Source organism: Symphalangus syndactylus, chromosome 4 (genome assembly GCF_028878055.3).
Source record: "Symphalangus syndactylus isolate Jambi chromosome 4, NHGRI_mSymSyn1-v2.1_pri, whole genome shotgun sequence".
Taxonomy (NCBI): domain Eukaryota; kingdom Metazoa; phylum Chordata; class Mammalia; order Primates; family Hylobatidae; genus Symphalangus; species Symphalangus syndactylus.
In genome coordinates this window covers 136396089-136540267 of record NC_072426.2, presented here as the reverse complement: position 1 = coordinate 136540267, position 144179 = coordinate 136396089, and the positions used below count along the sequence as shown (strand labels likewise).

The following is a 144179-nucleotide window of genomic DNA, read 5'->3' as shown; positions in this document are numbered from 1 at the left end:
CGTGAATATTGTTATGTGTGAATCTGATCCTGTCATTATGATGTTAGTTGGTTATTTTGCTCGTTAGTTGCTATAGTTTCTTCCTAGCCTCGATGGTCTTTGCAATTTAGCATGTTTTTGCAGGGGCTGGTACCGGTTGTTCCTTTCCATGTTTAGTGCTTCCTTCAGGAGCTCTTGTAGGGCAGGCCTGGTGGTGACAAAATCACTCAGCGTTTGCTTGTCTGTAAAGTATTTTATTTCTCCTTCACTTATGAAGCTTAGTTTGGCGGGATAGGAAATTCTGGGTTGAAAATTCTTTTCTTTAAGAATGTTGAATATCGGCCCCCACTCTCTTCTGGCTTGTAGAGTTTCTGCTGAGAGATCAGCTGTTAGTCTGATGGGCTTCCCTTTGTGGGTAACCCGACCTTTCTCTCTGGCTGCCCTTAACATTTTTTCCTTCATTTCAACTTTGGTGAATCTGACAATTATGTGTCTTGGAGTTGCCCTTCTCGAGGAGTATCTTTGTGGCGTTCTCTGTATTTCCTGAATCTGAATGCTGGCCTGCCTTGCTAGATTGGGGAAGTTCTCCTGGATAATATCTTGCAGAGTGTTTTCCAACTTGGTTCCATTCTCCCCATCATTTTCAGGTACACCAATCAGACGTAGGTTTGGTCTTTTCACATAGTCCCAAATTTCTTGGAGGCTTTGTTCATTTCTTTTTATTCTTTTTTCTCTAAACTTCCCTTCTCTCTTCATTTCATTCATTTCATCTTCTATCAGCGATACCCTTTCTTCCAGTTGATCGCATCTGCTACTGAGGCTTCTGCATTCTTCGCGTAGTTCTCGAAACTTGGCTTTCAGCTCCATCATCTCCTTTAAGCCCTTCTCTCCATTGGTTATTCTAGTTATCCATTCTTCTAATTTTTTTTCAAAGTTTTTAACTTCTTTGCTATTGTTTTGAATTTCCTCTCGTAGCTCAGAGTAGTTTGATCGTCTGAAGCCTTCTTCTCTCAACTCATCAAAGTCATCCTCCATCCAGCTTTGTTCCGTTGCTGGTGAGGAACTGCGTTCCTTTGGAGGAGGAGAGGTGCTCTGTTTTTTAGAGTTTCCAGTTTTTTTGGTCTGTCTTTTCCTCATCTTTGTGGTTTTGTCTACTTTTTGTCTTCGATGATGGTGATGTACAGATGGGTTTTTGGTGTGGATGTCCTTTCTGTTTGTTAATTTTCCTTCTACCAGACAAGACCCTCAGCTGCAGGTCTGTTGGAGTTTACTAGATGTCCACTCCAGACCCTGTTTGGCTGGGTGTCAGCACCGGTGGCTGCAGAACAGCGGATTTTCGTGAGACCACAAATTCAGCTGTCTGATAGTTCCTCTGAAAGTTTTGTCTCAGAGGAGTACCCGGTTGAATGAGGTGTCAGTCTGTCCCTACTGGGGGGGTGCCTCCCAGTTAGGCTGCTCAGGGGTGAGGGACCCACTTTAGGAGGCAGTCTGTCCGTTCTCAGATCTCCAGCTGCGTGCTGGGAGAACCACTACTCTCTTCAAAGCTGTCAGTCAGACAGGGACATTTAAGGCTGTGGAGGTTCTGGCTGAGTTTTTGGTTGTCTGTGCCCTGCCCCCAGAGGTGGAGCCTACAGAGGCAGGCAGGCCTTCTTGAGCTGTGGTGAGCTCCACCCAGTTCGAGCTTCCTGGCTGCTTTGTTTACCTAAGCAAGCCTGGGCAATGGCGGGCGCCCCTCCCCCAGCCTCGTTGCCGCCTTGCAGCTTGATCTCAGACCGCTGTGCTAGCAATCAGCAAGACTCTGTGGGCATAGGGCCCTCCGAGCCAGGTGCGGGGCACAATCTCCTAGTGAGCCGTTTTCCAGGCCCGTTGGAAAAGCGCAGTATTAGGACGGGACTGACCCGATATTCCAGGTGCCGTCTGTTTCCCCTTTCTTTGACTAGGAAAGGGAACTCCCTGACCCCTTGCACTTCCCGAGTGAGGCAATGCCTCGCCCTGCTTCGGCTCGCGCACAGTGCGCTTCACCGACTGTCCTGAACCCACTGTTAGGCACTCCCTAGTGAGATGAAACCGGTACCTCAAGCAGAAATGCAGAAATCACCCGTCTTCTGTGTCGCTGGGGCTGGGAGCTGGAGACCGGAGCTGTTCCTATTTGGCCATCTTGGCTCCACCCCTATTGAAGCTATTTTAATAGCAGTGGTGGAGAACTTGCTACAGAAAGTTCTGGCCTTTCCCTTCATCTGACTTCATACAGACTGGGTAATACTCCTCTAACTAACAGGAAGCTCAGAGAATAATGTCTGCTGCTAAACTGCACTTGTTGCATTATTTTAAGTAAGGATTAGAAAATTATTAAGGTACAGAGCTTTGAATAATGGCTAAACAATATTTAATAATAATTGTTAAGGTTCTGAAACATACAACCTAACCATATCATCTTGAACTATCCTTATTTCAAATCCATTGAGCCTCTTTCCATTTCTCTGTCTCTCATTGTGTCACTTTTAATATGACAGCCTTGTATAAGATGAACATAAATTCTATAGATCTTGAGTTAGAGGCTCATAACCATGTTTAGCCATTTACTAATTGTATGCCTTTGGAAACTTAACCTTGCTGAACCTGAATTTTCTTAAATATAAAATGTGATGATGATATCTACCTTGTAGATTTGCTATGAATATGTGTATTCATTAAAATTTCTTTCCATCTGGGTGCGGTGGGTCATGCCTGTAATCTCAGCACTTTGGGAGGTCAAGATGGGTGAATCGTTTGAGCCCAGGAGTTCAAGACCAGCCTAGGTGACATGGTGAAATCCCGTCTCTACAAGAAATACAAAAAAACTCATTGAGCGTGGTAGTGCACACCTGTAGTTCCAGCTACTCAAGAGCTGAGGTGGGAGGATTGCTTGGACCTGGGAGGTGGAGGCTGCAGTGAATCCAGCTCATGCCACTGCACTCCAGCCTGGGCAACAGAGCAATACTGCATCAAAAACAAAAAACAAAACAAAACAAAAATCAGGGAAAATGAGTTCTTCCATTGCAACTAACAGAATACCTAATTAAAAGAGGCTAAAGCAGGCCGGGTGTGGTGGCTCACGCCCGTAATCCCAGCAGTTTTGGAAGGCCAAGGCGGGGGGATCACCTGAGGTCAGAAGATTGAGACTAGCCTGGCCAATAGGGTGAAACCCCACCTCTACTAAAAATACAAAAGTTAGCTGGGCATGGTGGCGGGCACCTGTAATCCCAGCTACTTGAGAGGCTGAGGCAGGAGAATTGCTTGAACCCAGGAGGCGGAAGTTGCAGTGAGTGAAGGTCACACCACTGCACTACAGCCTGGGTGACAGAGCAAGACTCTGTCTCAAAAAAAAAAAAAAAGGCTAAAGCAGTGAATATGTGTGTGTATATATATATATATATATGCGTATATATGTGTATGTGTATATATATGTGTATATATATGTGTATATATATATATATATAGGCAAGAAATCAAGGGTTGGATAACTATAAGTTTGGTTAATTTAGTGGCTACAGAGTATCATGAGGAAGTGAGGCTTTTTCATAGTTCTTTTCAGATTGTTTCATCCTTAGACTTGAACAGTCATGCAAGATGGCTGCCAAAATGCTAGGTTCAATCTTCCACATCATTGCTGCCAAGCAGGAAGGCTGGTTTTATCTCAGATATCTCTGTATGTCTTGGCTTTCCAGCCAATATTGGGGCATATGCCCATGCCCTAACTGTCAGGGTATCTGCAAATGTTAGTATCTGGCAATTTTTGTCTCTATCCTAGGGGATGAGCCATGAGAGCAGGGAACATACAGGTTGGTCTAAGTCGGAAACCAATCAACACTGCCACCATGGGCAGTGATACATAGTGGGAGCTTAATCAATTTTATTTTCCCGATTTCCTCATATGGCTGTTTTTTTCTCTCTCTCAATCAGTTTTTTTGCTTCTATTTTTCTAATTCTCTTCATGTTTTTTCTTCATGCCCCTTGTCTTCATTGTTATTCCTATTCAGTTTTCTACTCATAATACAAAAATAAAACATGTTATCATGTTTTGTGGGTTTTGTTCTTTACATAAAAGAAAAACAGATCAACTGAATGTTTTCTTTTTCTCTATAGGAAAAAGATAACAAAATATGTTTTATTCAGTAACATTGATTTTTTTCTTATATCTTTCACATTCCTGTGTCTTGGTATAAGCATAAATATAGTGAATACCAGAAGAAAAACAGAAGAACAAAGGCAGTGATGGGAAGGTGCACTTGTATTTAAAATGACAGGTCCTAAGAATAAGAATAAATGGACTGCAATCCCAGATAGTGCATTCACTAACTTTAATGTTTTAGGCAAGCTCTGTAAACTTTCTCTCCCTCTGTTTACTCATCTATAAAATAGGAATAATAAAACTATCTGCCTCATGGACTTTGTGATAATTAAAGGAGAAAATGCATGTAATGCTCTTAATAAAACCCCATATTAAAACTTATTTGTCTCAACACTCCCAGGCAATAAACTATAGGAAAAAATGAAGCATTTGAGTTCAAAGTTGGGCTCTTCAATCTAGCCTCAGGTCTTTTATGCCAAAGTAGCTTTTAAATGATTAGAAGCATGCTTTCTAATGCCTACCTTTCATGGAATAACTTATCCTTCATTCTTATTCCTTATTCTTGCCTGTCCACCCACGCCCAACTGAATGCTCTTTTAAATTTTATGAGAAAGAATCCCAAATCTATAGGTCTAACTTGCAACTCTTTTATGAAATCTATATTTACATTTCGAATCTCCTACTAGATGTCTCTATTGAAACATACCATCAGCACCTTAAAACATCCCTGATTCACTGCATGGATTTAAGCATGTTAAATAAGTTATTCTGGGCTTCTCTGTTTCTTGTGTTAAAAAAAAACAACAGGGTTGGGGAATTAGGGGCTGTGGGCTAAGGAAGTAATTTCTAAGACTTTGTACTAACAGTTTATGATTCCATGTCTAAAACTAAAATTATCATTCTCTCTCTCCAAACTGCTTCTATTTCTGTCATTTCTATCTCAGATTTATAACATTAGAGCTATGAAAACAGATTCAAGAATCACACATAATTTTGTCACTGTCATGTTCAAAGCACTTCAGTTGTTTCTCATTACCTGAAGAAAATAATTCTTCCTTAGTCTGGCATCACTTGCCTTTTCAGGCTACTCCCCATCATTCCCTTTAACTGCACATCACACTCTATCAGTTTGTCAGTGTAGGGGAGAACAGTTTTCTATTTCCTCTGCCCATCTTGAATTCATTGGCTGGGGAGGTTGTAAATGAGATTGACAAAAGACAGATCACAAACAGATGTTTATGAACGTGTGCACAGTGCATACACAGGAAAGCGCTTAGTGATGAGTAACTCAAAAGGGCGGTTAGAATTTGGGGCCTATATACCTAATTTAGCACAATAGAGTGGGGAGAAGGGCACTTACAGAAAAGCAAATGACTTTTTGGAAAGGTCAGTGGGCTCTTAGAGAATAAATGGGAGATATGACAATGTGACAATGTCTATGAGATATGACATTGTGACAAGAGTCTATTTGGTTGTGGTGCCAATTTCTCAACATTTTGTCTCTGAGAAGAGATTAGAGTTGCTCCCAGGGAGGGTATTTATGATAATTGAGTTCTTCTGACTTCTTTTGAGAGCCTCTGCTTTTAGGCAGATAAGGGACTTTAGGAATTCAAATGCCTTCAGCTCCAAATAATGCTTATGTCAAAGTGGCATATTTTGAAGTGGCATATCCTGATCCCTTTCATCAGTTTTGGCTTCCGTGAACATTATTTTATTATGCCTCAAATTTACTTCCTCCAATACAAGTGTGGGAAGTCCTATGTTACTCCAATATCTGTCTCAATTGCCCTCTCCAGTGCCAATCACAGACACTTACTCCTGTTTCCTCATGGAGCCTTCTTTAAAGCTCCTTGGCACATAACATCCGATTAATATTAGAACCACTCACTTGTTTTACTCCCCCATTAGTTTGTAAACTCCTTTAGGCAGCAGTCATGTTTTGTTCATATAACCTGGAATTCACACTAGTTCAAAACATTTTATGATATCTCATATAGTAAAAACATAAATGTGTGTGGAATAGAATCATCTTTACAATGCTTCAGATGTCCAAATTTGCATGCAGTTTTGATCATACATTTAATTCAATGGGGTCAGTGAGATGTTTTAAAATCTTAAACAGTTTAGCCATTTCCTGGTGTTTTCACTTTGAAGATTTTATTATTATGCATATATTTTTGTTCAATTAAAATGTAGTCACTCTTGAAATGTGTAACACAGGAAGACAATACGGTTTATTCTCATTTAGTAGATATTTGTAGTACATTTTGAGCTCTTTGAATTAAAATCTATAGAAATGTTAAGTATTATTATGTCATATCATTAGCATTTTGGCTGGAAACCTCTCCCTCTAGGCACATATGGGATTTTTATTTTTATGCATAAATTTGCATAGCTGTTTCACTATCTTTCACACACGAAAGTCTTTAGACATTAACTTGACAAATATCACAATCAAGTCATCAGTTTCAGTCTGGTTCAGTGGGTTTGAAACTTCTTAATGGAGATATTTTTGTATCTATTCAGGCTTCGGTAGTATCTCTCTCTCTCTCTCTCTCTCTCTCTCCCCTACAAAGAGGCACTTAATTAGCAGTGGCTGTACATTGACTTAATGAACACATTCATTTTCAAGAATAATTTAAATAATTTTACTTTGTATTTTCAAATAACTCTATGGCAGCATAAATATTCAGACTGCCAAGTTTCATATAACTATGGCAGCATAAAATATTCAGAAACAAGTTTCTTCAGAATGTAATCACCAATTTTACACAAGAGATATTTTGCACAGACATGTGAGTGATTGGGCTGTGGAATTTCATAGCTTATTTATTTTCTTTAATTTTTATATAACTTAATGTTCTGGCATCATCAGCCTACACGTGAAATATCGTGACACCTACATTAACACTCTATCTGTAAACCCTCCTCTGCTTGACTGCAACGTTCCCTATCCTTATCTCCACTCAAATATGTATGAGTCCTGCTTGCTGTCCTTCCCACAACTCACTGGGCTGGGCTCCCATGCCTCAGGAACAGACAGGTCCACAGACAAATGGAGCTCTGTTCCTGCTGCCCAATAAAGTTGTCACTAGTGACAAAATTATTTGAGCCTTGGAATTGTTGAGCTGGGGCTCTCTCATCATACTTGCCAAGTGAGAGAAATGTTATCCTCTGTCTTACACTCAATTAGTTGGGTCCCACAGACTCAATTAATTGGGTCTGACACTTTGCTTCAGTGTCAGAGTTTCAGAGTCAAGGGAAACATCTCTTTCAATCCCCACACAGTCCTCTTCTGCACAGAGCACTGAGATGCCATTAGAACTGGTAACTGCCACCAAGCTGTGCTCCAAGCTATCATTTTACTTCAACTCTAGAGCCTCATTTAAAGTTGAGATGATTGTGCTAGATGCAATCCCCTCTCACAGAAATTCAATATCAGAAACCCCATCATCTCCCATGTGTATGACTACTGCTAGGGCCTTTATCAAACTTGTCTTTATCTGAATGCCAGTTATGGGCAAAGTTCAAGTCAAGACCCATCAGTGTGCTATATTCAGGAAACCCATCTCACCTGCAGAGACACACATAGACTCAAAATAAAGGGATGGCCATCAGAGAAATGCAAATTAAAACCACAATGAGATACCATCTCACACCAGTTAGAATGGCGATCATTAAAAAGTCAGGAAACAACAGGTGCTGGAGAGGATGTGGAGAAATAGGAACACTTTTACACTGTTGGTGGGACTGTAAACTAGTTCAACCATTGTGGAAGTCAGTGTGGCCATTCCTCAGGGATCTAGAACCAGAAATACCATTTGACCCAGCCATCCCATTACTGGGTATATAACCAAAGGACTATAAATCATGCTGCTATAAAGACACATGCACACGTATGTTCGTTGCGGCACTATTCACAATAGCAAAGACTTGGAACCAACCCAAATGTCCAACAACGATAGACTGGATTAAGAAAATGTGGCACATATACACCATGGAATACTATGCAGCCATAAAAAATGATGAGTTCATATCCTTTGTAGGGACATGGATGAAACTGGAAAACATCATTCTCAGTAAACTATCACAAGGACAAAAAACCAAACACCACATGTTCTCACTCATAGGTGGGAATTGAACAATAAGAACTCATGGACACAGGAAGGGGAACATCACACTCCGGGGACTGTTGTGGGGTGGGGGGAGGGGGGAGGGACATCATTAGGAGATATACCTAATGCTAAATGATGAGTTAATGGGTGCAGCAAACCAACACGGCACATGGATACATATGTAACAAACCTGCACATTGTGCACATGTACCCTAAAACCTAAAGTATAATAATAAAAAAAAAGAAAGAAATGAATCTTTTCATTATCATCTCTAATAAGTTCAAGAAGGGAATTGTTGGTAAGAAATCTATTTTTCTATAAGAAGAGTCATAAAATAGAGGGAAGAGGCACTCCATCACAGTTTCAATCAGAATGCGCAACAGCAAAAGGGGTAAAAAGTAGGAAAAGTAATAGAAAAGAGTGAAGTGAAAGATGTTTGCTTATCTCTGGGAGAAAAGATAAGTGAAACAGGTTATTTGGGGAAGAATATGTCAAATCGGTTATCATTGGATGTAGGAAACTTAAGTCAGTGGATTTAAGGAGATTTAAGGAGAGACCAGGATCAAATGGTAAGAAAGTCCAAGCTTATAGTGGACTTTGCCTCTTTTTTTTTCTTGCCTATCCTCTGAATTGCCAACCAAACTCTTTAGCTTGATAATGTGAACAAATTCACATCAAAGTTATTTATAAAGACTGCCCAAGCTGCTGCTGAATATGGTATCTCTTTTTTTGTTTTAGAAGAATCTTATTTTAAATCATCTTTAATAATAGTCACTACATCTATAGAGTGATTTTTTTTTTACATTTAACACATGATATCTAACTTAGAAAATACGAGACTTGGAAAACAATATAAACCAACTATACCCAACAGATGTGCATACACTACTGCACACAACAGGATAATGCGTTTTTATGAAGGGCTATAGGTTATACTCCATGAAATAATCTATGTTAGGACAGAAAAAAAGGTTAAATACATTTAAAAGGATCAAAATCAGAGAAAGTATGTTCTATAAACATAATAAAATGCAACTAAAAATCAGAAACCAGGAGCAGTGGCTCCCACCTGTAATCCCAATGTATTGGGAGGCTGAGGCAGGAGGACCACATGATGACAGGAGTTCAAGACCAGCCTGGGAAACATAGCAATAATTTGTGTCTACAAACAAAAAAAATGTTTTTTAATTAGCTGGGCATGGTGGTGTGCACTTGTAGTCCCAGCTATTCAGGAGGCTGAAGTGAAGGATCTCTTGAACCCAGGAGTTTAAGGTTGCAGTGAGTCAGGATCACACCACTGCACTCTATCCTGAATGACAGAGCAAGACTGTATCTCAAACAAACAAAGTCAGTAACAGAGGAAATTTTCAAAATTCATAAATATGTAAAATTAAACAATAGTCTTAAGTAATCAATATGCAAAAAAAAAGAACTCACATAAGAAGCTTCTAACACTCTAAAATAAATGTAAACAACACACAACATTTGTGGGACACAGCTAAAACAGTGCTTAGAAATAAATGTATAGCTGTAAGTGGCTCTGTTAAAAAAAAAAAGACAAAAAAAATTTTCAATCAATAACTTAACTTTGTACTTTAAATAACAAAAGAAAGGAGAGAAATATAAGCCAAAAGAAAGCCCGGAGAAAATAATAAAGTTTCAAGGTAAAGAAAATAAAATCGAGACAAGAAAAACAATACAGAAAACTAACAGAACTAAAATTTGGTTCCTTGAAAAGATCAACAAATTTGACAAACCTCTTGCTAGACTGCCAAAAAAAGCTCTCAAATTGCTAAAATTAGGAATAAAAGGCAAAACATCACTACCAACCTTATAGAAATAAAAAGTAGAATAGTATGAACAATAGTATGAGAAAAATTAGATATCTTAAGTGAAATGAACTTCCTAAGAAGACAAAAACTAACACAGCTAATTCGAAAAGAAATGTAAATCTTAATAGCCTCATAGGAAGAAATTGAATTAATAATAGAAAATTTTCCACAAAGAAAGGCCCGGGACTAGATGACTTCACAAGTGAATTCTACAAAACATTGAAAGAATTAACAACAATCCACAATTCTTCAATATCAATCAATCAATCAATCAATCAGTCACTTTATATCTCAATTCATCGATCACTTCAAATCTTATAAACGTAGTGTTTAACATTTGATAAGATCCAGCAACACCCACTCCTAGATATATGCCAAGGGAATGGAAACACATGCCTGTTCAAAAACCTAATTAATGTTATGGAATGTGAATGACATTTTAATAAAGCTATTATTTGAAAAATAATTAAACTGTAGAATATAGGATAGATCTAAAGAGAAAAGGAAACTTTTATATCTATGCAAAAAATGGGTTTTTTGCTGAAAACTGTATGCTTTTTCACTTTTAAACTGCCATATGTTTATCCATTGCAGATTATTTCAATCATGTTTGCCCATGTAATTATGCCAAAGTGATTTCAAAATAAATAAATATATTCATTCTCTTAATTTGGTTGTATCAAAATCAGTTATGCCTGTCAAAATTGTCAAACCATGATGAAATACATGTGCAAACAGACCGAAAAACATTAACAAAGAGTGCAACAAGTTTCTATTAATTATTGGAACCACTATTTTGCTAAACTTAGATGTATAGTAACCAAATTACATAACTTCTTACATAAAGTAAGGGTACTGTAACTGTAAATTTCAAAGTAAAAGCATTTGCTTTCTCTAGTCAAAGTAAAAAATAACAGCAGAAGCAGCAGCAAAAAACAATAGAAATTGTTTTGCCTCCATTTCCCATTGGATTACTTTCTTCCTTTGAAAATAATTTACCAAAATCTCTTTTTTAAATGTCAAAAAATGAGTTCCTAGATGTTTCTATACTTGAAAAAAATAGTCATGGACAGTTTGTTTCAAACATCATAAAACTCTGCTAGGCTATAATGATCCATTTATTTTTTCAGCCACCTGGGAACTGTGGGTGGTGTGGGTTTTCCAACTATCTCTTGATTATGTCCTTGGAAAGGAGTAGTAGGTGCCATGCCAATGTTCTTTTGGTATTCTCTTAATGCCAAATAGATCATGTTTTGAATCCTTGTTAGTCTTATCCCTTAATACTAAATGAATTCAGTCCATAGTCATTAAATAATACTGTGACATCTAATGGTAGAGTTACTGCAGTGTTCACACAACGGTGGCCAGGATACTAAAAATGTGATGGCAGCAAGCTCTATTTTTCCTTGTTTCTCTTCTGAATTGCACAGATATCTATGTAATGAAACCACAAGCAGCAACGTGATTATAGTCAGCCCTCTTCTGGGGTTCCATTAAAATGTCCCAACATGAATCAGATTGATTATATACTTCAATACCAATGTATTTCAGCTGCAAAATTATACAGACTGAAATGTAAGACTTAAAATAAAGTCTCAGGTTAAGCACAGTGGCTCACACCTGTAATCCCAACACTTTGGGAGGCCAAGGCAAGAGGATCACTTGAACACAGGAGCTTGAGACCACCCAGGGCAACAAAGTGAGACCCCATCTCTACAAAAAAAAAATTTTTTTTAATTAAGCAGGTGTGGTGGTGCGCACTGGTAGCCCCAGGTGCTCTGGAGCTGAGGCAGGAGGATTGTTTGAGCCCAGAAGCTTGAGCTATGCTTGTGTTGCATTCCAGCCTGGGTGACAGAGCGAGACACTATCTCAAAAATAAAATGAAACATAGTCTCATTTATTTATTATTTAAACCTGCCTGGTTAATCACAAGTCTACATACCCTCCATTGACTAATTAATTTCTTCATTTTCTTTTTAACATGTTTTAATTGACATTGTAATTGTGCGTATTTATGGGGTACCATGTGATATTTTGACATGTGTATATGTTAGATCATGATCAAATGAGGAGAGTTAGCTAATCCATCAGCTCATGCCCTCATCATTTCTTTTTTTTTTTTTTTTTTTTTTTGAGACGGAGTCTCGCTCTGTCGCCCAGGCTGGAGTGCAGTGGCGCAATCTCGGCTCACTGCAAGCTCCGCCTCCTAGGTTCACGCCATTCTGCCTCAGCCTCTCGGAGTAGCTGGGACTACAGGCGCCCGCCACCACGCCAGGCTAATTTTTTGTATTTTTTAGTAGAGACGGGGTTTCACCGTGGTCTCGATCTCCTGACCTCGTGATCCGCCCGCCTCGGCCTCCCAAAGTGCTGGGATTACAAGCGTGAGCCACCGCGCCCGGCCGCCCTCATCGTTTCTTATGGTGAGAACATTCAAAAGCCTCTTTCTGGCTATTTTGCAATGTATAATACTTTACTGGTATCCATAGGCACCCTACTGGGCAATCGAACACCAGAACTTATTTCTCCTATCTGACTGTAACTTCATACTCATTGACTCCCTCCCCATCTTCCCTTCCCGTCTCCTCAGTTTGTGGTAACCACCCTATACTGATTGATCAGCTACTTTTTAAATGTCATAGATTCACCAAAAGGCCTTTGGGTTATGAGCTTAACCTTAAAAAGCCAAATAAAATAAAAAGCCAAATAAAAAGCCAACCCATCAAAATTTTAAAATACTTATTTGATATCTTTTAATTTTTATTTACACAATCCTAAAATAAGGTTGAGCAATTATATTGAAATATATGCATAATTTAATTCTAATAATAAATCAGATCAATAAAAGAAATAGAAAATACATTTTGTCTTTTGTCATATTATAGATGTGTTAAAAATTCAAATATAAATTTATTTTCAATGTTTGTAGTAGATACACTGATTCATTCAGTCACTCACTAATTAAATTCAATGATTATTTGTCAAGTACCCATTATGTCGGATACTGTCAGGAATCACTTTGAACATCAACTGTATGATCCATTTAATAATATTAACAATAATTAACATTCGAGTGCTTTTATGTGGCAAGCAGTGTCTGGAGCTATTACCATTTTACAGATAATAAAACTGAAACACAGAGTGGTTAAGTCACTTGCCAAAGGCCAAAAGGCTAGGAATGAAAGTTGGATTCTAATAGAGGCAACCTGACTCTGAAGCCATCATGTTTCATCACCACTAGGCTCTTCTGCCCTTAAACTATACCCACTGCATGCTACATTTCTCTCTCTCTCTCTCTGTCTCTTCAGTTTTAGCAATATGCAGTACTTTGGCTATACGATTTTCTTTCATTTCTTCATTGTTCTAGAGTTTTCTATTTTTCCTCTCAACCCTTGATTGTTGGTTGAAATATCCCTATTTTTAGGTCATGTTGATATCAGGCACATCACAGAACCCTGATCTAGACAGTGCCTTTATCATCTGATCCTGTTTCTTAGTTTTTCATGAGGATCTTTGAGGTCCCAAAATGGTAAGAAGCTTATTCAATTTGCAGATTTGTCAAATTCAATGATTTGACCAGTTTAAGCAACCAGCTAAAGATACTCATCTTATTATTTGTTCACTCTGACAGTTTGTAGCCTTGGTTTATAGAGTAATTTGTATGTCAGACAGGAGTTGTTTCAGTGAGTATTCTTTAGGGATGTCTCTAGAAAACCACTTAATTCCCCAGGGGTTGGAATTATATTAATTCCCTAATTACATTAGTCATACATTTCAAATTAAGTTATGCTTTTTTTCTAGAACAAAAAGCAAGAGCTACTATAATCTCCAAGGCATATATGCTTCAATAACAAAAAAAAATTTTCAAGGACTTGATGGCAATTCAATTATATCAAAAAGTAGTCAATGTTTTGTATCATGAAACTTGTGCCTTTTTTAATCAATGAAAGCAAAGCTGTAAAAGGTTTTTTGGACTTTTTGTTTCCACTTTAAAAAGTACACAATAACTATTAAATTAAGAACCACAATAATTATGAAAAAATTGGTATTTAATACTGCAATAAATTTATAAATAGTAATTGTCTGTTCTCTTCCTTGGTTTTATTCACTCCTCTTTCTGTTGGAAATGGAAATTGATATGTTTTTTTAAAATACAATACTCTTTAACCTACTCTGAGAGTATGAGATCAACACTATTAATGTCATGGATCTTTATGGCAGGAGATAAATAATCTGCATATGTTATCTTAACCCCACAATAACCTGATGGCACAGGCAGAACCCAGGATTCAAGGACTGTCAATGACCTATATAAGATCAGTGACATGGTATTGCTGTTTGCTCACCAGATCTCAACTTGAATTGTATTTCCCAGAATTCCCATGTGTTGTGGAAGGGACCCAGGGGGAGATAACTGAATCATGGGGGCCAGTCTTTCCCATGCTATTCTCATGATAGTGAATAAGTCTCATGAGATCCGATGGGTTTATCAGGGGTTTCCACTTTTGCTTCTTCCTCATTTTCTCTTGCTGCCACCACGTAAGAAGTGCCTTTTGCCTCCCACCATGATTCTGAGGCCTCCCTAGCCATGTGGAACTGTAAGTCCAATTAAACCTCTTTTCCTTCAGGTATGTCTTTATCAGCAGCATGAAAACAGACTAATACAGTAAATTGGTACCAGGAGTGGGGTGTTGCTGAAAATATACCTGAAAATGTGGAAGCAACTTTGGAACTGGGTAACAGGCAGAGACTGGAACAGTTTGAAGGACTCACAAGAATACAGGAAAATGTGAGAAAGTTTGGAACTTCCTAGAGACTTGTTGAACAGCTTTACCCAAAATGCTGATACTGATATGGACAATAAAATCCAGGCTGAGGTGGTCTCAGATGGAGATGAGGAACTTGCTGGGAACTGGAGCAAATGTGACTCTTGTTATGTTTTAGCAAAGACACTTGTGGCATTTTGCCCCTGCCCTAGAGATCTGTGGAAATTTGAACTTGAGAGAGATGATTTAGGGTATCTGGCAGAAGCAATTTCTAAGCAGCAAAGCATTCAAGAGGTGACTTGGGTACTGTCAAAGGCATTCAGTTTTAAAAAGGAAACAGTATAAAAGTTCAGAAAATCTGGTGCCTGACTAGGTGATAGAAAAGAAAAACCAGTTTTCTGTGGAGAAATTCAAGCTGGCTGCAGAAATTTGCATAAGTAGCAAGGAGTCTAATGTTAATTCCCAAGACCATGGGGAAATATTTCCAGGCCATGTCAGAGACCTTCGTGGCAGCCTCTCCCATCACAGGCTTGGAGGCCCAGGAGGAAACAGTGGCTTCGTTGGCCAGGCCCAGGGTCCCTGTGGTTTGTACAGCCTAGGGACTTGGCACTGTGTCCCAACCACTCCAGCTGTGGCTGAAAGGGGCCAACACAGGGCTCAGGCTGTGGCTTCAGATGGTGGAAGCCCCGAGCCTTGGCAGCTTCCATGTGGTGTTGAACCTTCAGGCGCACAGAAGTCAAGAACTGAGGTTTGGGAACCTCTGTCTAGATTGCAGAAGATGTATGGAAACACCTAAATGCCCAGGCAAAAGTTTGCTGCAGGGGTGGGGTGCTCATGGAGAACCTCTGCTAGGGTAGTACAGAAGGAAAATGTGGAGTCAGAGCCTCCACGCAGAGTCCTCAGGAGCTGACTAGTAGAGCTGTGAGAAGCGGACCACCATCCTCCAGACGCCAGAATGGTAGATCTGCTGACAGGTTAAACCATGCACCTAGAAAAGCTGCAGACACTCAACGACAGCCTGTGAAAGCAGCTGGGAGGGAGGCTGTACCCTGCAAAGCCACAGACGCAGAGCTGCCCAAAACCATGGGAACCCACCTCTCGCATCTGCATGACCTGGATGTGAGGCCTGGAGTCAAAGGAGATCATTGTGGAGCTTTAAAGTTTGACTGCCCCACTGGATTTCAGACTTGCATGGGCCCTGTAATCTCTTCGTTTTGGCCAATTTCTCCCATTTGCAATGGCTGTATTTACCAAATACCCAAAACCTGTACCCTCATTGTATCTAGGAAGTAACTAGCTTGCTTTTGATTTTTGCATAGGCAGAAGGGACTTGCCTTGCCTCACATGAAACTTTGGACTGTGAACTTTTCAGTTAATGCTGCAATGAGTTAAAGTTTTGGGGGACTATTGGAAAGGCATGGTTGGTTTTAAAATGTGAGGACACGAGATTTGGAGAGGCCAGGGGTGGAATGATATGGTCTGGCTGTGTCCCTACCAAATCTCAAATTGAATTGTATTTCCCAGAATTTCCACATGTTGTGGGAGGGACCCAGGGGGAGGTAATTGAATCATGTGGACCAGTCTTTCCTGTGCTATTCTCATGATAGTGAATAAGTCTCATGAGATCTGATGGGTTTATCAGGGTTTCCACTTTTGCTTCTTCCTCGTTTTCTCTTGCTGCCTCCATTTAAGAAACGCCTTTCGCCTCCTGCCATGATTTTGAGGCCTCCTCAGCCATGTGGAACTGTAAGTCCAATTAAACCTCTCTTTTTCTCAGTTTCAGGTATGTCTTTATCAGCAGCGTGAAAATGGACTAATACAGTCAGTCTGCTAGGAAGTTGCGAGCCCAGATAAGAACACGCTTTTCCAGAGTCTTAAAGTAGTATACCTTCTAACACATTTTTTTGTCTTTGAGCTTGTGAAGAAAGAGAGAAGTCATAACATAATCTCTATACCTTCCTTCCTGTCATTGCAGTGGTTCTAAACTTGAGTATATAAGAATTACCGAAATGCAGATTTGGGGGTTCTGTTTCAAAATGTCAGGATTGAGGCTAAGAACTCTGCATTTTAATAGTCATATCTGTTGATTCAGTTGCCAGTTCAAAGCCAAAAATTAAAAATACTTCTGTGTGCTAATTCTTAGTTTTTTATTTAATGTAGGCAAATTACAGGAGTATTAGATGAGGAATATGATGGCCAAACTGTGAAGTCTTTAGTAAATTCAAGGGCAACTTTAGAACTAGAGTGAGAGGAGTAATTTAACTTCCAAGACTACATTTTGGATATAAGTGGCTCCCTACAAACTGTGTTTTCTTTTCTTACTACAACTATAGTTTTTTTTCTTTTTTAATATTCCAAACTAGGCTAGAAATTTGAAAGCAGTTTTCTTCATAACATTTTCCATCCCTACTCAAACCCCAACATTTGGAAGAAATGTCTGTTTCATGTTATTTTTGACACTTTTCATTTTTGTCCCTGATGGAAATTGGCAGTGAAAACACATGGAAATTTTCAAAATCCAGTAATCAAATTTAACTACTGTCTTAGAAAGAGGCTAGCAATTTTCAGAATTCTTCCTAAGCCATTGATTTTATTTATTAACATTTATTTCAAATTCTCCTCTATCGAAAGATTTATTTCTAGCCGTAATTAATAATATAGAAATGTTTCCTAGTTCATTTCTAAAAAGTGGTCATCTTTGAAATTTAGCTCTCAAAATTATATCCTACTGTGGTCACATCCAGAAGCAGATTTGGAGTTTTATTAAGTGTGGTAATTACTTCTTTGTAAATATGGTACTCTTTAGTTAAATTATAAAACTTGAACTTGAGAATATGGTTTTAAACTATAATTTTTGTATACATGGAATATATCTTTGTTACTGACCTGTCACTTTATTGAAATCTGCTATAATTAATTGACTTACTCAGAAATGAGTAAGCTTTTAACACTTACAGACAATAAGCTCAAGGTGAATGTATGTGTCTGATTCATCTGTGATCTCACCAGCACATTATATCTATATAGATTGTCAACAAATACTTATGTAATTCATTTCTTTTATAAGAGTTTTAGAGACATATAGACCAGAAATCAGATTCTGAATCTTCCACATATTTATTTTTTCTATTTAGGCAAATAGATTTTCTTCATCTGTAAAAAGGGAATAAAAAAAGTACTAAATGAAAAACAGTACTAAAATAAAAAAAAGAAACTCTCACGGTTAGTTTGAAAATTGAATGAGATAATGTATATAAAGCTCTGAACATGGGGCTGAAATTATGCTAAGTACTCATTTGAAGTTAGTTATTAATAAATGAAGGAAAGATTATGAAATATTTTTGATGGTCACATGTACATTGTAACAGCAAGCTACTGGAAACAAATCTGCATCTAAAGAAGATTGGTTGAAAAAACTATGCCATATGTATATGAAGAAATTTTAAAGCACAATAAAAGAAGATAAAAAGTGTTTTATGTACTGATGTGGAATTTACTACAAGAAATGCTGTTATGTAAAAAGTAAAACCAAAACCCTAAAACAAAATATAGTACAGAATATATATATATATACACAAGTATATATACATATTTATACAAGTATACACACACACACACACACACACACATACATGTTGGGAGATCACACAGATGAATCAGGCACTCTCATCTTAAGGGGCTTGTCTGTAAGTGTTAAAAATGGCCTGATCATTTCTGAGTAAAAGTATAAATACACACACACATATCTATATACACGCATACACATATGTATATACACATACATATCTATAAATATAATTTGTACATATTTACTTGCATATGCATAAGATATTTCTGTAAAGATAGACAAGAAAATGAAACTCTATTGCTTGCAGGGAAGAGAATTGAGGTCTAAGACACAGAAGTAATATTCTAATTCTTATAGCTATATTTTTCTTGTATTCACCTTTATAGCATTTGAATTTTGAAAAATATATATTATTGACTCAAAACATAAGTAAATATAATTAAATATTTTTGAAATAACAAACAAGAGAGAGATTTAAACTAAGACCATAACAAGAAAATAATGAGGAAAGAAAATAACTTTCATCTGAGGAATGTGAGCCTTTTCAAATTATTAGGCCCAGAGACTCATTAAAATGAGACAGTTATCACACCATACTCCCCACTTTGAGCTATGCATTCGCCGTCCAAAGGGCTTGCTATTGCTACAAGTACCTATAAAGTAACCTAATAATGCCACACTGGGATACTATAACCCACACCCTGCAAGTTAACAATCGATAGCCGATCACTAATCAATGTTATTTCTATAAACCAATGAGAATTTTTGACAAAGAATTTTGTATCAGCCCACTACTCATCCCCTCCTTTTATTTGCTTGTAAAAATCTACTTGTAACTGCTACTAACCAGAGTGTATATTAAGGGCAACTTAAATCTATGCTTCCAGGTTGTGATCCTCAGCCTTAGCCCAAATAAACGCTACACTATTAATTTTGCCTCAGCTTCTTCCTTTTAGGTAAACAATAACAATTACTTAGAAAAAATATTTGTCATTCATGCAAAGAAAGACTTATAGATTGTAAAATGGTCTCACAGGAAAATAAAAACTTTTAACATGTTTACATGGAAAGTATAATAAATACAAGCATTTCTTCCTTTATTTTCTCCTTGTTCTACAGTAGGAACAGTCTTCATATTTTAATGTAATAAACATCTTTGGGAATGGTCATATACTTCATTATTACTATAAAATTCTTAAATAGTTTATTGTTATATTTAAATGACATTAACATTTTACTAGTGAAAGTTGACACACTGTCTACGCATAAGAATTTTTTCTTAAACATCTCCATTCTTTCTGTACCATATAACTAAGAATGACATGATTTTAAGGTATTTATGACTAGTAAATAAATTATTATGGAGCCCAGTGTCAGAGTTCATTCAGAAATCACCACTTTATGTTTTCTTTCTTATGTACTGTGCACCTACAAGTGATTGTTTAAAGATAATTTCAGGACTATATTACTGAATAATTTTTAAAGTATAAGTCAGCTTTTGTTTTTATTTTAGTATAAGGTGGAGCCACATAGCATGAATGGCTAGCTTAAGGAATCATGAGTGTATACTTGAGGCTTGTTAGAGAATTGAGAATAAAATTTCTCTATATAGCCTAGATTTTTAAAATTCTAATAAGAAAATGTTCCATTTTTCTTACAGCCAACGTTAGTCTTAAAATGGAGTCCTTATAAGTTAGGACTGAGAAGTGGTGTCACTTATCAAAAATGAATGGAGAAAACAGGCTTAATATAATCAATAAAATGTTCTTTAGTTATGAGTTTCCTTGTGAAAGAGGAAACTTTTTCATACACATCAAAGACTTTGCACTAATCTATTAAAAATTGAGTATACTAAATTAATCATTATATGTAGGAAACACTTTACTTGTACCTGAAGCAGTTTAATCAATTTAGTGTTGATTTAACTCTAAAAGCATGATGGAGTAACAACTGGGTATCTACCCAGAGGAAAAGAAGTCATTATATGAAAAAGATACTTGCACACACATGGTTATAGCAGCACAATTCGCAATTGAAAAAATATGGAACCAGCCCAAGTGCCCATTCAATCAAGAAGTAGATAAAAAAAATTACCATGGAATACTACTCAGCCATAAAAAGGAACGAAATAATGGCATTTGCAGCAACCTGGATAGAATTGGAGATTATTATTCTAAGTGAAGTAACTCAGGAAGGGAAAACCACACATCGTATGTTCTCACTCATAAGTGGGAGCTAAGCTATGAGGACGCAAAAGCATAAGAATGATACAAGGGACTTTGGGGACTTTGTAGGGGGAGGCATGGGGGAGAGGGGTAGACAAAAGACTACAGATCAGGTGCAGTGTATACTGCTTGGGTGACAGGTGCACCAAATCTCATAAATCACCACTAAAGAATGTACTTATGTAACCAAACACCACCTGTTCCCCAAAAACCTATGGAAAAAAATAAAAATAAGAGATTGGAGGAAACATTAAAAACAATAATAAAAGTATTACAGGGTAGAGAAAGATTTCTTAGGCAAGATACAGTATACCCCAAAGGGCAAATATTTTTACATTTGACTGTATCAAATTAACAACTTTCTATATTAAAAAGTGCGCTAAAATCAAAAATTAAAATATAAAAGCATGTTAATTCACATGAAGCCCTCAGAACCATGCCTGACAAATAATAAAGACTCGACATCTATTGATATTATTAGATGTATTTTTGGCAATGGAATCAGAAATATAAACTCATATGAGAGCAAAACTATCTTTTTTCAACAATATTTTATTGAACTATACATGCAGGTAAATACCCAGATCCTAAGTGAAGAGCTTAATGAATTTCCACAAAGTGAGCACACCTGCCTAGATCAACAAATAAAGCACTGTCAGATTTTAGAAGCCTCTTTATGGCCTTACCCAATTTTTACTCTCTTCCTACTTGCCAGAGGTAGTCACTACTTTAACATCTAACAATATAGCTCAATTTTGCCTAGATTCAACCTCCATACAAATGAAATCATACAGTATGTATTATTCTGTGTAGAAATTTACCACAAACTTAGCAGCTTTTTTACTTTACATTTTCCATGGGTCAGAAGTCCTGTGTGGCATGACTGGATTCCCTGCCCAGGGTCTCAAAAGACTGAAATCTGTCTAGAATCATAGGTTCTGATAATGACCTCCATCAAGATTAAAGAACTTCTCCATAGAGCTTTGCCAGAAATAAGGGTATTCATTTTAGGTCAAATTTATCATAAGGTAGAGGAGTATTTTTTTAGAACAGTATTAGAATAACCTTTTTATAGACCATAAAATATATATACATATAAATTATATATATAATTTATATGTATATGTATTTTATATGTATATTATACATAATTTGTATGTATACTACATACATTAATTATATGTATATATTTATGATTATATAGAGTGTGTGTGTGTGTATATATATATATATATATATATATATATATATATATATATAGTTGGAGGAAAAAACTTCTGAAAGACTTTGAAATTGACAAAAAATATTTCTCCCTAGCATAGCTTTTCAGGTTTTCTCATCCTTTCATTGTGTTTTCAATATTTTACAACTCCATACATGTGGGTAACTAATAACAATGCAAAGATTCTTTCCCATAGAAACATAAATTAACTGTGATAGGTAAAATGGAATTGATTATAGCTTGAGAATAGACCCATTGTTCCTCTATTTGTAAATTTGAGCATTTCTTCTTTGCCCATATATGTTTTAAACTGGTTGTAGCATCTTACTAATTTAATCATCAGTTAATGGGTTAAAATATTTGACATGTGTTACATTTGTATGAGTCATAATTTTATCTTTTAAAAAAATCTATTTTTTTCTTCTTTCTTTCTCTCTGTCTCCTTCCTTCCTTCCTCCCTCCTCTTTCTTCTCTTTCTTTCTTTCTTTCTTTCTTTCTTTCTTTCTCTTTCTTTCTTTCCTTGTTTCTCTCAGAATCTCTGTCACTCAGGTGAGAGTGCAGTGACACAATCTCAGCTCACTGCAACCTCTGCCTCCCAGGTTCCAGTGATTCTCCTGCCTCAGCCTCCCAAGTAGCTGGGTCTACAGGTGTGCGCCACCATGCCAGGCTAATTGTATTTTTAGTAGAGATGGAGTTTCGCCATGTTGGCCAGGCTAGTCTCGAATTCCTGACCTTAGGTGATCTGCCTGCCTTGACCTCAGAAACTTCTGGGATTAAAGTTGTGAGCCACAGTGCCTGGCCTAAAAATCTGTTCTTTCATGTAATTTGTAATACCTTGATCATTGTGTATCATATACACGCTTATTTTATAGCAACTGGAACAAACTTACTACTAAAATGAATTCAAAGATTTATGGGCATTCCAATTTTAGTTAAAGATACAGTTTTAGTCATTTCTATGAGTCCTTGCTCAGGAATGGAATTAATCTTTATGGTAATACTCTGATAGACATCAGAGTCTCTTTTATAAGACCCATCCACACATAATGTGGCAAAAAAAAGCATTTAATTATATCACTTGATTCCCTAACTCTTTTTAGTAGTTTCCCACTACTTTTTTTATAAAACCCCAGGTTTTAGCCCCATTTTTCCTCTTCTGAAAGTTTACCACACTTCAGAAATGGTGCTCTTTTTTCAGTCTCACAAACACAACATGTATATTCCTGAACTCAGATCTTTTCAGGTGTTATTGGTTCCACCTGGAAGGCCTTTCTTTACTACCTAAAACTCTCCATTTTGGCTGCGCTTGGTGGCTCACACCTAGCACTTTGGGAGGATGAGGCAGGTGGATCATTTGAACTCAGGAGTTCAAGACCAGCCTGGGCATCATGGCAAAACCCTGTCTCTACAAAATGCAAAAAATTAGCCAGGTGTGGTTAAACTGTAAATTTAAAGACAGAGGTTAAAGCTGCTTTTTACCAGCCCTGAGGTGATATTTTTCATGCTGAATTGCAAATTCAAAGGAGCAGCTTCAATTCTGCCGGGGCTTCTTGCCAGTGGCATTTCCCCGTAGTTCCAGATAGTCTGGAGGCTGAGGCAGGAGGATCACCTGAAACTGAGAGGTTGAGGCTGCAGTGAGCTGTGATCACAGCACTGCATTCCAGCCTGGGCAACAGAGTGATACTCTGGCTCAAAAATAAATAAATAAATAAATAAATAAATAAATAAATAAATAAATAAATAAATAATAAAACTCTTCTTTTTATTCCTTACTATCTCCCTTACTTTTTTTTTTTTAAACTAAACTTCATTTCTCTTCCTTTCCCTTCCCTTTCTTTCCTTTCCATCCTCTCTATCTTCTCCTTTATTCAATCTTACTCAACCTTCAGGTTTCAACTCAAGTTTCTCCCCCTCAGGCAAATTTTCTTAATCTCATCCCCAGGATCAATCAGATCCCTTTGCAAACTCTGTTTCAGCTTCTCTTGCTTCTTAGCATTTAGTTCAGTGTATTAGTCTCTTCTCACACTGCTATAAAGAACTACCTGAGACTGGGTAATTTACAAAGAAAAGAGGTTTAATTGGCTCACAGTTCCACCAGCTATACAGGAAGCATGGCTGGGGAGGCCTCAGAAAACTTACAGTCATGGTGGAAGGTGAAGGGGAAGCTGGCACATCTTACATGACTGGACCAAGAGAAAGACAGAGAGTGAAGGCAGAAGTGCTACACTTTCAAACAACCAGATCTCATAAGAACTCACTATTATGAGAACAACAAGGGGGAAATCCAACCTCATGATCCAATCACCTCCCATGAGGCCACTCCTCCAACACTGGGAATTATAATTCAACATGAGATTTGGGTGGGGACACAGGGACAAACCATATTATTCAGTTTGTAATTAGGCATTCAATTTTTTGCTAATTTAGTTGATTTTTTTGGTAAGGTCCAAGACTTTTTACTCACTTGTGTATCTGCAACTTCTAGTTTAAAAAAAGCCTGAAGGTTGGGTGCCGTGGCTCACACCTGTAATCCCAGCACTTTGGAAGGCCGAGGCGGATAGATCGCCTGAGGGCAGGAAATCGAGACTATCCTGACCAACACAGTAAAACCCCATCTCTAATAAAAATACAAAAAATTAGCCGGGTGTGGTGGCGGGCGTCTGTAGTCCCAGCTGCTCAGGAGGCTGAGGCAGGAGAATGGCATGAACCCAGGAGGCAGAGCTTGCAGTGAGCTGAGATCGCGCCACTGCACTCCAGTCTGGGCGACAGAGCGAGACTCTGTCTCAAAAAAAAAAAAAAAAGAAGTCTGACATGTGATATGTGCTCAATAAATACTCAACTACATTGGCATCATACGACTTTTCTTTGCTATGAGGTCAAACATGAAATTACCACTATTCAGCCATTTTTAAATCATAATAATGACAATTTATAAAGTTTGAAGCAAATAAGATCTTTCTAGACATAGTTCTCTGAGATAGTTTCCAAATGAATCTAAGAAGCTATTTCTCCATGTGAGTTGATGACAAGAAAACCACACTCTGACAAAATATTTTTAAAAAAGAAAGAATTTGACCAAGGGGCAGAAGGCAGAAGGAGAGACCAAGGTACATTTTCAGACAGAAGTGAAAGTTTATTCAAAAGTTCTAGAGCAGAAATGAAAGGAAATAAAGCACAATTGGAACGGGGCCAAGCAGAGGATTGGAGAGGTTCCAGTGTGTGGTTTCACCTTTGACTTGAGGTTTTATATGTTGGCATGCTTCTAGGGGGTTACATCTCCTCTGTCTTGATTCTTCCCTTGGGGTTTACTGTCTGCATACGCTGTGGCCTGCCAACACTTAAGAGGGGCCACATTGACAGTATGTTTACTGAAGTTGTACACATACTCACTTCCAGTGTCTTTCCCTTACCAGTTGAGTGTTCCCAGAAGAAGGTTATATAACAGTTAAACTGCACCATTTTGCCTCTTAGTGTGCATGCTTAAGCCCACTCGCTCAACTTCTCAGATCTTATTGGGAAACTGCTGATCACCAGTTTTGGGTGTTTTCTATCTATTGGGAGACTGCGTTTCCCTGGCGCTGGCTGTGACCAATTATTATTTTAGAGAGAGTTTAACAATTGCCTAAGCATTACCTGATGGTCACCTGACATTCCTAGTGGATGTGGGGGAGCCCTCTTCCTGCCCTGCTCATGTCTGACTACTTAGTTACTGTGCAATGCCATGCTAGAGTCAGGTCATAAAGTAAGCCACAATATACTGAGTCAAAAAGACTTGTTTAGCAAAAATGTTATGGCTTGTAGGCATGACCTTCCCGGGACCCCTTAGGAAAGAATTTGAGCAAGAAAAATGGTGCATTCTCAGAGTATTATGCCTCACTGATTAAGAATGACCTGGAACCTGGGTTTAAATTTGGTCCCTGTGTGTCCACATGTGGTATAATCTAGAAAAAAAAAGTTTTAAAATATCTGTGTATCTTCTCTTTATAATTTATTAAATGGGAACAATATAAGGGTAGTTACAAGGATTAAATAGATTAATACATTTAAAGTAGTAAATACATTTAAACTGTGCTTAGCTCAGAGTAATGTTAGCTATTAATATTATTTTCAAGGTACTTTAGTGGTCTGATTTAATAAGAAATTTACAATATTAAAAAAAGAAGGAAACTCCTGTTTTCTAAAAGATAGTAAATATTAATTATCCTTAAGATTGGCATTGACAGCCTTAAGTGACTAGTCAATGCAAATCTTTTCTTTCGGAGGAAACAAATTTGACAATATTGCAACACACATTCATAACTGGTTATATCAGTAGCAGCCCTATTTCACATGATAGGAGGAAAAGGAAAATAAACTAACTTTCTGTTGTAATTTATATATTATGGCTGATAAACCTGTGAGCAAATATGAACCTGCAAGAGCCAATCCTTCGAGAAGGATTTCAAGTGGCTAACTAGATCTAAATTTAAAATAGAAGCTGGGCTCGGTGGTGGCTCATGACTGTAATCCTAGAGGTTTTAGAAGTTGAGGCAGGAGGATTGCTTGAGGCCAACAGTTTGAGACCAGCATGGGCAGAATAACAAGGATCTGTCTCTACAAAAAATGTAAAATTAGCTGGGGTTGGTGGAGTGTGCCTTTATTCCTGGCTACTCCAGAGGCTGAGGTGGGAGGATACCTTGAGCTCCAGTGTCTAAGGCTGCAGTGACCTACATTCTTACCATTGCACTGCAGCCTGGATGACAGAACAAGACCTTGCCTCAAAAAATAAATAAAATAAAATAGTAAAATAGAGCCAAGTGGTCATTTTCTTACTAGGGCTCACACAGTCTGCATTCCCCCAAAACCCACACCTCTGTTTAACTTTGGGACTTTCAGAGCTCACAGGAACCAACCAATCAGAGCTCATCTGCTCTGGCCAATCAGGGGTCAGTAATATCAATGAGTCAATGCTTAGTTCTTAGCTATAACAACCAATCAGGGATCAACTGTGTTGAGTAATCAGAACTCAACTGTGTCAATCAATTAGAAATAGGACCTTTGAATGTTTCATTTTTCAATCTGATTGGGAAGCTGGGTGGGAACTTTCTCTATAAAAGCCAAAACTTCCTTTTGTTCTCTGGATTTCACTATTCTTTATTTTTATTTTTTTTATTTTTATATTTCAATAGGTTTTGGGGGAACAGGTGGTGTTTGGTTGCATAAATTATTTAGTGGTGATTTCCGACATTTTGGTGCACCCATCACCCAAGTAGTGTACACTGTATCCAATGTTAGTCTTTTATCCCTCACCCTGCCCACAATTCCCTCTGAGTCCTCAAAGTCCATTGTATCATTCTTATTCCTTTGAGTCCTCAAAGCTTAGTTCCCACTTATAAGTGAGCACATACGATGTTTGGTTTTCCATTCCTGAGTTAGTTCACTAAGAATAATGGTCTCCAACTCTATCCAGTTGCTGTGAATGCCATTACTTCATTTTTTTATGAATGCATAGTATTCCATGATATGTATATCACATTTTCTTTATCCACTCATTGATTGATGGGCATTGGGCTGATTCCATATTTTTGCAATTGCTAATTGTGCTGCTATAAACATGTACCTGTTAGTGTCTTTTTCATAAAATTAGTTATTTTCCTCTGGATAGATACCCAGCAGTGAGTTTGCTGGATCAAATGGTAAACCTACTTTTAGTTCTGTAAGGAATCTCCACGCTGCTTTCCATAGTGGTTGTACTAGTTTACATTTCCACCAACAGTGTAAAAGTGTTCCCTTTTCACCACCTCCACCACAATATCTATTTTTTTTTAATTTTTAAATTATGGCCATTCCTGCAGGAGTAAAGTGGTATCAAAATGTTGTTTTGATTTGCATTTCCCTGATCATTAATGATGTTGAGCATTTTTTCATATATTTGTTGGTCATTTGTATATTTTCTTTTGAGAATTGTCTATTCATTTCCTTAGCCCACTTTTTGATAGGACTGTTTGTTTTTTACTTACTGATTTGTTTGAGTTCATTGTAGATTGTGGATATTAGTCCTTTGTCGGACGCATAGTTGGCAAAGATTTTCTCCCACTCTGTGGGTCATCTGTTTATTCTGCTATTTTTTTCTTTTGCTATGCAGAAACTTTTTAGTTTAATTAAGTTCCATCTATTTATCTTTGTTTTTGTTACATTTGCTTTTGGGTTCTTAGTCCATCTTTGCCTAAGCCAATGTCTAGAAAGGTTTTTCTAATGTTATCTTCTAGAATTTTTATGGATTCAGATGTTAGATTTAAGTCTAATCTGTCTTCAGTTGATTTTCGTATAAGGTTAGAGATGAGGATCCAGTTTCATTCTTCTACATGTGGCTTGCCAATTATCCTAGTACCATTTGTTGAACAGGGCATCCTTTCCCCACTTTCTGTTTTTGTTTCTTTTGTTGAAGATCAGTTGACTGTAAGTATTTAGGTTTATTTCTGGGTTCTCTATTCTGTTCCATTGATCTATGTGTCTGTTTTTATGCCAGTACCATGCTGTTTTGAGCATACAAGGTGACCATAGCCTGGTAGTATAATTTGAAGTTGAGTAATGTGATGCCTCCATATTTGCTCTTTTTGTTTAGTCTTGCTTTGGCTATGTGGGCTCTTTTTTGGTTTCATATGAATTTTAGGGTTTTGTTTTCTAGTTCTGTGAAGAATGATGGAGGCAATTTGTTGGGAATTGCATTGAATTTGTAGATTGCTTTTGGCAGTATGGTCATTTTCATAATATCGATTCTACCCATCCATGAGCATGGGATGTATTTCCATTTGTTTGTGTCATCTATGATTTCTTTCAGCAGTGTTTTGTAGTTTTCCTTTTAGAGGTCTTTCATCTCTTTGTTTATGTATATTCCTATGTATTTCATTTATTTATTTTTTGCAGTTATTGTAAAAGAGATTGAGTTCTTGATTTAATTCTCAGCTTGGTCGTTATTGGTGTATAGCAATGCTACTGATTTGTGTACTTTGTATCTTGAAACTTTACTGAATTCACCTGTCAGTTCTGGGAGCTTTTTGGATGAGTAGTTAGGGTTTTCTAGGTATACGATCACATCATTGGCAAACAGAGACAGTTCGACTTCCTCTTTACTAATTTGGATGCCCTGTATTTTCTCTTGTCTGATTGCTCTGGCTTGGACTTCAAGGGACTGCACTATTCTTTTTCATTGATGGCTCCATCTTCTTGGCTTGTAAGCTGTTCACTGGAATAATGTCTCTTTTCTTCAAACTCCATTTCAGAGAATTTTGTCCACAAACCATAGACACAAGATAACTTCCTGCAGCTTTTTTATCTGGAATCTGAATGGTCTTGGATTGGGTTTGGTTCTTTATGGTTTTTTTTTTTTTTTGTAGTTGTTGTTTTTTGTTTGTTTGTTTTGAGACGGAGTCTTGCTCTGTCTCCCAGGCTGGAGTGCAGTGGCATGATCTAGGCTCACTGCAACCTCTGCCTCCTGGGTTCAATTGATTCTCCTGCCTCAGCCTCTCTAGTAGCTGGGATTACAGGTGTGCACCACTATACCAGGCTAATTTTTGTATTTTTAGTAGAGACTGGGGTCTCACCATGCTGGCCAGGCTGGTCTTGAACTCCTGACCTCATGATTCACCCACCTCGGCCTCCCAAAGTGTTGGGATTAGAGGCGTGAGTCACTGCACCCAGCCCTTTATGATATCTTCAAGAAACATTTGAATGGTGGAGTCATGAGGAACCTAAGAACAAGCTTCATAAACTAACAGTTTCCTTATTCTCCAGTCACTAATAATTCTAGTTGTGCCAGAAAAATAAAATATCTATAGTCAAATAACTTTAAAAAGTATTATATACTCTTTTATCAATTCACACTAAGCATTTGTATATTAAAGGCTCTAAGAAGTTCTCCAGCAAATAAACATATTTTACTTTATTTAAGTCAATGACTTCCAAATTTATTCTACTATAATAATTTTTTTTGAAACATTGTTTGAGAAACCAGTGTTCCATTAAACATTTGGGAAATTCTGGTTTAGCCTTTCAAATAATCCCAAATTATTATTCCAATTTGAAAGAAAAATTCACATTATAGTCAAATAAGTGTATTTTATGAAAATAATCATAAAGCTATAATATATTTTTTGCAAGCTACACATGTTACCAAAACAGCTTGGGTTTGGTCTATGTCCTGCTGCTCACAGCACAGAAAGCCAGTCACTGACATGAGGCATATTGCTGTAGAAGAAGGCTATAGTAGGATGCTGCAGCTGAGAAGATGGCAGATAAGTTTCAAATCCATCTCCTTGACCTACCAGAATTAGGAGTTTATAGCAGAAAGGTAACTACATTCAGGAAAATGAGAATCAGGGAGGAGTAAGAAAGAGGAGTTGGTCAACAGGAAGCAAGATGCAATCATGATGGGTGAGGGGTCTGACGTCTCATTGTCCAGTTTGTGGTGATCTAGTAAGTTTCAATTCCTTGATATTATCTGAGAGACCTGATGGTTGGTTTCATGAGAAGGTAACTCAGATAAGACAAATGAAATTTCTCAAGTTTCAAGCCTGGAAAAGTCAATTTCTATGTTTATTCAACAGAAACTATAAATGTCAGTTTTATGGAAACATTGGGTCGGTTTCACCCAGACACACAAATATACCCCTTTAAATTCAAGTTTATGATAAATACTTTCAAAGTAAAGTTCCAAACTTCAGATTCAAAAAGTAATTGCCACAATTACATATAATTTTATTTACAGTCAATATTATGGGCTAGAGAATGGCATTTAAGGCAGAAAACCAACTTTGAACTAGCGAAAATAGTATATTCCAAAGCAGGCATATATAATTAAAGAAAAATATATTCAGTATATTTTTAAAAAGCAATGTAGATGAGAAAATTTTTCTTACATGATTTTTAGTTATGGTTCTGAATGATGATGCAACCTGGGACTCACTGTTACTCATTTTCATAGTTTGAAAGTTTTCTCTAAAAATAAAATTGCAAAGATTATGCATATTTCACAGTTGGCTATGTTGTCATGGCTTACTCTATAATCATAACACAAATTTATTAAGAATTGTTCATACCTATATGCCTTTCTCTCTGTAAACTTTTATACTGAAATGTAATAAAAAGCTTTTAATACTTTGATAGTGATTGAGGCTGGACAAAATTAGTAATTTTTAAAGTGAGAAAATGAGGAGGTCTTTTAAAAAAATATTTACCAGCCTTGAAACAGCATTTGTCTTACTGAATGCAAGCACCATGAGCTCTCAGGTGTCATGCATTATGTTTGAAATGTTTGCTAATGACATGTGGCAAAGACCACTAAGTGTCTGCTACATATTCTTGCTCAAGACATTAACTGCTCACTAAATATTCTTCGTCTCCATCTATCATGAGATGTTGCTAGTAAGTAGCTGCCCACTCGGAGATTTCATTTCTTAACCTCTGTTTCATCTGGGTGAGATCATATAATTAGTTCTGACCAATGGAATGTGCAATACGGTGGTATGTGTCACTTCCAGGTCAAGAGTCTTTCTTTCTCTGGCACCCCATGTAACCTCATAGGGCATTTTTTTTTTACTTGTAAGCTGTGTATATTTATTTAGGACATAGATATCCATGTTGCTTTCTAATGTTTGCTCTCTATAATTATTTGTTGGACCATTATATGTGTCAAAGATAATTTTCCAGAAAAAGGTAAAATTATGACTCTCATACAGATATAAAGTTGAACTCTTGGTAAATAATTTATTATATTTATTCAATGGGGGAACTGTGCAGTCAATGGGGAACTGTGCAGATGTTATAATCAATTCAAATAAAGCGTCCAAAAAGCACAATGTATATGAAGTAAAAGGAAATTGAAAATGACAGCAAAAATGCTTTCTGTGGGAGAGGAGGGAGGCTGTAAAAGTCAATTAAATGTCTAGGACAGATTTTGCACATGTTTATCAGTTACTGTAACTTAAGAATTATAAAATAACTGAAAAACAATGAAAGGCTAGAATCAGATAAATTGGAAGGATTTTTCATATGTAGGCAGTATACAGTTTTCCACAAATTGTTTCCTATATGTGGAAAGAGATGAATCAGAAGCCAGCCTGCTGTTTAATGCTCTTATCTAAGCCAAGTAAGAAAAACTTACATGACTATATTGAAAAGAAATTTACTTTAACTTGCCTTTTTAAAAAGTATTTTGTTTTATTAGATGTAGTAATAAAGTAGCAAATATATTACATTATGCACTTTTAAATATGCTTATAGTCATATTTCTATATCATTTATTTTTCTATTTTATCTTCTGTGTTTTACTTTATATATTTTCTTAAATCTGAGAACAAGTTGATAGGATTATGTAGACTACCAAAGGGGTTCATGGGAACAGTTAAGAACCTCTGCTCTAGGGGAAAATAATTGGAAAGGCGTGTTAGCAATTTTAGTTGATTATTAATTGTGGTGTTTAGCAGCGTAGTAAAAGAAAGAAATATGCTTAGATGAAAATTGACCATTTTGCAAGCAAAACTAAATGTGAGCAGGAGAAAGTTACGACCTTTCTGGATTGGGGAAACAAACAAACAAAAAACCGATACTGCTGCAGACTCCAAACAGTCTTATGATTGATAAATCTTGAGCAATGGAAGTTCATTAATGATATGGATTTGCTATTGAATCATATTTTTTCAGATTGCCTCAAAGTAGTCACTATCAAGTTAAAAGAGAGAAGCAATGGGCAGGAAAAGATTTTTAAAAGCTGACCTGAGAACTACTGTCTTAAAAAGAAATTTGGATGGGGTTATAGTACATGGAAACGGAAACAAGTAGATGAGAAGCCTACAAAGTTTTGAGAAATTATATTGCTAAGGAAACTAGCAGCCTATCGTTGAGCCTTCAAACAGTCACTGTGCTCTCAAACTTACACAAACAGGAAAAAAGACTGTGAAAGTACACCCCAAGTAGGGGCACATATTCTAAAATTCACTTCAGATGTGGTCATCGATATAATGGACAAGACAGAACATCCCAGAAGATAATTCTGATCCATGGAGACAGTGGCCAAATAGAACAATGAACAAATGAGTTCTTCCTAGAAGGTAGAATCAGAGACTAATTAAGAAACTCTCCCCTTACCTGATTAAACAATCTCACAGTGCCTACCCTTGAAGTTTTCATCATTACTGTGGACCAGTGACTGCCATATGTCCCTTGCTTTTCTTTTTAGAATGTGAGCTTTTATTGTACTTCTTTGTCCCTGTTCTACCCCTGTGTGTTGGATGTTGGCGGTGGAGGGTGGAGTAGACACACAACTTTTCTTTTAGTTCATATATTTTCAGAGCACAGGGAGCCATATTCACTGCTGCTAGAGTGAATCATTCATCACCTAGAGATCCTGACTCTTCACTGTATGCAGCAGCTGTATGACACTTATGGTTGTGTCACTCAAAAAGCAGAAGATTGAATTTTGTGTAGAACAAGAAAGAGTTTGGATGCCTACTGGGTGGCAAGAAAGGCAGTGTGACAGAGATGGCTAGGTGTCCATCAGAGATTCATATTCCCGTTAGTAGAGTACAGCTACTGCTGGTGAGCATTTTTCAGCCAGAGACAATATTTCCCAGCTCATACTGCATCCCTATGGGGCCATATGACTATTTCTCACCAAAGGAAAAATGGAGAACATGTTGTGTATCATTCCAGGCAGAGGAGACAGAGATATGCACATGCTTTATGCACCTTGATTGTCCATCAACTGAATGCAGAATATCCTCAGGCCCTAGATAGGGGAGAAAACATAAGAAAGATGTGTGGGACATACCTCACCACCATGAAGGAGGACACATTTGGAACCCTCCCCCCACAAAAATAAGTCATTGTTTCTGTAAATGAGAAAAGAACTTTTATTATCATATTAAGCCACGGAAATTTGAAAGGTTCATTTGTTAAAGCAGCTAATGTCACGCCAAATAATACATTGCACAAGAGGAGATTCCAGCCAGGCAGTTAGATATGAGCCTAGAGTTCAGAGGACAGGTCGAGTGGAGAGATCTAAATGATGAAGTTAAAATATAAAATGTTTTTAAAGGCATGCAACTAGACTTTCCTGAAAAAGAATGGGTATTTAGAGATGAGAACTGCAATAAAAATTTAGCTTTGAGAATCCAGTATTAGAGGTTAAAGAAGTTGAAATCTCAAGGATCTTGAGACCGCCTGTGAAATAAAAAACAGAAAGAAATTAGAAAGACAGTTGTGTCCTAGAAACAGAGAATAAATTATTTCAAGAAGCAGAGAGTGCTCAGTGATATCCAATATTGCTGAGAGCCCATTCAAGATGGGACTAATGAATAGCCCATTGAATTTAATAACTGAAAACTGCTGGAGACCTTGACAAAACAACGTCAGTAAATTTGATGGGAACAGAAGCCCAATTTGAGTAGGGTCAGTAACAAATGGGAAGGGAAGAAATGAAAAAGATCAAGCAAAAGGGAGCAGACAAACAGGATGGAAGGCAAAGAAGGATGTGGAAAGTGTGGCAGAGATGGCTAGTTGAAAAGAAAAGATAACATTGAGGTAGCATACATGTGCTGAAGAGAATAAGAAGGATCCAGTAGACAGGAAGAAGTTGCTTCAGGAGAAGGAGGGAAAGGAAGACGAGACACGATCCAGAGTATTATGAAGGGTTACCCTATTTCAGGGAACAGAAACACTTATTTCTTTGGAGGCAGGAAGAAAGACACATACCCTGTGAATATGGATGGATGGGGCAGGGTTGATTTATTTTTTCTAGTTTTAAGTATTCTTATGATAAAAACTGAAGAGAGATTATCACTAAAGGAAGTGAAGAAAGGATTATGAGAAGTTTGAAGAGAGAAGTTATGAAATAGTCATCTCACAAAGTGAAAGCAGCACTTCTAACCAAACATGAAAGGATTTCTGGGCACGTTTGAATACTAATTTGAAGGCTTTAGTCATAGTTTTTGTAACATATTAAATCATTCACTCACAAAATATGAGAGTATATATATTTTTCTTCTGTAATTGTGTGATGCAAATGTAGTGAAGATAGCTGGGTTCTACAAAGAATGGATTTTTTTTCTAGTGTATATATAAAAGAGAGAAAGCAAAATATTTAAAAGTGATATGATGGCCGTTGGCCATGAGTAAAGAGGAAACTGAAGAAAGGAAGGAGCAGTAATATTGAAAGGTAGATTGGCTGAGATCAAATAATTGAGGCAGATTGAGTTAAATACAGTGATTGAACTGATGGAAGCTACTAGAACTAAGTTAATAGGTCAGAGTGTAAGATGCTTGAAACAGAAATTTCTGTGATGGTGCAGGTACTGGTAATTATAGGGTGTAGGATTGAGTGGAACCCTAAAAATGGCTGGCAAGATCAGGGAGAAAATTGCAGATAATGAAATCAAAGAAGCAAAAGGCCAATACATTTACACTGTAAATGATCTCTGTGAAAGACAAGGATTTCAAGTCTTCTGTTTAGCTTAAAAGAGAATGACCCAGAAAATAGTTTATGACAGAAATGAAGAAATTTGGTGGATGGTATACTAAAACAGACATGTTTCCAAGAAGCTATGGTTTTTGAAGAAGGAAGGTAGCAGTAAGAAGAAAGTTCACACACCCCTCTATCCTAATCTTAAGGGACATGCACAAAATGCTTTGTATTTTCAGTACTGTTCCTTATAAATTTGGGGTTCAAAACTAAACAGGGTGGGATAAAATATGAATATTGACCAAATAATTCTCCTCTGAAAATTCCTTGTGTTGTATCCTGTGGCCCTTCCTGACAGTTAGCAGAGCACATCTTACCTCAAAAACTTCTTGCTATCGTAGAAACAGAAAACAGGAATTCTTTAGCATTACAGTATATTGGTATAACTTAAGTATGTAAATTATCTTGAAAGAAAAAACTTCTTTGATCTGAAAAAACTGAGCATCTCAGACCACCACCACCAAGAAGACTGGAAACTGGTATTATAATGTGAGGGTTTAATTTCTGCCTTAGACTTGGTAAAGATTTTCTTAAGCAGAGACTTTTATCTCTGGCAATAAAGAGTTTAAATGTTCAGAGAAACCTTTTCAGTATAGCACATATAAACTGCTGGATATATTTTTGAAACATTCTTTTTAGAAAAAAAAGAAAAATTCTCATAGAATAAAAACAGTAACAAAGCAAAAATTCATAGAGCACATGAGAGTTAAAGCTGCCAATTGCCTTGGGTATATCTTGCCAATTCCTTCCCTCTCTCTCCTTCCTCCCTCTCTTCTGCCTCCCTTTCTTCTCCCTCCCTCTCTCCTCCCTCCCTCCTTTCCTTCCTTCCTTCCTTCCTCCCTTCCTTCCTCCCTTTCCTTCCTTCCTTCTTTTCCTTCCTTCCTTCCTTTCCTTCCTTCCTTCCTTTCTCCCATGTATTTCTTCTGAAACTTCTGATTTTTGCAGATTGGATTTCTCATTTTTTCCCCTAAGGCTGTCTGTTTCTTTTGTAACTTATCTTCCACCTAGGTGGTTAATTTGTGTTCTGTCTTTGCTGCTTGTGACTCCACAGCATCAATGATGCTTTGCTATTCTGGGTTAACCAAACCCTATTAAAATTCCCATTGAATTTGTTTTGTTCCTTCGCAATTTTTAAAATACAGTTCCATTTCCAGTACTGTAATAAATCCCTTTTTGCAGTTATTCTTTAAAATTTTTTTGAAGTGCCTACTTTTGAACTCCTTTTATCTGAAGATATTAGGTAATGATGAAATGTTCACCACTGGTAATAGCTGCTCCAAAATTCTGCCACTTTAGTCTATACTTTTGTTTTGCTGCATATATTCAGTGGACTGGAGGCTTTTGTTTTATTCATGCTCTTTTGGATGTGTATCTCACTGTATTCATCTTTAATTCAGAAGTTTCTTCTATGCATAGGTTTTATATTTGTATGTTTAGGAAGCAGAAACCATTATGCCTTATTATTTATGTGAGTATATTCTTGAAAATACCTTCATCTTATTATCTATGATATATTTCATTATCAAAAAATAAAGTGATTAAAAGCAATATGCTTAGATTTATATTCTGAATTCCTAGTCTTCTAATACCTATTATATTAATCAATTTCAAAATAGTTAAATTTCAGACTATAATTGCAAACATCCTAAAGCCCAAGAGCAGATTTCTACATTTGATGGAACCTAGCTAAAATTGCCTACTGAAATAGACGTTTCCTGCATCTTAAATGCAATAAGAACTATCTATTGTTGGGAGAGGAGGGAAAAAGTCAACTATCTTATATAAACTTTTTTCAAGTTATAAAATATATGATAGACTATTGCAAGCTGAGTTTATAAAGAAAGGATCCAGCTGCTTTTCAGATTTCATTTAAAGATTAATTAAGATCAAAATAAGAAGGTACAGGAGCCCAAGGATGACATTTTTGTGGCATGAGCTGAAAGCACAGAAGAGAATTATCATTGATTTCAAAGCATTTTCTAGTTACACACTGAGATCAATTAGACTAAATATTTATTCCTTAACCTCCTACCTCCCTGCCCCTTGATGTTAGCCTTCTCCAGGTGACTGATTTGGGTCCTTGGAATGTGGGTAAAAGTGACCGTGAATATGTTTTATTCCGGATCTTAAGATCTTAAAAATCATTGTCTATTTCCACTTATTCCTCTGAAGTTTTGGATCTCTTCCAAAGTAGCCACTACTCCTAGTTTCTAAGTTCCAGAATGAACATTCATGGAGTGGAGCCACCTCAGAAGTAGAGCCATAGAAGCTGACCTACATGGTCTTAATGTGAGAATAAATACTTATATTTAATATGGTGATTGTAAGGTTGTCTCATGTGCAGCCAAAACTGCGTAATACCAATACCTGGTGACTGTAGGAACTAATGAGAATGCTCAGTGTTCAATCCTCACACCCATGATCCTTGAACACTTCTTCAGCTATAACTTCCCCTCCAATACTAGGATTAAATAGACACTAACTTATTCTTAAGATTTATTTTTCTCCTTAACTGCTGCCCCCCTTTGGTTCTCCAATTCTGGTTTCCTTAGACCCTTAACTGTTCACTTTACATGCTGCCTCCTTCAAGCTATGTTTTACATTTGCTAAAGTTATATATTTCTGAGAATATGTGTATTTTAGTGAAGGTATCCTGCTAAGATAACTTAAATCATGTATATTTAGAGCAACTGACTGACCTAAATGAGAGAAAAAGGAATTCAGAATAAACAAAATGAATACTTAACAAATAGCAAAATGATAGGTTTAAATCCAAACATATCAGTTATTAAATAAACATGAACCAACTTCTCAACAACAAAGCCAACTGTATACTGCTGATAAGAGATTCATATAAAATATAATACTCAAAATGTAAGGAAAAAAGGATCGAAAAGATATACCATGTAAACATTACCCAAAAGAAAGTTTGTGTAACTATATTAAAATCAATCAGACTAGTAGGGACTAGGCACTGTGACTCAGACTTGTAATCCCAGCACTTTGAGAGGCTGAGGCAGGAGGATCATTTGAGGCAAGGACTTCAAGACCAGCCTGGGCAACATAGTGAGATCCTTTCTCCACAACACTAAAAAATTAGCTGCACGTGGTGGTGCACACCTGTAGTTCCAGCTACTCAGGAGGCTGAGGTGGAAGGATCCCTTGAGCTCTGGAGATGGAGGCTGCAGTGAGCTGTTATTACGTCACTGCACTCCAACCTGGTTGACAGAGCAAGACTCCATCTCCAAACAAAACAAACAAAAAATAGAACTAGTAGACTTTTAGGTAAAAACCCACAAAACAATAGTTCAAATAAAAATACATATGTGTGTGTATATATATATATAGAGAGAGAGAGAGAGAAAGATATGTAAATATATCATCTCTCTATAATACATAAATATGTATGTATCATATATAAATGTATACATGTGTATATATATCTTTATGTATGCATATTATGGGTATTATATATGGATATTATGTATTATATAGGTATCTATCTATACATATATACACATATGTGTACTTATATAGATATATACCTATATATACACATATATAGATATCTATCCATACACATATATGCATATATACACATATATATGTAGAGAGATATGTATTTATATATCTATGTGTATTATATATAATACATATATATGTATTATATATAAATCACACATATTTATCAATAACTTTTATAAATCTAGAATAATTAATATAATATGGTGTTGGTATAACAGTATACATATGGAAATGGAACTGAATAACAACTACAAAATGAGATCCACACAAATATGAATACCTCACTTATTATTTGAGTGGTACTCTTGAGGAGGAGAATCAAATAGTAGGGATTTTGACCAATTATAGAAAAGAAATCAGGCTGGGCGTGGTGGCGCATGCCTGTAATCCCAGCACTTTGGGAGGCCAAGGTGGGTGGATCACAAGGTCAGGAGTTTGAAACCAGTCTGGCCAACATAGTGAAACCCCGTCTCTACTAAAAAATACAAAAAATTAGCCGGGTGTGGTGGTGTGCACCTGTAATCCCAGCTACTCAGGAGGCTGAGGCAGGAGAATCACATGAACCTGGGGGGTAGAGGTTGCAATAAGCTGAGATTGTACCATTGCACTCCATCCCAGGTGACAGTGTGAGACTGTCTCAAAAAAAAAAAAAGAAATGTAACTATATGATAACTTATTAATTTTCTAATAACAATGTGTATAAATAATTTATTTTTAAAAATGCAGTTTGAAATCTTAATATATGATTTCTAAACCTAATTAAAAAAATAAATATTTGTCTAAATAAAACCTTAACTAAAACTATTTTTTCCATAAAATCCTAAACTTCCCTGGCAGCAGCCAAGAGAAGTTCAGCTGGGTTTCAAGAAAGTGATGGTTGGATATGCAGGCCAGTAGTCTATCCAGTATTAGAGGTCTAGTAGCAAGATGAAGGTCATAAGGCTGAGGTTCTGGGATAATTCATAGGATTCAGGTTGGGCCAACATATACAGTAGTACAGTTCGTAAACAATACCAATGGGTCCAACAAAAGGAGTCAATATAGGCTAAATTCCAATCCTGTGAGTCTTAACCCCTAGCTGTTTCTTCCTAGAGGGGATATATATTTTTTATAATCCACAAAAAGTATTCTATATAGTAGTGATCACTGTGCAATCAGGACAATTAGCAATAATGAGACCCGGCTTCAATCTTGATAAATATATGGGTAGAGCTTTGAGCTAGATTATAGGACGAAGGCAACAGCCAGATTACTAAATTTAGGGCATAAAGCCAGGAAGAGAGAAGCAGAAAGATTGACCTGATTTTTGAGTCCTTTGGGATCTCAGATCTTCCTTCTTAATTACTTTTGACTATAGACAGATCCACTTCCAAGTCCTGAGGCAAGGGAAAGACTGTAGGCAGGAGTCAAATGGCTCCAAAACAAGTGTTAAAAGAATGGAGGCAGTAGGTGGTTAGGGAAGTTATATTAATGTTCTAACTTTTATCCATTCCAAAATTCTAGATTAATGGACAGCAAAACATTTTGTTATTTGTCTGTTAAAACAGCCAATAACTGATTTTCCTAAATCTGATGTTGCCTACATCAAATCTATCTTCCAAAACAGCGCCATATTGGATCTGCCTAAGCTCCTCTTACTTACTAAAAACCCCTTGCTGCCTTCCCCATTGTATGCAGAATAAATCTTAAGGTGGCTTACAAATAATTTTATGACACAATAAATTCCTATTTCTTAAACTTTATTTTGTTCATCTCTCCACATTTCAATTTATACTCTGTTACCCCAAACCAATTATTTCCAGAATTTTCTAAGCAATTGTATCTTCCTGGCTTGCCAACTTGTTGCCCACTTCTTCAGGTAGCATCAGCATCAGCAAATCTTAACTGATGTCCCTTCCCTTTGTGCTCTCATACCACTGATCCACATCTTCCTCATTGTTTTCATATTTACTTAGTCATCCAAAAAGTATTTCTATAATATCCACTATGTCATGGTCACTCTGTGGAAACTTGGAGATGACAGAGAAAGACAGAATAGACAAAGCCCTTATCCTAGGGCTCCTCTTAGTCCAGTGGGGAAAGCTGACAATGAAATTAGAATCATGTGTGATGATTGCTGCACTTGCACAGGTATTGCTGCTATTTGCTTTTTGGTTTTTCTCCCACTAAACCCTGAATTCTGACTGTATTTTATTGACTGCTGTGTCTCTAATACCTAGCATACTGTAAGTACACACGTTGTAATAAAAAATGCTTGTTGAATTACTTTCTTCTTCAATCACATCTAAATTTAACTGCTCTGCCTCCATTAAACTGCTTCTATTTTCCCTATGAAGTCCTTTATTTCTGGTTGGGCCAGTCTTCTCTCTGCCTGCTTAGTCACCTTCTGTTCATGTTGTTTCCTGCTCACAACTCTCCAAAGGCTTTCAGTTGCTTAGAATAAAATATAAATTGCTTAAATTGGCTATAAAAGCTCTTCATTTTCTCCATCCTGATGATCTTACAACCTCATTTCCTTCCACTGTCCTCTGTTGTTTTAATCACAGTTGCCTTATCAATTCTTCAAACAGGCCAAGCACATTCCCATTTCAGGGTCTTTGTGTTCTACTCCTCTTTCTGGAATGTTCTCCCTACATCTTTGGATCTCTGCCTCCCTTCAGACTTCTTTTCAAATGTCGCATCATTCGGAGAGAGACCTTCCCTGACTACCCTATCTAAAGTAGTTATCTGTCTCAACCTTTCTCTATCCCCTTATTCCTATTTTCTTCTTACCAGTTATCTCTACCTGGTATTCTTTTTTTTTTTTTAATTATACTTTAAGTTTTAGGATACATGTGCACAACGTGCAGGTTTGTTACATATGTATACATGTGCCATGTTGGTGTGCTGCACCCATTAACTCTTCATTTAACATTAGGTATATCTCCTAATGCTATCCCTCCCCCCTCCCCCAACCCCACAACAGGCCCTGGTGTGTGATGTTCCCCTTCCTGTGTCCATGTGTTCTCATTGTTCAATTCCCACCTATGAGTGAGAACATGTATTGTTTGGTTTTTTTGTCCTTGTGATAGTTTGCTGAGAATGATGAATATCTGCCATACTGCAGGCATTATTCTAGGTGATGGGGATACAGGAGTGAACAAAACAGACAAAATTATTCTTCTTGGAGCTTACATTTTAGAGGAAGGAAGCCAGCATTAATTCTTTTTTAAAATAGGTATTATATGAAATGGTTGTAAGTGCTATGTAAAAAAACAAAAAAGTGTACCAAAAGTGTATAGAGCATGCTAGAATCAGAGGGAGAAATTTAAAATGAGGAGGTTACAGAAGGTGTTCTGAGTATCAGTATGACATTTAGAAAGCAAGGTTGAACAGAACCCCTACCCCAGTCCTCGAGTCTCAGGGGTCCTCATATTTTGGACCTCCTTTCTCCAAATATTCTAAATGCTACTTTAGTGTTTGAGACTGCCTAAGGCCAGGTATGCCATAAGGCAATTGGAGTCCTGGTTCAATTTCTCCTCTTTGTGGCATTCTCTGACCTTCATCCTTATGCTTGGAGTTGACTGGATGCCCTGAAGAACTCTGGGACTCATCCCTTTGGGGTCATACTGGGGTCCTTTGGCCAGACCCCAGATCCCCAGAAAGATGGCATCACTTCTGCTAGCCATCACATTATTTCTTTCTTGGGATTTTGAGAGATTGAACCACCAGAATAGTACTGACTGCTGACTTGATGTAACTCTAGTACAGGTCAGACACAGGACTAAGAATCTTCATGTGCAATGATTGGACAATAAACAAAATATTTTGCAAATACATCTCTTTTCTTCACATTGGCCCATGACTTTTACAATATTAAATATATATTTTTTATCAGATAGTTTATATAGACAAGGGCCTCACAGTAAATATTCGCCTAGGGCCCCACATATTCTACTGGTAGCCCCGCAAGTTATCTATAACTGTATAACAAATGACCCCAACATAGTAGTATAAAACAACCATTTGTTATCTCAAGGATCTCTCAGTCAAAAATTTAGACAGGACAGCTTGTCTCTGTTCCACAATGTCTGAGGCTTCAGCTGGAAGACTTGACGGCTGATCTACCAGCATCTGAAGGCTTGCTCACACAGATATCTGGCAGTTAATGATGAAACACTTACAAACAGCACGGCCGTTCCTCACAGCTTGGGCTTCCTCACAAAATGGTAGCTGGGTTCTGTGGACTTGAGTTCCCAGAGAGAGAAAAATCCAAGCAGAAGCACTTTGTGGTGTAATCTCAAAAACCATGCAGTGCTGTGCTGCTTTCTATGTGTTCAGGTAGTTACAAAGGTATACATAGTTTCAAGGGTTGGGAAATAGGTTCTACCTCTTCACCTGGAAGTAGCCAGGCTCTGGAAGAGCATGTGGGACTGGAAATATTATTGTGCCATTTTGGAAAATAGATAATCTGTCATAGAAAGTCTCACTGAAGACAAAGAATTGTGAGGTCAGATTTGAAAGGGGACAGATTGTGTAAAGTCTTATAGGCCTATGTAAGTACTCTGCCTTTATATTGAGTGAGATGGAAAATAGGCAGAGCATTTTGAACAGAGAAATAACATATTCTGACTTAAGTTTTAAAGGAATATTTTTTCTGTCTTCTATTCAAGAATAAGCTCTAGGAGGCCCAGGCAAAAGCATCCTCTAATTGTGGAGTGATAACGACAATCCTGCCAGAGACAGCATGAGAAATAGTGAGATTCTGGATATATTTTGAAGGTAGAGAAATAGAATTTGCTGATGAATTGGCTGCAAGATGTGAGGGAATGAAAATGACATGAGAGATTCCAAGGCTTTGGGCCAACGAAATTGCAGAGTCTGGTTGTCATTTATGAAGAGAGAAAGATGGCAAGAGGACACATTTTGAAGGAGAAATTAAGAGTCTGCTTTCTGGATATGCTAAGTTTGAGATGCCTATTAGACATCTGACGTCTAATAGAGTTCATGGAGGAGATTCAAAGTTTGAGAAATCAATCTGAGTGGTAAGTACACACAGATGATATTTAAATGTGAGCCTGGATTAGATTGCCAAAAGAGTGAATATAGATAGACGGGTAAAATAACTGAGCCCTGGGCTGCAGTACTCAAAAGTCAGAGTTCTATGAGATTAGAAAGAGTCATCCAGACAGAAAAATTGGTCATTATGTTAGAAGGTGAACAATGTGAGTCTGGCCTCATAGAAAGCAGGGAGGAAAGTGGGAGGGGGTGGTGAACCCTGTCAAATGCTACTTTACATAGGCTAATTACTTGATTTTTACTAGAATAAAAGCTCTTTGAAGGCAAAGAGTTGGTCTCACCACCATATTCCTAGTTTTTAGAATCTTCCTGGCACCCAATAGATACTCAAAAAGTATTCGTTGAATAAATAAAAACCTAAATGGCATTCCTTCGTATTGAATGTTCTTCCCTTTTCCACTAATTATGAAAATTTTATCTATCCGTCCAGGCTCAGCTGAAGTGCCACGTTCAGCTTAATTTAAATTTAAGTCAATTTAATGTTCACTTCTATCTTTTTTGAATTGTGACATGACTTATTATGGCTATTATGTGCTCCAACTCTGTACTACACATTGTTATCTTCTATTATGTAGAATCATGGCCTGTTTTTGCTGACAGATTGATTGGTTTTGTTTGTTGTTTATTTGTTTTAGTAATCCAAATGATGGTTTCAGATACATATATAGATTTTTAAACTTCAGGATATTGATTTCAGGAGAGATGAAATTTACCTAGAAAATATTGAGCAGATCAATGATATTTTAGAGAACAAAGTTGGGGGGCTCATTATATTTTCACTGTTAGACTAGAAAAAGATAAAGTGGAATAAAATGGAAATCTGGAGTGAATAACTGTTTCCTATTAATGATTTTACTTCTTTTCATGTACTAACTTTCAGTTTATCACATATTCTAAGTTTTTATGAAAAGTATTTTAACTTTTGGAATTTCATAAGCTCTAACACTCTCCAACTACTGCTAAGAGAAGTGACAAACATAAAATAATTCTGAACAAGAAATTGAATTTTATTTTAAGCAATTTCTTATAATTTGTACCAAAGGGAAATCTAAATGCATTGGAGCAACTTTTATCAAATAACTACTCTTTTGAGTATGTGTCTTTGCTTGAGAAAAAACTTGTCTGAATTATATTTTACTTTCTGGTTTCCCTCTTCTCTCTTCTTATTTTTCTTTTCTCCTTTTTTTGTCTAGTATATAATCTAAGCTATCAACCAGGTAAAAGCATCTTCTGGTTCTAGAAATAATTTATGCAATGCACAAATTTGTGATTGCTGGAGCTAAACAAATAATGGAAAAAAGAATGATCTGCTGATTACATAAATACATGATAGTATATGGATACAGAGGTGGATCCTATTTGTGACTCGGAATATGTTAATGATACAATAATACAAAGGAAATAAACTCACAACTCTCTTTTTAAATGTACTCCCAAGCCAAGGTACAACAAAGACACTGTTAAATTAGCTATTATTATTCTTTTGTAAGTATTATGATCTGACAGTATATGATCTCAGGGAACTAAATGTACCCTCAAATGCCATATCTCTTTCCAAAAATTTATTTGAGTATATATTGTTCTAGCAAATTGTCATGCAATTAGTTACTGAAAGAGTTATTGAGGTGGAAGAGGGGTAAGAGTAGTCATATTCATCTTTTTGAATTATCAGTCCCTTTTTCTACTGGGTATATGAATAACTACACATTGTCCCAGGGCATATTTTTTAACTTCCCTTATTTTATTTGTAACTTGCCACACTTCCCTCTTATCTCTATTTTGACCTTCACTCCTCTTCTCCTTAACTGTAGCTGGAGCAAGTAGTTTAGAATATGGTGAGAACTGACAAGAGCAAGAATCTGTGAAAAAAGCTAGCAATATCACCAAGTCACTGAGAATTTTTAAATAATGTGTTTGTTTTCTTACTTTAATATATATTATCCAATATAAAAGTTGTTTAGAGTGAAACTAATTAGTTTCCTAATCTTAAAATCTAAATACAAGTTTACATGCAAAAACACCATGCCATTTTTTTGACCAGTGTGGTTGCTGGGTATCAGGTTTTGAATAGGGTAGCCTGGTATTTGAACTTTTCCTATGAAGGACCCTTGGCAAGAAGTTTTGCTGTTTCCAAGTCATGTTGGTGTGAGAGACTCTGAGAGACTCTGCTCAGAGTGGGATCCCCTGTGCTTTAAATCAAACCTTTCTTGGTACACTGTGGAGCTATTCCCTCTGAAGGCCCTGTCACTTCCCCATTCCAACTACCCATAAACACATATGACTTTTTTACCCTCTAGTCTTAAAGAAAGCTTTTCCAGCTCCAGCATCTTCCTCTTTCTGGCTACTAGAAGCAGTTTAGGTCTTGGAGTGGGAGTAGGAGAAATAACTGTGATTCTGCTTTAGAGAGTTAATGTTCTGACTGCACTTTAAACGGAAGACGCTTGTCAGTTTATGATATCACTTGCATGCACCCAGCAGTGCGATTTCACGTACAATATAGATTTTTATTTGGGTTTCTGTATTATGTCTTTTCAAAATGTGGTCAGCAAATTTTAATCAAGCATGTCTGGTATTTTTCTTAGAGTCACACAAGTCAATTGTCAAAATTTAAAAATGCATATAAAATATTGGCATTTACTCTTTTTGTTGAATTTGTGCACGGAAAATTTTTGCTGTTTCTCATATAAGTTTCCATTGGTGGAAGCAGGTATTTCTCATTTCAATGAAATTGACCAGATCAAGTTTAAAATCTGTTACTGTAGTTTTTATGTTTAAATTGGCAAAATTTCTTAATATTTTGTTTATACGAATCTAACATAATTACCCTTGGGTAATATGTGGGAGCTATTAGCATTTTAAACATATTCCAAGTATCATTTTGTAAAGGTAATAGATTTTCTCAGGAAAAATATCTATTAATACAATTTCAAGCAATATTTATATTTTGTGCATTCAAAAAGAAAAGCATATGTTTTTGAAGGTAGAATAATTTTATAAATGTAATTATATTTTGTAATTATATTTTAATGTAATTATATTAGACAAAGTCTGTGAAATATCCGAAAGTCTATCAGGTAACGTTTTAAATATCCATAAGAGTTTAGAGGTCCTGAAAAATATGGACAAGATTCTTTAGCATGAAAAAGGAAAACTTTACATATTTTAAAAGTTAAAGACATACAAATTTCTCTGAAGTATCTGCTGTAGAGTTACAGACTTTTGTGAGTGAAAAGAAAATTAGGTAAGGTGAGCTGTGAGATCAATCCCTACGCAAATTTTGTAGTCAGTGATCTAGCGACCAAAAATGAAGGCTCAGATGACAATAGAACCAACATTTCTCAACGTTTGCAGATCAGGATATTCCGACCTACTCAAATCTGCAATTGTAAGTCACCTCAGTTCCCTGGTAACACTATTTAAAATTGTGTTGGGCCCCTTTCCAAGTTTTTTTTTTTTCTCCATAGCATGAATTACTTTTTAGCATACTATAAATTGTAATTATTTGTCCTATTTATTATTTGTCCTCTTCCTCAAAAAGTTAAGCTTCATGACAGCAAGCTTTTTTTCCTACTTTGTTCACTGTGTTTCACACACAGTGCCTAGAACAATGCCTGGCACATGATAGGTATTCAGGAAATATATGTTGAATGAATGAATATGTGAGTGAATGAGTGAATCGGGATAGTTTTATTTTTAGGTATGCATCTTTTAACCACAAGAATATAATAAATTAAGAATTTAAAGGTTTATGATTTAATTAATATTCTAAGCAGAATATTAGTATATTTTTGTGTTTAGAAGAAAAGTACATATTAAAATCTTAAATATTAGTCACTTAACAAGAATTTGGTTAATTAGAATGAAAGTCTTGTTTCATTCTAATTAACCAAATTCATTCATATACTTAATTTAATATGTGAAGTTGGATAATTAATTTAGACTTGTGATTTTTAAGCAGAAATATTACTGTTTTCATAGCATTAGGACATCTGAGAGAAGTTTAGGTTTAGCATGTTTAGTAATTTAATTTATTACATTTATAAGAGGTTTTTTTTTTGTTTTTGTTTGTTTGTTTGTTTTTGAGACAGAATCTTGTTCTGTTACCCAGGCTGGAGTGCAGTGGTGGGATCATAGCTCACTATAGCCTCGAACTCCTGAGCTCAAGCCATCCTCCTGCCTCAGCCTCCTGAGTACCTGGGACTACAGGCACATGACACAATGACCAGCTAATTTTTAAAAATTTTTTCATAGAGATGGCGGTCTTACTTTGTTAGCCAGGCTGGTCTCAAACTCCTGGGCTCAAGCAATCCTCCAGCCTTGGCCTCCCAAAGTGCTAGGAATATAGGTGTGAGCTACTGTGCCTGGTCTTAGGTTTATAAGAGTTACTTTAGTAATCAGGAAGGATCTATTTGAAGATAATTGAAGTACTCAAGAAGGAAATCAAGTACATTAGACTTATAAATGCAACTTGAAATGGTGATGGTGTTTAACTGTTTGAACAGTTCCAAATATTATCCAAAGGTCTCTTAAAAGTGGTTAAAGCTTACGAATCTTAGAAGTAACTAATCAGATTATGATATTAACTTAAATACTTAAGAAAATATCCGGGTTTTAAAATTGTAAATTTAATAGATTGGACATACACAAGAAAACTTCTAAAGTTTCTTTTCTGCACATAAGACTTCCTGAGAGGACACTGAAAGATCCCATGTGATGTCATATATTGTGCTTTTAGAGATGTTGTTTAAGAAAACTACACTTTCTTTTTTTTTTTTTTACATTAAATGTTCTATGTTCAAGGAAATATCTAATTGAGGGATTTCTTTTTGGGGGATAGAACCACCATTTGTTGTACTAAAAAGAGGACTATTTATAATATTTTCTATATATTTAATCTAATTGCTATTGAATACAATAAAACAAGAAAAACTGCTTTAAGATAAATACCGCTAAGTTTAAATAAAAAGAAACAATCAGCTACTCTAAGTATCGTGTATTAAATAATCAAAGATACACATTCTTCTTTAATCGTCCATTATTATTTTCATCACTATAAAGAAAGCTTTAAAGAGTAGGTAGAATGTAATAAATAAATTGGTAGAGAATTGATACCATGTTGGTTAATGAATAACTTTATTAAATTGAAGAAGGATCAAGTTGGAAGTCATTAAGTGCTTTCCAAATTTCTATTTTTCCCAGTTTAGTCAGGTTCATTAGCGTATCTTTGGATTTTCCGTATATGTATTGTAGAGGAAGATGACATCAGCAGTATCATATTCTAGCGAATAGAGTCCTATTAAAATAATATAATTTATTAATTATGAGAATATAAATATATTTAAGCTGCATAAACCTTTGGAAGTTATTTTAAGCCCTAAAGGCAAATAACGGCCTCAACCACAGGCAATCCAGTTCTTTTTTTTTTTTTTTTTTTTGAGGAGTCTTGCTCTTTCACCCAGGTTGCAGTGCAGTGGCACAATCTCGGCTCATTGCAGGCTCCGCCCCCCGGGGTTGACGCCATTCTCCTGCCTCAGCCTCCCGCGTAGCTGGGACTACAGGCGCCTGCCACCTCGCCTGGCTAATTTTTTGTATTTTTAGTAGAGACGGGGTTTCACCATGTTAGCCAGGATGGTCTCGATCTCCTGACCTCATGATCCGCCCACCTCGGCCTCCCAAAGTGCTGGGATTACAGGCGTGAGCCACCGCACCTGGCCCCAGTTCTTTTTTTAACTGAGTGATGGTATTACTCACATTTTTGATACTATTCTTTTAAATATTTTTCTCCAATTGAAATTTTCCAGAATTTCAGAGGTTATTTCTTCGCCTACTGGATGTTGATAAGAACACAGATGGAATATTATGCTCAGTTTGAGGTTTCATATTTTCAAAAGAACATTGAAAATATGGAAAATGCCTTTTGTTTTTATTCATTCATTCACTCATGCATACATCAAATACTTACTGAGCATTTGTGTGGTCCAGGGAACATAAAGGCACTGGTTAAGGTGGGGAGGCATCTTTTCTAGGAGCTTAGAATTTATTTAAAGTAACTTTGAAAAGCTTGCTCATTTTCTTTTAAGATGTCTCTAAAATATGTAAAATTATGGTTATTGCCTAAGTTTCTGTAATCATGAAATTGAACAAACCAGGGTCTTAAAGAGAAAACTATTACCTATGAGCTTGCTTAACCACAGAATATCCAAATAGCTATAGTTAATTTCACAGGCTCCTTTGCAGTTGTTATATGCCATAAAATTTTGCTGCCTTATCCAGAACTAGTGTTTCCAAGGACAATTGCAAAAAGAAACTTTGTATATATGATATCAGCTAGGGATTTCTGGGGAAAATTTTTTAAATACAGTATAAAAACTAGCTGATTTAGAGCCCTCGTATTTTGCCAAAACCAAAGCATGTTATCCCATTTCTCTGCCAGACCTTACTGATACTTCAATTGCTATGGGACTGAAATTTTAGATCACTAAGATACAGAGACTAAACAAATATTTTTACTCTCTATGGTCCTATTAAAAAAAAGTATTCTCAGTAATTCTAATTCTAACTTAAGACTAAAAGTTATAGACAGAAATAAAGTAAAATAAAGCCCTAGGAAAGCTGCCAAATGGTAGATTTGCAAGACCAAGTTCCCAGAGAGAACGGAAGTTCATAGAGGTGAACCCAGGATATGCCAATTCCAAAGTAACTTCTGAGGCTGGAAAGCTAAATAGAGACGTGAGAGAAGTTCAGGTAATAAAAAAATTGGATTTTAGGGACTACAAGGAGGAAGTGAGCCTATTAACACTGCAAGTTTTATGCTAAGACCCTAAAGGGACCCACCCTAGGAATCAAGGGTGAAACAGAAGTAAATCTCAAATTAGAATCATCTCAATTGCTGATTAGAATGAGATGATCTGAGGTGTCTAGCACTTTAGGAAAAGAAGTAATAATACAATTTATCTGTGGGAAAATAGCATCATCTAGAGATTCAAGTCATCTATAATTTTCCACATATAATTTCTGACATTAAAAGAAAAATGACTAGGCATCATAGAAAACAATATGTGACCAAACACTGAGAGAATAATAATCAAAAGATTCAGATTATGTAATTATTGGACATGAGTTCTGAAATAACCATGCTTAATATGGTCAAGGAATTAAAAGACAGTGTAGCGGCCGGGCGCGGTGGCTCACGCCTGTAATCCCAGCACTTTGGGAGGCTGAGGCGGGCGGATCACGAGGTCAGGAGATTGAGACTGTCCTAGCTAACACAGTGAAACCCCATCTCTACTAAAAAAAAAATACAAAAAATTAGCCGGGCGAGGTGGCGGGAGCCTGTAGTCCCAGCTACTCAGGAGGCTGAGGCAGGAGAATGGCGTGAACCCTGGGGGGTGGAGCCTGCAGTGAGCCAAGATCACGCCACTGCACTCCAGCCTGGGCAACAGCGAGACTCTGTCTCAAAAAAGAAAAATAAAATAAAATAAAAAATAAATAAAAGACAGTGTAGCTATTTTGGCAGAGAACAGTAAACTGAAAGCAAGAGTCAAATGAAAATTTTGCACTGAAAAATACAACAACCAAGATAAGGAACTAAATGGGTGGGTTTAACAACAGGTAAAGTCCAGCTGAAAAGAAAAGGAATGAAATTAGAATATAGGCCAGAAAGAAAATGTCCAGACTGAAGTATGAAAGACAAAAGAAAAATAGAAATCACACAAAAGAGCACAGGAAATATACGTGCATAGTAAAATGATCTATTACATGTGAAATTAAAGCCCTAGAAATAGAAGAGGGAGGCTGTGGGATATAAGCAGAATTTAAAGTAATAATTCCTGAGATTTTTTAAAACTGATTTCATGATGAAGAGTTGAGAAAGATTCCCTTGTGACTCTATCAGGGAAAAGGGTAGAGTAACAATTGTGGAAAAAATGCCCAGAGCCCCCTACATAACAAAGATGTACTCTCCAGGTGAAAAAACTTTAGCAGAGCCTTACATTAAAGAGGGAAATGACATTTCACTCTAGTCCCTTCTAGACTTTTGTCTCACGTGAAGAAGAAAAAAATCTAAGAAACACTTGGGAAAATAACAGGCCAAAAACAAATGTCAACTAAAAGACTGAAATTTATTCATAAAATTATAGAATGATTCCCTTCTGCCACACCTACTACCTACTTATACTGCTCCCCTATAGGAACAGTGAGTTACTGCTGAAAGAGTTGTGAGATGCAAACTCATCCTAGGAAGTAGTAATACAGGAGATAGAAAAAAGTCATTTAGGTAGATCACTAGGGTGAAGAGAGTCCCAGGTGGAAACTTTCCTTCTAACAAAAAAGCAGCTCAGAAATTGCTCCCTTTGTAACCACATGCAGTTCAAAGAAATTATTTCTCTTCTAACAGAGAGCAGCCTGGAAGATCAGGCTGTAAAACACAGATAAGCAATTCAGGCACAGAGCCAGGAGTTTCCTGGGTAATCACCAAGCTTCACATACATATGATGGACCCCAGTAAAAACAGTGGGCCTTAATAAGCACATTCTTTTCCCTTTCTTTAGTCAAACTAAGATAGGAAAGCTTGAAGCATGCAAGGGATAGATACCTGCAGCTGTAAGAAGGTGTCTGGGAACAGGCACAGAAACTCTCCCTCCCCTTTTTAGCACATGCAGATAAGCAGCACAGAGGAGTATAAACTAAGAGTCTGCCTCCAAGGTCAAAGAATGGAGTGGGGGCTGATAGAGATTCTGCTCTACGCAGATAGCACACCTGGTCCTAACCAGTTCTTTGGGCCCTACAGAGATAAGACACCCCCTCCTCACTAGCCCATTTATAAAATCCTTGACATTTTTACTACAATTTGGAAACTTATTCGGGACCCATCTCTGTGACAGAGAGATGTTCTTTCCTTTTGCCTATTAAACTCCTGCTCTAATCTCACTCTGTGTGTTCATCCACATCCTTGATTTCCTTGGCTATGAGACCAAGAACTTCGGTATTTACCCCAGACAACAAGGCTGTTTTATACTTGGGGTCTCATCCAGGATTTGAAGGTAAATTCATCAGAAGGGTGAGTATAGGAGCAGACTCTATACTTTCACTTCCAAGGCTTCTTGTCCTCATTTTTTATTCTCTCAAAGAACTATCAAAAACCAAGGCATCTGACAGCTGATTAAGGAGCCACCAGGAGAAGCTGCCGGTCTTGAAGACTCAGAGGAGAGGCTTGCTGGGGAGGACTCAGTCAATCCTCCAGTGTCCTCAGCATGCTGGGAATGTTGGCTCTGTTCTAAACTAGTTTCTTTTCACAGAGAACCTTGCTGTCGCATGGGGCTGGAAAAGGTCCTGGAGCAACTGAGTATTTCTGGCCAGGGCTACACCCTGGCGTTATCCAAAAGCTTCTGGACTGACCCCAGCCTCCAACTGCCCAACTGGGTGTTGGCCACAGCATCTACAAGCTTTCCTATTGCAAATCTTACTTTCCTCTTTTCCTTTCCGCATTCACAATGTCTCCCATTCCCTCTCTGTATGTGCTGCTACAGGAGTTTTTACAGCCCTGGAAAATAATTCAATTCACCAGGCTTAGCAACCACCTTAGAAACCAGGAATGCAGATCAAGGGATTGCTGTTTTTGTTACTTCCTACAGACAGGGGGATTTTCCAGTTCTTCTCCCTTTTGCATCCCTCTGCTAGAGACCAAACTTTATTCCCCCTCTGCGAGCAGGAGAACTCTGCTTTCAGCAGTGAGCAGAAAAATGTCCTCCAAAACCAAATTTTAGTCTCAATACTCTCTCCATTAGCAGGAGGGTCACCATTTGACCCTTATGTTCTCTTGAGACACCTATTCTGCCTACAACTAGAAAGTCATTTAAACAGAAAGTGGATTCTATGTCTGGAAGTTAACCGAAACTACCATTTAAGAATGAATTCTCTAGTCTGGGCCATAATAGCAGAATATAGAACTCAGTCCAGTACACTCTCTCTATTAAGAGGCATTGCTGAAATGCAACTGTTGCATAGTCTCTCCTGAGACCTATCCATCAAGGAGTCACACAGGTCACAGAAGTTTAGGAAGTCAAAAGGGAATCACAAGCAGATAACTAAGACTGTGTGGGTAAATTGTGACTAAATCCCATCACTTAGTTCATCTGTTTCCATGGCTTGGGGAGTCACACCCACAACCATGGGTAACACTTTTAACACAGTGCCAGGACCCTAGGGAACCAAGGAGGGAAAACAGTTGTGGGGGACGCTCCCACTATCTTCCTCTCCAATCTGGGTCATACTGAAAGAAGAGGGAGACTGAGGAATGCCTCTTCTCTTGTCTCTTTTTCTAGATTAGTAACAGACCAATTTCAGCTTTCACCCTTCTGGAGTGCACTCTGAAATACTCGAACTCCTTTGACCCCAGGAACTTGAAAAGTGAGTCATTTTATTTGGCACAAAAGCATAGCATTTTTACTAAACCTTTGCAAGCATTCTAAGATCAACCCAGCTTTTTTAATAGTCATATCAGGCAAGACTATTGAGAATAATTCCCCAGAATTAGAAAAGCAACTTCTGGGGAACCATCAGAGAATTCTCCTTATTTGAGGTCATCTCAAGTTCCCTTCTCATTACGGGACCTTAGGCAAGTAAAGGAAGACTTAGGCTGATTTTCTGTTGACCCTGATAGATACATAGAAGCTTTCCAAAATTTAACTCGGGTGTTCCACTTCACATGAACAGATGTTATGCTGCTTCTAAGCCAAACCCTAACTTCAGCCGAAAAACAGGCAGCTCTGCAGGCAGCAGAGAATTTCAGAGATGAGCAACATATCTCCTATAATACACCAAAAAGGAAAAGCAGAGATAAGGAAGGTGAGAAAAAAATAGAACAACCATTCCCAATAAGAAGGGAAGCAGTTCCTCTTAACAACCCTGATTGGAACCCCAGTAGCTCTGCAGATGAGTGGAAAAGAAAACACTTATTAATGTGCATTTTAGAGGGCCTATGAAGAACTAGGGCCAAACATCTTAATTACTCTAAACTGTCCATGATAAACCAAAAACCAAATGAGAATCCCGCAGCCTTTATGGAAAGGCAGAGAGGCACTAATAAAGCACACTTCCTTATCCCCTGATTCAGTTGAGGGACAGCTCATTCTAAAGAACAAGTTTATTACATAGGCAGCTCCCGATATTAAAAGGAAACTACAAAAGCAAGCTATAGGACCAAATAGCACCTTAAAGAACCTCCTGAAGGTGGCCACTTGGGCCTTTTATAATAGGGACCACAAGGAGGCCCGAGAGAGAGAGAGAAAGCATAAAAGAAAGACTGAGGCTCCAGTACCTGCTTTGCAGGCTTGCGAAGTCCAGGATCCCTGAAGTGCATCTGCTCGTTGCTATTGGTGTGGCAAGCCAGGGCACTTTAAAAAGGAGTTCCCAAATAGCAAAAAGAAGCCATCTCAGCCCTGTCCAGCCTGTGGTGGAGACCACTGGAGATCAAACTGCCCCCAGAGACAGAGGTCACTGGATTCAGAAGCAGTCTCACAAATGGTCCAACAGGACTAATGGGTCCTGGTGCTCAAACCCCAGGCTCTAGCAGCTTAAACTGCTATTACAGCACAAGAGCCTCATATGATTCTAGAAATTGGAAGACGGAAGATAGACCTCCTTCTAAACACTGCAGCCAGTATCTCTCTTCTCCTCTCTAAACCAGGCCTCCCTTCTTCCCAAGGCATGACCATAAAGGGCATCTCAGGAAAAACTGTAATCCAGTATCTTTCTGAACCCCTTAGTTGCAGTTAGGAGGACCTATTATTTACATATGTCTCTAAGCCACTGCCACAGTGGCTCTACTAGTCAAAGAAGCCTCCAAATTAACCGTGGAAAATAACTTAACGTTTATACCTACATAATGTGGCAGAATTACTGTCCTCTAGAGGGAGCCTTTAGCTAACAAACAGCTAGTAAAGCAAGCGATACATAGCGCAGGATAAGCAGTGGTCACTCTAAATTACATCTCTCCCCAGACACAAGCACTCAATTAGCTGAACTAAAAGCTCTTACAAGAATACTTGAATTAAGCAAGGGAAATGTAGGTAACATTTACGTTGACTCCAAGTATGCTTCCTTAGTTCTCCATGCTCATGCTGCCATTTAAAAGGAAAGATATTTCTTACTACTAACGGATCTACTATAAAATATCACCAGGAAGTTAACAGGTTATTGTCCTCAGTTCTCCCTCCACAAGAAGCAGCAGTGATGCATTGTAAGGAACATCAAAAGGAAACACATGAAATAGCTAAAGGAAACAAGTTAGCTGATCAGGAAGCCAAGACAGCAGCAAGAAAGTCTCAGGGCCTCAACACACTTAAAGCCCCTCTAGTCTGGGAAGGCTCCATAAAAACAAGCCTCAGTAATCCCCTGCAGAAATGGAGTGGGCCACTTCTTGGGGGTACACTTTCCAGCCTTCAGGACAGCTACAGTCAGAGAATGGCAGACTCCACTTGCCAGCCTCTAGACGATGGAAAGTCCTTAAAATCCTTCACCAAAATTTTCACCTGGGAAAGGATAAAACTTATCAGTGTGCCCAGAGATTGTTTTCAGGAGATTATTTGCAAAAAAAAAAAAAAAAAAAAAAAAAGCCAAATAGGTTATTAATGCTTGAAAACTCTGTCTTAAAAATAATTCCCTCAACAAACGGGTCTTTCCTCCTCAAACCCAAAGAATAGAAAGCTATCCAGGGAAGACTGGCAAATAGACTTCACCCACATGCCAAAGACAAAAGGCATTCAATACCTCCTGGTGTGGGTAGGTTATTTCACTAACTGGAGAGAAGCATTTCAATGCTGTACAGAAAAAGCCTGTGAGGTAGTAAAAGTGCTAGTTAATGAAATAACCCCTGGCTTTGGTCTACCTAAGTATCTCCAAAGCGACAATGGCCCCTCATTCAAAGCAGCTGTCACCCAGGGAGTCTCAAAGGCACTAGGCTTACAGTATCTCCATTGTGCTTGGAGGTCCCAGTCCTCAGGGAAGGTACAGAAAACAAATGACATTACCAAAATACACCTCAGAAAACTTCCAGGAAACTCACCTTCCTTGGGTCACTCTTCTTCCCTTACTACTACAGCCTTACTACAGAAAAAAAAAAAAATACCCCCTGAAAGTTAAGCCTGAGCCCTTTCAAAATGCTTTCGTCACAAATGACTTCCTATTAGATCAGAAAACTTCTAAATTAGTTAAGCATGTAAGCTCTCCAGCTCATTTCCGACAGGAATTAACACAACTAGCACAGGCCCAACACCAAGAAGTAGGACCACCTGTTTTTTAACCCAGGAGATTTGGTTTTAGTAAAAACTATCTCTTCCTCACTCTCCTTCCCTAAGCCCAAGCTGGGAAGGGTCCTACACTGTTCTTTCAATGCTGTCTCCCACTTGGCAATAAAAGTTACAGATATCAACTTCTGAATACATCGCACTCAAGTAAAAGCCTGAAAATCTGAGGGAGCAACCCCTGACAGCCCAGAGAACACCCTGAATATCAATGTGAAGAAATAGAAGATACTAAGCTGAAAATCATAAAAGATAAGTAACTGAGGGCTACTCGCCTTACTCAGTCCCATCTTTACCTCACCAAATCCTTTTTGTTGTTTCTACCTTCCCTCTCAAAATTCACCACCAAACGTTAGAACTTCTTTTTAACAGATATTTGCAAGGAAATTTTAATTACTCATAGACTTGCATTTATAACTTCATAGGACCCCAGAGGGAAACTATATCTTGGCAAGTAAAATTTTAAATGGAAATTATCTATCACGCCACTCTTACAAGAATTGTTATGCTCGCTCTACTATTTGCAATAGAACTATACATTGTGGCACCCACAATATGGAATTCTGGTTGTCAAATTCTAATGGCTATAATATTTTGCCTAATTATCATCTTTATTACAGGATTAATAATTGCAGGAAAGATTTAGTCAAGGTTGTTTTATTTAATATCCTTATAGCGGGGCAATAGTCAAAAAGAGAAAGGTTACTATCACTAAGCTTGATATGACTTTTTCTTGAAAATTGTTAATATGATGCACTCTAGGTATGAAAAGAAGGTTATAAAGAGATTTTATATAAGGAAGGATCTTGTATGGCAAATTCTTGTCCTAAAAGGAAATGACTGCTTGTTTAAAGGAAGAATGCTTAGGATAAGTCAGAAAGTTTAAGGATGTTGTAAAATGGTCTGTGGAAGTCATAAAAGAATTTAATAATTAAAGAAAAGGGATTGCCAAGATTAACGCTAAAATTATTTTATCCACCCAATAATGTATTTCTCCCAATCATATCGGAAATTATCAAAAATGGCCTAAACCTAAAATTATTTCCTAGTAACAAGTCCAAAGGAAAATGTATGTTTTCTCAAAGAAAAATGTTACTTTTATATTAATGCTTCTGGTAAAGTACAGCAACATCAAGTTGAGGCAACCAATATTATCACCCACTTACAACAGTACAACCCATCTAAATGGCTCACTGGTATCAAACAAACTCTGCTGTCATGGTTATGGCCTATAGTGCCCCCACTGATAATGGTAGTCTTAATATTCATATTCGAATCCTATCTTCTAAACCTCCTTGTATAGTTTATCTCTTCTCACCTAGAAACTATCAAGCTTCACATGGTGCCGCAAATGGAGCCCAAAATGAAGATGCTTTTTTACCAGGGACCCTTAGATCAACCCCAGGAGTAGCCCTGGCTGCTGTTCCAATATAACGCCCCACTCCAGCAGGAAGTAGCCAGAAGTCATCGCCCAACTCCCCCTAACAGCAATTAGGGATTCCATTCCTGAGGGAGGAAATCTGATACAGGATATAAGATAGAAATAAATAATTTAGGTAGATAGTTAGGGTGAAGAGTCTCAGGCAGAAAAGTTCCCTTCTAACAAAAAGCAGCTCAGAAATTGCTCCCTTTCTAACCACATGCAGTTCAAAGAAATCACTTCTCTTTTTTTTTTTTTTTTTTTTTAGTGGAGTCTCGCTGTGTCTCCAGCCTGGAGTGCAGTGGCACGATCTCAGCTCACTGCAACCTTTGTCTCCCAGATGCAAGCAATTCTCTTGCCTCAGCCTCCTGAGTAACTGGGACTACAGGCCCATGCCACCACGCCCAGCTAATCTTTGTATTTTTAGTAGAGACAGAGTTTCACCATGTGAAATCAAGGCCAGGATGATCTTGCTCTGTTGACCTCGAGAAATTACTTCTCTTCTAACAAAGAGCAGCCTGGACGATCAGGCTGTAAAACACAGATAAGCAATTCAGGCACAGAGAGGGGAGTTTCCTGGGTAATCATCAAACTTCACATACATATGATGGGCCCCAATAAAAACAGCGGGCCTTCATAAGCACTTTCCTTTCTCTTTCTGTAGACACACTAAGATAGGAAAGGTGGAAGCATGCATGGGGTAGATAACTGCAGCTGCAAGAAGGTGCCTGGGAACAGGCACAGAAACTCTCCTTCCCTTTTAGCACATGCAGATAAGCAGTGCAGAGCAGCATAAACCAAAAGTCTGCCTACATGATCAAAGAATGGGGTGGGGGCTGATAGAGACTCTACTCTATGCAGATAGTACACCTGGCCCTAACCAGTTCTTCAGCCCTAGGAAGATAAGGCATCCCCTTCTCACTAGCCCATTTATAAAAACCCTGACATTTTTGGAACAACTTGGCAACCCATTCAGGACCCCTTTCTGTGACAGAGAGCTGTTCTTTCCTTTTGCCTATTAAACAACTGCTCCAATCTCACTGTATGTGTGCATCCACATCCTTGATTTTCTTGGCCATGAGACCAAGAACCTTGGTATTTACCCCAGACAATGAGACCATTTTGGTAGTACCCTTACAGAGCCCCAAAGCCAACATGGGAAACAAAAAAGAGGATACGAGAGTAATGTGAAGGCTCTAGTGCTTACAGCTACAGAAGACATTAAACGCAGTCAAATTCCTAGTCAAATTAACATCAAACTTCACCCTGAAGACCTATTTACCCGTCTTACTATGTATCAGATAATGTATCAAATAGTAAGACAGGAAAATGGGTCTTTTTTAGGTCTATCTGGTTTTTAACAACAGCAGCAGCAACAAATCACAAGGCATGCTAAAAGTCAAGAAAAAAAAGTCTGAAAAAACAAAGCAAGCATCAGATTAGATTTAGAGATTACAAAGAAGATTACAAAGTTGTTGAAAGTATGAGACAGGGAATTTAAAGTACTATGATTAACATAGTAAATGCTCCAGTGGAAAAAGCAGGCAATGTGCAAGAACAGATGGGTAATGTAAAAAGAAAGATGGAAACTCAAAGAATATAAAAGATACGCTAGAAATAAAAAACACTGTAACAGAAATGAAAAGTATTTGATAGGCTTATCAGTAGACCAGATATTAGAAGAAAAACAAATAAGCTGAAGAACTATTGATAGAAATTTCCACAAATAAAATGCAAAGTGGAGAAAGAAAGAAAAAAAATCCCACACAAAAAAGGAATAGAGTATTCAAGAATTGTGGAACAATTTCAAAAGGTATAACATATGTGTAATTGGAATATCAGATGAAGAAGAAAGAAAGAATAGAGCAGAACAAATAGTTGAAGTAATAATGGCCAATAACTTTCCAAAAGTACTGATAGCAAATTGCAGATACAGAGCAGAAAGCTCAGAGAACAGAAACAGTTCGGGTATGTTCATCCAAATAAACACATCCACTCAGTGACAAGCCACTGAGTAAGAAGAAATTTTAGAACTTCCATTTATATTTATATTTATATTTTAATCAGGATTTTTTTGGAGGAGGGAAGATTTACTAAAATTAAATATATGGATTGACTCTGTACCCTAATTCTGCTGTTAGGTTCATTAAGGCTTTCCTGTAATAAGAGAGGTATTCTAGGGGGAAGAATGATGGTTCCACAGCACCGAGGGCACGAAATATATTGCAACACACTAAAGTTTAAGGGTGACTCAAGTGGATTTAAGGCTTTGACAACCTGGTTTTAACTAAAGTAGTTTTCACAATATGTCCAAATAGCTTTAAAAGATTACTCCAAAGAAACCGAGGTTTGACAGTGATACCAGCAAAGCAAGCAGGCAACAAGACAGCTGAGCTGAACATCTGTTTCCATCTCTGTTTCTTTTGACAGCTGTACTGCATGATGAAAATAATCTAATCCTCTGCTTGCAATATTCTAGGCCAGGTGCGGTGGCTCATGCCTGTAATCACAGCACTTTGGGAAGCAGAGGTGGATGGATCACCTGAGGTCGGGAGTTCGCAACCAGTCTGACCAATATGGAGAAACCCCGTCTCTACTAAAAATACAAAATTAACCAGGCGTGGTGGCACATGCCTGTAATCCCAGCTACTCGGGAGGCCGAGGCAGGAGAATTGCTTTAACTTGGGAGGCAGAGGTTGCGGCGAGCCAAGATTGCATCATTGCACCCCAACCTGGGCAACAAGAGCGAAAATTCGTCTCAAAAAAAAAAAAAAAGAAATATTCTAGTATGGTTTTAAATTCACCAACTCAGGAAAAAGCCGGCTGCATAGTTGAATTGTGCTGCTTTCAGTACACAAACAAATCAGCAATCCTTCCTTAAGTTGACACTTCCCAGGAGACAGGTAAAGAATGGATAGAGGTAGCAGGACCACCATTTTTATCCGTAGACAGGATTCATTCAACAAATGCGGATTTGTTGTTGTTGCTGGAAAGTGAGTTAATCATGTGATCCCTGAAAAATACTGAAATGCTGTTGTTTAATTCCATCAGAGCACCAGATTGTCTTTGACAAAAAGACTCCAGGCCAATGAGGCCAAAGTACCTTCTTCACTCTAGCAATCAAGTATTACATTTCCAGTGATACAAGCAATAAATAATCCACTGATTACCATCATCATTTAATTCAGAGAATTGAACCAGGAATGACCTTGATATCTTTGAAATTGGAATCTAGAGGAAAATAAAGTACTTCTTATAAGTGCTTTCCCTCAATCATTACTCTTAACAAAGCAGTGTAAAAATAATTTTCTCTGATCCAGCAAACAAACCACAAAACATCTGTTTTCATTGCGTCTTTCACAAATTGGAAATGATGACAGCCATTACATTCTAACTGGTTGTTTCATAAAACCATTCAAGTATTGGTTGACCTTTGTTTAACTTTCATATTGCTTTATTAAAAAGAATATATTTTTCTTGGAAAAGGAAAATCAATTTTAGTAACTTCAAGATTGAATTATAGCTAACAAATAGAAAGGCCACTGAAAGCTGGCCTGTAAGCTATGATTTAGAAAAAGGGGAACATAAACGCTGGCTTCAGACAGAACTGAAAATAAACAAAATTCAAGTGAGGAAAATGTGTTGAATGCATTACCTTTGCATCCACCCTATGTTACAGCAGTTCCAAAATTCCAAAAATGCTCACGTTTCTCGAAGCTGTCCTCGCTTACATCTCTCTGCCTGCCATGCCTGCCTGACTCAGCTCAGATCTTGTCTTTGAGGCATAGGTGAGAAAAGTGTGTGTGACAGCCCCGATGATAGGAATGCATCCCTGGGTTATAGGTTATTTGAGAGTAAGTAGAGATTCTGAAGCAGTATTAGCCAAGGTAGTTCCGAGATCTATAGGTGGGATGAAAAGACAACATTTAATAGGGCCAAAAGTGTAAATAGATACATAATGAATGCAAAATCTGATGAGATTGGATTGGAAAATTACTACAAAGAGGTTACCAGAAGAATAAAGAGTTAAGCAAAGATGGCTGTAAAGATTATTTGAATCTAGCAGTTTAACACATCACACAGACCCCTTTTAACCTAGAGCCCAGAGGCTCCAGGAGACTGGCTTGCCAGGAAGGACACAATGACACAATCTTGTCCTTACTCTCTCCACCATAATGTGACTGATCTTGAGTGTGTCTGAGGAGGGAAGCAGGCCCTTGCCATGATCCTCAAGCCCATAATCTAGCCAGGCACTGAAGCTGTATGTCTGTTACAGAACATATGAGCTGGTATCCAAAACAGGATAACAGTGAAGAAAAACAAGGTTAACATACAAAGTGGGTGAATTTAGGCAAGAAAGTGATGAGATCAATAATACCGTATATTTGGTGTGAACCTAGTCTTCTGCTGTGTAGTACTTTGTGCCTTCGCTTGAATTATCTTCTGCTCTCAGAGAAGCATGTTTGTTTGTGACGCTTTATTGGATGCTGGGTTTTGCCTAGAGTATGCTGCAGCAGAGAACTTGGCAAGGTCTTGACAGGATGGCAGCTGGGAAAGCCTGGGGACTCTGACTATGTAACTGGTGCGCTGAATAGGGAGGATTCGTACCATATAATCTAAAAAACAGCTTTACTTTGGTCTTCTGCTGTCCTATTAAACCAGCCCAGTGGGAGTAATCCTATCCCTGTCTGTAGAAATTTAATCCCTCTGACTTATCTGGTTATGTGTTTTTTTCTCTTTTGGCAAGTAAAACATATTGCTGTTTTGAAAATAAAATTAAAGCCAGTGAAATATTAAAAGGAAAAGATAAATTTGGCCATTGTTTCCAATGAATTTACCATTTTGTAAATTCACCTGCTTCCACAAGACATATGCCCAAAACAGACTAACTATAAAATTTATTATCCACCATGAGATACTCTTGAGAATGAAAGGCAGAGCAATCTTTGACTGCACTGAGACCACAGACATAGTAATCGTAGACCACAGGACTGTTCACAGCAAACTCTGAAGGGCACTTACCTTAACAGAAACATCTGACAGTGTTTGGATGAAACCCAGCTTTCATTGACACTGAGAGGTGACAGCATGCTGGCAGTGCTCACAGTCCTCGGTTGCTCTCGGTGCCTCCTCTGCCTGGGCTCCCACTTTGGCGACACTTGAGGAGCCCTTCAGCCCACCGCTGCACTGTGGGAGCCCCTTTCTGTGCTGGCCAAGGCGGGAGCTGGCTCCCTCAGCTTGCAGAGAGGTGCGGAGGGAGAGGCGCGAGCGGGAACCGCGGCTGTGCGCGGCGCTTGCGGGCCGGCTGGAGTTGCAGGTGGGCGTGGGCTTGGCGGGCCCTGCACTCGGAGCAGCTGGCCGGCCCTGCCGGCCCCGGGCAATGAGGGGCTTAGCACCCGGGCCAGCGGCTGCGGAGGGTGTACTGGGTCCCCCAGCAGTGCCAGCCCACCGGCGCTGTGCTCCATTTCTCACCGGACCTTAGCTGCCTTCCCGCCGGGCGGGACCTGCAGCCCGCCATGCCTGAGCCTCCCACCCCCTCCATGGGCTCCTGTGCGGCCTAAGCCTCCCCGACGAGCGCCACCCCCTGCTCCACGGCTCCCAGTCCCATCGACCACCCAAGGGCTGAGGAGTGCGAGCGCGCGGCGTGGGACTGGCAGGCAGCTCCACCTGCAGCCCTGGTGCGGGATCCACTGGGCAAAGCCAGCTGGGCTCCTGAGTCTGGTGGAGATGTGGAGAATCTTTATGTCTAGCTCAGGTAAACACACCAATCAGTGCCCTGTCAGAACAGACCACTTGGCTCTACCAATCAGCAGGATGTGGGTGGGCCAGATAAGAGAATAAAAGCAGGCTGCCCGAGCCAGCCATGGCAACCCGCTCGGGTTCCCTTCCACGCTGTGGAAGCTTTGTTCTTTCGCTCTTTGCAATGAATCTTGCTACTGCTCACTCTTTGGGTCCACACTGCTTTTATGAGCTGTAACACTCACCGCGAAGGTCTGCAGCTTCACTCCTGAAGCCAGCGAGACCACAAGCCCACCGGGAGGAATGAACAACTCCAGACGTGCTGCCTTAAGAGCTGTAACACTCACTGCGAAGGTCTGCAGCTTCACTCCTGAGCCAGCGAGACCACGAACCCACCAGAAGGAAGAAACTCTGGACACGCCGCCCTTAGAACTGTAACACTCACCACGAAGGTCCGCGGCTTCATTCTTGAAGTCAGTGAGACCAAGAACCCACCAATTCCGGACACAACACCATCTGTCTGGTTACTCTTCTATAAGGAAAAGTCCTCAGATCTTTTATCTTATTTTATTTTTAAGTTTTAGCACTTTAATTTTTTTTGTATTTAAAAATATGTTTTTCTTTTATAGAGATGGGGTCTCACTATGTTGACCAGGCTGCCCTCAAATTCCTGAGCTCAAATGATCCTACCATCTCGGCCTCTCAAAGTGCTAAGATTACCACTGCACCTGGCATGAACCACTGCGCCTGGGCAGTTCTCTGACCTTTTAAAGTGGCAAAGTCTTAAGCCAGAAATGTAATATGCCCTAGATAATAATCTCAGTTCTAAATTTGACTTCAACATAGAATCATCTCACCTCCGTCAGTAGAAGCCCTCATCTAGCTGGCTACTGACGGAGGGAAGGGGAATGTGGTCTTCCTTTTCCTTTGCCCTGTTGTTTCCTTCTTTTCCATCTTGTTATCATTCTGGGGTTTTCAGTCCTTCCTGTGTGCAGGAGAGACAGCGGAGAAAGAGGTAAGGGGGATTGAGGGTAGGTGTGTAGGTCACCACAATCCACCAAATTGTCTCCCAAGACCTTCTTCACAAAATCCTCTGACTCTCCACTCTTCTACTTGTTCATAACTCTGATGTGAGTGTGGGAGTTCGAGGTTTTTATAAATGAGTTTTGGCTGTTTTCTATGAAATTCTGCATATGGTCTAGAACTTGCTTCACTGTAGCACCTCATGTATTCTGTTGCTTCATTCAAAAGTTTCCATTTAATATCCTGTTATAACCATGTTCATGGGTGTCCATTATATATAAATTCTGGCCCCAGAGAAAGAATCTGTAATCCTCCCTGGAGGATTTGTTTTTGTGGACACATTCTTCAAGGATCTGGTTCATATGATCTATCTGGTTTTTGCTCTAGTAACTGTGGGCAGTGGAAAAATATATCTGCCCTAAAAGAGCATTGAAGACTCCCTGAAAGACTGACACCAACTGGCTGTCAGTTTAATTCAGATTCGATGTGGCTAGAGGCTGCTTAAAATACCTGCCATAAAAATAGGGTTCTACCAGTGGGAACAGAGGATGATATAAAACAATGGATAGATCATAATGTTTAAGGGTCAGCAATAATGTACATGTAGTCTTCGGGGCATTTTAAGATAAAGTCTATGACTCTACCTCTCAAGAGCCCACAGTATTAGATAACATCCCACATATTTGTTTTTTAACAAAAGCCCACAGTATTAGATAACATCCCACATATATGTATTTTAACATATCTGAGAACAGTATGTTGAATGTAGAAATCACAAAATTTCCAGCCCCAAAGAAGACAAATTAGCCCAACATTTTCTTGTCTCTATCCTTTGGTTAAAATCATCTCTAACACAGAGATGAGAGAGAGAAAAAAATATGAGGAAGCTCTCTGAGAAGACACACAAAAAATGAAATCTATAGCACAGCTGAAGAATTAAATTTAGACTAGAAAAGACTCCTTGGTTTTTGAGATCAAAGTGATGGTAGTAAAAATGGGTATGAATGAGGTTTATCAATCTCTAGGCAAAAAGATGAGGGAATTCATAATCTAATGTATATCTGATGAGAGTAAAAGGATTATCAAAAGCAGTTTGGGAAGTATGATGAAGGTATGAAATGGCACTGTTCAATATAGTAGCACTACAGCAAAATGAACTTTTGGGTCTAGACAGACTTGTTCATCCAGTCACTGTATTAGCAGTTATCTTCAGGCCCCTTCAGGAGGAACATTCAAATTTAAATTAATTAACATTGAATTGAAGTAAAAATTAGTTTCTTAATTGCCTTAACAACATTTTATGTGCTCAATAGCTAAACGTGGCTAGTGGCTGCTGCATTAGACAGCGCAGATGTAGAACATGTCTATCACTGCAGATATTTCAATAGGACATCACTGGTTTAAAATGTCCTTTTTGGAAAGTGCAACATTTGTGTAGGTCTTTTGTTTCTGGAGGGGTGAAGTGTTGCTACTCAGCATTGAAAACTCATTTTCTATGTGTGTTGCTCTTCCTGAGCTCTGGCCTCTAAATGTTAAGACTTGGGTGGTCAATAAGCCTGGCTTATTGTGGCTCTGTACTTCTGAGTATAGAGCAATTTAGAAGTAAGACTCAAGAGACAATTATTTGGAAAATAACAATATTGCTTTTATTAGTGATAAAACCAATTAGACAACTTATTAATAGTTTTAGATCTACGGCAAAATGGACTTTTAAAACGAGACAGACTTGACTACCCAGTCATTATGTTAGCTAGAATCTTCAGCCCTCCCCTGAAGGAGCATTCAGAAACATTTATCAACTGTTTGACCTCAGGGAATTCACTAAATCTCTTTGAGCCTCAGTTTCCTTATCTGTAAAATGGGAATAATTATATCTCAAGGTTTTGTGGAAAGAAGTAAATTTATTTATATGGTGCTTAGGACAGTCCCTGGGACACAGTAAATTCTATTTATATGTTTGGATTTATCATTATTATTGCATAATGGAAAATAGCTCAAAATGCATCCTCTCTGCTGATAGGTAGAGCTTAAGGAGAACCAAAATAAAATGGCTTTGTTGTCTGGGATAAATACCAAAGTTCTTGGTCTCACAGCTGAGGAAATCAAGGAAGTGGACGCACACACGTGTTGAGATTAGAGTGGGAGTTTAATAGGCAAAAGGAAAGAACAGCTATCTGTCACAGAGACGGGTCCTCAATGGGTTGCCAAGTTGCAGTAAACGAATGTGCTTATTAAGGCCCACTCTTTTTATTGGGGCCCATTGTAAGTATGTGAATTTTGGTGATTACCCAGAAAACCCTGCTCTGTGCCCTAATTGCTTATCTATGTTTTACAGCCTGATCTTCTAGGCTGCTCTTTGTTAGAAGAGAAATGATTTCTTTGAACTGCTTGAGGTTAGAAAGGGAGCTATTTCTGAACTGCTTTTTGTTAGAAGGAAAGTTTTCTGCTGGGAACTCTCTCTACCCTAATCTATCTACCTAAATAATTTCTTTCTATCTCCTATAACATATTTGCCCCCCTCAGGAATGAAATCCCTAACTGCTGTTAGGGAGAATTGGGCAATGACTTCTTCTGGCTACTTCCTGCTGGAGAGGGGCATTGTATGGGAACAGCAGCCAGGGTTCCTTCTGGGTGGATCTAAGGATTCCTAGTAGAAGGGTGGTTTCATTTTCAGCTCCATTTGCAGCACCATCTGAAACTTGATGATTTCTAGGCGAGAAGAGATAAACTTTACAAGGAGGTTTAGAAGATAGGGTCCGAATATGAGTATTAAGACTACCATTATCAGTGGGGTCACTATAGGCCATAACCATGACAGCAGAGTTTGTTTGATACCTGTGAGCCATTTAGATGGGTTGTACTGCTGCAAGTGGGTGATAATATTGGTTGCCTCAACTAGATGTTGCTGTACTTTACCAGAAGCATTAATATAGAAACAACACTCTTTCTTAAGAAAAACACATATTCCTCCCTGACTTGCCATTAGGAGGTCCAGTCCTCTTCAATTTTGCAAGGTGACACCTGTGAGTGAGTCTATTTGCCATTGTTGTTTCTGAGTGGCAGCCATAATTTCAGCTAGGGCCTGGGTTTGCTGAGAGGATAAATGTAGAGAGATGGACCTGAGGGTGGTTCCCAGGAGTCCAGTTCCAACAGGTGCTAAAGGGAATAGAATTACATGAGCTGCCCTTTTTACTACAGCGTGGGTATGTTTTATAAGGAATGGGAATTGTGTAGAGGCATTGGCATAGGATACTTTTGGAAGTATTGCTGCAACACCACAGGCTCCCTCCATTGACTTGGCAGGCTCACATATCCCGTGTTTCTTCATATGAAGTACAGTTCCTGTTTGGGATCTAAAGACACTTGATATCCCCAGAAGGCCAGCTCTAATTTTGGGAGGGGGTGTGAGGGAGTGTCCCATGCACTTAGGTAGTTTCCAGTGAGGTCCTCCCATGTTGAGGCAAATTCTGCCCGAATGTTGGGGATGAATACGTGATTGGGGTGGAATTTTAAGAACGTTCTTTGTATTCCCCAGGCTAACATTCGGGCTAGGGGTAAAGGTGAGTTATCTTTCAACACTGAGTACCAACGCATAGAAATGCAGGAAGTGTTGGTGTTACTAGTAAACTGAGGTCGCCTTGAATTTGGGTATTTAAGGAGAAGGAACTGGCGTTGCTTTCTTACTTTAAGATACCATTTGCCTCTCTTTTCTGAAGAGTTGTATTACCTTTCCTGAGTTGTCCAACTAAGAAAGACTTCATATGAGCAGTTGGACAAGTTTCCCAGGTAAGTTCCCTTTGTTCTCAAGGATGTGAAACAAATGGATAATGTGCGCCTTGGAAGTACAGTGCAAAAGACTCTTACAAGAGGTGAAGTTTCTGTAAAATTCAGGTCTGGACCGTCCTCTATAACTCGTGATATGATTGGGAGAAATACATTTTTTACTTGCTCATCAGGATAAGTTGCATTGGACTGAGTGACTAGGGTAACTTTAGTGTTAATGTTGGCTAAATCTTCTAATGATACTGGTAATACTTCAGCTGACGGCGAATCTGAAATACAGTATAGCATGAAGTTAGATTGACTGCCAAGGCTAGGCACTGGATCTGTTGGGCTATCGGGTTCAGGAGATTAACCTGCATTATTAAGAGGAGGAAGAAAAGTTTTAGCAACAAGGCCCTCATATTTGTCTTTTTCCTGTAATTATTAGGCCTGCTATAAAGGTGATAATCAGGCACAATATTAGAGTAACTAGAATTATTTGTCCAGAATTCCACTGTGCAGGTGGCACAGTATATAGTCCTGCTGCAAACAGTGGAGTGAGCATAGCAGTTCCTCCAATTGTAATGCAGCAAATTATTTAAAATTTTATTCGCCAAGATATAGAATTTCCCCCTGTGAGTCTATGAAGCTACAAATGTAACCCCACAGATAGTCAAAGTCTCCCTGCAAGTATGCGTCAAAGAGGAGTTCTAATATCTGGTGGCAAATCTCAAAGGGAAAGGTGGAAATAACTGAGAGTATCCGGTAGGATGAAGGTGGGACTAAATAGAATGAGTAGTCCTCACTCATTTACTTATCTTTGGTGATTCTCAGCTTGAGATCTCTATTTCTTCACAGTGATATTGAGGGCGTTCTGAGCTGTCAGGGACTTCTCCTTCAGTTCTCCCAGCGTTAACTCGATTGTGATGTATCCAGGAGTCGATTCCTGTAACTTTTACTGCTGAGGGAGTGGAGACAAGAACAGTGTAAGGTCCCTCCCAGCTTGGGCTTAAAGATGGAGAGAGAGAGGAACGAGCCTTTACCAGTACTAAATATCCTGGGTTAAATAAAGGTGGTCCTGTTTCCTGGTGTTGGGCCACCTCCACTAGCTGGTTAACTCCTGTTGGAAGTGAGCTAGGGAGGTTACATGCTTAACCAATTCAGAGGTTTCTTGGTCTAATAGGAAGTCATTTGTAAGGAAAGGCTGTCCATACAGCATTTCGAAAGAGCTCAAGCCTGACTTTGAAGGGATATTTCCTACCTGTAGTAAAGCTATGGGAAGAAGAGTGACTCAAGGAAGGTGAGTTTCCCCGGACAGTTTTCTGAGGTGTCTTTTGATAATGTTGTTTTTTTCTCTACATTCCCTGATGACTGGGGCATCCAAGCACAATGGAGATGATACTGTATGCCTCGAGCCTTTGGCCCCTCTGGGTGACAGCTGTTTTAAATAAGGGGCTGTTGTCAGTTTGGAGATGCTTAGGTAGGCCAAAGCAGGGAGTTATTTTATTAACTAGAACTTTTATTACCTCAGATGCTTTTTCTGTACAGCATGGAAATGCTTCTACCCATTAGTGAAAGAAGTCCCACCTTTGCCTTTGGCATGTGAGTGAAGTCTATTTACCAGTCCTGCTCTGGATAGCTTTCTATTCTTTGGGTTTGAGGAGGAAGGAGCTGTTTCTTGAGGGAATTATTTTTAAGCCACTCTATTTGACTGTTTTTAGTAAGTTACCTCCTGAAAACAATCCCTGGGCACACTGATAAGTTTTATCCTTTCCCAAGTGAAAAGTTTGGTGAAGAATTTTAAGGACTTTCCATTGTCTAGGAGGTGACAAGTGGAGTTTGCCATTCTCTGGCTGTAGCCATCCTGAAGGCTGGAAAATGTACCTCCAAGTGGCCCACTCTATCTCTTCAGAGGAGTACTGAGGCTTAATTGCTGTTACGGAGCCTTCCCAGACTAGAGGGGCTTTAAGTGTTGATGCCCTGAGGCTTTCTTGCTGCTGACTTGGCTGCCTGATCAGCTAACTTGCTTCCTCCGGCTGTTTCATCTGTTTCCTTCTAATGGCCTTTACAGTGCATCACTGCTGCCTCTCAAGAAAGGAAAACTGAGGATAATAACCTGTTAACTTCCTGATGGTATTTTATAGGGTACCTATTAGCAGTTAGAAAGTGCCTCTCCTTCCAGATGGCAGCGTGAGCATGGAGAACTAAGATAGGATACTTAGAATCAGTGTAAATGTTAGTTACGTTTCCCTTGCTTAATTCAAGTGCTCTTGTAAGAGCTGTCAGCTCAGCTAGTTGAGTGCTTGTGCCTGGAGAGGGGTGCACTTTCAATAACATTATTCAGAGTGACGACTGCGTATCCAGCCTACTCACTCCTTGTTCCACAAAGAAACTCTCATCCATGAAGAGGGCCCAGTCTGGATTTTCTAGGGGAGTCTCCTTGAGATCCTCCCTGGCTGCAGAGGCCTGTACCACAATTTGTTCACTGTCATGTTCAGATTCCCCAGTTTCCTTGGGGAGGAAAATGGCTGGATTTGGGTGAGAGCAAGTTCTTAGCTGAACTGCTGACCCTTCTAACAGCAGAGCCTGATATTTAAGGAGCTGGCTGTCTGTTAGCCTAAGGCTTCCCCTAGAGGACAGCAATCCTTCTACATTATGTGGGGTGACAACAGTTAAGCCATTTCCCAGGGTTAATTTGGTGGCTTCTGCTACCAGTAGGGCCACTGCTGCGACTGCTAGAAGACATGCTGGCCATCCCTTGGCTATCAAATCAAGCTCCTTACTCAGATAGCCCACTAGCTGTTGAGCTGGTCCCTGTGCTTGAGTTAAATCTCTCAGGACCATTCCCTTCCTCTCTGATACATAAAGATTGAGGGCCCTCCTCAGGGAAGGCTGAGGGCTGGTGCCTTAAGTAGAGCTTGCTTTAACTGGTTAAAGCCCTTTGGGGCTTCAGTCTCCCAGGTCAGGAAGTGAGTTTTAGCTGCTTGAGTTTCTTTCATGAGCTGACAGAGTGGTCGGGCTATCTCACCATACCCAGGTATCCACAGTCTGCAATATCATGTAATGCCTAAGAATCCTCTTAGTTGCCTGAGGGTCTTGGGGAGGGGTAAGGAAGAAATGGGCTTAACCCTTTCTTTCTCTAATGCTCTGGTTTACTCAGACAGCAGTAAACTCAGTTGCTTTACTAAAGTCTGGCAAAGCTGGGTCTTAGATTTTGAAACCTTGTATCCTTTGTCAGCTAAGAAATTATGGAGCGCTTCAGTGCCTTCCTGGGAATCTTCCTCACTTGGGGCACAGAACAGAAGATCATCTACATATTGCAAGACCTGGTCTGAGGATGGGACAGTGCCTGTCCAAACAAGTGAGGACTGTCTTGAAATCCCTGAGGCAGCACCATCCAGGTTCACTGGGAAGTTTGGCCAGAGGGATCCTCAAAGGCAAATAGGTATTGAGAGTCAGGATGTAACAGTGTGCAGAAAAAGGCATCCTTTAAATCTTGGACTGTAAACCATTTCGTTCCCTCAGGTATTTGGGTTACCAAGGTGTAGGGATTAGGAATTACCAGATGAATTGGGACTATGGCTTCATTAATGAGGCAGAGGTCCTGAACTAGTCTCCATTCCCCATTGGATTTTTGCACTCTTAGTATCAGGGTATTTCAAGGACTGTTACAGGGTTTGAGGAGGCTTTGCATTTTCAGGTTATTATTATGGTTTCTAGCCCTTTCCTAGCCTCTGCCTTTAGGGGATATTGTCTCTGGTTAGGAAAAAAAGTGGGATTTTTAAGGTTGATCTAAACTGGCCTAGCAGTTTTAGCTCAACGTATTCTTTCTTGGGCTGCCTACACTTCTGGATTAATATTGGCTTCCATTAGGGTAAGACTAAAAGTCTGTCCCAGGGCCATGAGGATGCTAGTCCCTATACAGGCTAAAATGTCTCTAGCTAATAAAGGAATGTGACTTTCAGGCATGATCAAGAAGGCATGTGTAAATAACAAGTCCCCCTGACTACAGCTAAGGGGTTGAGAGAAAAATCGTGTTAGAGTCTTTCCTGTAACACCCACCATGATTGTGCTATGGGAAGAGGGGAGGCCTGGATTGGAGAGGAGAACAGAAAGACTGGCTCCAGTGTCCAGGAGGAGGTCCACCCTCCTCCCTTCAATTTCCAGAATCACCCAGGGCTTCTGAGCAGTAATGGCAGTTTCTGTAGTTTTCTTCTAATATCAGGAGCTGCCTGGATAATAAACTTGTCCTTTAGAATGAGCTATCCCTCAATTGAATCAGGGGACAAAGAGGTGTGTTTTATTATTGCCTCTCTCAGCCTTTCCATGAGGGCTGAGGGATTCTCATCTGGCTTGTGGTCTATTGTGGATGACTTAGAGTAATTAAGCGGTTTGGCCCTAGTTCTTCTAAGGCTCTCTAATATGCACATTAAAAGGTGTTTCCTTTTCCATTAATCTATGGGGTCACAGGGAGTCCAATCAGGATTGTCAAGAGTTATAGCCTCTCTTCATATTGGGAATGGTTGTTCTGTTATTTCCTCACCTTCTATATCTCCCCTTTTCCTTTTTGGCCTACTATAAGAGAGATGTTTTTCATCTCCGAACTTCTCTGCTGCCTGCAGAGTGCCTCTTTTTCAGCTGCAGTGGGGGTTTGGCTTAGAAACAGCATAACATCCCTCCATGTGAGGTCAAACACTTGAGTTAAATTTTGGAAGGCCTCTGTATTCCTATCAGGGTCATCAGAAAATTGGCCCAAGTCTCCCTTTATTTGCCTAAGGTCCTGTAATGAGAAGGGAACTTGCACCCTAGTGGTGCCCCTTCCATCTGGCATTTTTTGTAAGGGTCAGAGTGAAGATGGGGCAGTGGAGAGCTTTGGAGATGGGGGAGCTGGAGGAGCCAGAGGAGCCAATGGCACAGTCACAGGGCACTCCGGATGAGGGGGACAGGAAGAACTGGTGGGGCACTTAGAAGTTGCCTCCAATGGCTCCTTAAAAACTTGCTTTTCTGACTTAGGGGAACTACTCTCTAGAGACTTGCCCAATACGGCCACCAAGAGGCCTTAGTCGATTGTGCAATGCTTGCAAAGGTCTGAGTTGTCTTGCAAGGCAAAGAAAGCCTGTACATAGAGGAGCTTGGGCCACTTGCCCTCCCATCTACAAACAAGGTCTAATTGTTGGATAAGATTAAAACCAAGGCTCCTTCAGCCGGCCAGGTCTGTTCATTTCCAAGATGGTCAGAAGGCCACGCCCTTGTGCAAAGGAAAATGAGCCACTTTTTCTTCAAAGTCTCAAGGTCAAAGGAGTTCCAGTGCTTCAGAATGTACTCCAGAGGAGTGCAGGCCAAAGATGGCTTGTTACCCATTTAGAAAAGAGACAAGAGAAGAGGCATCCCTCAGTCTCCTTGTTCTTTTCAGTGTGACCCAGGGTGGAGGGGAAAGGCAGTGGGAGCATTACCCCAACTGTTCTCCCTCCTTGGTTCCTGGGTCCTAGCACTGTAGCGCCACCCGTGGTTGCAGGTATGACCCTCAAACCATGGTACCAGAGGAACTAAGCAATGGGGCTAGTCACGCTACTATCCCATGTGACATTAGTCCTCTACTTGGTGATTACCCTTTGACCTCCTAGACTTGTGTGGTCTGCATGACTCCCTGATGGATGGGTCTCGAGAGAGACTATGTAACAATTGCATTTGGGCAAGATCCCTTAATGGAGGGAGTATACTGGATTGAGCTTTATAATCTGCTGTTATGGACCAGATTAGAGAATTTATTCTTAGGTAGTGGTTCCAGTTAACTTCAAGACACAAAATCCCCTTTCTATTTAGACGACATTCTAGTTGTAGGCAGAATAGGTGTCTTAAGAGAACATAAGGGTCAAATGGTGGCCTTCCTGCTAATGGAGAGAGTATTGAGATTAAAATGTGGTTTTGGAGGACATTTTTCTCTTCACTGCTGAAAGCAGAGTTCTCCCGCTTGCAGAGGGGGCAAAAAGTTTGGTCTCTAGCAGAGGCACGCAAAACAGAGAAGAACTGGAAAATCTCCCTGTCTGTAGAAAATCACAAAAACAGCAATCCTTTGATCTGCATTCCTGGTTTCTAAGGTGGTGGCTAAGCCTGCCTAATTGAATTTTTTCCAGGGGTTTAAAAACTCCTGCTGCATTGCATACAGAGAGGAAATGGGAGACATGGTGACAGCAGAAAGGAAAGGAGGAAAGTATAATTTGCAGTAGGAAAGCTTGGAGATCCTGTAGCCGACACCTGATTGGGCAGTTGGGGGCTAGGGACAGTCCAGAAGCCTTTAGATAGCACCAGGGTATAGCCCTGACCAGACAGAAATTTTCAGTTGCTCCAGGACCTCTCCCAGCCCCACAGGATGGCCAGGATCTCCATGAAAGGAAACTGGTTTGGAACAAGGCCAACATTCCCAGCACCCCGAGGACACTGGGAGATTGACTAAGTCCTCCCCAGCAAGCATCTCCTCTGAGCCTTCAAGAGCAGCAACTTGCCCTGGTGGCTCCTTAATTAGCTGTCAAATGCCTGGGTTTTTGATAGTTGACAGAATAAAAACTGAGGATGAGAAGCCTCGGAAATCAAAGTATAGAGTCCGCTCCTATACTCAACCTGCCGATAAATTTACCTTCAAATCCTGGACGGGTCCCCAAGTATAAAAGGGCCTCACTGTCTGGGGTAAATACCAAGGTTCTTGGTCTCACAGCTGAGGAAATCAAGAATATGAACGCATACACACAGAGAGTGAGACTGGAGCAGGAGTTTATTAGGCAAAAGAAAAGAATAGCTCTCGGTCACAGAGAGGGGTCCCAAATGGGTTGCCAAGTTGTAGTAAAAAATGTCAGTGTTTTATAAATGGGCTAGTGAGGAGGGTGTGACTTATCTTCCTAGGGCCTGAAGAAATGGTTAGGACCAGGCATGCTATCTGCATAGAGCAGGGTCTCTATCAGCCCCCACCCCATTCTTTGATCATGTGGGTACGTTCTTAGTTTATGCTGCTCTGTGCTGTTTGTCTGTGTGTGCTAAAAGGGAGGGAAGAGTGTCTGTGCCTATTCCCAGGCACCTTCTTGCAGCTGCAGGTATCTTACCTGTGCATACTTGTAGCTTCCCTGTCTTAGTATGCCTAAAGAATGGGAAAGAGATATGCTTATGAAGGCCCACTGTTTTTACTGGGACCCATTGTATGTATGTGAAGTTTGGTGATTACCCAGGAAACTCCCCACTCCGTGCCTGAGTTGCTTATATGTGTTTTACAGCCTGATCTTCCAGGCTGCTCTTTGTTAGAAAGGAAGTGACTTCTTTGAACTGATTGAGGTTTAAAAGGGAGCTATTTCTGAGCTGCTTTTTGTTAGAAGGAAAGTTTTCTGCCAGGGACTCACCCTAACTCTCTACCTAAATAATTTCTATCCCCTATAACACAAAGATACTGGACCAAGTATGCTTGGTTCTTTTTCCCAAGATCACCAGTCAGATGTCACTCTCTTATCTGATAAGTCACTCTCTTACAAGCTGAGTGTGAGAGGAGACTAGGTGGCAAGAGGTGCCTAGTCTCTAATCTGTAATTTCTGTCCATACTCTCAAATGAGTCCAGTACAATGTCAGTCCATTTAGAGTTAAAATAGCACTTATACCTCTCTTTTCCCTACTTCATTAGTTTGCAATGCAAACATATGACCTTGACTTAAATTAGTGCTACAATATATAAATAGGAATAGCAACTCACCCAAACAGTCACATAACCTGCTTTTAATCATTTTGTGATATATATCAGAAAATCTCATCATTTTTATCTAGTAAGTGCATTGTAGGTTTCTGAAAATGTAAATGTGTCTATTCATGTATTTTTAAACATTGAAATAGACTAAGATCAATCAGTGACATTTATAGAAATAATTTAAGTTTTACATGCTCCCTTTGAAATGTAATATGCCATTTAAATTGTAATTTAATTCAAGGTAAATTCTCTCATAATGTTAATAGTGACCCTGTAAGCTACACAGTCTTCCAAGGAGTTTTTTTGGATTTAGTCTTAGGTTAAAGACTTCAGGCTAAGTTTAGCAACTGTTAGAAATAATGCAGTCGAGAGGAAGGCTGTGGAAGTAGGTAAATTCAGGACATTCTGAAACAAGCACTTAGAAAAATTACCATTTGTGAAACACTGACCTACTTCAAAGCTAGTTATAGGTACCACTATCATTATGTTGAAACACAGAAACATTTCTACCACACAAACAAAAGATTTTTATTTAAAAACAGTAGCCTTTCTTAGATATCATTAGATTAATTTAAATTGAAAGAGTAACAGATATTATCTGTTAAGTCATATTCCTTACTCTGATTGTCCCACTGAGCTTTATTCTTTCTTTCTTTCATTCATCCATTCAAAAATCCTTATAGGATTTATTATGTTTCCAGGCACTTAGAGAAACAGCTGTGAATTAGACAAAGATCCTGGGCACCCGAGACTTAGCTTTATGAAAAAACAGACAATAAAGAAGTAAATAAATATAATTTCATGTGAAGATAAATACTATTTAAATAAAAACAGTGAGCAATAAGCTAGGAAGTGATTGGTATTGAGGGGTACACTTAGATTGGGTGGTCTGGAAAGCTCTCTCTTAGGTGTAGTGTTTGAGTAGAAACATAAATGAGTAAAAAGGCCACGTTAATATGAAAAGAGAGAACAGAAAAGTGAAAATGTCACATGTGAAGAATTAACCTGGTGAGTTGAAGGGAGATCAAGACCAGTGATCATGTGGCACAAGGGTGGGGAAGACGGTAGGAGATAGAAACTGGAGAGGTAAGTAGTGGCCAGATCAGGTAGAGTGTTGAAAGCCAAAGCAGGGAGTCTGAATTTTATTCTAAGTGTGCTTACAAATGTTTAGTTTTAGGCAGGAAATTACAATGATCTTATTTAATATCCCCTGTGAAGGTCTCCTATTTTCTCAGATTAACAAATTCATGGTTCTCTTTAAAAGTCCAGCTGAAGTATCACACGCATTGTAAAGCCTTTTGTCATTGTCAGTGAGGCAGTGGTTGGGTGGTCCTGTTTAACCAGCTTTCCTAGAGGTGACTTCTCCCATTCAGTTCTATTCAGTCAAAGGTGAGTCTTAGAGACTGTCTGATGCTTCCGTAGTTTATTCTGGCATCGCTCTTAAAAGATGGCGGGAAGAGGCTGGGGACGTAGACCAGATAGTCAGGGCTTAGATGATCAAGAGAGTCTCCAACCAGAGACTGTTCTCAGCGTTGGGGCTTTCTTCCCCCTTTTTAAAACCTGTATTCAGCTTGGTCAGTTATCAGATGTTTCTCTCATAAATGGAGTCAAAGCTATTCTTACAAGGGTAAGCTTTAAGGTTCATGAAAGTTGCATCTGTGCTGAAGTGGCCTTGTCTCCTGGAAATTACTGGGCCAGGGGTGGAAATCTCCAGGGCCAGTTTGTATTATATTGATAAATACATTTAGTATCAGCCCCTCAAGACACTTGAATGAGCCTTATGGCTATAATTAATCTTATAGCCATGATATATCTCTTATAGTATATTTTCCTTAATTCTCCAAGTATCTTCTCTATCTTTAGTTTTCCCATTTCATACATTCTTGCATTTACATGGTACATTTCTCTACTATAGTACATTCTGCTTGTTTTCAACTTGTCTTTTCTAATGAACTGTTAACTCCATAAGGATAGAGACTGTGTAAATCTTCCTGTATGCATAGTTTATAATGCAGTGCACAGCATATCATAATGTTAAGAAAATGATTACTGAATGAACAAATGAGTATTTCAATTATCCCATAACTTATGCTTCTGGTCTTAACATTTCTGTCAAATTCCAGTTTCTGATTTTTAAATGCCTACTGACATTTTTAATTGTCTAGTTTTTCTTCAGACTCAACTTCACATACCCACATCTCTTTCCAACTTCTCCATTTAATTAATTAATTAGAGAGGGAGTTTCCCTCTTGTTGCCTAGGCTGGAGTGCAATGGCGCAATCTTGGCTCACTGCAGCCTTTGCCTCCTGAGTTCAAGCGATTCTCCTCCCTCAGTCTCCCAAGTAGCTGGGATTACAGGTGTCCGCCACCACACCCAGCTAAGTTTTTGTATTTTTAGAAGAGATGGGTTTTCGCCACGTTGGCCAGGCTGGTCTCAAACTCCTGGCCTCAGGTGATCTGCCTACCTCAGCCTCCCAAAGTGCTGGAATTACAGGTGTGAGGCCCTGCACCTGGCCAACTTCTCCGTTTTTATTGGTAATACCAGCTTCTAATTTCCTTGACCACAAATTTTAGAGTACTTTTATTCTTCCCCGATACTGGGGATTTCCTTTACTCTATTTCATTGACTGTAACCCTAGTTCAGACTTTTATCACCTAATTCCTGGAAAAATGCAACAAAGTGGCTGGCTAGGGAATAATTCTGGCTCAAATGTCTTCCCTTCTCAAGTCTGTACTGCATGTCTTTGCAAGATCATTGTTAATGAAATATTTTATTCGTGAGTTCATGCATTGTTCCACTTTCCAAGTATTTTTGCACACTGAATGTATGACATGCCCACTCCCTTATATAAAACCTTACTTAATGCTCACATGAACTAAATGAGATAGTATTTTTATCTCCATTTTACAGATAAGGAAATTAGGATTTAGGTTAACTGCCCAAAGTCAGTTACACCAATCACAAAATGGTAGAGCTGAGACCTGAACACAGGTCTTTTTAGTTGAAAACTCTGAGCTCTGCTTAATCATCGTGCTAGTAAGTTAGTATCCCAAGTTTAAAGTCTTTCTTCACTTTGGAGGATTTCCATGATATAGCCTACCAATCCTACTTCCCATTCCTGCTGCACTTGGATTTTATATTTCATATTTCAAATATTTTTCTAGTTATCTCCTGTGCATTGCCCTTGTCTACTTCAAATAGATTGTAAGCTTCTTAAAACCTTACTCTTATTACACTTGCCTTGCATTTCTATGAAGATCTACTGTTGTAGATAACACACTAAATTCTCAGTGAATAATTTATAAAATCTTTAGCACAGTTCTTGGCACATAGGCATGTTTAACAAATGGTACCAATGACTATTATTATTACACAGGGACTGATGCATCAAATTTAAGACCTAATAGGAAACCAGAAAATTCTGATCTCTTCCTCAGTCCTAAGAACTCTGCTTGCTCTCTCCCCAATTTAGACTAGTGGTTTCCAATATTGAGTACATTTCAGTCTCATAGTCTCATCTCTCCTACGAAACAGTGCCAAGTATGATATAGACATCACCATAACATGAAAAACACAGCAAAATTTTGTCCATTACTGCTCTCTTTGAGGGTACTTTGGAGAAAGGAAAATGGAATAGCTGTAGTTACATTTTTGAAAAAATGGTTAATGCCTTATCTATTGACAGGTGATCTATTGATGGATAAACTTCATTTAACTTTCATGAAGTTACTATTGTCTTGTCGAGACTTCCTGGCTCAAGTTTCTGATGTACAGAACCTAGCATTCTTCAGGCACCCCTCTTGTTGTATAATCCCTGCTTCATTTTGGCGCTTCAAGCAGAATTGGTTCACATGCAGCAACAGGAAAATCCGACATTCAGGCCTTGAATGGTTCACGTGATGCAGTGCAAACGGACGATTTAGGACCTCCCCAGTCCTGATTATTTTTTTTTTTTTTTGAGTCAGAGTCTCGCTTTGTCGCCAAGCTGGAGTGCAGTGGCGCGGTCTTGGCTCACTGCAACCTCCGCCTGCTGGGTTCAAGCGATTCTCCTGCCTCAGCCTCCCAAGTAGCTGGGATTACAGGCACGCTCCACCATGCCCAGGTAATTTTTGTATTTTTAGTAGAGATGGGGTTTCACCATGTTGGCCAGGCTGGTCTGTGAACTCCTGACCTTGTGATCCACCTACCTCGGCCTCCCAAAGTGCTAGGATTTGGCCTGAGCCACCGCGCCCGACCCCCTAGTACTATTTTCAAAGGTATGACGCACTTGTCCTGCCCCCGAAGGCGCAATCGCGCCGTCGCGCCACGTACGTCACACGCTCTTCGGAAGGCGTTGCTGCGTAAATGGCGGGGGCGTGTCTTTTGGCTCCTCCGCGTGTAGTTACCTGAGAAACGCGGGAAGTTGGGCCCAGGCACTGTTGTTCCGGTTGCCTAAGTTGTTTTATTATTTCTGGAGAGAGCCGTGAGCTTGTCCGGGGGCCCAAACCCTGAGGCCCACCCGGTTTCTGGCGCGGTGCGATGGAGGTAGTGGAGGCCGCCGCCGCTCAGTTGGAAACTCTGAAATTCAATGGCACCGACTTTGGAGTTGGCGAAGGTCCGGCGGCTCGGTCTCCGGGCTCTGTCCCTGCGCCAGGGACACAGCCGCCGCTACAGTCGTTTGAGAGGTCCCCGGACGCTGGGCAGACCGTGGAGATTAAGCCTGCCGGGGAGCAGCCTCTGCAGCCCGTTCTGAACGCCGTCGCGGCCGGGACCCCAGCGCCGCAGCCACAGCCGCCAGCGGAATCGCCGGCCTGCGGAGACTGCGTCACCTCTCCAGGAGCCGCAGAGCCTGCGCGGGCCCCGGACTCCTTGGAGACCTCGGAGTCGGATTCAGACTCGGACAGGTCGGGTGCCTAAGGGACCCGGAGCTGTGGGGAGAGGTCTTGTATGACGGGCGGGGTGGCCGGGGCCTAAGAACCTAGAGGTTGCCCGTGTGGGCCCTGGAGGGTGGGCAGGTCGCTGGTGCTCCGGGCTCACGTGTTGAAGTATTGGCTCCGACTGCCCCTTATTCGCTGCCTCTCATAGCAGGTCGCGTTGTGAATCTGAGCTTAGTACTCACTTATTTCTTAAATTTGGTGGCCTGAAGGGTTCTATGTATAGATCATATCATTTTTTGTTAGACTTTAGAAAACCCGAGGACCTTAGGTTGTTTCCGTAACTACTCAGTTTAGGCTGTACTTTTGTGGTTATAATTGAGTTTTGTGTCAGATCTGATTTTTTTTTTCCATCACATCTAGGCTTTGTTTTTTGAACCACATTGAGGATCAGGAAAAGGATTATTTTGTGTTTCAAAGCTGGCTTTTGACGATTATGTTAATTTATAGAATCCTTGTAGGGAACACGTGTTTATGAAAGTAGCTAAACAGTGTTATTTAGTAGTATTTTATGCTTCTTACGTTTCGTGAGAGCCTTTCCCCCTTGCCCCCACTTCTGTCTTTTAAATATGAAACCTCTGGGCTGGAGAGGACTCCAGCATGTGGGATGTTACTAAACCACACTGAACATTGTCTACAAATAGTTGAGTGTGTTGAGTGGGGTACTGAACAGGTTAACAAGATAGACACGTGTTGAAGAGGTGAGAAGTTTAGTTTTCAGGGAAGTCATCAGCGGAGAGTGGGAGTGAAGAAGGCTGAAGGATTTGAGTAGAAGAGGGTATGAAATGGACTGGGAGGGGGAAGTAACAACTGTAAACAAGGTTGGATTTCTTGGCAGTACTAAGATTGCAGTATAATCTTGTGGGATTTCAGAGCTCATTTTACCAGCAAAGAAAAGTAAATGGTAGATGATTTGGGGATACGTTTTGAAAGCAGAAGGGATATGGCGTCATAATAGGCCAACTTAGTGTCAGGATACTACTTCTGACTGTGGGTGATGGCAGAGGATACCAAATATTTGTAGAAGTCAAAAGGGGTACAACTTTTTGCCAGTTAACAGCAGTGAAATCAAATGGAAACTGAAGGAGAGAAGCAGGTTTAGTTAGTATAATGCACTTTTTCTTGTTTTAACTTGCTGTGAGTGTGGGTGTATAGGCCATTCGTACAAAGGTGGCCATTATGCCGTCAGAGATTGGACATGGAGTTTAGAGATGTCATAGCCGAAGATTTAGGCGTTAATGTCACATGGATGATGACTGAAATCATTAATGTGTATGGGATTATCCATGAAAGTAGTATAGAAAGAAGAGAAAGTGAGGATGGAACCCTTAAAAATAGTATATGAAAGGGCTTGAAGTGGAGAGCCAACAAACAAAATTTAAACTGAGACAGTGGTTGCTGTTAACGATAATTTCTGTGCAAGATAAGGACCAAGTGAGTTTTCAGTAAGTAGAATGGTCTACATACTTTCGTAACTGAGGATTTCCCAAGTTGTCTGTAGACTGAGAAGAAACTCATTAAGCGATCTGACAATTAAGCGATCTGGTTATTGGTGACCAAGAGAGGTGCCATGCCCAGAATTCCCTTTTTTTAGTGATTTGTCACATGCTTGCTTATACTCAGACAGGTGTATGATATGTGAGAGTATTGTAATAAGAGGACCTGGGTTATAGCAAAGGTTTGAAAATGTTATTGGTAAACTAAAGACTACTTTCCCAATACCATATCATCTTCGAAGTGCTAGTTTTGAATTAGAACAGCAGTAGTAAACATGTAGTAAAGTTGATATTTCTTAATTGAATAATTTTAATATTATTAGAATAAGCAGTAGTAAACGTATTAAAGTTGATATTTCTTAATTGAATAATCTTATTTTAATATTATTATAATAATACTGGACTATTTTTTTTAAACTGTTGTTTTCTTCCCTGCAGTGAAACAGATACAGATAGTTCAAGCTCATCGTCTTCCTCTTCATCTTCCTCATCGTCGTCGTCGTCTTCTTGTATATCACTTCCTCCAGTGCTGTCAGATGGAGATGAAGATTTACAAGTTGAGAAGGAAAATAAGAATTTTCCTCTTAAAACAAAAGATGAATTACTTCTTAATGTAAGTACTTAGATTTATTAAGTTTAGTTTGCATGTTTTAAAACATATTCTGGTACCGATATTGATCTAATTTTGCCTGTATCGGCTCCATAAATTTGAAGTTCATTCTCAGCCTAATGGGCATGCTTTTGGCATGCCTTGGCTTTCTTATGTAAAAGAGAGTAGTGATCTGGATAATTTCTTAGGTTACTTCTAACTCTGCTGACATTTGATAATTGTTACGATTATGGCATCAACTTCAGCTTTGAACTTTACATTTTTTACATTCCCTAGAAGAAGGTATTTCTTATGTAGATTTGATTTGCTTTTTTTTTTTTTTTTTTTTTTTTTTGGTCTGCACGTCAGAAAATTTTGCTCAATAGCAGTTGAGATTTTCTTTTTAATTGACTGCATTTAGAGAAGTAGAAGGTGAAATTCAGAGGGTTGAGCTTGTTAGGATTCCTATTGAAGTTTGTGGAGTGTTTTTATTATTACAGTTGGAGAAAACTTGTTAATTGTAGAATAGTATTTATTGGCACTTGATAGATTTGGTTTGCAAAGTTAACTCTTGCAAGGTTATTTCCTCTTAAGCTGTAAATATCCTTAGGAGGATGATGTTAGTCTAATTGAAACCTATAACCCAAGAGGAAAGTCTTCTCAGAATTTCAGAATGTAGGCTATATTATCACATTGTTTTTTTTCCACCCCTGCATGTACTTTTAATTATTAATGCTTTAAAAATATTTAATGGTCACTAATCATAATTCTTACATGACATTTAAATTGATAAGATAGTTTAATGCAAGATTTGAAAAAATAAAGTGTACAGGCACTCAGGAGTCTTTTTCGTGAATGGATTCTACCAGTCTTAATATTATTTGTCTTTCTCTACTCATAACAAGAAATTCTCATCTTGCTTACGCTTTATACATTGAAAACCTTTGGATTTGTATGCAGCTTCATCACTGGCTCATGTTTTCATGCTACAGATATGTTAATATTTCTTAGTGGTCTTTGTACACAAAGGCTCCCAACATAACTATTTTCTGAAAGTAAAGACTTGTTTGGTCTTTTTTCCTTGTCTCTTGATCACCTTTCTACATAAGTTCCTTATTAAAATATAATAACCAGCAAAGAAAAGACCACAGTACTTCTGTAAATGCATACATATCATTGTCTTATCTTACTAGATTTGGAAGTCTTACCGTGGGAATTTCTTCAAATTTAATGCAGAGTCTTAGCATATTTGTTTAGGTATTTTTTCTGGACCCTGTTTTCATCAGAAGATCAAAAAGGATTTGTGGCCACAAGGAGTCCAGGAACAAGTTCTTTGAGGACTGAGTTCATATGTGATCCTTGTAATTCCCATAGTGCCCAGTGGAGTGCTTTACAGATAATGGGTTCTCAGGCCAAAGTAATACATGATTATAGAATGAGTGTGTGAATAGGCATTTTATATTTATTAATTCTTCAAGAAATTATTATAGCACACCTGCCATTTGCCAGGTGCTGTAAACAAGACCAATCCAGTTTCTGCTCTCACAGTGTCTAATGGAGGGACACAGACAGTAAATAAAGTGGAGACAAATCAATTTAATGGCTAAAAGTGCTATTGAATTGTGTGAGTGTATGTTTGCCTCAAAAGACAAAATTCCATTTGAATGTTGTTAGATTTTCAAACTTGGAATGATGGGTTGGTCTGTTCCTTTCTGTGACCATTTCAATGGATCTTTGGGAATGATGGAAGAGACAATTATAGTCTTTATTTGGGAAACTATTAGAAGTCCTTCAGACCACTGTGCTGCTAGAGATAGGTAGAGGAATTGATGAGTTTCCCAGTTTTCCCTAAATCTCTGGCCTACAGGTCTGAAAGAAGATATAAGGACTTCTTCAGGGTTTCAAATCTTAAGTTTGGGGGAAAAGAATGGCTTTGTCCTGTCCTTAAGGATAGTGTATAGTTACAGGTATGTAGTGTGTTTAGGAGTCTGCCTCTTTGTCCATTTCTCAGGGCTGGCAGTTCGACCACTGATAGACTCTTGCATGAAAGTCATGGAGATGACTTTTGCTGGCCTATGGTCTGTTACACAGCCTTGAACAGATCATTGAGGTTAGTGGAATGGGTATTCAGATTGCTTGGCTGTGAGTCACATAGTCATTCCTGTTTGTGTAGGCGAGTGTGTAGGAGAGAGTGAGGAGAGCATGTGTAGGAAAATGAACACTTGAAAGAGCACATGGGCTAGTGAGAGAGGGTGGGAGTGCGTAAGAGCCAGTTGACAGAAAGGGAGTGTGAATGTGTATGTATTGTGAGAAGGGTGGGATGTTGGGTGTAATATCAGCCCTATATAAACCACGTGGAATGGTTTATCTTTCACAGGAAAGGGAGCTTGTATCCATTCCAAAAGGGGATGCTGGGCAGACAGTAATAATGGGTTATACTCTATAGAGGGAAAGGGAAATACTTGGAAGTGGTTATCATGTATGTCTTATGTTGGACTCATTGTTACGAGGAACAGCGACTCATATTACCTCAGGAGAACTAGAGGTTTATTTGAAAGCAGCTGGGAACTAAGGCAGCTATGAAGGCTAGTTACTCTGTTTCTTTTACATGCCTCTGGATAGTCTCACAGTTCTGTCATTTTATTCTTTCAATATTGGCTGGCTTCCTTTGTTTATCTGTAGAATTTTTTTTTTTTTTGGTGGAGGGGGACAGAGTTTTGCTCGTCACCCAGGCTGGAGCCCAGTGGCCTATCTCGCCTCACTGTAACCTCCATCTCCTGGGCTCAAGCAATTCTCCTGCCTCAGCCTCCCAAGTAACTGGAATTACAAGTGCTCCCCACCACGCCCAGCTAATTTTTGTATTTTTAGTAGAGACAGGGTTTCGCCATGTTGGCCAGGCTTGTCTCGAACTCCTGACCTCAAATGATCCACCCGCCTCAGCCTCCCGGAGTGCTGGGATTACAGGCGTGAGCCACCATGCCTGGCCAGATTTATCTTTTTAATTCCAGTTTATACATGGATTTCAGTATCTCTGGCTCTAAAAATGGCATCTTTTGCTTTCAGTGTCCCATGAACTGGCTAATTAGTGTTTTATTTCCTTGCCTACTTTTGGAACAATTCTGTTATTTAGCTTAGATTTTTTTTTTTTTTTTTGGAAAATGACAATCCATTCTTTCTGGGAAGTGTCTCCTCTCCACAACTAGTCCTAGCTGGTGTGGTATGTGCCATTTTTGTTCAGGCCTTCTGATATGTTACTTAGACTTTTAGGCAGCAGAGGTTGTGTATCTTAGCTAGATGGAGCTGCTTCAAGCTCTATGTGGTCTATTAATTTAACTATCTAACGAAATTCTGAAGAAAATTAGTGAACTTTTCTGCTAAAAGGTATATACAAATAAAATGTGCCAAACAGTTAAAATCAATTTTAGAGTTTGTGCTGGACCTTCAGGGATCTGGACATAGACATGCCCAATTTAGCCCAATTTAACCCAATTTTATGTCCAACCACTTTCTAAAGTGTTTTCTAGCAGTTTCCTGTTGTCACTCAGGCATGCTTAGCTTAATTTTTACCTCCATTTAGTCTGTGCCTCAAGCAGGAATGTCGCCTCTGGATGTATCCCTTTAAATCTTTCCATTGTGGGTTGTTCGATCTCTATGATCTAACTATGTACAATGCAGATCTTTAGGTATATGAGAACTACAGTGAAATAACTTTATGATTGTTCTTAAACCTTAGAAAGATGTAATTTTTAAAATTAGGTTATAACCAAATCTTGCCATCCCAAGATGTGGTTATAACCCAGTTTTTGTTTTTTTTTGTTTGTTTGTTTGTTTTTAATGTGAGGATATGGTAAGGGGGAAGAGAATAAAAGAGGAATTAGTGAGCTATAGTGGCAATGAAAAAGGAGAGTCTTAAGTGGCTCTCTTCATAATGTCACAATTAGTAAGTTTAACTAGATAAAATTATTCTTTTAAACATAAATTCTTCTTTAATGCTCAGAAGGTTTATATATAACCTACACAGTCACTGTAAGCAGCATACATATTACAGCTTTGGAACTATGTTGAGCCACATAGGATGTATTTAGTGTTGCGATGAATTGGAAAATTGAGGTTCTTTTTAAACAATTTTCTCAGCAGTTTATGCCCTGAACTCTTCATTCAGATGTATCAAGTGTAATTAAAAATGTAGGGTCATAAAAATATTTGGGATTATAGTTTTTAAAGTCTTAATCAGAAATGAGTTTTATAAATTAGTGCCCGTTGTTCTCTGAAAACCTGAAAGGCTTTTAAACATAACATTTTAAAATTATAAGCACAATGTTTATGGAGATAAGAAATGGATAATACTTCAATAGGGATAATAATGTGTATATAGGAATATAATGTAGCATGACCAAAAATTAGTGCTTATTGGCAATTTTGGGGGAAATTTAGCTGTCATACTTTAGTGACTGCTTATTTTATAAAATAAGTACATTTGGTAGTTAGGTTGAGTACACTCTATCCTCCTGATTGTGGCAGTGTGGACACATTCTAAAATGTCCTAACATGAGTGTATGGAAATATCTGGACCACCTCAAGTGGTTGGAAGTTGCAGTAGAATGTTTCATGCCTATTTGATCTCCCATCATATATGAAATTGTATTGCATCTTGGTCTACACTTAGTAATTATCAATTGAATATATTGTTTTCTAGGCATAAGTTGGTTTATAAGTTTTGTCCTGAATGCAGGCCTCTTTTAACTTAGTCTTTTGTTACTATGCGTATATTTGGAACTATTAAATTCTATTTTAGAATACACTTTGATAGCACTTACTAACATTCTTCCCAAAGGGCTTGTTATTTAAGCAATGGTTTATATACTTAAAGGAGATCATTTTTCATTAATATTCAATAGTGTTCTTCAAAAATAATTAATACTCAGGGTTTTTTAAAGTTTTATATCTTACAGAATATTTCAGTAAAGCTTACATGAAGCATGAATGATTCCATAAACATGAAACAAATACTGTTTTATTCAGTAGAGTATCCATTTATGTCCTGTGTGTGTATATATATAATTATTATTACACAGAAACATTCAATTTTTTAGATTCTCCCATTCCTCAGTAGTTTCTAATAAGTGAATTCTGCTGATTGCTTTAGAGGATAAAGACAAATATCTGTTAAAGAGCAGTGGAACTAGAGAGTGAGCATATACACTTTAGCTGAAAGCAAAGTAACACCAGAGAGTTAATGGCTGAATGTCAGATGAATGGTGTACTGCACATAAGAAGTGATAAGATTGAGTAAAAGGGGAGGTAATAAGGATTTCTGAAAAATTTGGGCTAATACCCTGTGGCATTTTACAATTATTTGGCAGTCTTTTTATCTTAGTGATATATAAAATCAGTGTCTTAAAGTTGATGAAATATGGATTTAATTAACATAAAAGATAGGCTTAGAGTTATATTCATTGTTGGAGGTTTTTTCCTTATTGAGATGGACTATAGTTTTATATTTAAGCAAATTAAATTTTGAAGCTATTGTTATGAACTTTGCTTCTCTTAACAGTAATTTTAGAGAAAAACAGGATAATAATGTATTCATTTAAAAAAGAAGAATATCAAGACACTTCAAAGAAATGTTGACCGTCATTTTTTAATTGACTTGTCTGAGTCTTAAGTTTAGTGTCATACACAATAGGGTAATTAATGAGGGGACTAATGTTTACTGGTGATAAATAGCTGAGTTCCATGGAAACTTGTAAAATTACTTCCCCTGAAGAAGTTAATGAATTAGACTACATGTTAAGTATGGTCATAGTTGACACAAAGTGTACAGACCTAATCCATTCTTTTTCCAATATGTTTTACCAGCTATAGAGAAAAAAAAATTCATTCATGGCTCTCAGTACTCCAGGGATTGGATCCTACTTTCCAACCATATCTGAAAAGTGAAGGCTCACCTAATAGCATCAGGTAATTGGCTGCCACATGCATGTCCTGTGTTGGGTAATATGAGAAAAGTGGTTAGATAATTTCATCCCACCTTCCTCACTTTTCTCAATTCTCCCCAAACTGACACCAAAAAGGTTTAGTTTTCATTTGGAATGTTTGATTCCTTCTCCCACCAACCTCTGCTGTCCTTTTTCCATATTTGTGAGTGAAAATCCTACTGAAGGTTCTTTATATAATTTTACTTTAGAAAGTCCTCAATTTACTGATACTCTTTTTTTGCTCAATAAGCCTTCACAAATGCTAGAAAAGTCAAGAGTGTTGTAAATTATAAATGTTACCTTTTCAGAGGGCCACTTTTGACATATTAGCTTCTTCCATTTTTGCATTGAAAGTTTTAGGCACCCATTTTTTGACTGGTACGTCTATAACTTCATTTTTAATGGGGTGAATTTTTAATGTTATGTGGTACTCTTGAATATTTTGCTTAACTGAATAACCTTGTGGATCATACAGATGTTAGAAAATTAAAATACAATAATCTTACAAAATGGACAATAATTGCTCTTTCATGGATATTCCAGAAGTGTGGTTAGGATCTTGCATTTCTTTAATGCCATCAGTATGAGTATCTGTTATCACAGAAGCACAGTAATTTTTTTGTTCGAATCTAGTATATAATTTCTGTATTAATGTGTTGTCTTTTTGATTACATGCAGTTGGACATTTAAATTGTTATTAGCCATTTGTGTAACTGTTTAGAACTTTTGCTCAGTTTCCTTACTATTCATAGGTAAGAAAAATGAAACCAGAAAGAAAGAGACTTGTCTGAAGTCATATTAGTGGGGAGGAGCAGATCTGAACTAGTAATAGATACATTCCAAACTGCTGTGTTTTTAGTATTTGTGGAGACCTGTATAGCAACATTGGAATCTGGTCATTTGGGGTTTCTCATTATTTGGTTTCTGAGTAATAATCATGTAGCATATTTTCTCAAAGTGAAGGATGAATGTGTCATCTACTGTAAGCCTTTTAAAATTGTATTTGCTTGGATTATATTGCCTCTCAATAAAGCCTTTGACTTGGAATTGTGTAGTGTGTAGGAAATAAATGGTGGAGCTTCTTTAGTATGTTGAATTTTAGCAGTTCATTTGCCAAATGCTGTGATGTTTGGGGATGTTTATTTCCACGCAGGCTTTTCATTTGCTAATGATGTGAATGAAATATTTTCTTCCTTTCCTTTCCTACTGTTTGTTATGTGTAGAAGTATTGAATAAATGGGTCCAGAAAAACTTTTTCCTGTTCTTTGATTTTTTTTATCAGTAAACATTTATGATAATTTTATTTGTATGATAAAATAGTTATTTCTAATTGCAGATAATGTGCATCCAGAACAGGTTTTTAGTTGCATTTTAATTTTGGGAAACAATAAAATTAAAATATAGATTTATCACAAATCTTCATTTCCCAAGTAGAGTATTCAGGTTAGCATTAAGACTTCATTAGTAATATGGTGCATGCTGTTAAAATGTGGTCTTAAAAGTATACCTGTGTTAATGGCCAGAAATAAATTGATATTATTAATACCTGGGAATATGTTTTGTAATGGAGGGCTTTTTTGTTGTGTGAGAATGTAAAGCAATGCTGTGTAATAGAGCTTTCTACAGTGTTGGGGATGTCTATATTGTGCTGTCTTACTTGAAATGTGGCTAGTGTGACTGAAGACCGAATTTTAAATTTTATTTAATTTTAATTAAATTTAAATTTGTATCTGATATTGAGTAAATAAAACAAAAAGTCTTTCCGATCTACTCATCATTCTTTTAACAAGGGTTATGTGTATCCAGGCTGATACTTTAATCTTTCTAATCTGCACTAAATCGCCTTGTCTTTTATTTTTAGTACCCTTGATTGTTTGTTGCTTGTGTGTGATGAAGAAGGTCTTTCTATCCGAGGCCTCTCCTATCACCTCTACCTTCAATTTTTTTAGTTTATTAGTATGCCTTTTACATCTAATTCTTTATATCTTTTGTGCACTGCCAAAATGGTAATGTCCCACAGTATGTTTTCTGGCCATATTTTCCCCTTTATTGGAGTGTGTCTGTGTTTCTCTTCTCTGTCACACATATACACCCTTCCCTGAAACATGGAAAAGCAAAGTGATTGATTTTTATTTCCTTAAAGGAGATTTTATATCTGAGGAGATTTATTCATTATCTTAGGAGGGGCAGCAGCTGTGTTATCAGGGAGCCAAGTGTTAATCTAATAATTGTAATAATGTTAGCTGCTGCAACCCAGAGGTACTTATGTATCAATCCTAGGCCGTTAAGCTTCCTTGGAAGCCTGGCTTTTACATTTTATTTTTGAGAAGATTAGGTTCAAGTCTTTTTCATTCTTTGAGGATTCTGTATTGGGTTATATTTTTTTCATTATCTGATTTCTGCTGAGACTAAGACTGACTTTTGAGATTTTTGCTAAGCTTGGACTGAAGAGGGAGGTAGGTTAGTTCATTTAATAGATATATATTAATAATAAATACCTACTATGAGCTAGCCGTCTTTTTGGGTGTTATAGCAATGAGCAAGACTGGCTCCTCGTTATGATTGGGACTAAAAATGTCCTAGTTATGGTTGGATTTATTGTGTAGTTAGAGAAATAGACATTAAGTAAATACAGAAATGTTGGACGACAACGTATTTAGAACAAAGCAAAGCAGCAGGATAGTTTGATAAAGAATGGCTAGGCTTGGTAATGGTACAGTAGATTAAATTTGCTAGTTGAGAAAGAGATGGTGACATTTGGCATTCATACATTAAGACAAAAATCTTATATAACCTTGTCTGACATGGCTGCCAAAGGAAATTGCTTTTTGTACCTTTCAGAGATCTATCCCCTTCAAACCTTCTGAAGTTCTCTCTGAACCTGCCAAAAATTTTCGTGGAAAGCACATCTCTTGGGTGCCTTCTTGTTGGCATTTGGGTTATTTTTTCCTCTTTGTCCTCCTCTCTCTCTCGCTCTCTCTTTTTTTTTTTTTTTTTTTTTTTGTTTTGAGATGGAGTCTTTCGCTCTGTCGCCCAGGCTGGAGTGCAGTGGTGTACTCTCAGTTCGCTGCAACCTCCACCTCCCGGGTCCAAGTGATTCTCCTGCCTCAGCCTCCCAGGTAGCTGGGATTACAGGTGCCTGCCATCATGCCCAGCTAATTTTTGTATTTTTAATAGAGATGGGGTTAGAGATGGGGTTTCATCATGTTGGCCAGGCTGGTCTCAGACTTCTGACCTCAGGATCCGCCTGCCTTGGCCTCCCAAAGTGCTGGGATTACAGGCATGAGCCACCGTGCCCAGCCTGTCCTCCTCTCTTAGCATGCTCATTTAAAAGAAACAAATAGATCTGTTTTCCCTTAATTCAGACCTCCACATATGTGCCTTTCTCAGAATTAATATATACTGCTTCATTGAACTGTACTTTCAAAGGCAGACTCTATAACAGGCTCTTAACCTGGAATTGTACAAGGGTGGTTTCACTTATCTCTTACATATTTTGTATATACTATTTAGTTTTTGTATACCTTTTATGTTTTGTGGAGTATTTGGGGTGAGATTTCATGTGCATCACTTTTATAGGTAGATTTGTTACTATCAAGAGGCAACTTAATGCCATCACTGGCCTTTTTCAGGAATGCACAGGAACCTGTACATTCCTATATTACAGAGTACTAGGATCACTGAACTGGTATTGGAAATACGGTGGTGATTTCAGATAACAGTGTCTGTGTCTGTTTTCCCCAAAGTTTGGTTCTACACAAAATCAGAGAACCTTCACCCTTGTGGGCAAAACTTTTCATTCTTCTAGTACATAGGTTGGAAACATGGAACAGCAACAGGAACTAAGAGGGCCTGCCAGACACTGTTTTTGACCAAAATTGTGAGTCCCTGACTCACTACAAATAATCTGGCTTTATATATTTTCCCTTATCTTCATCATACTGGATGTCTCCTAGTACTCTTTAGAGCAGAACATCAGGACTTCATCAGACCCTGTAGACTGAACTGTTCAACTTACAGAAAATTACGTTATAATGATCTCAAAATGATAAAAGAATATTTGATGAAACTCAACACTTATTTCTGATTTTAAAAATTTTATTAAAATTGGAATAGATGGATACTTTCTTAACCCTTTAAAAAGAAATTCCAATAAAAATGCATCATTATGCTTAGGATTTGGAACATTCCTATTAGCAGTGTCCAGTGTTGTCACAATTGTTTCATATTTGAGATTCTGGAATTGTCAACCAATAAAAATGCATCACTATGCTTAGGATTTGGAACATTCCTATTAGCAGTGTCCACTGTCATCACAGTTGTTTCATATTTGAGATTCTGGAATTGTCAACCAGTATCATCTGAAAAATGAAAGCCATGTTGTATTAATATTGAAAAGAAGGACAACTTACTCTTTGAAAATATGGTTGTATAATAAATATACAAGAAAATTACTGGCCGGGCGCGGTGGCTCATTCCTGTTATCCCAGCACTTTGGGAGGCCGAGGTGGGTGGATCACAAGGTCAGGAGTTCAAGACCAGCCTGGCCAATATGGTGAAACCCCGTCTCTACTAAAAATACAAAAAAATTAGCAGGGCGTGGTGGCACATGCCTGTAATCCCAACTACTCAGGAGGCTGAAGCAGGAGAATTGCTTGAACCCAAGAGGTGGAGGTTGCAGTGAGGCGAGATTGCGCCACTGCACTCCAGCCAGGGCAACAGAGCAAGACTGTCTCAAAAAAAAAAAAAAGAAAAAAGAAAAGAAAATTACTAAAAGTAAATTTCAGCATGATGCTTTTTTATGTTCAAGCAATACCCTATAAAGGGTCTATTTGTAATAGCAATAAAATATATTAAATAGGAATTTATAATAGCAAGTCATATATAAAATATCTTGGAATAAGCCTAAGCACTTGTATGGGACCCTTTATGAAGACAACTGTAATTAAATGTGATCTCAATCAGTACTAATAACACTAATATGACAAAATAGTTCTGAAGTGTAGCGAGATAGACATGTGTGAACAGTTAAAAAACATTCCAAGGGGAAAAATATTTATGGAGTAGGTAAAGGAACTAAAACATCTCAAGTATTGAAATGTTTTATGAAAACCACAGTTGTTAAAATAGTTTAGTATTGACACTGAACTAGATCAGTGAAAGTGAATGCAGATTCAGTAAAAAACTCAAATATATAAGTGTACTTAGTATATGTTAAAGTTTGTTTTTCAAATCAGTGAGAGAAAAGATGGATTATTTTACAGCATGTCAGGATAAACTGGCTAGTAGTTTGGATAAAGATAAAGCCAATCACTGCTGCACTTCTATACAAGAATAAAATTGTGAATGGACCAAATACGCAAATATTAAAAAAATGAAACTAGAGAAATAAAGAAAACAATAGTGAATTTTATTTTGGGATAGGGAGGACCTTTCTAAATGTGACACAAGTTTCAAAAGCCAAATAATATATATACTTGACCACATAAAAATTAAAATGCTAAAGGTGGACTAAACAACTGAAATTGTTTAAGTTCTTTAGCTAAAAAACATGCTGGGGGGTAAGGGAGTGGATATTTGCTACATATTTGATGAAAGACAAATGTCCTTGAAAATCCAAAGGGTTTTTTTTTTATAAATTAATAAAAGATAAGCCCTTAAAAAATATGTAAAGTTATACAAGAAACAATTCATAACACACATAAAAATGGCCAGGATACATGCAAGGATGTTCACTCTTCCTTATGAATGAAGAAATTCAAATTAAAGCAAGATACTATTTTATATTCATAAGACTGGCAAAGATTTAAAATTTACTTATCAGTAATGGCAAGGGTGTGGGGAAATGTCTCATACATTGTGGAAATGTGAATTGATGTGACTTTTTAAGAAGAAATTTAGCAGTAACTGTCAAAATTTTAAATATGCATATGTTTTAGTCTATCAGGACCACTCAAAATAATTTATCACAGGGGTTACACAAAGATATATGTAAAAAAATGTTGTATCATTGTGTGTAGTGACAAAAGTTTTAAAAGGGCAGATATATGTTGTGTCAGGCAGCTAGTGTATGATAGTACTACTGATACAGTGGAATATCCTAAGTGTTTAAATGAAATTAGATATATGTTTTTGTTTGGTATAGAAAGATGTGCAGGGTATGATTGGTATAAAGGGTACCTTGTATTAAAATATGGATATTTTATTTAAGTAAAAAATATTTTTAAGTTAGAGTTAAAGTTTATATCTGCATAGTAAATGTATTTGAAAGGTACATGTTAACATTAGCTATCTATGGGGCTTGGCATTGGGTGATTGAAAGGAATAAAGTAGGGGAATTTTTGCTTTTTACTGTATCCTTCCATACTGCTGGAGTTTTTCCTTTTGTACAAATAGGAACATGTTTTACTTTTATACTTTAAACAAACAATAAAAACAAAACTATCAGTTTAGATTTATATCAAAGCATAAATATTATATTACATGGGCCTTTATTCCTCATAATAGAAATACAAAACCAGGGGCCTTTCATGCTGGTTAAATAGCACTTATTTATTTGAGAATATTTAACCAGTAGGCTTTATCCCAATCCAAAAGTACTGAAATTTTTGTTTTAGATCTTATAATTTGGCTAGGCAATGGGACAGATTTTATCACTTGCAAATGACATTTGCCACTTACAAGAGGAGCCACTCCCAGAACCAGAGTCAGTGTGAAACTCCTCTCACAATTGCCCTTTGAAATATCATTAAAGCCCTCTTCTCTGCAGTCCCCCAAATTATAGTTATCCAGTCTTATATTTAACAAGGTGTGAGATTTCTTTAGCTAAGAACTTCTATAAAAAGGCTATTTAATGTCACAGTTTGTTCTAACAACTAAACTCACTCCTCCAATCTGATACACACATGAACCACTTTCAAACCATGGTCTTCCCAAGATAAGGCTTTCCACGTTTAATATGATGAAAGGGCAAGTGGTTATTCTCTCTTTGAAAGAACTCCTAAGAATTCTGATGGATAAAACAAAATAATTTCCTCTAACATCAGGCAGGCTAACCATACAAAGGCATGTTGATGACTTCCTTCTGCATCAGTTGGTTGAGACCTGTAGTGTTGCTCTCCATAAGTAATCCTTTATCAGAAAATAGCATATCCCAGAAACAAAGTGTGTTTTAGATGTCTGCTTATCAACTCTGGTTGAATGATTTTAAGAACCTAGTTTAAGTTTCTATAGGGGTGATATGATTACTCAAGATGCATTTATCTGCAGTATACTTCGTGTTATGTAGGTTTTCCCATCTTTTCCAGCATTTCTCCAAAAGTTATCCTTCTCCCAGTTTAACTCCTAAAATGCCATTGGTAGGGTCTTTACACTTAAGCTTCCTTCTGAGAGTTGTATCATTTGTCAAGGGTCAAGAACAGAAAGCTGTGTTTTTAATCTAAAGGCTAAGGTCAGATTTATTCTTAGATTTCTCTTCAGATTCATGTGTACTTCAATATCTAGTTTCCATAGCAACTGAGATGCAGTTTGCAGCTGGGTAAGAAAAGAGAAATCTTTAGGTGTAAAGAAACTTATTTTTTAACCTGGAGAGAGAAGGTATCAGGCAGCACCTTCATAGTTTTTATAGGCTAAAGCCTACATTCTTTTTTCAGGACTTCAGTATTTCACTGATAGGTGTCATTTCCTTTTTCCTGAAGAGGCCATTCAACTCTTCTTGACACAGTCCCAGAAAAGATTGCTGCTTCTGTGTTCTATTTAATCACAGTCAAACTAATTAATTAACCAATTTAACAAGACAGCTAAAAGAACTTCTGTGGAGAAATTATAGTTACCAGTAGAATTATTACTTTTCAAATGGAATGTCTCTGGCTGATAATAGCCTTTTTTACAGGAAGTAGGTAGTCTCTTGTTCAAGTGTGACTGAAAGAATCTAGAATAGTACTTATGTCTGTGTTCTTAGTGTAACTGAATTTGGCGTGTATACTTGAGACCTGTTGAGTCACTTAGGTGGAGAAATATTGGAGGGAGATAAGTGCTATCACAAGTCTTTGCAACCACTAAAAGGATAACATTAAAGAGATGCTCTAAGCACTTAATGTTACATTTTCAGAGATGTGTAGCACTTTAAATGGAAAATTTATTTTTTTTAAGTTGTTGAAGCTGGAGGAAGTTTAATGTTTTGTTTTGTTTTGTCTTAAATTATAGGAACTGCCTTCTGTTGAAGAACTCACTATTATTCTGCCTGAAGATATTGAGTTAAAACCTCTTGGGATGGTTTCAAGTATTATTGAACAACTAGGTATGTTAAGAATTTTATTAATAAAAATTATATCCAAACACACACTAATAATTGAATCAGTGACTTTTATGACTAGTAAATTTTCTTTGACATGCGTAGTTAACACTTTATAGTCATTAAGTTTGAAGGGATAAAATTCAGTTTTCGTATACTAAAATTATATATATATAAGTACAGTTTCTTTATAGAAATTTAAATGTCTGCTTTTACTGACATACTTCCTCCGGAATTTCCTTTGATTTGGTTTATTAGTTTTCTAATGTTGCTATACCAAATTACTGCAAACTTAGTGACTTACAACAGCAGCACAATTTTATCACACAGTTCTCATGTGGGTCTTAGTGGGCTTAAAATGAAAGGTGTTAACAGGGCTGAGTTATCTTCTGTAGGTACTAGGGGAGAATCTTATTTCCTTGCTCTTTCTGGGTTCTAGAGCCTGCCCACATTCCTTGACTTTTGGCTCTCTTTCTACTTCCTGAAGGCCAGTAATGTAACGTCTGTCTCTGAGCCTTCTTCCATTATCTCACCTCACTCCGACTACATGTGGAAAGGTTCTCTGCTTTTAAAGACTTTTTAGATTGAGTTTACCGCATAATCCAGGATAATCTCCCCTATCTCATGGTCCTTAACTTTAATCACATCTGCAAAGGCTCTTAAAAATGTAATTTACAGATTCAGGTATTAGAGTGTGGATATCTCTGGGGGAGCCATTCTGCTCACCACCTTTGATTTTGTCTTAAAAACACGTGAGAAAGTTTTGTGATTTAATACTGTTATTAATGGCATGAAATATGAAGTTGCTGAGTTATAAGAGAACTTAATATTTTAGATTTCTTTAGCCCCAACATGTGAGGTTATGTGAGATTCTTGTTAATGTAGGTACTATTAACTCATAGTAGGATATGCCGGAGAATAGAACTCAGCACTGACAAAATAATAGGATTTTGGAACTGTGAAGAGGACCCAGATTGCCCACCAGCCTCCACAGGACCTAAGGAAACAGAAAAATTCAAGTCAGTTGCTCTTAGGACCAGCTGTATAGTGAGTCAGTGGTAGAAATAGGACCTTTTTCTTTTGACTTTTTTTCTAACAGTGTCTGTATTGATATTTGAAAAAATTAATACTTACATAATTTTGTACTTTTTCAGTTTATTAATAAAAATGTAGATTAAAATGAACTTTCTTTTCAAAAATAATAATTAAAATTCTTTCCATCATTCTGGAATCATTACATTTACTAGTTTTAGAGTTATCTTATGGTATTTAATAATATAGATAAATCAAACAGGCAACTAATTTCTGGATTATGTAGTATGATTTAAACATTTATTAGACTTGACGTATACAGAAAAATTTTAGGTCATAATGTTGATCCTCAAAAAAATAAATGTAAACTCTCTGACATACATGGAATAATGCATGTCATTTTTGCATTTTTAACAATACTATTTTGACTAACAGAGACTAAAAAAATTCTCAACCTAATGGGAATAAAGAGTAAATGGGTCAAAATCAGCACATGCTACTGTTGCAGATTTAACTCAAAACATGTTGCCCCATGATCTGTTGCTTATGTGTATATTTGGAATTCAGAAGTACTAACTTTTTTTAATAGAGACGAGGTCTTGCTATGTTGCCCAGGCTGGTCTCAAACTCCTGGGCTCAAGCCATCCTTCCTCGTCAGCCTCCCAAAGTGCTGCAGGCATGAGCCACCGTGCCCAGCCTGAAGTACCCACTGTTAAAATTAATTGAGATACAAAAGAAATTGTTTGAATTAATTTTAATAATCTGAGGTAATATATTTTATTCCCTTAGTGGACATGGTATTATCTATGTAATGTAACAAAGTGTTCTTACTTGTGGCTCTGATTTTCTAAAAATTTATTGAGAGTGTGTTTGTGTGTGTATGTGTTTTCTCTTTGTTATGATGGATCAGTTCTTTAACATTTGTGTCATTTAAAAGAACTGGAGATTTGGAGATTATGCTTTTGTGTTTTGAGGAGGGAATTTTCATGTAATGATAAAAATTACTGTGAGCTCTAGCACTTTGACTTCTGTTCATAGGAAGATGCTTTCGTGAAGCCTTTTATTTAACTTTTTCATATACCAGTAACTAAACAGTGCTTTGTAGAAAAGAATTTTTAAGAGTGAGAAAGAACACTAATTTCTTCTAAAAGTTTTACAACTAAATGTGATTACACTATTTTTGGTAAAAATTACTTGAGAATATGTACATAGCTTGAATTTGTTGACTCTTGATGATTCAGATTTTCTGTGGGGTTTGCATTTTAATTTTTTTCCCTTAGAATTATAGCTTTTTGTATTAAAAATAGGTATAAAACATTTCCCAGTGCTATTTGGTAATAAGTAGACTTTGTTTACTGAAGAGAAAATGGTTAATGAGGTAATAATCCCACCTTCAATTTTATTTTAAATTATGTTGGAATTAAAGCTTAGATTTTCATTAAAATTTTACATTCTCTTATAAGTAAATCTTGAAGTAATCTATTTTATTTTTCAGTAATAATTGAATCTATGACTAACCTACCTCCAGTTAATGAGGAGACTGTAATTTTTAAAAGTGATCGACAAGCAGCAGGAAAGGTTCGTAAAACATTTCAAATCTTACAAATTATTCTATTTATTTATTGTTTTTTTCTGACTTTCCCCATTAGTTCTCAGAAGAGTTTATTTATTTTAATTGATGGACAATCTAGAGCTCTCTAATTTCAGTACATTCTTGATTTCCTTCAGTACTTCATGTCTGTCTATAAATTGGTTTAATACTGATTATTACTCTTTGCCGCATGAGTTATTAAATACACATGTATAGAATTCTTCCCTAGTGTTTATCAGATAACTTGCTAGGCAGTGAGTCCGCGTAATGCGTAACACATCGTTTCCTACCCTCCAGATACTCAGCTGAGTGAAGACGACTTCCCATAGTATAGTAGCTCTTAAGCATTTTTGTCTTGTTAGCTCCTTTGAATATTGGCTCTCAGACTTTTCAGACTTTGACTTCCTCAGGTGGAAGCTCGGTGTGGAATCTTTTCCAAGTGGAAAAATATTTCACTGACAGCAGTGAATTGTCACTGTAAGCACATCCTGGGTTATTACAAATATGTGCATTCGAGTAATTACTATAAGATTTGGTCCCTTTTAACATCTTTCTAATGGAACAACCCTGCATGTCCACCTTAATATAGAAAACCATACACTTTACCCAGCAAGTAGGCAATTCTGACTGATCGGCAGAAGGCATAAAACATTCTAAAATCAAGAATATAAATACTAAGTATTTATTTCTTGGCAATAGGGACAGTTTTATTCACCTTGATATTCCCCGTTGTACCTAGTACAGTTCTTTGTAAATTATTTGTGCCAAGTAAATGTGTATTGAGTTGAATACAAGCAAATAAGAAAGGAGCTATTTGTGATTTTCATGACAGTTGTCTTTTTTTCTTAGTACCTAACTTAGACAATTTTAATCTGAAAATACTCAACACTTTGCTAAATTAAAACCTCTAAACAGACCTTTTTTTGTATTTCCCACTACATTTGAATTTATAGACCTGTAAATGTGACTAATATTAATATTCAGCTGTCATTTAGCTTTGAAAGGAGTCAGATAAAATATAACATTTACACCTCTAACTTTAGTTATATGGCATAAGACTTGGCAAAAATTAAATCTATTTCTAAATTTTACATAGAATGCTTTAAAAATGCTTTTGAAAGACTTTGTGACAAGTCTTTCAAAAATACTTGATTATAAATGTAAGTGCCTTGAAATGATTCCCCAAAATAGTAGTGGGAGTAGAGATTAGAAAGTATTTGTTAAACAAACCAATAACCAGAATATGAAGCTGAGTACCTTTTAGATTATTAGCATGTCTTATCTAAATACTAAATTAGTTTTACCTTCAGTAGCAAGCCATCGAACATCTTTTCCCTCTTTTCTTCAGTAACACAATAGTAATCAGCTACAGTCATATTTATGTTATCTTTTTAAGTTCACTGAAACCCTGCAAGGAAGTAGAATTACCTCTATTTTAAAACTTGAGAAACGTTGCTACAAAGTCACAAAGCTGAAATGGATGAGATTACAACCCAGGTTCTTTTCCCTTCCACCTCCCTTTGCCTTCCCCACTGATTAAGGGAGGACAGTCTCAGATTTTTATTCTTACCTTTGCCCTTTAATCCTAAGAATTGCTAGTTCTCTTGCTAACTAGTGAAATCTGTTTACTTCTCATATATCAGTGGGTAGGAGATTTTTACTGATTCCTTTTTAAACAATTATATTACTGTCTTGTTTGGTAGGATATGATGATTTTCTAGAGGACTCTGTATTATATTGATGGAGTGTTGTTCCCCACCCCCTCAGTTCTCATGACATATTTCAAGGTAACTTGTGATACAGTAATACACACGGTGATTGAAATGATCGGTTTACCTAATAGATTAGAATACTCTTTTCGTCTGTATTTTCTTCATTTTTGTTAATGGGAATTGAAAAAAAGCACACAGTGATTGATAAAAGACAATGTTGAATAGTTGTAAAGGTTCATTTCCTCATTTCCTTTCTCCTTTGGCAGTTATCCCAAAGCTGGCTCACCTGGAGAGACATTGTTTGAAGGCTGTTCCCAGGTGGCAGCATGCAGATCTTGGCCCTTCACAGACAGGCACAGCCTGCCAGCATTGTTCCTAGGCCTGGAGATTCCTTAATGTATTTATTGTTACTTAGAGAAACTGGGATTTGCCTAGTCCCCTCCTAGATAATAGAAAAACTGGGAGTTACCTAGCCCTCTCTAGATAACGCAAAGTTTGTGACATGGTATGTGTGTGGAGAGGGGAAAGAGAGTACAGCTCATTCTCCCTTTTGCAGTATTGTCTGTGCACGTCCAGCCTGCTGGCTCAAACAGGCCTTCCACACCGCTGAAACTTTTGCGATGGTGCTCACAGAACATTTGAGCCCAGCCTATGCTGGAATGGAATTTGGGGAACTGCATGCACTCTATATCTTCTCTGCTTGTCAGTTATTTTTCCCAGCAGACCTTACATTATAGCTGTACCATGTTGTTACGGTGTGTGTTAACCTCTATGTGCGATAGGAATCCTTGGAGATCCTGTAGCAAAAATATAATGCCTTTGAGTTAAAAATGGTGAGTATTATCAGCTAGAGCGAAGTGAAAGGATACCTAGAAAACCACTTCTCAATGACAAGGCAAGTATAAAGCATCAGTTGGATTAAATTTTTATATGAACACCTACAGAATATATACTATTTTTAAAGATATAAAGAAAGCTGCTTGCCCACCTCATAGTAAAGATCTCAGCTGCTACTTTTCCAAATTCAGTTTCTTATACTCTCCTTACAATCTATTACTTCCTTTGCTTTTATCTTGAATCAGGTAGTATGGAAGTTACAAAATCCCCTAAGTTGGGTGGAATGACCAAGAAGGGATGTGGGTGCCTCCTATGGAGCTGTATGAGGAGAAGTGGGCTGGCCTGAGCCTTGCTGTGTCTTAAGTTGCTCTTTACAGTTTAGCTCTCAGGTATTAGTCAATCTAAACTCTATACTCAGAGGCTAATGGTTATTTAAAATATTGTTAAATTCCTCTTTTCTACTCTGGATTAGCTAAATTGCTTATGTGATCTTGGTCAGGTTTTCCTGTAACATACCTATTAGTATTGGCTCATGCCACATACTGTCTATTGTATGGCTTTCTGTTATCTACTGCGTGTGATGTTGTCTTAAAACTTTATAATGATTTTATTATAGTTGTGGCTCATAAACACTTCAGAACCTAGGAACAGTCAACTAAAATATTATGCTTTGCTTTTGTCCAAGAATTTTGAATGTCACTTATATTTTAGTTCCAACCATACTGCACAGACCTGAAGTTTGGAGGGAATTTTTCCATTGAAATCATTTTTCACACTTAGGAAATGGATTCATGCTATCTAGGAAACGAATCCCTTTGAAGCAGTGTGTGTACCAGGTTGCAAACAATGATTATTTTACCTTGTGTTAATGGATACACAGGAAACTTAAAAGGTATTTTTTTAATCTCTACCCAAATGAAGAATTGGGTTTGCCTATATTTGAGAGAATTAAAATTGTTAATTGTTTTTAAGACAATTTTAAGTGAAAGTAAGACTACAATAATATATGTCATGTAGGCCAGTAAGAGTGGTGCTGAGTGCACCTCTTCTGTCCTTCACAGTTCTTACTGGACGAGGTCTACTGGATTTATCTAAACCTTTTCAAAGCAAATGTCTTGCTATTTTCTTAAAGTTTTTTGCTTTTACGCTTTTTTAAAGCTTTAAATTTGCGATGCTATTATCGTTATTTCATAATACACTGGCATTTTAGTAGTTTTTAATGTCACTACTTCTTTTTAGAGTACACATATCTTCAAAATGGTGGTGCCCTGATAGGTGAGCTGTTTTACGCCTTAGTGAAAACTAATGAAAGATTCAGTGCTGTACTAAAGATCATAAAATGTGAAGAGCATTTACTATTAAAAATCAAGAACTGAGGATGTGATAAGACAGCCATGTTCAATGCAGTTGGTATAAATTGGTCCAAGCTATTTAGAAAGCTGTTTAGTAATTTCCATTAAAACTTTTATGCCTTAGTGTTAATTATCATACTTTCAGCTTCAATACCTCCACTCCTTACAGATCAATTTTTAGGAAATCTGAAGTATAGAGATTTATATATAAGATGTTTATCATGGCATCATGTATTATGTTGAACAAATTGGAAGCTGTCTAAATGTCTTGCAATAAGAAAGAAGTTAAATAAGTTGTCCTGAGTCTGTAAAGGGGTGTTTTGTGATTGCTAAAATTATACTTACAAAGAATATAACATGGAACAACTTTAGGTTTTTAAAAGGAGACAGTGTACAAAACTACAGTATGGTCTTAAAGAAAAAAATAACGTATTATAGAAAAAAGACTGGAAAAATCTATACTGGCATTGGTCATGGTCTTATCTCTGTAATATACATATACTATCTCACTTTTGTTCCCCAGGCTGTAGTGCGATGGCGCAATCTCGGTTCACTGCAACCTCTGCCTCCTGGGTTGAAGCGATTCTCTTGCCTCAGCCCCCTGAGTGGCTGGGATTACAGGTGCCTGCCACCACGCCCGGCTAATTTTTGTATTTTTAGTAGAGACAGAGTTTCACTATGTTGGCCAGGCTGGTCTTGAACCCCTGACCTCAGGTGATCCGCCTGCCTCACCTCCTAAAGTGCTGGGATTACAGGCGTGAGCCACCACGCCCAGCCAGAAAATATATTTTTTAATTCACATAATTTGAGAAGAAAATACAATTTGAAACCAACAAGTTTCCTTTCATTATTCTTAAAACGTTTTCAGAAGTAAAATATGTGGTTCTGCTAAAAGCAGTTCTTTTAGTTAAATGTTAAAGGCTGCACCATCTTTGTGTTTTTTAAACATAAATAACTTCTACTTTATCATTTGTTAAATTAGAAAAAGTCTTTAATTTTACAAAATTCCTAACTATAGAAACAGCAAAAGTGATTTAACACCTATTGAAGTCAGAAGCTTGCTTTTATATTTCCCATCTGATGATTCCAAATGTATACAGTATGTTATTTCTCAAAAGTTACCAATTATAATCCTTTTCTTTGTACCTTACAACTTAAATGAGAATAATTTAAAAAAATCATAATTTGCATCTAGTTGGTATGACCAAAATGATTTGAATTTGGTGAGGAACAAACTTGTTACTGTTGTTTCACATTCATAGAAGGGAAATCTGGAATGAGCAAGTGCATTTTAATCAATATATGAAGACTGAGTATGTAAAAATGACATAAATATAACTTAAAAAATTACTTTATTGCCCTAACACTGACAAAATTACTTTGTTCTGGCAATTATCAGTGGGATTTTTAAAAGAAAACACTGCTAACTTTTCAAATATTTTACATGTTAAAAGAGGCCTTTATGTTTCTATTACAGATATTTGAGATATTTGGACCTGTTGCACATCCATTTTATGTGTTACGGTTTAATTCTTCAGATCACATTGAGAGTAAAGGTATTAAAATAAAGGAGACTATGTATTTTGCTCCATCAATGAAAGATTTCACCCAGTATATATTCACAGAAAAACTTAAACAGTAAGTACTTTACTGGCATGTTGTTCTTCACTTACCTAATGTTTATATTTTAAGAATAATTCTCAATGATGTAATTTCTTATAGTTATATTGTGTCTGTCTTGCAAAGAGTTCATTTATCTTACTAATAATATCTTTGAAGCCTACAATTTATTTTCAGATTTTGTACGTAGAATTCATATCTTTCACAAAAAATGAGATGATCAGTTATTAAGAGCACATTTGAGCCATGTACACTTTCTGATTCTAGTTCAGTGTTTTTTTCATTATATACTTTCTTTAATGTACTTGCTGTTTTAGTATTAGTACTGATATTATCATTTCTTAATAACTTTTTTCAGTTAAGTAAAATTCTCTTTGGATTCTATTTAGGGGCCTTGCTCTTCAATAAAACTTAATAGTTATCAAGAGAAAAAAAATGAGTATACCTCTTTATTTTGCTTATAAATTGTAAGTTTGTAGAAGAGACAACTAACACGTGTCCCTGAAAAATTGTGTAGAAAGTCATGGTGTGTGGAGTTGACCTAACCAACAAACCAGTGCTCTCCATTTTGTCTATAAATAATGCTAAGTGATTTCTGTGGCATGTGACCAGCAATATTTTTTTATATTTGTGCTCCCATTGGTTGAATATTTTTCAAATGTTAGCTGTTGCCAGCTGTTAGTTGTAGAGCTGTTTGTATCAGTTGAACTTGTTATAGTTATGTTATTTAATTTTTTATATCAGCAAATAGCATATGAATAGTAGATTTTTTTTTAATAAAAGTAACTTGAATGCTTTCGAATGATATAATGAATATGAGCCACTAAAAATATTTTCAAATTGGGAGTGGAAGAAAAGACTGCCAAAGATTGGGGGAAGGTTAAATCCAGAAAGACTTTGTACTCAGTTTGACACAGAAGTTCCTTTTAGTTCTAGCTCTTCTTTTATTGGAAACTTAAAACCTAGGCGATACATTTTTATAGATGTTTTTGCAGGAAGACAAAGGAACTTTGGTCACTGAATAACTTTGGTATTATGTCAAAGGTACCAACCCCAGTTGCATGGCATAAGAAGATTACTTATACCACTTATATATTAAGTCTCAAGTCACCAAATTTCATTTATTTCAGAGATGAAAATTTTGATCCTGATAATTGATTTAACTCATGTTTAAGAACTACATAAAGATCTGGAGGAATATTTTGCCTAAGTTATTCTTCAGATTGCATAAGGTTATTTTCCTAAATAACACTGACAAGAAAGATGAATTAAATACACATAAAGTCTTCAAGATATTAATATGTTCTAGGCTGGGCGCGGTGGCTCACGCTTGTAATCCCAGCACTTTGGGAGGCCGAGGTGGGTGTATCACGAGGTCAGGAGATCAAGACCACGGTGAAACCCCATCTCTACTAAAAATACAAAAAAAGTAGCCGGGCGTGGTGGCGGGCGCCTGTAGTCCCAGCTACTCGGAGAGGCTGAAGCAGGAGAATGGCGTGAACCCGGGAGGCAGAGCTTGCAGTGAGCCTAGATTGCGCCACTGCACTCCAGCCTGGGCAACAGAGCGAGACTCCGTCTCAAAAAAAAGTTCTAAAATGCTTTAAATATTTAGCATTTCATCCTGCTTTGAATATAAAGATACTGCTGTGGATATGCCATATATTTAGCCTTTTAACAGAGTATTTTAGCTTAAAACAGATAAACTTGAAGAGGTTTTCTGAAGATGGTTTTAAAATAGATTTTAAATAATAGACGCAGTCTTTGATTTTGATTTGCAGTTCTTCTATTAAGAAGTAGTAGTAAATCAATGAATTGCGAAATTAGACCTATATTGCAGAAACCTCCCTCCCCCAGGAAAACTGTTGTATTCTAGACCTCATTTTGGCATCTGTCATGGGAACTCGGTGGAGTACTTTGTCTTTGAGGTAGAGAAGTTCAGCTCCTTTCCAGCTTACTGTTCTCTAGTGAGGCTATTTTGATCTTAGTTTCTCATGTACTTACTGTCTTGTTAAAAGTGCCTTTTGAAACGTTGCTTGATCTTTCCTTCAGTAGATTTTGATTTTTTGTAATAGACGCACTAGTTGGGGAATTTTTCCCATTTATGTTTGTGATTCCAGGCTAACAGCAGTCCAGATCATGAGATGTCATGTATGCAGAAAGAAATACCAGAGCTATATTTAAGGCCCATGTGTGAAATGACAATTGAGGAAATGCTTTTTTTCTTTTTAAGTGATGGAAAAGTCATTGATAATGGTTCATATATAATGTCAAAGTTCCGAATCAAAAATTTAAAACAAACTTAATAACTTTCATGTTGTGCCAGCAAACTGACATCTGTACATTGATTTTAATGGCCTTAATTCCTGGGAATCTCATTTATTTTTGAGATCTAGTTTAAAACAATAAGGACATCTAGTCCTAATACTTTGTCGTATTTTACTTTGTGATATTTTAATGTAATGGAATAACAAAATAGTACCTGAAACTATGAAATTAACAAAATTAAAAAGATTAAAAATGAGCTTTCACAAATTATACTGCTCATAATAGATATCTGTACTTTGGTTGGATGTAAAGCGTAAAACTCTCCACCAAAAGTTGTTGATTTTCAGCTGCAATTACACATTTCACATATGCCAGTCATTATATCATCCTTCAGAATCTTTAAAGCAGCTTCTCTTCCTCTTCCTCAAACTATTCATAGTTAGCCTTTATTTGACCCTCACTGCTTTAGAATCAGTGTTGGAATAATCCTTGGTTACTCATAGAGGATTGCTGGCATTCCTCAGGTAAACTGAGGAGAAAATAATTCATATTGATGTCTCTGCCATTAAACCTGTAAAATCTTTGAAAAGGGAATGCCTCATAGTCATTTTTATGTCCTTCGCACATGGAACAACTTCCAGTCTACAGTTGGCGTGAAATAAGCATTTTTTTTAAACTGAGTTTTGTGAAAACTGCAAATATTATATGAAAAGAAAAATCAAAAGAGCTGTCCGTCTGCTTTCCACTGCATACCATAGCCTTGGCTTCTCATTCCAATTCCCTAATCCTAATATTTATATTTGCTCAACTTTTGTGTTTTTCTTAGGAGCTTCCCACATCTTTTGAAATAAGGTTAAAGACACATAAGTGTATTGCAAAATTAAAGGTTGAACTCATGTCCTTTACTTTATTATTGTCTGTACTTTTAAGTTACAAGCACTTAATAGAATTGTGATAAATAATTTTTTGACTCCCATCCCCACCCCACTCAGGGATAAGGGATCAGATGCATCATGGAAGAATGATCAGGAACCACCACCAGAGGTAAGTATAAGTCTTTTTATGCAACATTTTATAAAGTAGGGCAGGACTTAATCTTATAAATTTTATCATTCTTGCTGTTAGGGAAGTCATTAATACTGGCTAGCAGCCATACTGCCTTCTCTTGTCGTAGCACATGTATTCTCTTACCCTCCTAGATGACTATTTTATACCTTTCAATGAAAGGTTTTGATTGATCATTTAGGAAAAAAACTTTTTTCAGTGACATTTAGTTGTATTTTAATAATTATCACCTTGTCATTTACATTGTAATTTGCTGTTTTTGTCAACTTCGTTGATGTCTGATAAAGGCAGGCTGTCATTTTTAAAAAATGTAATTCAATTTAGTAAATACACCATATGGGACATGAAGACATGGTGCTTTTAATAGTAAGCTGCCCGGCCGGGCACGGTGGCTCACGCCTGTAATCCCAGCACTTTGGGAGGCCGAGGCGGGCGGATCACGAGGTCAGGAGATCGAGACCATCCTGGCTAACACAGTGAAACCCCGTCTCTACTAAAAATACAAAAAATTAGCCGGGCGTGGTGGTGGGCGCCTGTAGTCCCAGCTACTCGGGAGGCTGAGGCAGGAGAATGGCTTGAACCCGGGAGGCGGAGCTTGCAGTGAGCCGAGATTGCGCCACTGCACTCCAGCCTGGGCAACAGAGCGAGACTCCGTCTCAAAAAAAAAAAAAAATAGTAAGCTGCCCTTCTTTTGGAAGTACAAAATCATTTGGAAGCACAAGATCATTGGAAGCTACCTACCTGTCAGCTTTTTACGATATAACTACCTTTCTAAAAAAAGAGACCTTGGTTTTCTTTTTGTATCTATGTCAGCAAAACAATAGTTTTATGCCCCAAGGTGACTTCATAATCTAGTCTTCCTAGAGATGTGAAGTGAATTTAGGAATAATATGTAAATAAGTTAATGATTTAATAGGATTACTTTGTTTAACATTCCGTGAAAGTGTTTAAGCAGATTATCTTGAGGGTTTTTTTTTTTAAATTACAACAACGAATGTATTCATTTCTTAAAAATAGCATGTATTTATACAGTATAAAATAAAAATGTATATAAATATTTTTATAAGTAAAAATTATACATGAGAGTTTTTAAAACTTGCTCAGCAGTTCTTATGAAGTTTTCTCAGTATTAGTTTTTTTTGTTTTTTTGTTTTTTTAAACAAATATAGACATGGGGGTCTCACTATGTTGCCCTGGCTGGTCTCAAGCTTTTGGCCTCAAGTGATCCTCCTGGCCTCAAGCAGTCTTCCTGCCTTGGCCCCCCAAAGTGCTGGGATTATAGGCATGAGCCACCTTGCCCAGCCAGTATTACAGATTTTTGATATTTACGGATTTAACTTTGGTCATTTTAGATGTTTAAAGCAATCAAATCGTGATCTGTGTTTCTAATTTTACTGAGGTATGAATCAGGTTTATGCCCACTTAGAGGGTTTTATACAGGTATGAATCACTTAACCAGTGAATGATCCTTGCCTAGTTTCTGAATTGAAATAGAATTGTTTTCTAATTAATGTTATGTATTTATGAGATTTCAATTAAAGCTCTGAATATTCACTTAATGTTCTGAATTAAGTTTAGAGTATCTAGAGCATCTTATTACTTGAATTACATGTTTTAAAAGTGTTTAGAGATTCATAAACATCTCAAAACATATTTCTTATAAAATCCAGATATTCTTTTTTTCTTTTTTTGGGTGGGGGATGGAGTTTTGCTTTTTTTGCCCAGGCTGCGATGCGGTGGCAGTCTCAGCTTGCCGCAAACTCCACCTCCAGGTTCAAGTGATTCTCCTGCCTCAGCCTCCCGAGTAGCTGGGATTACAGGCGCATGCCACCACACCAAGCTAATTTTGTATATTTATTAGAGACGGGGTTTCACAATGTTGTCCAGGCTAGTCTAGTACTCCTGACCTCCAGTAATCCACCCCCCAATGCCTCTCAAAGTGCTGAGATTTCAGGCGTGAGCCACCGCACCCGGCCAAAATCCAGATATTCTAATGAATCCCTGTTGTTTCCGACCTAAGCATTGAAGTTACCAATTAGAGCAATACGAGTTATTTGTAAAATTGGTTTGACTAGGTTAATTGCAAAATTACATCTCACCTAGTTCATGGTGTTTGTTTTTTCCAGGTAGCTTGAACTGGATCATTAAGTATGTTGGGATTTAATTTTGTAATATTTGTTGATGAAACTTTGTAGTCTAGAATTATTGGCTGGTATTGATCATAGATTAAAATTAGAAATTTGTGAGGTTTAAACTTAAAAAGAGAAAAAAGAGAAACATCATGCAATGTGAAAATAGAAAACTTGCATAAAGGAAAATAAGAGAAATTATGTGCTGTGAAATGTTGGGCTGTGTAAAGGACCTAAAAATTACCTATGGTTGTATCATACGCATCTTCATAGCCATTTTTAATATGCCACCGTATACTTTATGGTTGAATAAATGTATTTAATGAATGGAAATTTAAATTAATTTGCATATAAGAAACATGAATTTTTCTCTTGAGTTTAGGAGTGTTAGCAAAATACTACCAGAGTAATCTCTCTGAAATAAACTATTCCCAATTAAAATCCTTAGTTCCTCCCTCCTGCTCTTAAGATGTTCAATTATTTAAAATGGCACAATAAGGTTCCTTATAAGCTTCTCCAATTTTATCTTTTCTGGTTTTGCCATGTAAGAAGAAGAAGCTTTCACTTTGCCTTTCAGAACCATTTTTCTTTTTGTATATACTATGTTCTATCATGCCTCTGTGTGTATTGTTCCCATTTTCTGAAAATTCTCTTTATTTTCATAGCTAACTCATTCAGGTATTTCTGTTGGGTTATCCATACCAAGAAGTCTTCCTTTTCCTTTTTTCTCTTTATCCAGCACTATAATAACATAGCATTAAGTTGTAGCACTCGTTCATTGTACATTTAATCTGTTTTCTCAGAAAAAGGAGTCTTCTATCTGATCTCCATACTTTCTAGTGTCTGTCAGATACCAGATTTAATCTGAGTTTTCCAATCTTATATTAACATCAGTAATAAGAAATTGTGCATTGGAAGGCATACAATTAGTTCATGTTTTCAAATTAGGTTTCAGAATCTGAAGTGTATGGATTCCTGGTTCATGGAGGATTTGATCTAGAATGTATTCCAGTGAAGCCATACTGAAAATTACATACAAAGACTTTCATACACATTTTATTTCTTCTTTTTAAATGTGTATCCGTCCATACATAGTGGGCCTGCTTTCATATGTTTTTTGTATGAAACATAATAGAAGTTTTCTGGCATTAGTAGAATAATAAAATGCCTGAGCTATAGATACCATGGCAGTCATAATATATATAGCTCATAAATCTTGGTTTTCTTGGTGGACTATAACAATGAATCCTAATTCTTAGTTACATGTGGGTTTTACCACCTTTAGTTTTTAAATAATTTCCTCTTAGGAGTTGGATCATTCACGTATCTGCTTATGAAGGCCTTTGCCATGTTGATCAGGCTGGCCTCAAACTAAAAATACAAAAATTAGCTGGGCGTGGTGGCATGCGCCTGTAATCCCAGCTACTCAGGAGGCTGAGGCAGGAGAATTGCTTGAACTTGGGAGGCAGAGGTTGCAGTGAGCTGAGATTGCACCACTGCACACACACACACAAAAGTCTTTGCCTATGGTTCTATCTAAATAGCTTCCCCATGATTTGTATACCCTTATTTTGCCTTATTTATTTATAGCTCTTACTCTATACCTAAAATTATATTTAAAAAATAAGATGGTAAACCTGTAAAGAATGAACCTGTGAAATGTTTAGAACAGTGCTTGGGTGTGTATTTTGAATGAATGAATTATGGAACATTGTCTTCTATTTTTTATTGGCTCTGATAATGTATATAATTTGCTTAGTCCTTGATACTCTTACCTTTGGCACCCTTTTGCATCTGATACTATGATGAATTTTAAGTCTAAACTGGAAGTCAGACTCATATCTGAAGGGTGATTACTGGCCTGTGTTAATTAAAGAGTCATTAAGCATTTATCAAAAAATGCTTTTTCTACCATGTCTAATTCAGATACAGAAAATACTAAGTATCAAAAAGGCAACTTTTGTTAAAGTCAGTGATTAATAATAGGCTTATTTGCTTCACCTCCAAGTATGTACTATTGAATTGGCAAATCCATGTAACATAAACCTATTATATACTTTTCTCTGCAAGGCCTTAGATTTTAGTGATGATGAAAAAGAGAAAGAAGCCAAACAGAGGAAGAAGTCTCAGATTCAAGGCCGGAAAAAACTCAAATCTGAATTTAATGAGCCAGGTGAGTGAATACAATATATACAGTCGTTCTTTATCTTCATTTACATCTATGTAAGTTTTTCAATAATAAAACTGAAGGAAACATCTGGGTTCTCTCTGTTTACCTCCTAGCATCCTGCTAACATTTAGAGCCGTTACATAGCAGGAGGTGTGGTAGTTTTATGAGCTTAAGCAATAAAAATGGCTTCCTGGGGTAACAGAGAGACTAAACCGTGTTACTCGTGCTTGTCAGTACTTTTTTCTTTATTTTTTTTTTTTGAGACGGAGTCTTGCTCTCTCACCCAGGCTGGAGTGCAGTGGCGCGATCTCGGCTCGCTGCAAGCTCCGCCTCCCGGGTTCACACCATTCTCCTGCCTCAGCCTCTCCGAGTAGCTGGGACTACAGGCGCCCGCCACCATGCCTCGCTAATTTTTTTGTACTTTTTAGTAGAGACGGGGTTTCACCGTGGTCTCGATCTCCTGACCTCGTGATCTGCCCGCCTCGGCCTCCCCCAGTGCTGGGATTACAAGCGTGAGCCACCGCGCCTGGCCACTTTTTTCTTAAGATACCTATTTGCTTCCATTTTAAGAATTTTATGATCAAGTACTTGATGAACCCCTAAATCACAGTATCTTATTTTTAAACATGCAATCCCTTTACCTTTTTTAAAAATTAAACTTTCTGAGATAATCGTAGATTCACATACAGTTATAAAAAATAATAGGAGAGGTGCTGTATGCCCTTTATTCAGTTTCCCCCAGTTGCAACATCTTGTATAACTATATATGGAACACTGTCCCAGCCAGGATATTGACAGTTAAACAGTGAAGCTATACAACATTTCCATCACCAGAGAGCTACCCGGTTGCCTTTCTATAGTCACAGCCACGTCCTTACCTCTCAGCCCCTCCTTCACTCATGGCAACCATTAATCTGTTCTCCATTTTCATATATTTTGTCATATCCAGAAAATTATATAAGTGAAGTTATACACCATAGTACGATTAGGGAAAGGCTTTTGCCACTGAGCATAATATCTGTGTATCCACCCACATTATTGCATGTATCAATCATAGTTTGTTCCTCTTCATTACAGAGTAATGTTTCATGGCATGAATTTACCAGATTACCTAACCATTCATCCATTGAAGGACATCTGGCTGTTTCCATTTTGGGGTTATTAGGAATAAAGCAGCTATAAATATTTATATACAGGTTTTTTGTGAAAACAGATTTTCATTTTTCTAGAATAAATGCCCAAGAGTACAATTGCTTGGTTGTATAATAGTTGCATTACATGTTTAGTTTCCTAAGAAACTACCATACTGTATTTCAGCATGACTGTACCATTTTACATTTTTATCAGCAATATATGAGTGACAATTTCTTTGCATTTTCTCCAGCATTTGGTGTTATCACTGTTTTTAATTTTGGCCATTCTGCTAGGTTTGTAGTGCTAATATAATTGTGGTTTTAATTTGCATTTTCCTAATGGCAAATGGCATTGAACATCTTTCCATGTGCTCATTTACTATCTGTATCTTCAGTGATATGTCAGTTCATTATCTTTTGCCAACTTTTAAATTGTATTTCTGGATTTTTACTGTTGAGTTACGAGAATTTAAAACTGTATATTTTAGATACTAGCTTTCTGTCAGATATGTGGTTTGTTCATGATTTGTTCTAGTATGTAGTCTTTTCCCTCTTTTAAGAGGGCCTTTGCAATACTGAAGTTTTTAGTTTTGAGGAAAACTAATTTATCGATTTTGTTTATGGAATCTGAGAACTTCCTGCTTAGCTTTAGATCCTAATGATTTTCTTCTATTTTTTCCCTAAAAGTTTGGTAGTCTTCTGTTTTAAATTGTACACTGTGATTCCTTTTGAGTTAAATTTTGTATAGAATGTGAGTTAGTCTTGAAATTGCATAGAGTGATAACTCCTACTTTCTCTTTTTCAAAATTATAATTGGTATTCTAGGTCCTTTACCTTTCAGTATAAATTTTAGAATCTTCTCTACATCAACAAATGTCTTCCTGAGGTTTTTTTTTTTTTTGGTCTGTTTTTTGAGATATTCTTGGTCTGTTGCCCAGGCTAGAATGCAGTGGTACAATCATAGCTCACTGTAACCTTGAACTTCTGAGCTTTTTTCTTTCATTCTCCTGACAGTATCTTTCATGGAGCAGAAATTTTTAAGTGTAATGAAATTCAGCATATCGATTATTTCTTTCATGGGTCATGCCTTTGATGTCCTATCTAAGAAGTCATTATCTAAAAAGTCATTATTGGCTGAGCACAGTGGCTCATGCCTGTAATCCCAGCACTTTGGGAGGCCGAGGCAGGCAAATCAGGAGGTCAGGAGTTCAAGACCAGCCTGGCCAACATGGTGAAACCCCATCTCTACTAAAAATCCAAAAATTAGCTGGGCATGGTGGTGCATTCCTACTTGTGAGGCTGAGGCAGGAGAATTGCTTGAGCTGGGACCCGGGCAGCGGAGGTTGCAGTGAGCAGAGATCGTGCCACTGCACTCCAGCCAGGGCTACAGAGCGAGACTCTGTCTCTAAAAAAAGAGTCATTATCAACCCAAGGTCATCTAAATTTTCTTCAATGTTTTCTTTTAGGAATTTAGTAATTCTGCATTTTACATTGAGATCTGTGATCCATTTTGAATGAATTCTTGTGAACGGTGTAAGGTTATTGTCTAGATTTAATTCTTTTTGTATATGGATGTCCATGTGTTCCAGCCCTATTTGTTGAAAACACTACTTATGCTCTGTTGTATTGCTTTTGCTCCTTTGTTAAATATCAGTTTATTATGTTTATGTGGGGCTATTTTTGTACCTTCTATTTTGTCCCATTGATTTATTTGTCTGTTCTTTCACCAGTACCACACTGCTGTGATTACTTAAACTTTATAATACGTCTTGAAGTTGGGTAGTTTCCATCCTCCACCTTTGTTCTTCTCCTTCAATGTTGTTCCATTGAGTTTTTAATTTTGGTTATTGTAATGTTCAGTTCTAAAATTTCAATTTGTTCTTTATATCTTCTTTTTTTCCCTAAAACTTTGTAATTTTAATTGTTTAGAATGTTCATAATATCTTGTTGAAGCATTTTTATGACTGCTTTAATATCTTTCATAATTCTAACATCTTTGTGACACCCTTCCTTTTTTTTTTTTTTTTTTTCATTGAATTTGAAGTCTTCCTGGTTCTTTTTGTGATGACCAATTTTCTTTTATTGAAACCTGGGTATAGTGAATATTATATTACAAGACCATGGATCTTATGTAAATCTTCTGATTTAGCTGGGTTTGTTGTGATTGTTTCTTTGTCTTTTTAAAAATGCTACTCTGGCAGCTAAAGGAACGGGATAGATTGATGTCTAGGTATTCCTCTTAGCCTCTGTTGACATCTTTGGCCAAGCGGTGCCTTGTTACTGCTGGATGAGGGTAGAAGTTCTGACACCCCACGAGGTCTTTTCTTATGCCTGGTAGGGACAGGAGTACTTTGTCACTCCTCCCCATATGGCATACACTGACACCAATGGAGGATGGCCTTGTTATCACTGGGTGGGGACAAAAATCCTAACACTACTCAGTCTTCTCTGACATTGCCCCAGTGTAAAAGAGGGAAGAACACTGTGTTGCTGCCAGTGGAGGTGGAAGTTCAGGTTCCCCATGTGATGTTCATTGTTTGCGGGGAGGCTTGTTACTGGCACCCTGTTCAGCCTGTTCCTGATGCTACTGTGGTGGAAGGGTTGGAGTACCTCATCACTGCCTGTCAAGGTTAGAAGTCTAGGATCCGTACTCAGCCTTTGAGAGTGTGTAGGGTTGGTGCCACATTTCCTTCTGTGGTGTTTGGCTGGAGTAGAATGGTTATCGTCTAAGTGTTCTCTGACTTGTTAGGTTTTCTTTCTTTGGCATTAAGTTTTGTCTTTTTAATTCATTTGAAATTTACCATTTTATGTCTTACGCTTTTTTAACTGCCATAAGATACACTGGATAATAAAGAAAAATCATAATTGAAATTTCAAACAGTGCTTTTTGATATATTAAACTTATTTTCCTTTTTATGTTTTCCCTCCCCTCACTCAAAGGTGAAGATTTTACTGAAGTACATCAGAATTGGAATGCTCATAGCTCTGCTTCAGAGCATGCAAAAGGATATCGTAACAGAGAATTCACACGAGGATTTTCCAGGGGCAAATACCCTCGATCTTGCCATGGCAGGCCTCCACCTCAGCATTTCTATAACTCAGAACATACGGTATCTCAGGAGGCTTCAGGATTTCCTTCTCAGAGACAAGATAATCCCATTATGCCACAATACCCCTTTCCTCTTCCAATGTTTGACATGCATAATTTTCCACTCCGCCCTCCACCCCCACCACCACCCCCACCTGTAAACATGGGTTGGGCTACACCAAACATGGCTGCTCATCCATTACTTAACTTACCATACTCCCTACCCCCACCGCCTCCCCCTCCACCACTGCCTCCTCCACCCTCTTCTGGTGATAGTAATTCTCATTTTGGACCTTACTATTAGGTGACTATGCATTACCAGAGAAATGTGGACTTTTCATATTATGTGGTAAGGATTTTTTTTTCAAGAGTGATTATGGAGCTAGATTTTTAAAAGCACTGTAAAATACTAAATGATTCCTTCTGTTGTAAGTTGATATATATTTGTAACCTTTGTGAAATTGTATTCATATGAAAATGTCAGCTCAGATTCTTGGGAGAACATTAAATTATGTAATATTTAATTAAAATTTTGAATTCATGCCTTCTCCCTGCCAATCCCACCCAGTTAAACTATATATATATGGTAATGGATATGGGACAAGTTTCATCATGGGTGAAATATATGGAGCACATTGATTTTCTTGCTATAATCTGAATATAAGATGAAGTCCTTTTGAGAGTCTTTAAACTATTTTTATAAATTTATACTGTGGAAATCAATTTTAATTACAAATGTAATTTGTGAGTAAGTTTAAATGACCATAATTTTTCTTTTTAAAGTAGTTGAGGGGTATAGAGGAGAAAATTTTTATATATTGGTAGAAGCTCTGATTATAGCTAAAGCAAAAAATATTTATTATGCATAGGCAAGCTTCCATTATCTGTGCAAAATATTCCCTTTATTTGGGCACTATTCAGAAGGCTTTACTATTTAACCTCCTAAAAGGGATGCAAAGATTATTCACAATAAGATCTATTTAGGGATTTTGTCTTCCATATTTGTTTTCCAGATCCTCACATGCAGACTAGGTTCAATAAATAACAAATATTTATTGAATATCTGAATTTAGAGTTTAATTAAATGAGTAATGACTACTGCTTTCTATTATGAAGTGTCAATGTAAGGGAAATTATGAGTTTTAGAACTAGAAGAGACCATTAAAATACTCCAGTTTTCATTTAGTAAATGAGTAGCCTAAGTGTCCCAAAGAGGTTAAAATAATTTAACTAAGATCACTCAGCTAGTGAGTTGACAAGGAGTTGAACCTAGTTCTTCTGGTTTTCTGATTAGCAGTTTCTACTAATTAGATGTTTCCCAATCTTGCATTGCTTTACACACTTCAGAAACAGTATTTGTATGGCACATTGGAGTAATCTGGAGACCACTTAGCACAAGCCCATGCACTCTGGTTGCACTGAGGCCCCACTTTTCTTCCCCATGAGCTGAGGGGACTCTTTGCAGCATTCCTAGTACACAAGTTGAGAGACTCTGCCTTGGTATACATTAACTTTATCATATGAGTACTTTCTTCATTATTTTTTAAAATATTTTTGCAACTTCTCTTTAGGAGTTACCTTCACGGGTTATAGCACAGTCTTTTTATGATTGTTAGAATATTGTAAGAGTTTATGAGATTATATCTAAAATCACTAAAAGAAAAACCCAAACCGTTTTCCACAAGAATGGGAACAGTAACATGTTATTATTATTAGTCATCAAGCTGTTCTGATCATCATGGCATTTAAAAACCTGTCCATTTCAGCTGGGTGTAGTGGCTCATTCCTGTAATCCCAGCACTTTGGGAGGCTGAGGTGGGTGGATCACCTGAGGTCAGGAGTTCGAGACCAGCCTGGCCAACATGGTGAAACCCTACCTCTAGTAAAAATACAAAAATTAGCCGAGGTGGCACGTGCCTGTAATCCCAGCCACTCGGGAGGCCGAGGCCGGAGAATTGTTTGAACCTGGGAGGCAGAGGTTGCAATGAGCTGAGATCGCACCATTGCACTCCAGCCTACGTGGCAGAGAAAGACTCCATCTCAAAGTAAAAATCTGTCCATTTCTTTAACGCAGGTGACAGGTATATCTCACAGATATTGTGGCCTCAGATCCAGACCACTGCAGTCAAGTGAGTCACACAAAGTTTTTGGTTTCCAAATGCATATAAAAGTTACGTTTACACACTACTGTAGTTTATTAAGTATGCAATAGCGTTGTGCCTAAAAAAAACTATGTGCATATCTCAATTGAAGAATACTTTACTGTTCAAAAAATAATAATGACCCTTTGAGCCTGCAGTGAGTTATAATCTTTTAGCTGGTGGAGGGTCTGGCCTCAAGTGTTGTTGGCCGCTGACTTATCAGGGTAGTGGTTGCTAAAGGTGGCAGTTTCTCCTAATAGGCAGCAGTGAAGTTTGCTACATTAATTGGCTCTTCCTTTCACCAAAGATTTCTGTGTAGCATGTGATGCTACTTGATAGCATTTTATTCTCTGTAAAACTTTGAAATTTGGGATCAAGTCCTCTCAAACCCTGCCACTGCCTTATCAACTAGGAAGGTTATGTAGCATTCTAAGTCCCTTGTTATCATTTCAACAGTGTTCATAGCATCTTCACCATGAGTAGCTTTTACTTGAGAAACCTCATTTTTCCTCATGCATAAGAAGTAACTCCTCATCTGTTCAAGTTTTTTCATGAGATTGCAGCAATTCAGTCACGTCTTTAGGTTCCACTTCTATTTCTAGTTCTCTTCCTATTTCTACCACATATTCAGTTATTTCCTCCAGTGAAGTCTTAAACACCTCAAAATTATTCATGAGGGTTGGAATCAACTTCTCCCAAACTCCTGTTAATATCGGTATTTTGACCCCCTCTCATGAATCATCAGTGTTCTTAATGACATCTTGAATGGTGAATCCTTTCCAGAAGGTTTCCAATTTACTTTGCCCAAATCCATCAGAGGAATCACTGTGACAGCTATAGCCTTACAAAAAATATTCTTATGTAATAAGACTTGAAAGTCAAAACTATTCCATGATCCATGGGCTATGAAATGGATGTGTTAGCAGGCATTAAGAAAATTCAACTCCTTGTACATCTCCATTGGAGTTCTTGGGTGACCGAGTGCATTGTTAATGATCAGTAACATTTCAAAAGAAATCTTTTACTGAATGGTGGACTTAAAATCTTTAGTAAACCATGATTTTAAAAGATGTGCTGTCATCCAGGCATAGTTTTTCTGTCTATAGAGTCTATAGAGCACAGGCAGAGTAGATTTAGCGAAATTCTTAAGGACCCTAGGATTTTTGGAATTGTAAATGAGCATTGGCTTCAAACTTAAAGTCACCAGCTGCAGAACCCCTAACAAGGTAGCCTGTCCTTTGAAGTTTGGAAGCCAGGCATTGATTCCTGTTCTGCAGCTGTGAAAATCCTAGATGGCATCTTCTTTGAATATAAGGCCATTTTATGTACACTGAAAATCTGTTGTTTAGTCTTTAGTGTATCCACCTTATCTAGATCTTCTGGATAACTTGCAGCTTCATCTTGCACTTTTATGTTATGGAGATGGCTTCTTTCCTTAAACCTCATGAGCCAACCTCTGCTAGCTTCCCACTTGGAGAGAAACTGTCGTTTCTCTCAGCCTTCATAGAATCGAAGAGAGTTAGGGCCTGCTCTGGATTAGGCTTTGGCTTAAAGGAATGTTGTAACTGGTTTGATCTTTTATCCAGACCATTTAAACTTATTCCATATCTGCCGTAAAGCTGTTTTGCTTTCTTATTCCTGTGTTCACTGGAGTAGTACTTTTAGTTTCTTTTAGGAACTTTTTCTTTGCATTCACAACTTGGCTGTTTGGCACAAGGGGCCTAGCTTTTAGTTTGCCTCAGCTTTCAACATGCTGTCCTCACTAAGCTTAATCATTTCTAACTTTTGATGTAAAGTGAGAGATGTACAACTCTTCCTTTCACTTGAACACTTCGAGGTCATTATACGGCTAGTGATTGGTTTAATTTCAGTGTTGTTTCACGAAATAGGAAGGCCTGAGGAGAGAGAGAAGCAAACAGCAGATGTGTGGAGCAGTCAGAACATACGCATGTATCCATTAAGTTCACTATATTATATGGGCATAGTTCATGGTACCTCCAAAACAATAGTAACATCAAAGATCACTGATTGAGATCACTATAACACAAATAACAATTACGAAAAAGTTCAGAATATTGGGAGAATTACCAGAATGCGACAGAGTACATGAAGTGAGCATATGCTATTGGGAAAATGGAGTTGATATACTTGCTAGGTGTGGGATTGCTACAAACCTTCGATTTGTAAAAAATGCAATATATATGAAGTATAGTACAATGAAGTACAATAAAACAGTGTATGCCTGTAGTATTATCTGACAGTGGATATTTACTATCTACAGAAACATCTGAATTAAACCATTTGATCTTTGCTTTAAATTAAGTTGGTATCTTAACCACTTAGGTCCGGTTGCCTTCCTCTCTATACAAATCAGCACTCTATGTCTGTGGGTTCTGCATCTGTGGATTCAACCAATTGTGGATCGAAAACATATAGAAAAAATAAAATATATGGTTGCACCTGTACTGAACATGGTAGACTTTTTTTTTCTTGTAATTATTCCCTAAACAATAGAGTATAACTATTTATATAAGGTTTACGTTGTATTAGGCATTATAAATAATCTAGAGAAATTGTTTAAAGTATTAGGAAGTGATTAAGTCATGAGGGCTCTGCACTTATGTATGGATTAGTGCCTTATAAAAGGGGCTGGAAGGAACTGGCTTAGATCCATTTTGCTCTTCAGTCTCATCCACCATGTGAAGACGACTCAGTATTCCTCCCTCTGGAGGATGTGGCAACAGGGTTCCATCTTGTAAGCAGAGAGCAACCATCACCAGACACTAAACCTGCTAATGCCTTCATCTTGACTTCCCAGCATCCAGAACTGTAAGTGGTACTTATTTATTTTAGAGAAAGGGTCTTGCTATGTTGTCTTAGCTGGTCTCAAACACCTGGCCTCAAGCAATCCCTTTGTCTCAGCCTTTTGAGTAGCTGAGATTACAGGCGCAAGCCACTATGCCCAGCATAAATTGCTATTGTTTTTATAAATTACTCAGCCTGTGGTGTTTTGTTACAGCAGCACAAAAGGACTAAGTCACCAACTGTCTCTTATTTGGAAGAGAGAAATAATGCAGTTGTCATCATCCTCACCTTAATCTTACAGTGCTGCTTTCAAATTGTGTCTCTAGATCTTTAAACTGATGTAAAGGCACATACTTAAAATGTCCCACTCACACAGTTTCTCACTTTCTATGGAGAATTCTTTGTATTAGCCTATTACTATATAATAAGGTAGGCTGACATTCACATGATTGTATATGGATAACCCCTTTGCATGTCTACAGTTGCAAATATAGAATGAAATTAAAATCATTGCCTAAGCTAATATATTTGTTTTATTAAGGTGAGTAGCTGTAGGCCGGGTCTGGTGGCTCATGCCTGTAATCTCAACACTTTGGGAGGCTGAGGCAGGAGGATTGCTAGAGCCCAGGAGTTCAAGACCACCAACCTGGGCAACATGGTGAAACCTTGTCTACAAAAAATTCAAAAATTAGCCGGGCATGGTTACGCATGCCTGTAGTCTCAGCTACTCAAGTGGCTCAGGCAGGAAGATCACTTGAACCCAGGAGGTTGAGGCTTCAATGAGCTGTGATCACACCATGGTAATTGGATGACTTGTTTACTTATTAGAAATAGATAATTGAAATAACTGGGTTGAGACTGTGATGTAGTTTGGACCTTTGTCCCCTCCAAATCTTGTGATGAAATGTGATCCTGGTGGAGGTGTTTCGGTCATAGGATGGAACCCTTATGAATGGTTTGGTGCTGTCCCCATGGTAATGTGTGAGCTCTCACTCTGTTAGTTCACACAAGAGCTGCTATTTAAAAGAGCATGGCACCTCTCTTGCTCACACTCACCATGTGACATAACTGCTCCCACTTCACCTTCCCTGTGATTGAAAGCTTCCTGAGGCTCTAACTAGAAGCAGATGTTAGTGTCATGTTCCTTTTACAATCTGTAGAACTGTGAGCTTAAATAAACCTCTTTTCTTAATAAATTACTCAGCTTCAGCCATTTCCTCATAGCAATATAAAACAGACTATTACAGACTGTCTAGGGGAAACCTGGAATAGAGTACAGTTTCATAACTTACCAAAGGACATGTTCTGTTTTGTGCTGTTTTAACAGAATATCACAGACTGGGTAATGTATAATGAATAGAAATTTATTGGCTCACAGTTCTGGAGTCTGGGAAGTCCAATATCAAGGCATGGCATCTTGTGAGGGCCTTCTTGCTGTGTCATCACATGGTGAAGCCAGGAGGGTAAGAAAGGACAAGAGTGGCTGAACTCACCCTTATAATGGTGGAAGTCCCCCAGTGTGGGTGGAGCCCTCATGGTCTACTCACCTGTTAAAGGTCTCATCTCTTAATACTGTTACAGTGGCAACTAAATTGCAACATGAGTTTTGGAGGGGACAGATAGTCAAACCATAGTAGGATACTTCTTAAAAGCCATGTAGTTAAGTCATATAAATTCCAAAATGTATCAATTTCTTCTGTGTAGGTAAGTGACTAGTAATAGAAACTAAATTATTAATATGTACTAGTGGGACATAGAGAAGATGTAAGTAATTACCATGGTGCCTGTGTACAGGTCTCCATTGTTTTGGGGCAATGAATATCAAATGCTTTCTCATTCTCTTTCTCTTTTCCCACTAAATTGTGATTTGTCACTCCACTTCTTTTTGTTCTACATTTTTGGTTGATTGTTTAGAGCTGGTGAACAGCAACTATATTTAAAAAAAAATTGAGGCCAATTTGATAAAGAAGAAATGAGAATCTGAATTCCAGTTTGCTATAATTTTAAGCTATTTATTAAATGTAAAGAAGTGGTATTTAAAATTCTCAGGTACTGAAAATCTTACTGTATGTTTTAAGGAACAGTTTCTTAAGGTCCCAATCATTGAATTGGGGAGACATAGAGTCTCAAATATAATGTGTCATTTGTATGTATTTTCTTTCAATGATAATGTTTGGCATTTGGATTTAATTTTATTGACTTAACAAGTTTTTAGGCAGTATGTTAAACTGGTCCAGTGCTTCGTACTAGTTCTTTTACACAACTTGCCATTATTGAGCTATTTTCTGTTGGAGAAAAGGCAATCTCTTTTACCTCTGGATGACTCAAATCAGGAAATATAAGCAAAAGAAGATAAACAATTCTTTCTGTGTCTTTACTTCTCAGTCTTTCCCAATCTGGCTGAGGCACATAAAGCAGACTTGAGGAAATTCTTTACTTAGAACACTATCTTAACCTGCTCAGGGTATTTAGAATTTTTTGAAATAAGTAGTCATGTACTTCTATAATTAAGTGCTAAGGAAAGTAAATTAGTGTATTATTAAATATTAGATTTTAAAAAAAGAAAAACTAATTTGTAGAATGAATTCATGATCACACAATATGCATTCATAAAATATTCAGTCTGATCTTTCATGTTTAACACCAATAATCTCTGAGGTATAACTGTTTAAAAAATAGAGAATTTTAGTAATGCAAGCTGGAAAATATAAAAAATAAAGAACAGTATTATTCACAAGAATTCATTTTCAGGTAATGTTGCAGCTACACTGTTTATGATTTAGTGCATTCAGGATACAAAAGAAAAAAAAAACGCAGGTATTTGTGTCTTTTTCTGCAGATAAATTGCCAATATTTCAAAAGTTTTTTTTTTTACTTCTCATTTTGTAACCCAGTCCAATCCTAAATTTATATGGATATAAATTAGGATATGGATAATATCCTGTATGGAAATGGATTACCTGCAATTATGTTCCAGAAACCAAGGGACTATTTTTTATAGTGTAGCTGAAATTAAAGTTGAGAAATATCCCCTTAATATTACCTATCAGGCTGGGCGGGGTGGCTCACACCTGTAATCCCAGCACTTTGGGAGGCTGAGACAGGCAGATCACTCGAGGTCAGGAGTTCAAGACCAGCCTGGCCAACATGGTGAAACCCCATCTCTACTAAAACACAAAAATTAGCTGGGTGTGGTGGTGCATCCCCGTAATTCCAGCTACTCGGGAGTCTGTGGCAGGAGAATTGCTTGAACCCGAGAGGCGGAGGTTGCAGTGAGCCTAGATCACTCCACTACACTCTAGCCTGGTTGACAAAGTGAGACTCCGTCTCAAAAAAAAAAAAAATAGATGAAAGTACTTGTTTTGAGCTACTAGCAGCAATAAAATTACATCTCATTTTTGACTCTGTGCAATGATAAATTGCTGTCATTGGCAGACTAGATGTATGCAATTACCTGAAAACAAAGTACAGATTTGTGTATCAAATGGTAAAATACTTAATAATGAAAATAAGCCATGAAGAAAAACATCAAATATTTTCTTCTGTGCATTCTATAGAAAGCATACATTTACACTATTATCTGTGTAAATACCTATTTATTTGAAGGCTAGTACAGAAAGCCTAATTGTTACGCATATTTTAGTTGAGTACCCTTTCATTTCTACTCACATAAAGGTGAAATGGGAATAAATTTTACATTGCATATCTTACAGTTAGTTCCATTACTCCATCTTTCAAACAGAACAAACTGACCTTGTTTATGTGGTAAAAGCTTTTTATTTATATTGAGGATAGATGGGCCAAACATTGTTTCTAACAAGAGATATGACCCAAATAGTAAAATAGAGCAGATGCAAAGGGATAAAATATTAGCATAGAATTCCTATTAGAATGTAATAAATAGATTAGGTGGTGTGTAGTGTTTGGATGATAGAGATGAACTTCTAAAATGTTCTCAGTAGCCACTATAGTGTGCAAAACCTATTTTTGCAGCTCTTTAAACCTTTTATTATTGCGGCTCTTCAAGTGTTTTATTGTGTGCTCCCATGACATACAGGAGTGCTGGGAAACATTTGCACTCTCCCCCAACCCACAGCTCTTGCAAATGTCTGTTTGATTATGTATCATGCAGTGTTTCATCTCAGACATGATTTGGCACTGTCAGACTCAATTATGTAAGCTTTCTTAATAGTTGATTTATTCAAAACAAATGATTAATTTTCTTTAACATCAGTTTGGTTTTTGTTTTTGACTAGGTATAATTGTTCGTATATTTGTTGGCAACAACATAAGTTCAGATGAATTCTGTTCAGCAAGATGATGGGCAGAAAAATATTTACCGGCAGAAGAAAACAGGTGTGGGCATTAATTTTATTCATTCAAATCCTATTAAACTATATCAAATTGCTGTTGGGTAGGCGATCTAATGTATGACTGTGGAATATATTACTTTCCATATTTATTTTTTATTAGTCCGATCTAATTTACAGACTGTGGAATATATTACTTTCCATATTTTTCTTCATAGAACATCACCCTGTACCATTATTTCACAGAACACACTGGGAAATGCTGTCATAGAAGATAGCTGGAAGACATTCATGGTAGTGCACACACATTTCTTGGAGATGTGTTTAGTCTTGCTAAGAAGACAATTATTAGAAGATCATGGGACCCAGAAGAAATCTTAAATCTCTCGCATTAGGTTAGGAAACTGCTGTTCATTAGCGTGGGCTCTGGTTCCTGGTGTTCCAGAACTCACTGAAAGTCTGTAAGATGTACATTTTTCTGAGAGGGAGATTCCATGGCTTTCATCTTGTTTTCAAAGTAGTATCTGAAGACAGAAAAAGAGGCTGGAGACAGAGAGTCCGTCATTTAGGATATAAATAGAAAATCATTCTTACATTAAAAGAAGGGGCACTATATTCAGCTTAACAAATTTAATGGTCTGTCTCTATTTTATAAAGCTCATTCCAGGCATATTGTGATAAACAGTGAAATCTGAGCAAGTCCACACAAATTTTAAGGACATTCTACAAATAGTTAAAAAAATGCCCATATGCAACAACGACAGAAAAGGAAAAGATACAAATGGAATGTAGAAAATCATTCAGAAAAGTTTCTGAAAGGAGAGAAATGAAGACCAGAATCAGACCATTCTCATAGGCCTAATAGGCTAAGGTATACTCTCCATTTACTTAGAGTAGAGGACCTGAAAGTTTATATATAAGTCTTATAGTTGCATAATTTATTTTTGTTATAGAAAAGCAAAATGTATAAATTGCCCTTATAAAAATAGATTCAATCATGCTAGTTAAGATTTTGTTAGTTCTCATAGAGTTCTAGTCAAAGGACTCATCCAGGTGCTTTTTTACATAGCTGGCTGGACTGGATAGATATGTCATGACAGTTCCTAATGTGGGCAAGTAGCAATGACCCTTACAAATGCTCATGTAAGTTTTATTTCTTTTTTTTTTTCTTTTTTTGAGACAGCGTCTCTCTCTGTCACCCAGCCTGGAGTGCAATGGTGTGATATTGGCTCACTGCAGCCTCTACCTCCCGGGCTTAAGTGACTCTTGTGCCTCAGCCTCCCAAGTAGCTGGGACTACAGGCATACGCCACCATGCCTGGCCAATTTTTGTGTTTTTAGTAGAGACAGGGTTTCGCCATGTTGGCCAGGCTAGTCTCAAACTCCTGACCTCGGGTGATCCACCTGCCTTGGCCTCTCAAAGTGCTGGGATTACAGGCATGAGCCACCGCACCTGGCCAAAAATAAGTTTTATTTCTGTCTGTGACTGTAACGTGAGATGTGAGAATAGACTTCAGTTCTCATACAGTGCTCTACTTCCATTGATTGCTTAAATCATCTTTTCTGTTAAAGTATTATCTGAGGGCCAGCACTGTTTTATCACACCTATCCCTACTCTAGTACAGGGAAGTTACTTGAGAGACAGTAACTGAAACCTTGTTTCTAGATAACACTTTCTGATTCATCACCCCTGGGATTCTCCTTTGTGTTTCTAGAGTATAGTGGTTTATATGTGTGGATTCAAGATTATTGTGGCAAGCATTAGTGAGGATTCTTTTTATTTAATGACTTGAAAGTATTTCACAAGGTATCATAAACCTATTTTAGCACAGATTTCCTGGTCAGTTGTTCATCAAAAACGGCTCCGAAAGATAAATGGAACATGAATTCTTTTTCTTGGAACTGGTTTTGAGAGGACCCTATCACCTCTAATTTGGAAATCACAACATTTTAGAAAAATTATTTTTTCCTAGGATAATAAAATTTGCTTAAAAATATTCAACTTTAGATGATACCAAAATTTGGCTACCAAATGGTTAAGGATAATCAATCTGCTGCAAGGTTTTTGGATTGATCTCTATATGATCATTCAGTAAGAGTGTATCCATGCTGTTCTATCCGTAAATATACCAGAGTGCTGACCTTTACAGATAACAATGAATAATGGATGATGTATTCGTGTGTGTGTGTGTGTGCGCGCGTGTGTGTGCACGTGTGTTCTAGGGAGTTTAAAGAATAAGAGAAGACTGAGTATCCTAGGAGACATTTGCTTTCCCTTTCTGCTTTTCTCTACTTTGTAAAATAGCCTCAGGATGAGAAAGCCATCTGAGGCCATGTATTTAGATTTACTTGAAAGTATGAAAAAAAAAATAGAAGCACAAACCTGTAAATCTCTTGGAGCAACAAGTGGGGAAGTACATACCAGTTGCTGTTAATATTTCCGTTAATGAACCAACCTAGTGAAATTAGGTTTAGAGAGCCATTGAAATTTAATATATTCATTTATTCAGTGAACATTCGTTTTGTGCTTTTTATTAGTCATTTGATGCTGGGAATGCAATCCTAAGTGCAGTAGTAGAAAATGGATAAATAAAGACACTAGGTGCTATAATACAAGTTTGTATGTGTACAAGGTATGGTGGGAACATAGAGGTGAGAAAAGTCTATTCCACTTTGGGTACAGATGGGAAGAGGAGGAAGGTAGGGAATAATTCACAGAGAACATGATCTTAGGGCTGAATCTTAAAAAATAAAAGATAAACCTGAGAAAAGCCGTAGAACTGTAAAACAGCTCAGCATGTTTTGAAACCAGCAGATAGATAGGTATGACGGGTATGAGGAGTGTACAAGGATGGAATAGAAGAAAACAATTCCTGGAGGTAGAAAGTAAATGGAAGTCAGGTGACAGGAGACCTTTGGGGCCTTACTAAGGAGTTTGGATTTTATCCTGGAAGTAATGGGGCATGAATTGACAGGACTTGCAATGTTAGGGATTGTGCTGCAGAAGGAAGGTGTCTGGAATGACTCTTGGCTTTATTTATGGTTTGAATGGCTAGGTAGGGTGGTAGTCCCTGAAAAAAGGGATATATTTTGCATCTTTTATGTGTTTACATCTTCACAACAATTTTGTGAGGTAGTAAACATTAACATTTTATAAGGAAGAAAAGTGAGGACTTGTATAGGTTAAAGATTGTTTGATTTCTTACAGCTAGTACTTGATGAAATCATATGGAACACAAGAGTTGTCTGATCCCAGGATCTGAGCTTGTAGCCACCATTGTAGGCTTCCTCAAAGGCACTAGTAAACCACAAGATTTTCAAAAGTTGGAATTGAGGAAGAGAAGAAGAAATATTATAACAAGGACTAAGAAAAAAACTGTTAAATTTATATTTAAGGAGACATTAGTGCTAAGAAATTCTGCTAGAAACTGATATATTTAATACCCACATATGCCTTAATACAGATCTCTCTCTTAACACAGACATACATACACATGAACAAAAATAATTCCAGGTTAACTCAGTGATACACTTTTCTATTCATCCAATTATAATTTTCTCAAAATTCCATAATAAGGACACTTGTAGCAGTTACATAATTGAACTACACATTTTCAAGGGTTTCACTTACATATACACCACTGGGTTAAAACTTCGTAACATTTTTGGACCTGGAGCTAGAAGGTATTATTATTATTAGTTGGAAACTGAATTGTTTTTTATTAGCATTAACTCAATATCAATCAAAAACTGATGATGTGTCATCAGATTGCCATATTGTGTCAGTTTTAGGAATTTATTTAGAATAAGTAGCAAGAACTTAGACTTCTAAACTCCGTTGAATTGAATGCATCTATTGCATCTTTATTGGTTTAGTAAATGAATCGATTTTGCTTCAAGAGGCAATTTAGTGTCATAATGATATTAGTATACATAATAATTTTGCAAACATGCAGTTTTTTGTTTTACTTTGAAAATTGTGCATAGAAATAGATCTCTACAAATAAAACTGATAGGGAAGAATTATGCAAAATAGCTGCAAGATTTTGTTGCATTTGTACACATTATAAAGGGTACGACTTGTATTTTCAGTAGTAGTAACACTGGTCAGTGGTCATATTGAAAGAACTTGGCTTTTTTTCTGTTTGTAGATTTTGCCTGTTTAATCATTTAAATCAAAATGTAACCCACAGGATATGTCAGCCCAGTCACAAAAAAAACTACTAATAAAAATTTGCAAAAATATTGCCCAACCTTCCAAATAAACTTAATTAAAGAAATAAAAATAAAATTAATAATACTATTTTGAGTGTATCAAATTGGCAAAAAATAAATAGAAACATGATTATTATCATTGAGTATGGCTAAGGCTTCAAAAAAATTATTGTCCTATACCACTGATAGTATCAAACTTTATTGAGAATAACTTAGAAAAAATGTAGTCTTTCATGCCTGTGGTCCTAATGATCCTACATTTTGAAATCTGTTTATGATGACATTATGAAGAAAGTCTAGTTGACTGTTACATTTTTGTAGTTAAGATAACCGTCATAGGAAATAGGATGATATTATGAATAACTTTATGCCAATAAAATGTAAAAATGTAAGTGAAATAGTCAAATTTCTAGAAAAACAAACTTATGAAGATGGATTAAAAAAGAATAAATTATCAGAGTAGTCCTTATTAAGTAGAAGCCATAAGGAGAAAAAAAAAAAATCTTCCCACTGCAAATACCCCAGGTCCAGATAGCTTTACCAGTGAATTTTACTAAATATTTTAGGACAAAATATGTAATTTTACATAAACTTTACCAGAAAGTAGAAAAATAAGGAACAATGTCACCCATTCGTGAGGACAACATAAACTTGATGCCAAAATCTGACAAGGACATTATAAAGAAGAAAAATTGCAAGCAGATCTCACAAATGTAGATATAAAAATACTACTCACAGAGTGAATTAACAACATGGAAACAGCAAATATAAAAAGAAGATACACTACCAAGTAGGACTTATTCCAGGAATACGAGATTGGTTTAACACGTGATTATCCATCAATATTGTTCATCGCATGAACAGAATGTTCTGAATTTATCAACTTGGCACTCCCACTCCGGTGTAAGCCTTGAAAATAAATTTTCTGGAATCTTGGATTCAGCACAATTCTGGATTCGAGTTGATCAAGGAAGGCACTCACAAGATTGAACAGGCAGAAGCAAAGGAGGGGTAAATACCAAGAGGAAGCTCCTGGTCCCAGACTTAGTGACAGACACAGGTAGCTCTAGCTTCTAGCTCTGCCCAGCTTCTGGACCTGCTGACTACTAAGTGCTTTATTGCCATTTCCTCAGAGGTGGTAGATTCCACAGACCTCTCCACAGATCCCCTCTGTGGTTCTACTTCAGTGGCCAGATACATGCAGTTTCCTGAATTTTACCTCATGCTTCTACATACCCACAACTGTCATATTAGTGATGCTGTTATTTCCCCATTCTCTTCCAGTCTTTCCTTTTCCAGTTTCCCATACATTGGTGTATGCTCTAATTCCTGTGGTAAACCTCCTTTTCACATGGTATTTTTAGTGGCTTTGTTTTTCTGACCGAATCTTGGCTAATACAGTTTTTGATAATAGAAGTGAATTAGAGTAGAAGCAATAGAATTTTAAGGATGAGAATCCTACTAGATTTAAAGGCATTAGTGACCTCATTGCCATGGTAAATAAAACACAAGTAGTCCATGGCATGCAATAACTAAACAGGTAGCTAGGGTCTAGAGAAGATAACTTTAAGTGATGAAGTAGTTACTGCAATAAACATTATTGTGGGAATAAAGAATAAAGGCTTTTGCATTTATTTGATTTCTACAAAGTGTACTGGAGGATACGGAGAAAGGAAAAGATGAGCTCATGGCTTTAAATCCTAATCCACAACCTGGGTAGGGATCCAGGAAACTTCTGTAATTGTCCTGGAAAACACAGACACACACAGAAATATCTCCTGTAGCTGCAGGGTTAAAATTTCTGAAAACCAAGCTTGAAGTCTGATCCTGTGGGCAGCTGAACTTAGAAATGCAACAATGTGGATGCATCTCAAAAAACATGATGGAGAGCAAAACTGCCAGACACAAAAAGGATATATGGTCTAATTGCATTTTTGAAAAGATGAAAAAATAAAACTAAGAAGCCTTACAAGTTTTGATGGCGTAACTATTAAAAAAAAAACAAACGAGGAAGGGATTACCATAAATGTTAGGAGAGGAATTACAAAAGTGGAGAAGTGAATGATAATTGGGAGAGGACCAGAGGGGACCATTTCCTTGCTGGCCATACTCTCTTCCTTGGATTGACTAAGGTTAACAAGGGTGATGGCTTTGTGATAGTTTTTTGAGCCGTACACTTATATTCTGTGGAACTATATAAGTATTATTTCTCAAAACCAAAAGGATTAAAAGGAACCCTGAAGTGCTTGCCATCTAAGTGGGAAACAAAAGACAAGATTCTTAAATGGCTGACAAGTCTCTAAATAATCTGGCCTCCTACTAACGGTTTGATGTCTCAATTTTTCTTCTTGTCTCCCTCTGCTCCTGCATCTACACATATAGAGTTGAACGTGATCAGAGAAAACCCAACACTCATGCTGTCTGGTATCACTTGAGATTCATAACTACCAAACCTAAAAGGGAGCCTTAAAGCTGCAATACTTTTTCCTAGTCCATTCACTTGTCACTCACCAAGGTGACAGTTTCATAACTCTCCTCTACAACCTTCAAGCCCTCCGTTCCCTGATTTCACTATCCCTCCTCAGTAGCAGTTTTGTTTTCCTCTTTGTACTGAGAAAATGGAAACAGTTTTATTGGGTGGACACAGAGCTGTATCATCCACATCCCTCTTCACAAAAAGAGCCTTATACCCCAGATGCTGGGGTTAGCAGATATCTTCCAGCATTCAGCAACTATAAAGTCCATCTCACTTACGGAGAGCCCATAGTGCACATTTGTAGGGGGAGCCCAAATCCAATGTCCATTTCCAGAAGGAGTGGTTGAGGGCAGCATAAAGGCTGGAGGAACAAATCCAGAGCTCTCTTTGGGTTGGTTAAGCTTTGCCAAGCATGTACTGTAGTTTGAATTTCTCCTCCATCCAATTGTTTCCTCTCTCTCCCTTCCCTAGGTGTTGATCCCTAACATATATTCAGTATTCCAAATTCCATCTCAGTATTTGCTTCCAGTGAATCCAACCTGTGATACCTCACACACATTCAGATTTCCATCACCATGTTCACCTACCAACCTGCTTTTTTCCTCAATATCCTCTGACTGCCTTCTTTACAGAGTGCTTTTACTTAAAGCTGATCACTTCATTTGTGTACTGTCTTTGCTTACTGAGAGAGATAACTAGCAATTCTTTCTCCCCCCATATCATTTTTTCCATTTTGTAAAATTGCTATTATCTCTCTCATCTTATTTTTTTTTATCCCTGCCTTGGCCCATTTCACCAGCTACTGAGCTGTTCTGCTTTCTTTTGCAAAATTATTATTAATCTCAGACTCCAAATTATTCTTCTCTCATTTCCTCTGTAGCTTATTCTAATCAGGCTTCCCCCTCCATTAGTGGAAACTGCCCTTTGCAAAGTCATCAGTGGCTTTTACGATGCAAACTATGATGGTCTGATCTCAGTCTTCATCATACTTAACGTTTTTTGCATGATTGATAAAAATTTTCTACTCCGTAAATGTTTCCCACTTGGCGTCCAGGACATCAAACTCTTACTTTTTTCTCCTCCTAGTCAGTCTTCATCGTACTTAACGTTTTTTGCGTGATTGATAAAAATTTTCTACTCCTTAAATGTTTCCCACTTGGCATCCAGGACATCAAACTCTTACTTTTTTCTCCTCCTAGTTCACGGCTCACTCTCAGATGGGCCACCTAGTGCACAATTCCAAGAAATGCCATTTACCTAGAACAAAACACTAGCGGTGGCTCTACTTCTCAGTCCCTTTTTCTAATTGATTCTCTTTTCCCTGTCTCTTAAGGTAGGAGGGTCACAGAGTTCATGCTTGGTCCATTTATATTTTTTATGTACACATCTCTCTTCCAGACACTCGGACTCAGAAATGCACAAACTCCCTGACATCTTTATTTAAATGACTAATAGTTATGTCAACATGTCCAAAATGAATTCTAAATTCACGCCAAACTTGTGCCACTGGACATTTCTCCTCCCTCAGTTTATGACAACTCCATCTTTCCAGTTGCTCAAGCTCATTCTATTTCATTTTATTTTGTGTTTCAAAACAAAACAAAATAGAAGAACAATAAGGATTGTATATTACTTTTACTTTATGTTCAGAGATGGGGAGGGAATAATGGTGGTTAAAGAATTAACCTACTTTCCAATTTTCTAGGGATAGCACTCTGAATTTAAATGTTTCAAATGGGTTGACAACCACCAAAGACATTTTCCCACTACTTCTTCCCTCTCCTCTGGTATTCAATTCCTTCCTAACTTGACTCATATTCACGTATTTCTTTAACACCAAATCAGTCCTTCAGCTTTATATCTAGAAGTATATATTCAACACTTGTCACTTCTGAAAAAAAAAAAGGTAGTTATGCAATAGCTGAAGTTATGTCCAGAAATCTACAAAAAAAAAAAAAAAGATTTTTTTTGGCCAGATATAAATTAATAAGGAGTTTTCTGAGGAACCTTCAAAAAGCAATTTTGGAGGTTTACCTTTTTTAAAATGTTTCCGGTGTTTAATATGTGAAAAAGGATACAATATCTAGTTATTATAGAGGGAGAAACAAAACTCAAGCAGCTCTATCAGTTTTTATGTAGGCCTTTAATCCATTTTTTAAAAATATAAATAAATCCCTAGAGATTATGGTTCCAGGTTCCTAAGACTAAATATGTAAATAACTACGCTACAAAGTGCTAGAGCTCATCAATTTTGAGTTACAAAAATCCATAGCAGAGTTCAACTTGATGGAAGCAAAAATAGGAAAACCAAAAACAAAACTGAAAGCTTAAAATCTGTCTCTAGTTCCTTTCCTCTTTCAGTGGAAATGTATTGAAGCAAATAAACATCACTTTTGCTTGACCTTAGGTTTCCAGATCAGTAAGAGAATATACAAAATTCATTTACAAGTTAACTTTTGAAGTTAAGATGATGATACAGTAATTCCCCCTGAGCCTTGGGGGATATGTTTCAAGACCCCTAGTGGATGCCTGAAATCACAAATAGTAGCGAACCCTATATATACCATGATTTTTCCTATACTTACATACCTATGATAAAGTTTAATTTAGGAGACAGGCACAGTAAGAGATTAACAACATCTAATAATAGGACAATTATAACAATATTTTGTAGTAAGTTATGTGAATGTCTTCTTTCTCTCTCTCAAAATGTCTGATTTTACTTCACCTATTTTCAGACCGTGGTTGACTGAAGGTAACTGAAACCATGAAAAGTGAAACCACAGATGAGGGGAGAGTACTGTATCCTCAAATGATGCTATGGCTGGTGATGGTAACAGCAAGTCTACCAGCCTAGTCAAGCATTCTTATCCATAGAAGAGTTGTCATGGGGACCTCATGGCAACCCACAGATTTCAAGTACTGTATGTTCTGCCTAAATAAATAATGACAAGCTATCTTACTGAATGTTCTCCGTATCTGCGTACTTAATAGGGCAGGATGCTACCTAACATATCATTTGCAGTAAATAAAGGTAAAAATGAGAGACATACAAAAGTAATATAAGGATTACATCTCTGCATTTTAAAAGCACATTCTGTGTTAACTATTATGTTTTCATTTCATTCTGGATCAGAAGATCAGACACATATCATTGCTTATTCAGACCTCACCTGATCCTATGTATAGGCCCCTCAAACTCACTGAAGGTGGCAGTAATCTCTATATCTATGAAGAGTGTGAGGTAATTCTAGGAGACACCTTTCTGTGCAAAATGTCAGGTGTTAGCTCCCCATGGAGGAACTCTCTCCTTGCCGCTTGAGGACCTCACAGAAACAAGTCATAGCATTCTTTTTTTAGGCTGTGAGGTAGGGTTAGATCATCCTCACTTTTCTGTTACCACTTGTGTTCTTTCTGTATATGCTTTTTAAATTCACTAACTAATAGAAAATTTCTATGCTTTGAATACATTATTAACCTCACAATGAGGATTTTTTTCTTCCTAGACATTGAAATATTTTAGACACTAGACAATAAAGGATTTTTAATAAGTGGAGTGTAACTACTTACAACTTTTTTCTTCTTTCCCCAAAGTGAATAAGTAACAATTGTAGGCTAATATTTCAGATTAGCATAGGTAGATAATATTAGTTTTTTAATCATGAAATTATTTTAAGTGCATCATTTGAGAGAATTTATGGTATAAATTCTATATAAATTTTATATTTGATAAGAAATATAAAGATAGAAGCTAATGAAGAGGGAGAAGAACTAAGTATTCTTGAGTTGTTTGTGGAAGTAGTAATTTTATCTAAGTTGTATTCACTTAGCCCCCTCCAAGATTAAGTTTCTATGTGAAAAAAAAAAAAAAGGGTGAAAAGGAGAGCACCAAAACCTTACATGACTGGAGTTGATTTAATGAAAAGCTTGTTTCTGCTCCTCACTGAAATGCCTTGGAATGTGATAAGTACAGTCAGAAAGTTTTTAATATTTATTCTCAACATACAGTAAAGATTTAGGAAGAGAAAGGAGGGAATAGGGAACTCAGTCTTCCTAAGCCTAATTTCATTAAGAAACTTAACAAAGGGAAAAGACACTAAGCCCTTTTCTTGTAAGAAACTCACCTGAAAAGGGAAGGGATCCAAATATGAACAAGAACAATCACTTAGCACTGACTTCTTTTTTTTTTTTTTTTTTTTTTTGAGACGGAGTCTCGCTCTGTCGCCCAGGCTGGAGTGCAGTGGCGCAATCTCGGCTCACTGCAAGCTCCGCCTCCCGGGTTCACGCCATTCTCCTGCCTCAGCCTCCCGAGTAGCTGGGACTACAGGCGCCCGCCAACACACCCGGCTAATTTTTTGTATTTTTAGTAGAGACGGGGTTTCACCGTGGTCTCGATCTCCTGACCTTGTGATCCGCCCGCCTCGGCCTCCCAAAGTGCTGGGATTACAAGCGTGAGCCACCGCGCCCGGCTAAGCACTGACTTCTTAAGAAGATATGGTTTCCTCTGGCGCATAATGCCTGGCACATAGTAGGCCCACAGGGAGTATTCACTGAATGAGGGAATGCATGATAGAATACATTAGAGAGTGTATTTTTGCCTGCGTTAACTTTAATTGAATACATTTTAAGAGTAATATGTTAACTCTTTGAAAATCCATATTTCTTCTATTAGTTTTGTAAAGCATAATAGAAGAAAATATCAATGAATCACCTTTTATTTTAATTGTAAAGATTTGTTGATTTATCAACTAATATGGAGGAAATTTTTGGCTAAGTGAAAAAACAGGTTAGTGTAAATCTTAGCAATTATTACCTTAATCTATGACTGGCTTTCTCTTGTTGAATTCAGTGCTTAACATTTGAATATTATTTTGTTTTCAGAATTGAAGTTGGGGAGTAAGAGATGTTCTCCGGGTGTCAACTATTGTTTTAGGGGGCTTCAAAAGAAACATGAGCAAGCTATTGGCTAAAGGGTTTGAATTAATGGTTATTGGAAAGTTAAAAATGTACCATATGCCATCATTTAGGTATCTACAGCCATTTCTCTGTTCTTTCTCCATGTCCTTGTCTCTCATTCTTCCACAATCCTTCCCTGCCTGTAAGCAATTACAGTGAAAAATGCTGGAGTAGAATGACAGAAGATCTTTAAGGTTAAGGGCCAGGTGATTTCAGATACTATGACTTTTCAGAAAGCCCAAATAAGTTATTTCCTTACTTACATCGCTATTGATGTATACAAATTATGATGCATGCAGGAAGAAAAAAAATTTTCTTAATTTCCACACTCTAGCAAGCTAAATGCTTTGAAATATACTTGACAGTGTTCTGCAGTATTGAAAGTAGTATCTATTTCTGATGTTTCAATTCCTGTATGTCAAACATTATCAAAGAGGGCAATATCGCCCCCAAGGGGATAAAACTTCATTATTGGAAGATGGAAAGTCCTTATCTTTTTAATGTACAATATTAAGCACAGACATACATACAGTAATTACAGACGCAGCATATCTGGAGTATTATAATTTCATAGTGGGGGATTAGGGAAAAAATGTCTAAAAAGGCTCCTTGGCAAGCAGGGCGGAGGGGATAACCAAAAAAGCTTAAGAAACACTGTTGTACATTGTGCTTTCCATTTATTAAAAAAATCGTATTAGCCCCCAGGTTCAGGCTAATGGAACAAATAATAGAGAACTAACAGTCCTATGGGAACCATTTTTTAAAAATAGTCGAGCAATGTAGGACTCTCAGGTAAAAGCTTCTTTACAGACTGTGCTTAGATCTGGGACTGAAGTGAGGTCCTTATTGTTTGAATTGTAGTCAAGTCATTCCTACAAGACAATCTAAACCTGAAACAGAAAGTAGTATCTGTTTCAGAGAAAGCTCTGTCCTGGAGAGAAAATTGCATAGTGAGAGCACAGTGTACCTGGACACAGAGCGAAAGAGCAGGCCGAAGGAGCCTGCTATATCTGAGCACAGGCTGGTCTCAGCAAGTACACGTAGAGACCTGCTTTTGGGCCCAGTGATCCTGTCTACTAGCAAAATGACATACTAAGTAGCAAGAGTCTCAAAGTGCTGGGCGTGGTGGCTCATGCCTGTAATCCCAACCCTTTGGGAGGCCAAGGCGGGCGGATCACTTGAAGTCCAGAGCTTAAGACCAGCCTGGCCAACGCGGTGAAACCCCGCCTCTACTAAAAGTACAAAAATTAGCCGGGTGTGGTGGCAGGTGCCTGTAATCCCAGCTACTCAGGAAGCTAAAGCAGGAGAATTGCTTGAACCCAGGAGGCGGAGGTTGCAGTGAGCCGAGATTGCACCACTGCACTCCAGCCTGGCTGACAGAGCAAGACTCCATCTCAAAAAACAAAAATGAAAAAAAAAAAAAAAAAGAAAGCCTCGAATTAGCCCTTTTTCTAAGAAAGGTAGGTGTGGAGAAATAACCCTGAAATGTATCATTCTTTGAAAATATGAGAAAAGAATGGAGGATTCTCTCAAATGTGTGGTACTACAAATTGAAATGAATTTTGTCTGCTAGTTTTGCCTAATTCCCTACTGATAAATAGATCTTTTAGATTTCTATATATAAGTTAATATTCATCTAACACTCAGGTGTTTTTTTCTGTATTATTCTGTAAATACCTCAGAAAACATAAGATTAACTCTTGATTGTTTTTCTGAATTATTAAAATAAATTATTTTTTTCCATTTTTAGGCTGAAATCTTATTGGATGATTCTGTATTAATATAAGAAACAAGTGGGCAGAGAAAAATACAGGAATGGAAAGAAAAAAATGACTATTTACTATTCATGTTATTTCAGTAGTTCTTTTTCACTTTAGTTTTCATTACTATAGAAAACGGAAACGCTAGACTAGTGTTGTCTGATGAAATACCCTGCTGTGATGGACAGGAACTATATAGGCACTTTCTAGCTATTTGGGATTAAGTTCTTTAAGTGTAGCAGTGGGACTGAAGTATTAAATTTAAATTTCATTTAATTTTAATTAAATTTAGCATATAGTCACTTGGGGCTAGTGCCTTACCATATTGGTCAGTGCAACACTTAGATTCTGAGGATGTTTGGCATACTTTAATTTACAAAATCAAATTCCTTAGTTTGAAATAATGTAATAAGAACACTGGCAAACCATTCTGAGTTTTCCTCACTACACATATTTGTGGCTCCTAGTTTAATATTATGTCTTTGTTTGGGATAACTGTCAATAGTGGTCTCCTGGTTTAAATCCAAATAAGGAGGCCTCCCACAGGTGTGGTTAATGAAAATGCATTGATTAATTGTGTGTTTCTTACACAAAATAACTAAAGTCCTTTAAACGATTAGACCAATATTAAAGAATATTAGTATTGACATGTTTAAATGAAATATGCAACTTAGAACAAAATGTTTAGAAGTAAACATTTTTCAAGATATGATTGGCAACTTGCTCATAATTTTCCTTATTCTCAATCATAACTTAAGCCTAATTTTCAGCAGATGTTGAATTAGAGCTTGCATTCATTGACAAAACCTAGCAGACAATTATTGAACACTGCAAAAATAAACATGTTTTCCACATCTACTAAAAGATTTAAGACAGATACAAGCCAGACAAGTCCAAATATTTTACTTATAAAATGCAATATACTTGTTTAGCCAAAAGGAAGTATATCTTATTTGAGTTAAATAGGTATTTTATTTTGTGGGGATGAAATTTTGCTTATAATATAATGAAAATGTAATGCACTCTGTTTATGATCTTAAGAAATTATTTCCAACAGATTTTTATAGCAATAATAAAAGACTATCTTCTAAAGTCTAGAGACAGCATGAGATATGATATTCATATTAATTGGTTTAATATTAAATAGCTGACAGTTTTAGTTAAGGGTCACAGATCATAGCTTCGAAAGTGATAAGTTTCAGCTTGTGATTATTCTCTTTGTTTGCCTCCAATTTTTACTTTAGGAACTATTCACAGGTAACATTTATTAAGCATTTTAAACTATACACCAGGCACTGTGTTAAGTGGTAATTCGATAGATGTTATCTTACTTAATGTTTATAATAATGCTATTATATCAGAGCTGTTATTATCTGAATGATATCATGAAGTAAACTGCAGTTCACAGTGATTAACTTACCAAAGCTCACACAGCCAGCAAATTGCAGAGCTGAGATTTGCATCAGGCTCTGCCTCAGTCCAGAGCGCATGGCTCACATCTTAACCTCTGCACCAACGGCATCTTAAGAATTTCCCAGCATATAGCAATACACGCCAGGAACAACAATAGGGACTTCAAACTAATGATTAAATAGTAGAGGGCGGCTGATCCCTTGGTATATACTGCAAGAATAACACTTTTAATAAAGGATGAAGAAAGATTTGTACTGAGTCAATAAAATTTCAACGACTGGTTTTGTTTTGGTTTGATTTTCTGAAACATAATCTCCCAATGCACAAAAACGCACTAAGCAAATTGTTGAGTTATGAATATAATTAAGTTAGGTTTCTCATGCACAAATAATAGCTTTCCTAGTCATTTATACTAAAAATCACCACGAATTTCACAAGATCTAAGTGATCAACATTGAAAGTGGAAAGATCGCTTTGCCAGGATTCTTATGGAACCTCTTGCTCTGCTGTTATTCAGAAAGTAAAGCATATCACTTTGATTGCACTGTACATCGTTCCTTAGTGATCTTTCTTTCTGACCGGCTAATTAGTGAGTTCAGAGTCTGGGATGGATGAGTCTTCTTAAATATAAATATCTATTCTTGATACTTTACTATAGCTGAGTAATTTCAGAAATAAAAACAACATCTTTGTGTGTCCAAGGTTGGTTATATTCAGTAAAACTAGAAACAAAATGAGATCACAGGCATGAAATATATCAGAATCCAATATTAACCCAACATTAACCATATTTTTATAGCCATTTTTACAATAGTATCTTTTTTCACTGAGTATGTGTGTTCAAATTTATTGAAGACCTTTTTTATGAATTGCTAAGTACACCAAATATGGCTTTAATAGAACTACAGCCTTAACTACATGCTTATTGTCAGGCCTCTGAGCCCAAGCTAAGCCATCATAATCCCCTGTGACCTGCACATATACATCCAGATGGCCTGAAGCAAATGAAGAATCACAAAAGAAGTGAAAATGGCCGGTTCCTGCCTAAACTGATGACATTCCACCATTGTGATTTGTTTCTGCCCCACCTTAACTGAGTGATTAACCTTGTGAAATTCCTTCTCTTGGCTCAGAAGCTCCCCCACTGAGCACCTTGTGACCTCCCCCCCTGCCCACAAGAGAACAAGCCCCTTTGACTGTAATTTTCCACTACCCACCCAAATCCTATAAAACGGCCCCACCCCTATCTCCCTTCTCTGACTCTGTTTTTGGACTCGGCCCGCCTGTACCCTGGTGAAATAAACAGCGTTATTGCTCACACATAGCCTGTTTGGTGGTTTCTTCACATGGACGCGCGTGACATTTGGTGCAGAAGCCTGCCTGCACCCAGGTGATTAAAAAGCTTTATTGCTTACACAAAGCCTGTTTGGTGGTCTCTTCACACGGATGTGCATTACATTTGGTGCTGTGACCCGGATCAGGGGACCTCCCTTGGGAGATCAATCCTCTGCTTCCCTGACTATTCCTAGGCTACAGCCACACCTCATTGCCACCCTTTTCCCCAGTTCAAAGCCTCCTTCGCATCCTCCCCTTGTATCTCCCCACCTTAATCCACAGGTATGGGAAACCTCTATTCCCTCCTTGGTGACCGATCATGCACCCCTTACCATCTCATTAAAACCCAATCACCCTTACCCCACTCAGCAACAATATCCCATCCCACAGCACACTTTAAAAGCATTAAAGCCTGTTATCACTCGCCTGTTATAGCATGGCCTTTTAAAGCCTATAAACTCTCCTTACAATTCTCCCATTTTACCTGTCCAAAAACCAGACAAGTCTTACAAGTTAGTTCAGGATCTGTGCCTTATCAACCAAATTGTTTTGCCTATCCACCCCGTGGTGCCAAACCCATATGCTCTCCTATCCTCAATACCTCCCTCCACAACCCCTCTACAACCCATTATTCTGTTCTGGATCT

General features: G+C 37.6%; 1 protein-coding gene across 5 annotated transcripts; it reads left to right on the top strand.

Annotated features, from left to right (window-relative positions):
* Positions 1-79496: 79496 nt before the first annotated feature.
* On the top strand, positions 79497-137026 carry NAF1 (nuclear assembly factor 1 ribonucleoprotein). 5 transcript variants are annotated; one of them, XR_010120591.1, is made up of 11 exons: positions 79497-81743; positions 83708-83882; positions 98042-98135; positions 100657-100739; positions 106131-106291; positions 109531-109582; positions 113803-113905; positions 117976-118472; positions 120198-120252; positions 127326-128250; positions 136808-137026. XR_010120591.1 is itself a non-coding variant. In XM_055276296.2 (8 exons), exons 1-8 carry the CDS (start codon positions 81379-81381, stop codon positions 118425-118427), a joined length of 1485 nt encoding a protein of 494 aa, XP_055132271.1. In that variant the 5' UTR covers positions 79497-81378; the 3' UTR covers positions 118428-122729. The 5 variants fall into 5 exon arrangements, 2 of the variants coding, with proteins under 2 accessions (XP_055132271.1, XP_055132273.1); XR_010120592.1 differs by lacking the exon at positions 120198-120252; XR_010120593.1 differs by lacking the exon at positions 127326-128250.
* The last annotated feature ends 7153 nt before the right edge of the window (positions 137027-144179 follow it).

What these genes read in the sequence shown, in the direction of transcription:
- NAF1 (XM_055276296.2), top strand. Translation starts at nt 81,379, where the DNA reads ATGGAGGTAGTGGAGGCCGCCGCCGCTCAGTTGGAAACTCTGAAATTC. An exon ending in TCGGATTCAGACTCGGACAG is followed by an intron (nt 81,744 to 83,707) that starts GTCGGGTGCCTA and finishes TCTTCCCTGCAG; the next exon opens with TGAAACAGATACAGATAGTT. An exon ending in TTCACAGAAAAACTTAAACA is followed by an intron (nt 106,292 to 109,530) that starts GTAAGTACTTTA and finishes CACCCCACTCAG; the next exon opens with GGATAAGGGATCAGATGCAT.